Source organism: Hibiscus syriacus, unplaced genomic scaffold (genome assembly GCF_006381635.1).
Source record: "Hibiscus syriacus cultivar Baekdansim isolate YM2019G1 unplaced genomic scaffold, ASM638163v2 tig00110339_pilon, whole genome shotgun sequence".
NCBI lineage: Eukaryota > Viridiplantae > Streptophyta > Magnoliopsida > Malvales > Malvaceae > Hibiscus > Hibiscus syriacus.
In genome coordinates, this window is record NW_024062692.1 from 2,036,952 (window position 1) to 2,181,130 (window position 144,179).

A 144,179-nucleotide genomic window follows, 5' to 3' on the forward strand; every position below is an offset into this window, starting at 1 on the left:
CTTCTTCTTCTTTACGTGGAAGCCAAGAGCAAAGGTAAGTTTGATTTAGCTTTTGATTTCTTGAAAATTTTAAGTTGGATTTGAGTCTTTGAGGGTTATATAAGCTTAAGGAAAGCTTATATAAGTTTAAAATACCAAAGAGAGAGAATTAGAAAGGAATTTCTATTAAGGGTTTATAAATGAACTTTTGTTATAGAAAGGTTTTTGAAGTTCTAAAGTTGGATTTGACTTGTCAAGGGTCTAATTAAGAAGTTAGAAGCAATTGAATGGAATTTGGAACATGTTAGAAATTGAGTATGATTCTTGAATTTCTATATGAAAGATGGAATTTAGAGGTTAAAGATGAGATAAATGAATATTAATGAGTTTAAGTATGTATATGAAAGTTAGGAATATGAAAGGGGTTGATATATGAAGGATTTAATCCAAAAAGAATGATTTTTTGGGTTCAAAAAGAGGTTCTGGGCAGAGTGCATCGATGCACATTCATAGTGCATCGATGCATCAAGGTTAAAACCCATAAATCGTTTGAAGGTGTATCGATGCACAGGAAGTGCATCGATGCACTCTTTTAAAATAAATACATCGAATGCAATTCGTGCATCGATGCATAAGTAGTGCATCGATGCATCCAGTAATAAACAAACATCGAATGTATTTTATGCACCGATGCATCAGTAGTGCATCGATGCATACCTTCATTAAAAGATGAAATTGCCTTTTTTTCTTAGTCTAAAGAGTGAACCATTAGAGTATATTAGTTATAATACTAATATAGATCTATGTATGATGATGTAGATATAGAACGTGATCCCGTTTCGGATCAATTGAAGGATTATAATCGAATCAAAGCAAAGCTAAGGTGAGTGCACATTCTCTAGTATATGAGGTTCAAGGGAAAATAAGACTTGTGATAAGTCTATTTCCAATAGTGAAAAACATGAATTCATAGAAGTATGTATTTGTTATGATTTATATGTGTGCATGAGTATATGTGTTATTGATATGAATATGGTAAGTAAAAGGGATTAATGGTGATGATAAGAATAATAATAAGGATAATGAAATGATAGGTATATGTGAATATAGGTATTGATGTGTTTTGTATGTATTGTAAGATGATATGTTTATGTGATAACATGATAAGATGACAATGATTTACATGTCATATGAACACATGAGAAATGTTATGAGCCATATGAAAGAGAAAGTATATGTGATACATGAGGGTGAATCCTATGTTTATATGAATGTGAACTCATATGAGAATTGACATGAACTACGTGATTACATGTATATGTGAATGAAACCATGAGCTTATATGAATATATGATATGGTTACATGAATATGAATAAGGATATAAAAGATAATGCCCATGTTATGTGTCATGAGAGCTAGGGGTATAGTTGGCATGCCAAGAGTCGAGGGTCTATGTGGTCCTTCGGGACATATATGTATTCTTTGGAACATGTGTGAAGTCTGGTGAGACACATACTTGATCCCTAGTATATGTATATGATTCTTAAGGAATGATATGTGGTCCTTCAGGACATATATGTATTCTTTGGAACATGTGTGAAGTCTGGTGAGACACCTACTTGATCCCTAGTATATGTATATGATTCTTAAGGAATGATATGTGGTCCTTATGGACATTATTATATGGCACTACGGTGCAATTCTACGCGGCACTACAGTGCAATTCTACGCGGCACTCCGGTGCAATTATATGTGGCACTTCGGTGCAATTATATGAGCTGTGGTGACAGCATTAGTGCACAACCTCTATGTACTCGCATATCTTTAGTTCTCACATGTGTATCATGGGCTATTAAATAGATAATATTAATAACGTGATATGATAATATGTTTGTTTCCTTGTGGAATTTCACGTGTGATATTGATTGTACAAATGGTAACTTATAAGACCATATGATGAAAGGAATCAATGATAGTGATAAAATAAGAAAGAAATGAAGATGATAATATAGTTGCTTGGGTGTACGTGTTTTATGATAGTATATATATATAGTGTACATGACATGATATGTATATGTGCAATTGGTTATGGTATATGTTATATGATATGGACATAAGAGATCATAGGAACATGAGATAAGAGATATGAATGATAATGACATATATGTATGCATATATTTGTTACATGTAAAAGTATGAGTGGTATGAAATGATAGTAGTAATTGTTTAGGTATGATTATTAGTTACCGTTTACCTTATATGTTTATATGCCTCACTAAGTCTTTGACTTAGCGTGTAAGTGATTTACACGTAGGTTTCGAGAAGAGTAAAGAACAATGTGGAGCAAGGCAGGTCAGTTCTTCTTACTAACGGTCAGATCAGAAAATATGTGAATAATATGTATTTTAGTATATAAAGTTCTAGTTGGCATGTTTTCAAAAGAATCTATTGTTTAAGCTATGAACGGTTTTATAAATGTTTCGAATAGTTATATGTAAATAAATAAGTGAAATATACATGCTCTGATTAGTTTTGTAATAATGAAAATGTATTTTATGTAAATTAGTCATTTATATGTTATAAAAGTTTTAAATTACTCACTATTTTATACAAGTACATGTTTTAAAAAGGTCAATGTGACACCTCGGATTCGTATCCGGGTCGGATACGGGTTGGGTGTTACATTTAATGGTATCAGAGCTACGGTTTAGCCGATTCTAGGCTTAAATTAAAGTCAGAAGTGTTTTAAAAAGTATACATGTCAACTCAAAGTGAAAAATTCTGATCTGATAGTGTAAGGAGTATGCTGTCTTGCTAATAAAAATAGATTATTATGTGATAATAGAAGTATGATAATAAGAGCTTCGAAAGAAGTGAAAGGTAATAAACCTGAAGGTAATAGCATTCACCTGCCCTGGCTAGGCAGGGAGAAGAGCAAACACCTCAGGAAGTGCCTGTATAAAATTTGGAAAATTATTCTTCATGTTGAAGAATGTTCTGATGTGTTTTCAATTTATACTTCTTTAACTCATAGAATGAATGTATCAAATTAGTTGATAAAGTTGCGAGCACCCAAGTTCAAGGGTGGATTTGAGGAAGGTTCTATTATTATAGACCTTTAGTTGAATAATATGATAGAAAGGTTTTCATTTCTTCAAAGTGGAGATGTTGAATTGAGTAGTTTTGTTACTACTTTGGTAAGTTAGAGTATGGTGGACAATTGTCACCATAAGAACGTTAAAAGATTAAATGATGTGATTAGAATTGTATAAGAGTTCAAGAATAAGTGCATTGATGACCAGTTTATAAGACAGATGAAACTGGAATACACGAGCTTGAAACAAGGGAATTACACCTTGTATGAGTATGATTATAAGTTTATTAAGCTAAGCAGAATTGCTGCTGAGTTAATTCTGACTGAAAATGATGCATGTGATTTGTTGTTAGGACTTGCGCCTTAAATTAAAAGAGTGTTACTGGTTTTGAATTTGTTATCGTTTCAAGAAATGGTTAATTGTGTTAAATCTTTAAAGAGAAAAAGCTCAGAACGAAAAGTTTGGAGAAATAAAATCTCAGATGATTAAGAGAATTAGTGCTTCATAGAATTTTAGCACCATCAAAGAAAGGTAGAGATTCTGGTTCAACTTTAAACCAGACATGAATTAGTTGTATTCTCCGTCAGATAATCAAATCAGATGAGAGTTCTACAGACTCCAACAGTAGGTTTGATCTTGAAAGATTAAACAAAGAGTTAATTGAGGATAAGTCAGGGTTAAAGACAACCCTTGTGAATTGGGTTAAAAGCTCTTTTAGAAGTTATGTAAATCGAAGCAGAAAAATTATTTTAAATGGATTAGATGAGTATTGAAATCTGGTGATATTTTTTTTCAAGTGGAGAAAACATAAGTATAAGAATGGTAAAAAAAATAAGGTTTTGTGCAAGTAAAGTTGACTATCAAAGTAATGAAAATGTGATAAGGAGTGATAGTTAAGGATAAATATATATGATATAAAAGAGCATGGGAGTATGAAGAACATGATATGGTTTAGTTATGTATAAGACAATGCAGATTATAAAAGGATAAATGGATAAAGACCAAGGAATGAATTAAGTGTTTTGCTAGAAATTAAATAATGTGAAGGATAAGAAGTATTTTAAATGTATCAAGTGAGGTAGATATTGTTTTTGTATTTAATATGGAAAGAGTTAGCGTGGGCTAACAAGATTATGGGACGGAATGTATTGAAATTACAAGATTTCAAGATATGGTAGGTTATGATAACCAAATATGAAGTGAATCTGGATACAGTTGTATACTGTGATTATAGTAAAGTGATAGAGTTAAGGAAGTTAGGATTCAAATGTTTGAGTAAAACTAAGGATTTATAAGAAGAGTTTAAGTATGGGTACATCAATGATCAGTTTATAAATAAAGGAAGTTAGAATGTTAAGCTTGAATAATGGAAGTGACATGGTGTATGAGATTGAATGTTTATTTGATTAGTTGAGTAAACTATTGTTGAAATAATTCCGACTGCAAAGAAGGTATATGAATGGTTCGATGAAGGTTTATGTTTTAGATTGGAAGAATCGATGTTGACTAACAGAGTTATAAGATAGTAGTGTATTAAAGTTAAAGGATTAGAAGATGATTTCAGGGTAAGCTAATTATGTATGGTGTGGATTGAGATATGGTTATGTATTTTAATCATTAAAATGAAAGGTAATAAAGGAGACAAGGCATAATAATGTATATGAATGAGAGTATGGGTTCAATAAGTGAATTGCACTGGGTTGATTTTAACTGAAACGATGTGTATGATTACTTTGATCAGGGTTTACGCCCTAGATTGAAAAGTTGTTATTAATTAGCTGTAATGGCATGGATGTTAGAATTATCATATTTGAAGGAAACATAAAGTAAGTTAATCAAATGAGATACGAATCTGGATGTGGTTGTGTATTTTGATCATATAGATATGATATAGGCAAGAAGATAAATATTTATGTGTTTTAAAGAAAATTTTAAAGGAAGAAAATACAAGCAAGATACGATAAGAATGAGGTTTTGTATAAGTGAAGTTGATTAGTAAAGTTATAAAGATATAATAAAGACTGGTAATCAGAGATAAGTTTAAGTGATAGGAAAAGAGTATGTGAACATGAAAGAAAGATATGATTGGTGTATAAGAATATTTTGAGTTATGAAGAAAATGAAAGGATGAAGTTTAAAGAATTAGATGTGATAAAGATTATGTTGAGATATAGGTTATAAGTTTAACCAGAAGTAAGAAAGGTATATCAGGTAATATGAGAAATTGTTTAGTTATGCAAAGTGTATGTTTAATCAGTTATGATGAAGATTTAAGGTTATGTTTCTTGGTCAAGTGGATGTAGTCAGAGAAATGAATAAAGATTTATATGTATTAAGGAAGTTTTGGAGTCAGTCAAGTAAGGATGAAATAAAAGTTTAGTGATTCTTGAAAGACAATTGAAGATTGAAAAGGAATTTGATTGATTTATGAGTTTGAGTAATAAGAATTAATGTTATTGTCTATCTGATAAGTGACATGATAGGAGATATAAAGTAAAAAGGTAGTCGAATAATTGAAAAGATAAGAACCAAGTTATTAAGATGATACAAAAGATTAAGTTCAGAAAGCAGCATGAGAACGTTAGAAGATATGTTCTTCTCAGGATGTGCAGTGAAAATTCGAGGACAAATTTTTAAAAGGATGTGAGATTTGTAACATCCCAAACTATGGGTTGGTGACCAAATTGTAAAGTTTCAGAATTTGATGACTAAAGTAGAAAAATGAAATAGTTCAATGATTATTAGATATATATGATGAAGGTTATTTAGTAATTATTAAAGGAAATAAAGGGCAAAAAGGTCAATTGACCAAGAAATGAATTAAAAATAGAATTATATACACGTGGAAAGGGAGAGAATTCTTCAGAGTTCTCTTCTCCTTTCTTCTTCTTCTTTACGTGGAAGCCAATAGCAAAGGTAAGTTTGATTTAGCTTTTGATTTCTTGAAAATTTTAAGTTGGATTTGAGTCTTTGAGGGTTATATAAGCTTAAGGAAAGCTTATATAAGTTTAAAACACCAAAGAGAGAGAATTAGAAAGGAATTTCTATTAAGGGTTTATAAATGAACTTTTGTTATAGAAAGGTTTTTGAAGTTCTAAAGTTGGATTTGACTTGTCAAGGGTCTAATTAAGAAGTTAGAAGCAATTGAATGGAATTTGGAACATGTTAGAAATTGAGTATGATTCTTGAATTTCCATATGAAAGATGGAATTTAGAGGTTAAAGATGAGATAAATGAATATTAATGAGTTTAAGTATGTATATGAAAGTTAGGAATATGAAAGAGGTTAATATATGAAGGATTTAATCCAAAAAGAATGATTTTTTGGGTTCAAAAAGAGGTTCTGGGCAGAGTGCATCGATGCACATTCATAGTGCATCGATGCATCAAGGTTAAAACCCATAAATCGTTTGAAGGTGTATCGATGCATAGGAAGTGCATCGATGCACTCTTTTAAAATAAATACATCGAATGCAATTCGTGCATCGATGCATAAGTAGTGCATCGATGCATCCCAGTAATAAACAAACATCGAATGTATTTTATGCACCGATGCATCAGTAGTGCATCGATGCATACCTTCATTAAAAGATGAAATTGCCTTTTTTTTCTTAGTCTAAAGAGTGAACCATTAGAGTATATAAGTTATAATACTAATATAGATCTATGTATGATGATGTAGATATAGAACGTGATCCCGTTCCGGATCAATTGAAGGATTATAATCGAATTAAAGCAAAGCTAAGGTGAGTGCACATTCTCTAGTATATGAGGTTCAAGGGAAAATAAGACTTGTGATAAGTCTATTTCCAATAGTGAAAAACATGAATTCATAGAAGTATGTATTTGTTATGATTTATATGTGTGCATGAGTATATGTGTTATTGATATGAATATGGTAAGTAAAAGGGATTAATGGTGATGATAAGAATAATAATAAGGATAATGAAATGATAGGTATATGTGAATATAGGTATTGATGTGTTTTGTATGTATTGTAAGATGATATGTTTATGTGATAACATGATAAGATGACAATGATTTACATGTCATATGAATACATGAGAAATGTTATGAGCCATATGAAAGAGAAAGTATATGTGATACATGAGGGTGAATCCTATGTTTATATGAATGTGAACTCATATGAGAATTGACATGAACTACGTGATTATATATGTATATGTGAATGAAACCATGAGCTTATATGAATATATGATATGATTACATGAATATGAATAAGGATATAAAAGATAATGCCCATGTTATGTGTCATGAGAGCTAGGGGTATAGTTGGCATGCCAAGAGTCGAAGGTCTATGTGGTCCTTCGGGACATATATGTATTCTTTGGAACATATGTGAAGTCTGGTGAGACACATACTTGATCCCTAGTATATGTTTATGATTCTTAAGGAATGATATGTGGTCCTTCGGGACATATATGTATTCTTTGGAACATGTGTGAAGTCTGGTGAGACACATACTTGATCCCTAATATATGTATATGATTCTTAAGGAATGATATGTGGTCCTTATGGACATTATTATATGGCACTACGGTGCAATTCTACGCGGCACTACGGTGCAATTCTACGCGGCACTCCGGTGCAATTATATGTGGCACTTCGGTGCAATTATATGAGCTGTGGTGACAGCATTAGTGCACAACCTCTATGTACTCGCATATCTTTAGTTCTCACATGTGTATCATGGGCTATTAAATAGATAATATTAATAACGTGATATGATAATATGTTTGTTTCCTTGTGGAATTTCACGTGTGATATTGATTGTACAAATGGTAACTTATAAGACCATATGATGAAAGGAATCAATGATAGTGATAAAATAAGAAAGAAATGAAGATGATAATATAGTTGCTTGGGTGTACGTGTTTTATGATAGTATATATATATATATAGTGTATATGACATGATATGTATATGTGCAATTGGTTATGGTATATGTTATATGATATGGACATAAGAGATCATAGGAACATGAGATAAGAGATATGAATGATAATGACATATATGTATGCATATATTTGTTACATATAAAAGTATGAGTGGTATGAAATGATAGTAGTAATTGTTTAGGTATGATTATTAGTTACCGTTTACCTTATATGTTTATATGCCTCACTAAGTCTTTGACTTAGCGTGTAAGTGATTTACACGTAGGTTTCGAGAAGAGTAAAGAACAATGTGGAGCAAGGCAGGTCAGTTCTTCTTACTAACGGTCAGATCAGAAAATATGTGAATAATATGTATTTTAGTATATAAAGTTCTAGTTGGCATGTTTTCAAAAGAATCTATTGTTTAAGCTATGAACGGTTTTATAAATGTTTCAAATAGTTATATGTAAATAAATAAGTGAAATATACATGCTCTGATTAGTTTTGTAATAATGAAAATGTATTTTATGTAAATTAGTCATTTATATGTTATAAAAGTTTTAAATTACTCACTATTTTATACAAGTACATGTTTTAAAAAGGTCAATGTGACACCTCGGATTCGTATCCGGGTCGGATACGGGTTGGGGTGTTACATATATCTAGTGAGATATTTTACTTTTGCTCACATTGGCCTTCGTATAGTGTAAGCAACATGTATCCAAAGGGCGTCAAGTGGTAGAAAGAGATTAGATGAGCTAAGATTAGTATGATAGTGGAGCGAACCTAGGTAGCTCGACACAATAATGAGTTATATGACTTCCATGTCGAGGCTAACGAAGTTTATAACATTTTAAGTAATGAAGAAATTTAATGTTGCTTTGTTAGATGAGTGATTTAGGTTATAGAAGTTATCGGGTCGAGGTTGAATGTTTTTGCTTAGACTCCTAGGTTTGTCTTGGGTTCTATTGGACTGTGTCTACAAGTAATATGCAAGGCATTCATGGCCATTAAAAGGTGTCCACAAGACTATGATTTTTGGGTTTAGGAGTATATGGTATAACAATATTCATAAATATTTAAGTGAATAAAAAAGGCAAACTATATCAATGAACTCCCTAAAATGAGTTACATTAAGCATCCTTTCACTAGAGAATTTGTTTAGAATTAAGTCAATCTTCGTGTAAATATGTAGGTCAATCATCATATTTAAGTATGCATCCCGTTGCATTTAATAAAGTGAGCTTTCATATGTTTTCTTCTGTAAAAATTGCTCAAGTGTTGTGTCGCTACATAGCTACTTCATGATGTGTGCTCGTGGTTTCATGAGCAATAGACGAAGTCGCAGCAACACACTGTCCAGACATGATTTCGCAGTTCGACGCATTACCAGCTATATGTTGTTATTGACGTCAAGTGGATAACACTGAACTGATGAGTTTGTTATACCTACAAATTGTTATTTTAATTTTAAAGAAATTCCTTGATTAGCTGCAAGCTTGACATGATTTTTGGTTGTAGCTATTCTTTTGCAACGCTTGTCTTCTTCACCTTTCTAATCAGATTATCTTCACAAGTGCATCTTCCAATTGATCCTGACGAGAAGGCAGTTAGCCGCTGACTACCTTAGACATCGAAGACAGAGTAGAGTGAGGCGGTTTTGAGAGGGCTTCATCCCTTTCATTTCCCGTAAAAAGGGGTGGATCCCTTGCGTTTTGGCTCGCTAAAAATGATAAAATTTGGTTAATTAAAGCTCCCCTATGTCCTATTATGATCACAGAACATTAAAATGAGTTCAAATTGGTCCAAAATATGATTCTTTAATTACTACTTGTTTTAAATTAAATTTGGCTAATATTTGTCCTATAACCCTTTAATATATCTAACTACATCATGGAATGATCAATTTGATGTTTTTTTTTGTTTGAAAGCATGTTTTGAATTATTTACGTTTTAGTCCCTAGATAAGCATGTTCAATTAGGTCCTTAATTGAAAGTCCGACTAACCCGAAATTTGACATGTGACTTATTTATGATTAATAATGAATATTATTAAGTTTGATTTTCTGAATTTTTTGATGAAATTATAAAGCATGTGAAATTATCGCTTTACCCTTATGTTTAAATATAATTAGTTTACAATGCATGATTGCTTGTTGAAGGAAATATGTTGATTATTTGATTCCAATATTGTGAAAATGTATGATGTTTGTTTAAATTTAAATTGTTCCCTCTTAGTATGCATGTCCGATTCGCTTCAAAATCTAATATAAACTCAGAATACTTTAAACATTTGACGTGGCCAGGTATAAGGTTTTACACGTCATTAATCTTTGTTAGAGGGGTAGATAATTATACTTGCTACTGTGATTGGTCATGATCATGATAAAGATTAACTAAGATCATGATGAAAGTGATGCTCTCATACCATGACGAAGATCATCTTGAAGGTGACATAAATCATCCAATGATCATATTGAAGTCAATAATGTCGAATATGGTGAACATAAAAGGAGTAGACGATCAAGAAGCATGAGAAAGGAGGACCCAAGAGGAGGTCTGCAAATTTTATTAGATGACGAGCAACATAAAGATGGTGAGGAGGAAAGGATAATTGACGAAGTGTTGATACATTATAATTAAAAGCCACAATCTGCTGCAAAGGAAATGATTAGAAGAAATTCTAAAAGTTGTCATGCACATCATAGGGGAAGAATATATAACAATAATTATTGTTATCTTAAAAAAAATATTTTTATATTATAAAAAATTCAAAGATTAAATTGTTATTTTGTCTAAAGTTCATGGGTTAACGAAGAATTAACATTTTTAACTAACGTCCTGCATCATGAAACTAATGAAGATTAACGATTCAATGATCAAAATATAATGAATCAATAACATAAGTGACTGAAATCTAAGCTTTTCAGAACCGAGGACCAAAATTGAACAACCAAAAAACGAAATAGAGTGTCAGTATTGTTTACCCCAAAAAATTATACACCAGTAAAGAAAAGCTTTTTCTTTTCTTAATACACGGTTAAAAAATAGCGCTACTAGTTTTGTTATTATTTAAATAATAAAATTAGTTAAAAATTACTGAAAATATTATTATATCTATTAATTTTGTTATTATTAGATACTTTATCGAAAATATTAAAAAATATTGATATTTTAAGTAGAAATAATAATATTTTAATTAATTTTTTTTATCAATTTTATTATTTAAATATTAATAAAATTAATAACACCTGTTTTTAATTGTATATTAAAAGTGCCGTAATGTAAAACTTCCCAAGCAAACAAAATAATTTTGTTTTCAGTTTTCCTTTCTTCCTTTTATCCTTCCAACTTTCTAGTGTGCCAAACAGCCTACTGGATTTCAAATAAGCTCACAAAAACGGACTTAGGATAGTTTGTCACTATATCACACAAAACAACTTAAAGAAAAAGAAATTATTCGATATTTAAAAAGCCCAATTTTTTTTCAAAAATTAAATTAAGCGGTTAAAATTAGGGATGAATAAAATTTGACTCAACTCAAAAAAGTAGTCTTTTTGACTGGAATTGATTTTAGAATTGTAATTTTATAAATTCGACTCGACTCGAAAAAATAGTCCAATTTGAGTTATAAAATTGTAACCCTCAGATCCGGTCTTTAATTTAGACCCAAATCTAAGTGGTCACATATCTCATTCAGAGATTTTTTTTATATCTTACAATGCATTAAATATAATACAGAACAAGATGTATTAATACAAATATATCCAAAACGATAACAAATACATGTCACCAAACATAACTGAAAAACATATAGAGATATAAGTTCGTACAAAATAAGTAGTTGTTCTCCTCTGATGCCAAATCTGATAGTTTATGGTCCTCTGTTATCTGGAAAAAAAACTACAGAATGAGCTAAAAAGCTCAGTGTGCTCCGTGCAGTGTATATAAAATCATACTGATAAAAATATTTCAGTAAAATCGATTTATGCAAGCATGTCGTTAAAAAAATATGAACACTACCCCCATCCGATCACAACAAAATGTGTAGGTTTCCCATAACCATACAACCCCGGCACAACAGTAAGGCCCTGAGCACACAGCCGAGGAGCCTGCATATATTCTTCCTCCAACATATACCCCCAATGATATTACTAAACATGAATGCATCGAGTGAAAACAATGATTAATACTTTAAAACATGAAATGTTTCATGCTTAAAAATCATATTCAGAATTACATAAAACAAAGAAAATCGAATCATTAACGTACTGTAAATTATATATATCAGATAAGCCATATTCAGAAATCAGGTATATAAAAATATATCATAACCAGAGATCATATCATAAGTGTGCCATAAATCATATATTAAACAAACGGTATTCAGACCGATATTTTAACACATTAAATTAACACATTCAGGAAACACACCTGTAACAGTCTGAGAAATCAGATAGGGAAGCTTATTACTGGTTTTGTCGATCACGCTCTGCTGCATCGCTAGATCTTACGAATTGGAAAAATCCATATTAGAAACCTAATATAAATAATCTAAATATTATTTAAATAATATACAAAAACCTACGGGTAATTCTCGTAGTACGCGGTTCAGGCTGATCTAACGAACGGACAACACCGGACCTAATTGATTCTTGCTCAGGTGAAACACGAGTACCTTCATAAAATATTTTTATTGAATCAATTCTTTAACCAAATCTCAAATAATTAATCAAAATATTGAAATATTAAGCCTTTTGGGTTTACAAGCTCGATTCAGGAATTTCGGGTCATAATTTGGCAAAACGGACTTCAGAATCAGATTCAGGATGTCGAAAAACATAAAGTATGACTTTCAGAAAATTTGAATTCTGTCAAAATCAAAGTCAACGAGTTTGACTAATGATTTGGAGACTTTCAGGTTTGAATTTAGCGAAACAGACCCCAAAAACGGATTCGAGACGTCAAAAACTGTCAGGATAGGTATTCTCGGAAAAGATTAACGGCGGTTTAATAGCCGGTCAAAGGAAACAAACTGTCAACCATTTTACAGAAATATCACCCTTTTTAAAATAATTACCAAAATAGCACCCTTTTCGAATTAATTCCCAAAATAGCACCCATTTCGAATAAATTCTCAAAATAGCATCCATTTCGAATAAATTCTCAAAATAGCACCCGGTCAACGGTCAACGGTCGGGTCGGGTTGGTCGGGTCAACGGGTCTGGTCAAAACCGGTCAAACCCTTTGAAAAATCGGTTAAACCGGTTATTTTTGCCTTCCCCACTCGCAATGGCGGCTCGTGGGGACGCGTGAGGTCTCTTCTGGCTGCGTAAAATTCACGGACAAATTTCTAAAAATTATTTTGAGCGATTTTGAGATACTTACAAAGATCGGTTCAAATTTTTGAACGGCGGAGAGCTCGATTTTAACAAATCAGAAACTTTGACCGCTTCATCTCTCCACGCGCCGCCGTCGACGGTGACCGAGGATGACACCGACGGACTCGGAACAACACAAGGAACACGATGGTGGTTTCAAAATGACGATCGGAATTCGGACGGCGTCGGGATCGTTGTTGGAAGTTGATGTTGGGTAAGGAATTTTAGGCTCAATTTAGGAGCAATTGGTTTCTGATTTTTCAGAAACCAATTGCCGTATATAAAACCAAACTTCACCAACCTTTTTCGGGTAAATTCAGGGCTTGGTCCCTGAATTTTTTTTAACTCTAAAATAAGTTATAAATTTTTAAAATCTTCTAATTTAGTCCCCAAATTTCACCAAATTACTTAATTAAAACCTCAAATTACAAATATATTTTTTCCCCAAATTTCTGGGTTGTTACAATTCTCCCCCTCTACAAGAAATTTCGTCCTTGAAATTTACCTTATGCAAATAGATGAGGAAATTGAGCCTCCATTGACTCCAATGTCTCCCAAGTAGCTTCTGAGGGACTACGATTACTCCACTGAATTTTGACCATTGGAATACGCCTATTCTGAAGAACTCGTTCATCCCTCTCTAAAGCCTGAACAGGCTCCTCCTCATATGACAAATCAGGTCTTAGCTCTACCTCATCAACTTGAATGATGTGATCTGGATCTGGACGATATCGCTTCAACATAGACACATGAAAAACATCATGAATACGACTAAGTTGTGGAGGCAACTCAAGCTGATAAGCAACAGGTCCAACTTTCTTCAAAATACTATACGGCCCAATAAATCGCGGACTCAGTTTACCCTTACGTCCAAATCTCAATACCTTCTTCCATGGAGATACCTTGAGAAAAACCTGATCTCCAACCTCAAACTCAATATCCTTACGTCGCTTATCTGCGTATGATTTCTGCCTATCGAATGCCTCTTTTAAGCGATCACGGATCAATCTAACAGTATCTTCAGTATCTCGAACCAAGTCTGGACCCAAAGTTTTTCTATCATACAACTCTGTCCAACATATAGGAGTACGACATCTACGTCCGTACATAGCCTCGTACGGTGCCATGCAAATACTTGTCTGGTAACTGTTATTATAAGCAAACTCAGCTAATAGCAAGAAATTTTCCCAACTACCATGGAAATCAATCACACAACCCCGTAATATATCCTCCAACACCTAAATTACTCGCTCAGACTGTCCATCAATCTGAGGATGAAAAGATGTACTTAAATTCAAACGAGTACCCAAAGCCTCGTGTAAAGCCTTCCAGAACCTGGAAGTAAACCTCGGATCTCGATCAGATATGATAGACAACGGAACACCATGAAGTCTAACGATCTCAGAAATGTACAACTTTGCCAGTTTGTCCAGAGAATAATTAATCTGGATAGGGATAAAGTGTGCTGACTTGGTGAGTCGATCAACAATCACCCAAATAGAATCCTTTTTGGAAGGAGTCAGAGGAAGACCAGTAACAAAGTCCATCGTAATGCGCTCCCATTTCCACTCAGGAATCTTAATTGACTGTAACAATCCAGATGGATGCTAGTGTTCTGCCTTAACATGCTGACAAGTCAAACATCTCGCCACAAAACCTGAATTATTCTTTTTCATACCAGTCCAAAAGTAACGCTCCTTGAGATTATTGTACATTTTGTCCCCGCCAGGATGCATAGCATAAGGACTACTACGGGCCTCCTAAAAAATAACCCGTCTCAACTCATCATCTTTAGGTACGCAGTAACGACCGTGAAAACACAAAATACCATCCTGATTCACAGTATACTCTGAACTCAATCTCTGCTTAACTTGTTCAATAATGGAAAACAATGAGCTATCCAGAAGTTTGTTTTGTCTTAATCTCCTCGGCCAAAGTAGGCTTAACCTGCAACTCTGCTAACAGACTATTATCATCAAATAAACTCAAGTTGGCGAATAAGGCTCTGAGATCTGATATCGCCTTACGACTCAAGGCGTCTGCCACTACATTAGCCTTCCCTGGATGATATTCTATCTCTAAATCATAGTCTTTTAGAAACTCCAACCAGCGACGTTGTCTCAAATTCAATTCTTTCTGAGTAAGCAGATACTTCAGACTCTTATGATCAGTATAGATATAACACTTTTCTCCGTAGAGGTAGTGTCTCCAGATCTTTAAAGCAAAGACCACAGCAACTAACTCTAGATCTTGAATAGGATAGTTACGCTCATGCGGCTTTAACTGACGCGACGCATAAGAGACAACCTTCCCATCTTGCATCAAAACACATCCTAATCCAGAATGAGAAGCATCACTGTAGACAGAAAAAATCTTTCCCAGATTTAGGCTGAATCAGTACTGGGGCTTGAGTTAGAACAGTCTTTAGTTTCTCAAAGCTAGCTTGTTGGTTCTCTGACCAGACAAATGGAACATCTTTCCTCAATAGTTTCGTCAGAGGAGCTGCAATAAGGGAGAACCCCTCAACGAAACGACGGTAGTAACCAGCTAAACCCAAGAAACTACGGATCTCAGAAACATTCTTGGGTTGCTTCCAGTTCAGAATAGCCTCCACTTTGCTTGGATCCATCCGAATATCATCAGCAGAAACGATATGTCCAAGAAAAGTCACTTCGTTGAGCCAGAATTCACACTTGCTCAACTTAGCGTATAACTTATTGTCCCTTAGAGTCTGTAGAACAATCCTTAAATGCTCCTCATGTTCTGCTTCACTTCTAGAATACACCAGTATATCATCAATGAACACAACCACAAATTGGTCCAAATAAGGTCAAAACACCCTATGCATCAGATCCATGAAAGCAGCAGGGGCATTTGTTAACCCGAACGACATCACTAAAAAACTCATAATGCCCATACCGAGTTCGAAAAGCAGTCTTCGGAATATTCAAATCTTTCACTTTGAGTTGATAATACCCCGACCTCAAGTCTATTTTTGAAAAGATAGAAGCCCCTCGAAATTGGTCAAATAAATCATCAATCCTGGGCAGAGGATATTTGCTTTTAACCATGAGCTTGTTCAGTTTCCTATAATCAATGCAAAGTCTCAATGTCCCATCTTTCTTCTTGACAAAGAGAACTGGGGATCCCCACGGTGATACACTGGGTCAGATAAATCCCCTGTCCAACAACTCATGGAGTTGGACTTTCAGTTCCTTAAGCTCCTTTGGGTCCATACGATAAGGAGCCATTGAAACTGGAGTAGAACCAGAATAGACTTCAATTTCAAACTCAACCTCTCTATCCGGCGATAATCCAGGCAATTTCTCGAGAAAAACATCAGGAAATTCCTTAACAATACGGATGCCTTCAATATCAGACTGAGAACTTTTGGTATCCAATATATAAGCAAGAAACGCCTCGGAACCTTTCATGATCATCTTCTCAGCTACCAACACAGATACAACATTCGTCAGAAATCCACGACGTTCCCCGATCATTACAATCTTTCGATTATCTGGGGTCTTCAGAACAACTTTCTTGGTCTCAAAATCAATATTTACTAGATGTTTGTCCAACCAATCTACGTCGAGAATCAAATCAAACTATTCAAAGGGTAACTCCATCAGGTCGGCCAGAAAAATCTCCCCATTGATCTCTATAGAACATTCTCTAAAAATACGATCCAACACTATGGACTTGCCTAAGGGACTTTGAACTATCACCGAATGCTCAGTATTCTCAACAGGAATATTTAGTCCCTCAGAAACGGAATGCGATACATAGGAATTGGTAGAGCCACTATCAAACAATGCAAAGTAGGGAATTGAATGAATAGTAATAGTACATGCAGTCACATTAGGCCCATCGCGATCCTGTCGAAGTCTGGCAGTGTAAACCAATACAGGCTGTCTGGCCTCAGATCTAACTGGACCCCTACTCTGAAATGCTCGGCCTCTACTAGCTGATCCATGTGCTCTCTCCTGAGCACGACCCCCTGCTGGAGTCTGGACTGTACTATGAGAACTAGCGGGAGTACGATCTGGTGTCTGAACTGTATGACCTGATCCTGTACAATCCTTTACAAAATGGTCACTAGAACCGCATTTAAAACAAGTACCCAATTTTTTTTTGTATTCCCCAGGATGAGACTTCCCACAATAATTACATGGCTGCGACCCAGAATCAACAGGTCTAGAAGGCTGAACAACTGAAGAACCGGATGCCACAAACTTGGTACTTGCACTGCCTCTCTGAAAAGATTCACTCCTGCCTCTTTTGTTGGGGTGTGCAGATGAATAATTGGAACCAGAAGGCCTCCTGAATCGGGTTTGAGCTCGATCACTATCTCTCTTGTGCTTCATACCCAGTCGTTCTATTTCCTCAGCAGTCTTGGTTATCTCAACCAAAGCATAAAAATTCCTCTCTCGGTGGGTAACGACTCGACTCTTGATCTCATACCTGAGTCCATTCTCAAACCTCAAGCATCGATCTGTCTCAGTGTCCACAAGTCCAGGAGCATAACAGCTCAATCGGATGAACTCAACCTCGTAGTCCATAACAAACATGCTACCCTGCTCCAGATTCTGAAACTCCTGACGTCGCTCCTGTAGGTATCTCTCTCCGATGTAGCGACTCCGAAAGCGCGTCTTGAAAAGATCCCATGTTAATTGGTTTCTCGGAATACTACCAGAAGTGGATTGCCACCATCTGAAGCTTTCTTTCTTCAACATAGTTAGAGCCCCCTTTAACTATTGCTCAGGTCTGAGGTCCATCTCATCCATAATCCTCTATGTGTCCTCCAGACAATACTCAACGTCTGTCGGAGGTCCACCAGTAATACCTTCGAATGGAACAACACCAGCATCAACCGGAGAATTTGAAATCTCAACCGCAGTCATATTACTAGGGGCTCTGACAGCTCTCTGAAACATTCAGAATATAGCTCTATTAATGGCATCTTCGTTCATGCCAGTATCCTCATCTCCAGTGACGGGAGGATCTCCCACAAGAGTAAACTGGTCATCATGAGAAAGGGTCGGATCTACTTGCGGAACAGGAGGATCACGTGGAGATATCGGATCGTCGATCGTAACACAAGGTCAAGCGACTCGCCCTCGACCACGGCCACGTCCTGTCCAATGACCACTAGCAGCACTCATCGTTGGATCTATAAGGCTCTACAAAAAGAGTTTGAAACATATGTCAGATTAGCATCAGGGATCTCGAGAAAATTTTAAATCATAAAATAAGGTGACATTTTTTTTCAAAATTTCTTAAAAATCCAAAGTTTAGGACCCATATACAGTCAAATGTTTAAAACCGAAAGCTCTGATACCACCAAATGTAACCCCAGACCCGGTCTGTAATTTAGACCCAAATCTAAGTGGTCACATATCTCATTCAGAGATTTTTTTTATATCTTATAGTACATTAAATATAATACAGAACAAGATGTATTAATACAAATATATCCAAAACGATAGCAAATACATGTCACCAAACATTACTGAAAAATATATAGAGATATAAGTTCGTACAAAATAAGTAGCTGTTCTCCCCTGATGCCAAATCTGATAGTTTATGGTCCTCTGTTATCTGAAAAAAAACTACAGAATGAGCTAAAAAGCTCAGTGTGCTCATTACAGTGTATATAAAATCATACTGATAAAAATATTTCAGTAAAATCGATTTATGCAAGCATGTCGTTAAAAAAATATGAACACTACCCCCATCCGATCACAACAAAATGTGTAGGTTTCCCATAACCATACAACCCCGGCACAACAATAAAGCCCTGAGCACACAACCGAGGAGCCTGCATATATTCTTCCTCTAACATATACCCCCCAATGATATTACTAAACATGAATGCATCGAGTGAAAACAATGATTAATACTTTAAAACATGAAATGTTTCATGCTTAAAAATCATATTCAGAATTACAGAAAACAAAGAAAATCGAATCATTAACGTATAGTAAATTATATATATCAGATAAGTCATATTCAGAAATCAGGTATATAAAAATATACCATAACCAGAGATCATATCATAAGTGTGCCATAAATCATATATTAAACAAACGATATTCAGACCGATATTTTAACACATTAAAATAACACCTCCAGGAAACACACCTGTAACAGTTTGAGAAATCAGATAGGGAAGCTTATTACTAGTTTTGTTGATCACGCTCTGCTGCAGCGCTAGATCCTACGAATTAGAAAAATCCATATTGTAAACCTAATATAAATAATCTAAATATTATTTAAATAATATACGGAAACCTACGGGTAATTATCGTAGTACGCGGTTCAGGCTGATCTAACGAACGGACAACACCAGACCTAATTGATCCTTGCTCAGGTGAAACACGAGTACCTTCATAAAATATTTTTATTGAATCAATTCCTTAACCAAATCTCAAATAATTAATCAAAATATTGAAATATTAAGCCTTTTGGGTTTACAAACTCGATTCAGGAATTTATGGTCATAATTTGGTAAAACGGACTTCGAAATCAGATTCAAGATGTCGAAAAACATAAAGTATGACTTTTCGAAAATTTGAATTCTTGGTCAAAATCAAATTCAACGGGTTTGACTAATTATTTGGAGACTTTCGGGTTTGAATTTAGCAAAACGGACCCCAAAAACGGATTCGGGACGTCAAAAACTGTCAGGATAGGTATTCTCGGAAAAGATTAACGGCCGTTTAATAGCCGGTCAAAGCCAGTCAAAGTTCTGGTCAAAGGAGGTCAACAAACTGTCAACCATCACCTTTTTGAAATAATTACCAAAATAACACCATTTTCGAAGTAATTCCCAAAATAACACCCTTTTCAAATTAATTACCAAAATAGCACATTTCGAATTAATTCCCAAAATAGCACTTATTTCGAATAAATTCCTAAAATAGCATCCATTTCGAATAAATTCCCAAAATAGCACCCGGTCAACGGTCGGGTTGGGTCAACGGGTCTGGTAACAGGTCAGGTCAAAACCGGTCAAGCCGGTTATTTTTGCCTTCCCCATGCGCAGTGGCGGCGCGTGAGGTCTCCTCTGGCTGCGTAAAATTCACGGAAAAATTTCTAAAAATTATTTTGAGCGATTTCGAGATACTTTCAAATATCGATTCAAATTTTTGAACGGCGGAGAACTCGATTTCATCAAATCGAAAACTTTGGCCGCTTCACCTCCTCCCGCGCCGCCGTCGACGGAGACCGAGGATGACACCGGCGGACTCGGAACGACACAAGGAACACGATGGTGGATTCAAAACGACGATCGGAATTCGGACGACGTCGGGATAGTTGTCGGAAGTTTAGGCTCAATTTAGGAGCAATTAGTTTCTGATTTTTGAGAAACCAATTGCCTTATATAAAACCAAACTTCACCAATTTTTCTTGGGTAAATTCAGGGCTTGGTTCTTGAATTTTGTTTAACTCTAAAACAAGTTACAAATTTTTAAAATCTTTTAATTTAGTCCCCAAATTACTTAATTAAAACCTCAAATTACAAATATATATTTTTTTTCCAAATTTCCGGGTTGTTACAAAAATACAATTCGGATAAATCGAATAGTAACTCAAATAAATCAAAAATTTTAGAAATTAGTTGGTAGATTTTCAAATTTGAGTTAAATTCATCGACTCTGAATAATATATGTATTTCACATATAAAAAAAATAAATATATATATATATGTATTGTATATAATTACAAAAAATAATTAAAATTAAAATTAAATAATATCATAATATTATAAATATTTATAATTATATTTAAACAAAAACTATGAAACTTAACTCGAAATTTTTTTAAATTAAATTTAAGTTATAAATAAGATTTAACGACTTGAAGAAATCAAAATATTTTATCTCGATCTCACTAATAATAAAAAAAAGATTGTTGGCACCTCAATCGCATCAAAGCCATAACCATGGTGTCCGGACGCAGGACCCACACCACCTGGAAGAACACGCACAGCCAGCCACTGCTCCATGCTCTCTAGCTGTCACCCCTTGCGTCGAGGGCCAAATCGGCGACGTTTTTATGTAAACTTAGATAAAGTTGTACAAGGAAGATTAATTACGATTGCCGTGTCAAACAAGTGGTAAACAATGAAATGATGGAGGGAGAAACAGAGACGGATCTCTAATCTCACTATTTTCGACTGAGAAAAATGAGAGAATTCTAGAGAGAGAAAATCAATAATCTTCTCCGTTGCTGCTTTAAACTTCACAGCTGTCTCGTTTCTTCAGGTACATATACTATATATTTGTAAGAAACAAAAGTAAAAAATGAATTAATGTGAGGTTCTAGTGAAGATTATAACCTTAATCTGTTAATGGGCTTCGTTTCGATTCTAGTTTGTACTTTGATTTTGTGATGAATTTTGGGTTTTATTTGTTCCCATGTTTAGCGTTTCCCTAGTCTGCCTTTACAGTGTCTGATCCTTCTCTCTTTACAGCGTTCTAATCATCGGAGTGATCGGAGATTATATTATTGAGCTCGTTATTTATTTTAGAAATATTTCATATTCTTTTGTGTGTTCGATTTGATTTCGCACTCTTACTGCACTGCTATTATTACTATTCAATTTCGATGTTACAATTTCAAACTCAGAAATAAGTGGTTTTTATCACCGATTTAACTAGATCGATTATCAAATTGAATTTGCTTTGTTTGGGATCGTGCTTTCTGATTGATTTAAACAGTTTTCTGGGACATGCACCATTTCCTTTGCATGTTTATATTGGCATTTGCAGCGCTATTTAGAATTCATGTTTAGGGTTCTAGATTGCATAAGATGCATTATAATTACTGCTTTGCATGTTCACTTTCTTTTGCCCAACTTTTTCCCCAAAGCCTGATTCAGTTGAAATGTGTATTCCAGCTTCCATTCTGTTTTCTAATTGAATTAATAGCTTTATTGAAAGTTGTTAACATTGAGAATCCAAAGAAAAAGACTTCAAAAATACTCTTTTGAGGTTGCCAATTAAATTTAGGGTATTGATGCTAAATATATGCTATGATTCAAGTACTATAATTACTCTCCCCCCATAAATTAGCCTAGGTTCATTTATCTTCAAAAATACGGTGGACTTTCTTAGTTGTGGTTTGGGTTTAATTTCATTTATGCCCATCAATATAATAATGCACTGGTTGATGACCTTTCTTGTGAGGCTATTATCTTTTAAACAAGTTGGTTTCACTGTGTCATTCTTTTAATGGATTTGTATTTATTAGCGCAGACAGTGTCATTATAAGAAATTGTCTTTTGTAATTGTAATGGAATGGGAGTGCTATTTTCTCATTATAAAATGGTACAAGTGATTTAAGCTGCCGGTTTTCTAAAGATTGAATTGAGTTGTTTGCTATTCTCTCGATAACTAATGGTGAATGCCCATACAATCTTTCAGGTTCAAGTGTCTTTGGGATGCTTGGCTATGGCAGAATGCTTGTACTGATTGCATTAAGTTTGATAATCATGGTTTATTGCCTTCGGTTTTTTCCTTGAAAGTTCTATCTAAATGGAGAGAAATCTAGGAAACGGCATGATGGATCAACAGAAGAACTATGAGCGAAATCGATACACTAATATTGAAGCTGGGTATGGAACTCTTGAGGCTGCAAACCAAAGATTTTTTCATGATCCATCTGGTAATATAAATACTAACAGCAGACCTCCCGATTATAATATGTCTGCGGGAGCTAGACCAGTTTTGAATTACTCCATTCAAACAGGTGAGGAGTTTGCTCTGGAATTTATGCGGGAAAGGGTGAATCCCGGGCAGCGTTTTGTTCAGAATGCTTATGGTGATCCTAACAGTGGACCTCTTTATATGGATCTAAAAGGCATTCTGGGAATTTCTCATACAGGTTCAGAAAATGGCTATGATATCTCTATGGTTTACACAGCAGACAAACCCTGTCCCCAGGAGCTCGAGAGAAAGACCCCTTCTGTGCATGAAGACAAGAGCTACTATGATTCCATGCGATCAATTTCTCAATCTTCTTCAAGAAATGACATTAGTCAGGGGCATCAAGATTATGCATCCAGAATTGCTTCACTCAGCTCATCAATTAAGGTGAAGTTCCTATGCAGCTTTGGTGGCAAAATTTTACCACGTCCACGTGATGGGAAACTTAGGTATGTTGGGGGAGAAACGCGCATGATTCGATTAAGCAGGGATATTTCCTTTCAAGAGCTTGTTCAAAAAATGTCAGTAATTTACAACCAAACCCATACAATAAAGTATCAGTTGCCTGGGGAGGATCTTGATGCATTGGTTTCTGTATCTTGTGATGAGGATCTACAGAACATGATGGAGGAATGTAATGTGCTAGAAGATGGAGGACTGCAGAAACCCAGGATTTTCCTTTTTTCTAGAAGTGATTTAGAGGATTCTCCATATGGCTTGGGGAGTGTAGAGGGTGATTCTGAGATGCAATATGTTGTTGCTGTCAATGGCATGAACCTAGGATCTAGAAAAAACTCGATTGCAGCAAGTGCTTCTGAGAACAATTTAGATGAATTACTTGGTTTGAATGTTGTAAGGGAGGCTGGTCGGACTGTGACTGAAGCAGCTGCCAGTAGTTCTGCTTCTTTGACAGCTAATGGGTCATTGTCAGTAGTACAATCTTCTAATGCACCTGCATCAACAGTCCAATCTTCTAATGCTCCTTCATCATCAGTCCAACCTTCTCATGTACCTTCACCAACCCTCCCATCTTCTCAACCAGTTTCGGTGAGTTCATCTAGCGCTAATGAATCTAGCTCACAACCATATTTTGAGCAAAAAATGCATCATGGAGAAGCTAACCAACAGTTGTCTTCCACTCCCCAGATAGATGGGAAATATGGCCATGGTTCTCAACCCTCTAAGTATGCGATGCCTGGAGAAAATTTAGTTTCAAAGCCAGTCCATGGGCATGTGACCCCCCAGGTGGGTTTAGCTGATATGAGCTTTCATGTGCAAGATCCAGAAGTATCTATTAAAGAGGTGAAACTAAAAAGAGATAGCTCCACCCCAAAAATAACCGAACCTGAAAAATTGCGGCCTCTAGACAAAGTTTCACCGATAAAAGAGCCAAAAATGAAAAGAGATGCATCCCTCCCTAAGATAAGTGAAACTGAAAAAGTTCAGGTGTCAGAGAAAGATTACAGTGTTGCTTCAAATGCATATGACGGTTCTGTTGCAAACCACATTTCTAGTGAGGAAGCATCTGTTACTGTTTCAGTGACAGACATTGGCTCATATTCGTTGCCTGCAAAAAAAATCAAAAAGACCCAGGAAGCTGGGCAGAATTTAGTGGCCCCTGAAGTTGTAACTGAAGGGAGAAAGAATGTTGAAGATGACCACTTTTACACATCTGGTGCTGGTGGTTCTGAGGCTAATCTAAATGACTTGAGCTGCCTTGAGCCATCTGTAATTCCTCAGCGAGTTTTTCATTCAGAGAGAATCCCGAGGGAGCAGGCTGAAATGAACCGTTTATCGAAGTCTGATGATTCTTTTGGATCTCAGCTTATATTGACTCAAGCACATTCTGATTCTTCCCAAATAATTGGAGAAGCAGTTGATAGGATTCATGATGGGAATTTGTCTCCTCAAGCTGATCAGTCTGTTGCATCTACAAATTCAAGATCTAAAAATCCTCAAACTGTTATGGATGGGCTTGATGAATTTGAAAGGTACAAAGGATTTTCTGATGAAATCATCTCTAATATTTCTGAGGACAGACTTGAGTCAACTAATGAGCAATCTGAATTAAAACAAGTCTCGCTTAAGAACACTGCTGATGAAGAAGCAGCCGGGTTAAATCATCCCACAGCAAGTCAAAGAATATCTGTAAAGCACCTCGAAGATCTGTCTTTGAAGCTATCTGATTTTGAGCAAATTGGAAAAGATGAAAATAAGAATACAGGAAATCATTCTCAGGGGCATAACCCGCCTTTGGTATGGGAAGAGAACCCAATTAGAACAACTTTCAATGTACAGCCTACTCCTGTGTGTGCCTCTGAGCATGGAGACATAGTTATTGATATTAACGACCGGTTTCCCCATGACCTTCTGTCTGATATATTCTCAAAAGTAAGAATGTCCCAGAACCTCTATGGTATCAGTCCATTTCTTGGTGATGGAGCTGGACTGAGCTTAAACATGGAGAATCATGAACCTAAGCATTGGTCATACTTTCGTAATTTGGCTCAAGATGAGTTTGTTAGAAAGGATGTCTCCCTCATCGATCAGGATCATCTGGGTTTTTCATCTCAGCTTACAAATATTGAAGGTGGGACCCCAATTGATTATAGCTATCCTCCTTTGACATGTGCTGGTGCCCTTGCTTTGGCTCAAATTAAGCCAGACATCAATTTTGGTGAGGACATTAGGCAAGAGACAACTTCTGTTGCTGCTACTAATAACTTGGATATAGGCTCAGAATACAAGAAGTCTCCACTCAAGGGAGATGAAAGTGCACAAGTTGGGCAAAACCTCCAAGTACCTGAATCTGAATTTGGGGTACTTGTGCCTGTTGATTTTGATTTATATCCTTAGTTTCTGAAGACAATTCTTTCTTTTGTCCCTGCTTTCTAAATTTCTTCTGTTTTCAAGGATGGGAAATTGGATTCTCGGAATTCTGGTGTACCTCTTCTGGATCCTTCCCTTGGAGATTTTGATAGAAGCACATTGCAGGTATATCTTGGATTCTTAATCATCTGATGTCTTATTACTAAAAGAGCTGGTGAATTTTAAAATTGCCTTTATGTTTTCTAAAATTTCCAATGTTAAGAAAGCTTTGCCACATTATATGCATACATGTTTATGCTTAAATCTTCAATAGAGGCTTCTATTCAGTCAGTAGCAATGGTATCCATCCACAACCAGCCATTGCTACCATTTTGTAGAACCTCATCGCCACTGGCACCAATGCAGCTGCTAATGATAATTTTCTAGATGTTAAACACTAATTATTTTATAGTATGCTGCCACTTACGTCACCTCAGACAGCCTTCACCACTATGATATATGTTTCTAGCACCTCCTCATCTCAATTTATGCTGGTGAATTGAATGCAAACATGGTGAAAAAATGTTATCCACCATGCTGCTTGGTTGAACTGTTCTGCATTTTGTGTCCATGGTCTCAATATTATTCAACTAATTTGGTCACTGTTTCTAGCTCCATGTTGGCTAATTTCATCAAATTTGATGGCAGATCATTAAAAATGAAGATCTGGAAGAGCTAAGGGAGTTGGGTTCAGGTACATTTGGGACTGTATATCATGGAAAATGGAGGGGAACAGATGTTGCCATCAAGCGGATAAAAAAAATCTGTTTCACTGGTCGTTCATCTGAGCAAGAGAGATTGGTTAGTTTTCTTGTTGTTTCTTGGCATTTTGTGCATCATGAACGGAGATTGTTACTTTTTCCTCTTCTTCCCATCTCATCAATAACAGTCAGTGTTAAATGTTTTTCAGACTGTGGAGTTCTGGCGTGAAGCTGACATCCTTTCAAAGCTTCACCACCCCAATGTGGTGGCCTTTTATGGTGTGGTGCAGGATGGACCTGGAGGAACACTAGCCACTGTCACAGAGTTCATGGTGAATGGCTCTCTTAGACATGTTTTGCTTAGCAAAGAAAGGTAACGTTTTAAAATATAGTTACTAGAATGTTCTATTTTCCTCTGTTGCTTGGACTTGCCAAAATGGGAGCCTCACCCGTGTCAATACGACAAGGATAAGGTTACGGGATATGGGTCAGATTCGACGGATGCTTGGTGACTGGGTGAGAAGGAGTAGAAGAAGTTGCAGCTGCGGGATAAAGAGAAAGGGAAGGGAGAGATTAGAATATATTGAAATCTCAGTTTTCGAGGGGAAAGTAATATAAAAAAAGGTGAAGTAAAAAAATAGAATGTTAAAATCTCGTAGTTATGGGTTTGAAGCCGAAAAGATTGTTAATTAAATCCAATCCAAATAATAAACTAAAATATTTTAGATTATATTTATTTACAATCAATAATAGTTAAAACAAAATTAATAAATAAAATAATGTTTTATATATAAAATACTGATGTATTATAAACATATATTATATTTAAGTACATATAAAATGGATCTCTGTACCCATGTCCTCTTGTATCCTTTTTTGCGGTACCCCCGTGTCTCGAGTTTAACTCAATTGACAAGTTGGACATCTAGACACGCACTCAAGTCTGACATTCGTACCTGAGTCCGAGCAACATAGCTACTTTCATCACTCTAGAAATTTCCATTATATATTTTGTTTACATAGAATTTTTAACTGTCTAGGCAACTTGATCGTCATAAGCGGCTCATTATTGCCATGGATGCAGCGTTTGGGATGGAATATTTACATTCAAAGAACATTGTGCATTTTGATTTAAAATGCGACAACTTGCTTGTCAACTTGAAAGATCCTGTGCGGCCAATTTGCAAGGTAATTTGCACAATCTTGTCATTTATAAACTTGTAAACTTTATGGTGCATGTGTCCCAATTATGCATTTCTTTGTTTTTGTTAGGTAGATATTTGATGTCTAAGTCAAACCTACGTGAAATAAAGATGCTGATGTGTGTGCAGGTTGGGGACTTCGGGTTGTCAAAGATAAAAAGGAATACCTTGGTTACTGGTGGTGTGAGGGGAACTCTACCATGGATGGCCCCAGAGCTGTTGAATGGCAGTAGTAATAAGGTTTCTGAAAAGGTAAGATGATTTGTTTCAGAGATTAGATGAAGTTTGTTTATATCTTGGTTCATATAACGCTTTACTGCAATCCTGCACATGCTGGGAACAAAATTTATTATGCTTCATAGAAGGCCCTGCCTCTCAATGATTCTATTTCTCATATTGTTTTGGATGGCTTTTAAGAAGTGGGTTTTATATTTTAAGCAAGTTATATACTCTTCATTATCTAGAATGTTGCTGTACTTACTGGCTCAAGTTGTAGTTTTCTATTTGTCATCTATAATGAAGTGAGATGCTAGGACTTGTTGGCTCTGCACATTTTTCAGATCTAATACCTCTTTTCCCTATTTTTTTCAATTTCAATCTTCAAGAATTTTTTTGTGCAATTTTATTTGTATAAAACGTGCACAATGGATCCATGGCTAAAATCTAGGTTTCTTCCTGAAATGTCCACCTCCATGACCTTCTAAACACGTAGCAAATGGTCTTTATGCAATTATTACTTACCTGGATTGTCATTTGCAGGTAGATGTGTTCTCATTTGGCATTGTTTTATGGGAGATTCTTACAGGGGAGGAACCTTATGCTAATATGCATTACGGGGCAATAATAGGTGTGCAATCTCAATTGCGGTTTTAATTTTTGTTGCTACATTTGCTTTTACTTTCAGATGTCTCATTTCTTTTTTCCATATTGGGTTCTGCTGACCTTACCATCATTAAATTTCTTCTGTTAAATTTAGTATGTCATATTGATCGTTTATATCCATCGACTTTTTTCTGGTGTTCAATGAGCTATAACATTGTAGATTACCTCTTCCGTGCAGGAGGCATTGTTAGCAACACACTGAGGCCACCTGTACCAAGCTACTGTGACCCTGAATGGAAGTTACTAATGGAGCAGTGTTGGGCTCCGGATCCTGTCGTTCGACCTTCATTTACAGAGATTGCTAGACGCTTACGCATTATGTCATCAGCATGCCAGGCAAAACCACAGGGTCGCCAGCCGCAGAACCAAGCATCTAAGTAAAATGACTCAATAATTCCCTAATTTTGAGGCTAGATGCACTCATCAATTATTATGAGTCTGTTTTATTTTATATATAAACACGTGTGTATTCTTTTATATGAAAAGAAAGGGAGGAGAAACTCCCTTCGAGTTTGAGTGGTGAGATATGATATTATTGTGTTTTGTAAGTAAAAGAAGATATGTTTATATCTAAAGCTATTATTATACGTCACTGTCAATAGTGGGATACAAACTTGGTTTTGGTGCTTTCTTGTAACTAGAGTTCAGTACAAATGTGTTTTTGGTACGCCAGTCTTCAGCGTAGCAAACTAAGCTGGCCTGTCTATCTTTCCTATTATTTGATTTGCACTAAATTGATTGCTTTGCTTGGTCCCAATGATCAAGCTTTCATATTTTGTATCGTGCCTGAAAACTAGGGATCCACATTTTATCCGGACTTGACGGGTTGGTTTTTATTTGAAAATTCAGACTCGGGTCGAGTTGGATCAGATTTTTTTAAAGGTGAGATTGATTGGATTTGATTTGAGTTTAAGGTGAAAAAATTCAATCAATATTATAATTATCTTTAAATATAATTATCTTTGTAATTGACTTTGATACCAGATAGTCTCGTGGATATGACATTGAAATTAAATGGTTTTGATTTAATAAAATTTGTTTTGACTAAAAAATTAATTTTTTAAAAAAATAAAACTAGAATGAGAAGACTGAAATGAAAATTTTGATTCAGTGGAAAAATGAGGTCCTGCCTCTTAACATAAAATTAAAGTGTTTTTATAAAAGTTTTTCGTTTCTTTTCACATTTTCTCCAGCTAATGGAAATTATTAACATTATACAATAATTCAAAAGATAATAAAATAAAATGACAATAGACTGAACAAAGGTTTTGTTGGATGCTCGTCCTTTTGCATTGTAATGGAAATAGCTTTTACTATTTGATGCTTAGATTCTCTTTGATCCATCATGACTTACTATTCCTCATTGTCTTTGTGTAGCAGGAACAATAGTGTTTTGCTTAAATTTTTGATCCATCATCATGGCTTACTATTCCTTTTTGGTGTTGTAGGGAATCATGCACGCTTTAGCAGGAACAATAGTGTTTTGCTTGATTTTTTTTATCCATCGTCATAGTTTACTAATCCTCCTTGTTTAGGTGTTGTAGGGAATCTTGCATACATTTTCTCTATTTTTTTATTTTTTCTTTTTGATCTTGATAATTTTGACATGTTGGTATCGTCTGCGAGATCCACTGTTCTGATTAATGATGTTTGTGAGTCTTGCTCTTTGTTTTATGATTCATATTCATAACTAATTGAACTTAGTATTTCTGCCATCAATTTCTTGTATTCCTTCTTACTTTTTGCTTGAGCCAATATCGTACTAGCATTCGATTTTGTTTGTAAAATTTTTTTGTTGTGTCTTTGTCTAGAGAGGCTGATTTGCATAGACTTGAATTTTTGACAAAGAAATTATTCAATTATTTGGAGTCATACTTTTGAGATAATTTTAGATAATCATCATAACTCCAGGAAATAATCTAAGAGATGCATAATTTTGAGAAAAAATGGATACTTGGGTAGAGGTGTTTTTGATTCATTTCGGATCGATATTTGTCAAAGAACTTGGATCAAAGATCTTGAATTTTTTGGGGTAATATTTCAAAAGATGGTTCCTACCAATTTCACCATTCTTGAAACTAGTTAGGAAATTTATAATATGATATGTACTCGAAATATATGAGCCCAAAACGTCTCATATGTTGATTGTTCTTCAGTAATGTTCCATACCAGGGTGAATGGTAATTCTAATACGAAAAATAGGTACAATGATTTTTTTTTCCAAAAAATGATGTTGGAAATTTCATCAAGGTTGATGAGCTTTCACCCAGTCTTTTGGTCGAAGGACTTTGATGATATGGATTGTAGAATGGATAATAAAATTTGAATCTTTTAAATCAGTGTAATGTTGAAATGCCACAGATCCTGTTTGGATTAAAATATTTAAATAGTATTCATGAGTTTTTTCATGTTTATTGGCATAAAATGGGATCTATTAAAAATTTGTTTAACCAAAATATGTGAAGATTTACTGGAAAAATCAATCATCCTCCAGAGCAAAAATATGTTCAACATCTTTATTTGGAAAATATTGTCAAAAATTTTTAGTAGAGTTTTGTGAAATCACTATTTGTTTTGAAAAAAAAAATCTTTAAGAGATGTTAGTTTTGAAACATTTGTGAGATATTTTGGTTTACGTAAAACAATCTTTCTGTTTTTTTTTTTAATTTTGTTGCATCAACAACAATTTTTTGGAGAGGACGTCCGTCAATTGGTGCAAAAGTCATTGTAACTTCTGGAGACTGAGAAAGAGCCTTAATCCATTTTTTTGACTTGAGATGACATTTCATTCGGATCTTGAGCATCTTGAAGTGATGCACCAATTGAAGATTTTGATGAAGATGTTTCTTCATTTGCTTCTTTTTGGAAAATTTCAGATCGAGATTTGATCAATTTTGCTGAAATTGATTTTTTATAGCGCTTTTTTCATATTTTTTTTCATTTTTCTTTATCTCTCAATTTGGTGGCATGTTTGAAGGAATTTTATGATGAGAAAATCAGGATAAGAATTAGTTTCTTCATTAACTATTTAATGTCAGAATCAAATATACTTAAAATAGTTTGTCATCTTGCAAAAAAAATAAAAAAAAATGGAAGCAATATTTTAAATATATTTTTGTAAAACTTCTTTTGCCGACTTACAAACAATTCATAATTTTTTTGAACTAATAAATCAATTTGGAATTTTGTAATACATGAAAACTATTGATAAAATTTCTTTTTTAATAGTAATATAATTTTGCTAAGTGTGATTCCAGTGCCTAGATGTAAATTGTATTGTCTACTCTTTTTCATTTTTGACTTGTTTTAAAATTCTTCTCTATCCTATTTCTGAAGCATTGATTTCAATTATTTTTGGATTTGTAATATTTGTGAAATGTAAGCAAGGTAGTTCCATGATTTTTTTTTTAATTTATGATATAATATTAGTATGAATACCCGTCAAAAGTTGTAGATTCTTTGAGTCTATCATATAAGGGTTTATATAATTTACTAAGTCTTGACATAATTTAATTTTTTTTAAGAATATTTTTATATTATTTATATATATTATTTTAGTCTACTTTCAATTTTGCATTTGTTTTCCTTTGAATTTAATTGTGTTTCGATGTAAATACTCTATACATGAATTGCTTGGGGAATAGATAAGCTGGGAAGCATGGTTCTAGTCCCTAATTACGAAATAAATTCAAATTTCATTGGAATTTGTATTTCAAAATATAAAATACAAGTCACGAAAGCAAATAAGTAGGTGCGGACACATAAAATACTAAATAATCCAAAAAAAAAATCCTAATTACAATTCCTAACCCTAAACTTAAATATTATTAACAATAAAACTTCAAATTCCCTCAAACCTCAAACCATCTGACCTCCAAATCCGTACAAGGTATTCCCTGCCTTATCATTGCATAAACCACAACATAGTAAGGAAAGTCTTTCTCCTCGCATGCTCGGTGTAGGTGACAACATCTGAGTCTTCCAGAGTTTTGATCTGATTAATCTGGATACACACTTAGTTTTAGTGGGTGAGTCTTATAGCAGAGATTTTTTGTATACACAAGACGTCGAACCTACTTAAACGATATCAAACTGCTTACCACAATAATAACCAATAGTGGAACACAATGGGGACTAGTAGGAGCCACGGCCCCTAAAACTTAAAAAAATATAATTTATACCTTCAAAATTTTCAGAATATACACTTTGGTCCCCAATTTAAAAAAAAAATCATTTTAATCCTTAAAAATTTTTAATATTCTTAATTAAACACCTCCCATAATTTTTAAAAATTCTCATTAAACCTCTCAAATTTTCAAAAATTTTAGTTAGAGCCCAATTTTTTGGAAAAATGCAAACGGAACCCTTTAAAGATTTTAATTTAAACCTCTAAAAATTTTAAATTTTAAATTGACCACTCCAAGTTCTATGACCATATTCATCCACAGACAGTAACAACGGCGGTCTTTATCAAAAGATTAAGTCAAACAGATATTGAAAAGAAGAAGAAAAATCTTAGGTGTCCACTAACAGTTTGAAGGTTTTGCAGGTTTCAAAGGAAGACAATGGGTTTATTTGAAGGTCAAGAACAGAAGGCATCGTTTATGGACATTTCGATGTTCAGTTCATCTGAAAGACAAGTTACCAGCCTAAACCATTATTCTCTTCAGGCTAGCTCCAATTCAATCACCATTACAACCTCAGAATTGGCGATAAAATCAGTGTTCGTAAACAAGTTACTACAAGGGAATATATAATGGAATTTGATATTAATGGAATTTCTGAGGGAATAAAGTGGTCAGTAAAACGTTGGTAGGAATAAAAATTTTTGACGAAATAAAGTGATCCGTAAAAAATGTACTGAAGAAAATCCTTAAGTAAATTTACTGACGGAACATTTAAAATCCATCAAAAAATTATATACTTAAAATAATTCGGTCCAAAACTACAATCAGGTCATAACTTTTGACAGAATAATTTATTTTCATATATAAATTGTGACAGATTTTAAATTGGTCGAAATTTTTCGTCAATAATTTTTTATTTTTTTGTAGCGAGTACAAAGGGATGTTAATGGATCAGCTCAATACATATCGGAATGCAGAGGAAAATTATCAATAAATATCTGTGTAGAATTTTTCTTAATATACAATAACACGTACATTGCAAAAGCATACACTTACATAAAGATTTTGTGTGCTGTTTTATTTGAGAAGATGAATCCTGAAGCTGAAATTCATGTGATAAATCACACAACAATGCAAATAGATCCAAATCCAAAAAAGAAACAACTTAGTTAGTTCAGGACACTTTTGAACTCCAAAATATAAACTTGTCAATCACCTACCTTAATCACACTCCAACTGGCGGTTCCCATGGTGCAATTCTCACCATTTTAAGAGCCGTTTCACTATCGCACAAACGCACTCTCTCTCTCTCTCTCTCTCTCTCTCTCTCTCTATCATGGAAGGAGAAACAAGAAGCAATGATGTGATCAAACTTGTTGAACTTGTGCCAGATCAGGGTACTGAGAGAATCTGCAGGTACAAAGAATGCAGGCGCAACCACGCGGCTTCATTCGGCCGCTAAGCCATCGACGGTTGTAGGGAGTTCATTTGTTGCAAAGACGACGTCTTTACGTGCACTGCATTCGGCTGCCATCACAGCTTCCTCCCCAAACACTATCCCTCTTACAGTACTTTTCCACCTCCTCAACCACCGTTTCTGGCACCCTTGCCTTTAGCATCCCATAATGGACCCACCGGCGAGACTTCTGTATTCAGTGGAGCAGAGGTTGAAGAGAATCACAACAAGAGAGCAAAAAGAAGTAGGCTAACGGTGGAGCAGAAGAACAGAAAGATGGGGTTTGCTGATAAGTTAGGGTGGAGGTCCCAGAGGGGCAACGATGCAGAGATACAACACTTCTGCCATGAAGTTGGGATCACCAAACGAGTGTTCGTCGTCTGGTTGAACAATAACAGGCACCGGAGAGATGATCATGCGTCCGACCACATGCATTTGGCTGAAATAAATGACGTTAACATGAAATCTCTTCTTTCAAATTAAGATTTTCTATTTCGCTGTCTTGTTTAGTTCTTTCCCCTTACGTAAGTGTAACTGAAACTGTGTCATGTGTCCTCGCTTCTGCTTGTTTTTAGTCCGAGCGTTTAATGTTTGAACTTAAAAGGTGATATTATGGTATTGGGCACTCTACTGTGCTTACATTTAAAATTAGTGTTTATACTTTAATTTCTAACAATTTGATCCTCTACTTTTAGGAGTGCTTTTTTGTCCTCTTTTTGCTATTACAATGTATTAAACTACCAGACTCCATAAATAGCAAAGTTAGAAAGATAATCCGTATTTAATTTTACCTATAAATCATAGAATAATATACATTTAAGTACATTCGAATTCATACCCTTCTTGATATATATATAATAATAATAATAATGTTAATCTAACTAAGATTCATCCGTAAATTTATTTTATGATCTTTTTCTCTGAATGGTTAAACCCCTTAACAACACATGTAGGTCCGAACACATCAAAAACATAAATCATAGAAAAAGAAAATAAATTGTAAGACCATCTCAAAGTTGCATCACACTCGGACAACACCAATAACTGGATAAAAACAACAAGACTCGCATCAATTGCAGTAAAGACACTTTTATAACACTCATGACACGGTCTCAACGTGAATATCATTATTTTTAATTAGATAATAATATTTACTTTTATAACACTCATGACACGGTCTCAATTGCAGTAAAGATGAATGATGGATTAATTCTATTGGATTTTAAATAAATATTATTATTTTTAATTAGAAAAATTTGAAACCACGCGTAGAATGGAGTAGATATTTTATGTGTGCATGTCTTAGTGGTTTAGATGAGGTTAAATTGGAGGAAAGAAATCTCCAATCCCCATGAAATTGGATGGAAATCAGGGATTTAGGGTTATTACGAAAATGTTGATATGGTATTTTAATATAATCCTACACACCGACCCATTTATACCAATAGAACTCAATCTACGCCTAGTATCCAAACCCATTATAGAGACCAGCCCAATAGTTAAAATAGTGAAGCCTGGCCCAAATTCCAAACCATTCTAGCCTTTAACGGGTCTGTTCTAACCCAACGGTGAGCCCAACCATGACAATAGCTTCAGGGTAGACGAGCGGCCTCCTATCATGGTTATCAAAACCGGACCTGACCGGCCGGTTCAACCGGTTCAACCGGTTGAACCGGGAACCAGTTGCCTGCCCGGTCCGGTCATCTTCCAAAATCAGTTTTGCAATGAACCGGCTGGGAACCAACAAAATCGGTGTGAACAGCCGGTTCAATTTTTTTTTAAAATTAAACCAAACGACGTCGTTTGTTATGATTTTTTTAGGGGTGTTCAAAATTCGATTTTAACCGAATTAATCGACCGAACCGAATTAGTTCGGTTAATTCGATCAACCACCGAATTAGTTCGGTCGGGGAACGATTAAATTTTTTTTTAGAATTCGGTTAACGGAATTAATCGAATTAAATGAATTAACCCTTAAATATTTTTTCACCCCCATAATATGAGCCCCCCACTTCCTTTATGTGCCCCTCGATTATCAATTATTTTCTGCATTGATTTGTTTAAGGTATGAACAAGAGATGGGCAGGTGAAGCATGGGCAAAAATGTATAGTGGAGTATGGGTGAGGGAGCAACATGGGGCTACGCTTTTGAGGGGTTGGGAAGCATGATCTATAGGCTTTTTAAGTTATATAATTATGCAAATATGAGTTCAAATTATGTGTTCACATTCATGTCGTATATATATATATATATATATGTGTGTGTGTGTTAGATGTTTATAGATGTGTAAACCCATTTAATATCATACATGTGTACTTTTTAATGTATATATATTATATGCTTTATGCTTACTATTTTCACAATAATGTACATATATATATATATATATTAATAGCATATTAGTGTTTTAAATCCATTAGTTAAGAATTTAGTGTGCGTAATACCTTAAATATTATTTTGTAGTTGATTTTAATAATTTTGTTTCATTTGATTTTATGATATTTAATTTATATATGTTATAACTTGTGATATTTTTATACATTTTAATATTGTAAACTTAAAAAAAATGTTATATATATTAATATTACTTTTAATATTATGTAAAATTTAAAAAATATATTATTTTATATAAACCGGTTAAACCCGTCTGAACCACGATTAAACCTGTAAACAAATACCTACATCGATTTTAAAAACATTGCCTCCTATATAACAACAGTAGCAACATCTTACCCAACAATGACAACAACCACAATGACGACAATCACAGTGAAAGTTGTCCCTTTCGTGCGCCAATAATGACCTGCAAACAGAGAAACACTAAGAAATGGAAAGAAAAAGAAAATAATGAAGTAAATAAAACGATTTATTATGCAAGTAATAACTAAATAATGAAATAAATAGAACAATTTACCATATCGCGACAAAAGTACTAAATTAAAAGTAATTTTTTTGGGATAGATGTAATTCCAAAAGTTATCGTTGACTCCCTAAGAATGATACAATCTTTTAAATCTCGTACACTTTAAGTAAATAAGTGGAACTCACTTTTACCACTCTCTTCGACATAATTTTTTTAAATAAGAAAATACTAAAAATATCCCCAAGTTTTCCCTTATTATTTGCGACAAAAGGAAAAGGAATCTGAAAAGTCTCTCCCTTCCATTAATTTGGGTCACCCATTGTAAGATGTCTCTCTTGCAGCTTTATTTACAGCAATTCGTCGCCGCATTTACGCCCGCCTTCTGAGTCTCCTCTTCTCACCCAAACGGCCGTCGTTGACGGCATGATCGACAGTAAAATTGCTGAAAGGGATGAAATTCGTTTCGGCTTGCCTAGCAAAGGTCGCATGGCTGCTGATACTCTCGATCTACCGAGGGTACTGCTTCCTTCACAACAAAATGAAGTTTTAGTTTTTTTTTTAATCTTTTTTTGTTTATTGTTTAAAAAGTTGATTTACGTTCATAGGATGCAAAAGCTATTAATGTTAGTGAGAAATTATTTTTGAATTTCTAACTTTTTAATAAAAATTGTAGATAATTTCAATAATTATGTATGAATGTGTTTACATTTTAATCACTTCTATTCAACTTGTTTTTCTTGTTTGAAATTAATGTTCTGATTCCTTTCAATCTTATGTATCTTCTGCAAAAGGATTGTCAATTGTCGGTTAAGCAGGTCAATCCGAGGCAGTATGTTGCGCAAATAACTCATGTTTCTGCCACTTATCTCACAATTTGCATTGTAGCATCTATATCTTATTTTTGTATGGTCGATATTCAATGCTTAATTTGTTCTTCTCCAAGCTTTCCAATGTGGAAGTCTGGTTTCAGCTGCCCAAAGTGGTTCTCCGGAAATTGTTTTCTGGAGATTTAGATTTTGGTATTGTTGGACTAGATACTGTCAGTGAATATGGGGTACCTGAATCTGAATTTGGGGTACTAGTGCCTGTTGATTTTGATTTATATCCTTAGTTTCTGAAGACAATTCCTTCTTTTGTCCCTGTTTTCTAAGGTTCTTCTGTTTTTAAGGATGTGAAATTGGATTCCCAGAATACTGGTGTACCTCTTCTGGATCATTCCCGTGGAGATTTTGATAGAAGCGCATTGCAGGTATATCTTGGATTCTTAATCATCTGGTGTCTTATTACTGAAAGAGCTGGTGAATTTTAAAGTTGCTTTTATGTTTTCTAAAATTTCCAATGTTAAGAAAGCTTAGCCACATTATGTGCATACATGTTTATGCTTAAATCTTCAATAGAGGCTTCTATTCGGTCAGTAGCACTGGTAACTTTAGGAATTATAGAATTATATGAGTTGTTACCATCCCTTTAGTTAAGGGATTTTGTAAATATTCTTTAAATCCCTTATTTTAAGGGATCATATCTCCTAGGATTAGTATCTTTCCTAACTTAGAGTTTCCTAATTTAGAGACATAGTTTGTATATACAGATACAATACGTCCTATTGAATTAATAAGAAAATACACTTACTCTGATTTCTACGTGGTATCAAATTAGGTTATGTTTTTTTTCCGACCTAGACCATGTCCGCGAATTCTTCACCTACATCTCCTTATCCTATACCGGAGATCACTTCAAATCCAGAAAATTTTTCTGGTTCTGATGCTCAATCAGATTCATCTGGTCTGACTATCACTTGCCATCGATTGAATGAAAACAACTTTCTTGAATGGTCCCAATCGGTTAAGATTTTTCTCTTGGGAAGAGAAAGATTGGGTTACGTTGCTGGTGAAATCAAGAAGCCTGTTGCGACTGACAGTTTTTGCCAAGTGGATGTGTTACAATGGCCAGGTTTTGACTTGGCTCCTTAATTCGATGACCCCGAGTATAAGCAGAGACTTTCTTTTGTACACCACAACCACTGAAATCTGGAGTGCAGTCCATGAAACCTACTTTAACACTAACAACATTGCCGAATTATATCATATTGAAGATCAAGCAGCCGCCCTTAAGCAGGGAACCATGCTCGTCGCTCTTTACTATAATACCTTTACCGCCCTCTGGCAGCAATTAGATTTGTATGCACAACATGATTGGGTAGATCCAAGAGATGTTGCCCTTTACCAACAAATTTTCACTTAGCGAAGGCTTTTTCAATTTCTTCAAGGGTTAAACAAGGACCTGGACGAGGTTCATGGCAGGATCCTGGCTATTTCTCCTCTTCCCTTCATTCGAGAGGCTTTCTCTATTGTCAAGAAGGAAGAAAGCTGACAATGTGTGATGTTGCCTGCTGAACCATATTCCCCTCTTAAAGCATTTGCCTTACTCACCTATCAATCATCTCCCACTTCTAAACGGGGGAGACCTTGGTGTAATCATTGCAAAAAGCCTGACCACTCGAAGGAGAAGTGTTAGAAGCTTCATGGTAAGCCTCAGGACTGGAAGTCCAAGGACTCACGATAATAAATCAAGCATAGTCACTGCCACATCTGTTACTAGTTTCACCAAAGAACAGATTGATGAACTTAAAAAACTGTTTGGAAAGTTTTAGGGGCCTTGTAAGGGTAATATGGTCATACAAGAACCAGAAGGTAACCCTTCTGCTACTGCTTTTTCTCCTCCTAACTGACTCCAAATTGGATCCTCGATTCTGGTGCTACGGGTCATATGACTGGTAACAAGGCTTTGTTTCGCAATTTTTTCCCAACCTTTGGAAAAGCCGTCAAAATGATTGATGGTTACTTGTGAAATGTAGGACATGTCACTGTTGTTCTCAATGAACATATTGCACTTAAAAATGTTCTCTTTGTACCAAATTTGGCTTGCAATATTGTTTCTGTTAGTAAATTTTCGATAGACTTGCACTGCTCCGCAATTTTTAATGATATTGATTGTACTTTGCAGGCACTGAACTCGAAGAAGATGATTGGTAAGGCTAACTTGCAGAATGGTCTTTACATCCTCCCTTCCTCTCCTAAAACCGAGATCTCCAAATCTTTCACCGTTTTAGGAAAAATTGATATTGTTATGTTATGGCACTTTCGTTTAAGCCATCCTAGTTTTCAATACATTGCAAAATTGTTACCTGCTCTGTTCATTAATAAAAGGCCAAATTCTTTTTCTTGCAAAGTTTGCTATCTTGCCAAACATATAAATCATCTTATTTTCCTTCTACATACAAGACACTTCTCACCCTTTTGCTCTGATCCATAGTGATATTTGGGGGCTTTCTTGGGTGAAGAATGTTGATAATTGTAAGTGGTTTATCACTTTCATTGATGATCACAATATGGTAACTTGGATTTATTTGTTGATAGATAAATCTGAAACTGCTGGTGTTTTTGATCAATTTTTTAACATGATTGTCACTCAATTTGGGTCTAAAATCCAGCTCTTTAAATCTGATAATGGCAGTGATTTTTTTGCTAGGCCTTTCTGTATTTTTTAGGGAAAAAGGCATAGTTCAGCTTAGTTATTGTGTTGGAACCCCACAACAAAACAACATTACCGAAAGAAAAAATAGGCACCCCCTTAAAGTTACTCGTTCTCTTCTATTTACCACTAATGTTCCCAAATATTTGTGGGGAAAGCTTTATTAACTGCCATATATTTAATCAACCGAATGCCTAGTAAGGTTTTACAATTTCAAACACCTCAATCTATATTTTTGCAACACTTTCCCCATTTTAAGCATATCTCCTCCATTCTGCCACTTAAAATCTTTGGTTGCATTGTTTTTATCCAAAATATTGCTCTTAGTAAGGCTAAATTAGATCCTAAGTCTATAAAATGTGTATTGGTTGGGTATTCTTCACTTAAGAAGGGTTATAAATGGTATCATCCTCATTCTAAACGATTTTTTTACCACTATGGATATAACCTTTTATGAGCGGGATCCCTATTTCACTCCGGCTGAAATTCAGGGAGAGACAGAAGGATTTTCAGCTACATCAAGTATCTCCTCCTATTCTTCATTCTCAACCTTCAGAATTGCCATCATTTTTGCTTTTATCTATAGATTTGTCACCTGTGACTACTCCCATTGATTCTCCTATAATACCTATCACTAATTCACCCACACATACTTTAAACACCCTTCCTGAAATACACCTACTCCCATTGAAAGTCTTCCAAAACAACCACCACCCAAATAGCTTTGTGTCTACACAAGGAAAAGAAAACATATCCCTGAGATTGTTTTGCAATCTGATTCTTGCTGAGAATTGGATTTAGGTCCAGCTGCCGAAATGGAAGAAGAAATCAGTAAGTCCACTTCTTATACTCTAGATGACTTCCCTATTGCTATTAGAAAAGGGGTTAGATAGTGCACCAAGCATCATATTGGAAAGTTTACTGGTTATAATTTATTGATGCCTTTTTTAAAGCTTTTACAACAACCTTGGATAAAGAATAGGTTCCCACAAGCATAGTTGAAGCTCTAAAGGATCTAAAATGGAGAAGGGTTGTTGAAGAGGAAATTTCTGCACTAGAGAAAAATGATACTTGGATTGTTACAGACCATCCTTAAGGAAAAAAGGTTGTTGACTGTAAATGGGTCTTTGCTGTAAAGTATAACTCTAATGGTAGTATCTAACGATACAAAGCTAGACTAGTGGCCAGAGGCTTTACGCAAACATAAGGAATATATTTCACAGAAACTTTTGCACTTGTGGCAAAGCTTAACACTGTTCGAGTACTCTTAAGTTTGGCTATAAATTACGATTGGTAATTACACCAACTTGATGTAAAAAAATGCATATCTTAATGGCAAGCTAGAGGAAGAAGCTATATGAAATTACCACTTGGCTTAAAGGACGTTGAAGGTAGCAACAAGGTTTGTAAGCTCAATAAGTCTCTATACAGGTTAAAACAATCACCCAGAGCTTGGTTCGAGAGGTTCACTAAAGTCGTTCTTAAAAACGGCTACAAGCAGTCCCTTGCCGATCATACTCTTTTCATCAAGGTAACTTCTACAAATAAGAAAGTTATCCTAACAGTGTACGTGGATGACATAATTCTTACTGGAGATGATGAGGAAGAGATTAGTAATTTGAAGAAGTTATTAAATAGGGAATTCGAAACCAATGATTTCAGAAAGCTAAAGTATTTCCTAGGAATGGAGGTGGCAAGATCAAAAGAATAACTTCTGATCAACCAAAGAAAGTATGTACTTGATTTACTCAAAGAAACTGGTTTTATTAGTCGTAAGTCGGCTGATACATCAATGTAGGCAAACTTGAGATTCAACAAAGAAGATGGGTTCTTAGTAGACAAAGAGAAATTTCAAAGATTAGTTGGGAAACTAATTTACTTATCCTTGACAAGGACAAATATAGCCTTTCCCGTAATGTGATAAGTGAGTACATGACTAATCCTACTGAAGAGCATATAGCAGCATCAAATAGAATTCTCAAGTACTTGAAGAAAACTCCATGACACAACTTAATGTTTAAGAAGACACAAGACAAAACTGTTAAGATTTTTACGGACTCTAGTTGGGTCGTAGATCTCACTAAAAGAAGACCCACTAGTGGCTACTACACTTTTGTTTAGGGTAACCTTACAACTTGGAGAAGTAAGAAACAATATGTCGTTTCAAGAAGTAGTGTTGAAGCTGAATTTAGAGCACTAGCATTGGGAATATGCGAAGGAATTAGGCTACTTAAATTACTAAAAGAACTTGGCACTAATCAGGATGATCACTTTAAATTTTTGTGTGATAATCAATCTGCCATTCAGATTGCCAAGAACCCAGCTCAATATGACCGAACAAAGCATGTTGATACTGATAGACATTTTATTGTTGATCAAGTCAACAAAAAGACAACCACCCTTTCATACATTCCTTCAGAAAGACAGATTGCAGACACTCTAACTAAAGCTTTGCCAAAGCCTGCTTTCAATAAATTCCTATTCAAGATGAGATTATACAATGTATAATCTTCAGCTTGAGGGGGAGTGTAGGAATTATAGAATTATATGAGTTGTTACCATCCCTTTAGTTAAGGGATTCTGTAATATTTTTTCAATCCCCTATTTTAAAGAATTATATCTCATGGAATTAGTATCTTTCCTAACTTAGGGTTTCCTAATTTAGAGACATTGTTTGTATATATAGATGTAATATGTCCTATTGAATAAATAAGAAAATACAGAGGCTTACTTTGATTTCTACAGTATCCATCCACAACCAGCCATTACTACCATTTTGTAGAACCTCATCGCCAATGGCACCAATGCAGCTACTAATGATAATTTTCTAGATGTTAAACACTAATTATTTTATAGTATGCTGCCACTTACGTCACCTCAGACAGCCTTCACCACTATGATATATGTTTCTAGCACCTCCTCATCTCAATTTATGCTGGTGAATTGAATGCAAACATGGTAAAAAAATGTTATCCAACATGTTGCTTGGTTGAACTATTCTGCATTTTGTGCCCATAGTCTCAATATTATTCTACTAATTTGGTCACTGTTTCTAGGTCCATGTTGGCCAATTTCATCAAATTCAATGGCAGATCATTAAAAATGAAGATCTGGAAGAGCTAAGGGGGTTGGGTTCGGGTACATTTGGGACTGTATATCATGAAAAATGGAGGGGAATATATGTTACCATCCAGCGGATAAAAAAATCTGTTTTAATGGCCGTTCATCTAAGCAAGAGAGATTGGTTAGTTTTCTTGTTGTTTCTTGGCATTTTATGCATCATGAATGGATATTGTTACTTTTTCCTCTTCTTCCCATCTCATCAACAGTCAGTGTTAAATGTTTTTCGGACTGTGGAGTTCTGGCGTGAAGCTGACATCCTTTCAAAGCTTCACCACCCCAATGTGGTGGCCTTTTATGGTGTGGTGCAGGATGGACCTGGAGGAACACTAGCCACTGTCAGTTCATGGTGAATAGCTCTCTTAGACATGTTTTGCTTAGCAAAGAAATGTAACTTCTTTAAATATAGTTTCTAGAATGCACTATTTTCCTCTGTTGGTTGGACTTGCCAAAATGGGAGCCTCGCCTGTGTCGATGCGACAAGGTTACGGGTTATGGGTCAGATTCATCGGACGCTTGGTGACTGAGTGAGTGAGGAGTAGAAGATGAAGTTGCAGCAGAGGGATAAGGAGAAAGGAAAGGGAGATATTATAATAGATTGAAATCTTAGTTTTCGAGGGGAAAATAATATATATATATATATATATATATATATATAAAAGTAGAATGTTAAAATCTTAGTTCTGGGTTTGAAGCCGAAAAGATTGTTAATTAAATCCGATCCAAATAATTAACTAAAATCTTTTAGATTATATTTATTTACAATCAATAGTTAAAACAAAATTTAATAAATAAAAATAATGTTTTATATATAAAATACTGATGTATTATAAACATATATTATATTTAAGTACATATGAAATGGATCTATGTACACATGTCCTCTCGTATCCTTTTTGTCGTATCCCGGTGTCACGAGTTTAACTTAGTTGACAAGTTGGACATTTAGACACGCACTCATGTCTGACATTCGTACCTGAGTCCGAGCAACATAACCACTTTCATCACTCTAGAAAATTTCCAATATATATTTTGTTTACATAGATTTTTTAACTGTCTAGGCAACTTGATCATCGTAAACGCTTCATTATTGCCATGGATGCAACGTTTGGGATGGAATATTTACATTCAAAGAACATTGTGCATTTTGATTTAAAATGCGACAACCTACTTGTCAAGTTGAAAGATCCTGTGCGGCCAATTTGCAAGGTAATTTGCACAATCTTGTTATGTATGAACTTGTAAACTTTATGGTGCATTTGTCCTAATTATGCATCTCTTTGTTTTTGGTAGTTAGATATTTGATGTCTAAGTCAAACCTACTTGAAATAAAGATGCTGATGTATGTGCAGGTTGGGGACTTCGTGTTGTCGAAAATAAGAAGGAAAAAATTGGTTACTAGTGGTGTGAGGGGAACTCTTCCATGGATGGCCCTGGAGCTGTTGAATGGCAGTAGTAATAAGGTTTCTGAAAAGGTAAGATGATTTTTTTGAGAGCTTAGATGAAGTTTGTTTATATCTTGGGTCATATCTTGCTTTACTGCAATCCTGCACATGTTGGGAACAAAATTTATTATGCTTCATAGAAGGCCCTGCCTCTCAATGATTATATTTCTCATATTGTTTTCGATGGCTTTTAAGAAGTGGGTTTTGTTTTTTTTTAATAAAGTTATATACTCTTCATTATCTACTATATTGATGTACTTACTGGCTCATGTTGTAGTTTTATATTTGTCATCTATAATGAAGTGACATGCTAAGACTTCTTGGATCTGCATATGTTTCAGATCTAATACCTCTTTTCCTTTTTTTTTCTTCAATTTCAATCTTTAAGATTTTTTTGTGCAATTTTATTTGTATAAAACGTAAACAACGAATCCTTGGCTAAAATCTAGGTTTCTTCCTGAAAAGTACACTTCCATGACCTTCTAAGCACGTAGCAAATGGTTTTTATGCAATTACTACTTACCTGAATTGTCATTTGCAGGTCGATGTGTTCTCATTTGGCATTGTTTTATGGGAGATTCTTATAGGGGAGGAACATTATGCCAATATGCATCAGAGGGCAATAATAGGTGTGAAATCTCAATTGCGGTTAATATTTTGTAGCTACATGTGCTTTTACTTTCAGATGTCTCATTTCTTTTTTCCATATTGGGTTCTGCTGACCTTACCATCATTAAATTCTTCTGTTAAATTTAGTATGTCATTATGATCGTTTACATCCATCGAGTTTTTCTGGTGTTTAATGAGCTATAACATGGACAGTGTTCCCACACATGTTCATGGTGAATTGAATATGTTAACGTTGTAGATTACCTCCTCCGTTCAGAAGGCATTGTTAGCAACACACTGAGGCCACTTGTACCAAGCTATTGTGACCCTGAATGGAAGTTACTAATAGAGCAGTGTTGGGCTCCGGATCCACATGCAAACTGGGTAACAACAGAAAAATAGAAAAAATGGGTGAGACCAAGAAATTAGAAATTCAAGAACATTCCCAAGAAGAGAAAGGATATGCTGAAATCCCAAAATGGTGGGAAAAATAGAAGAACGAGTGGGAAGGAAGGTTCAAGACCCTGCAAACAAGATCGGAAGAAGCACGAGATTACCTACAGAAAATATTAGGCCTTACGGCCAAAGGATCTGATAAGTTGAACAATCAACCCCAACTAGCAAATTGAAAAGTGAGGTCAAGCTTGGTAGCAAACTAGAAGGTAAGAAACCCTTACAAGTTACTTCTATTAACGAAAATGAGAAGTATTCATTCAAACCAGGAGAACCAGGTATACTCGTTACTAGGCTCGACATATCTCAAACCAATATGAATGCACCCAATATACAAAAAACAAAGATAGGAGGAAGTTTTAGGGAAATAGGGGAACTTCCAAGAATTCAAAGCTTGAGAGTAGAAGAAAAAAACCCAATAGAATCATAGCAGTGGAGTTTTCATTCTCAAACCAAAGATTGAATTGTCATTTTTTGATGGAAATAACCCAGAAGTTGGGTACGGAAATGTGACAAGTATTTTTCTATCTTTGTTATTCTTGAGTTTAAAAAAAATAAAAATGACAACAATGTACTTAACAAGCAGAGCATAAGCATTGTAACCCCCTCAGACCGATGCTGATAGTCTGATCCGATCCAGGGTGTCACCTTAGGGCCACTGAAGCGACCCACTGTAAAAATTTCAGAAAATTTAAAACTTTTATTAAAACATGTAAACTCATAAAATCATTTGTCACTATTTAAAAATAAAACAGATTTTCAGACTCGTATATAAAACAAAATACAATTACATGCCCCCTAATCACATGTACCATATTCTGCAAGCAACTCCGGAAAAACTCCCTTACTGAAATCGATAGTTGCACTGGTACAATTCTTTTAACCTGCAACGGTGAGTAATAGAGTGAGATTTGAAAAGCTCAGTAATACAAAACTACCAGATGATGCTATAGGACATGCAGATAAATGGAAAGCCATAATTTCCTTATTGAATCAGACTTATACAAATTTTCGGAATAATCTGAGGTTTCACTGGTAGTTCATTGAATAGAAACCGTGAATATCTCAGTTCATAGGAAGCATTCATAGTATCACGTTTTCAGGAGATCGAATAGGATGTCTAGTGTGTTCCAACAGTACCATAAAATCATAATAGGTACACTAATCAAATGATAGTTCAGTAAATCTCAAAAATCATACTGTAGTGGAGCTTTTTAAACTCGTAGTTTAAAACCATCGTATAAAGAGTTAACCTAAGGGAACATCTTAGGGCCTGAGAGCCTACCCAAGAAAGTTCGGGGCCACGGGGCCTACTTAAGAACACATCTTAGGGCCGCAGGGCCTACCCGAGAATGATCTCAGGGCCGTAGAGCCTACCTAAGAGTCACATTAGGTTCATAAAAATTTTTCAGCATGATCAAAGCTGTACTTTACAAATCTGTATCTCCAAGATACAATTTATACAGTGATACAAATCCATAAGCCTTTACCGTTAAGTCGGTGCATCCATAAAACAGTAACCATAGATTTCAGTGTACCACATGTTCAAACAATAAAACAATTTTTTTAATATATACATGGAACACACTAGAGAATCCAAGTACTTTTCAGAGGTATTTTGTAATTATCATTATGGTTAACATGAACCTGTGCAATTTGATTCCAGGAACGATGTCCTATTGAAGAGAATCGATTTCTAACCGATCTAATCAGACATTTGAGATTGATACTTTAGAATTCCCCTATGTTTCCATGTGCATCAGGAAAACGTTCAAGAACCTTTATACATAATAATTCTAAATTCAGATTTACTACGAGTGATTTCATTACCCAAACAATCAGGGGTATTTAGGAATATACTTAAATTCATAAGATCTCAGCTCAATTGAACCAAATAGGGTATTCATAATCTTTTCCTTCTGCGTTATATGTGTGTTCAGACATGACCGAAGTGATTTAATATGAGAATGTAGAAACAAATATTCAAGACATTTACAATCTATGTTGATCGATCGACTTATTGAACAATTCGAACTAAACAACTCTCAGAACTAATACATGTCGACCCGTCAATTTACATCCTTTCCAGAGTATTTACTCTTTAACACTAACAATTATTGTCCATAATTCATCTTTGTAATCATCGCTGAATAGATCTTCCAATAGTCTTTATTTCATTTTCACGTTTCAACGATATCAGGAAATACGGACGTACTTGTTTCATGGTTCATGACCAATAACGACAATTCATCATGTATGTTCATCAGTGTTTCCAAACTCATCCAATCACATATTAAATCCTCAGTCATTGAGATTACTTTGTTCGTTTAGCAAACAAGCCTATCCCGATTACTTCAGAGTTTTCCATATTAATTCAGATGTTTCTGAATTTCAAATATATATTGCATTTCCTTTCAATTCAATTTAGTCATTCTGGTATTTGTGGTTGATTTATCTTACGGATATCCATTTCTTACTATCGAATGTGCTCTAGCGTTGAGCTGAGTTGAGTACTTTTAGAATTATCATCAATTCAAACTTGAGGAGACGAACAAACATTCAAGTGGTTCCTATGTCATTCAAATACTGATATAACACTAACATTGTTTGTCTGGCTTAAGTTGCGTTCCATAACCTTTAAGAGCATTATAACATCAATTTTTATTTGAATTTCTTAAATAATCTAAGACATTTACTTAGTCTATGACATAAGGGTATTTTGGTCCTTTTTGTGCTCAATGTTCTTCCATTCATTTCAAAACTTGAGGATATACATTCATTCATGGGCTTGGTGATATTCGTTAATCATTTCTTTACAGGGGTATTTTGGTTATTTTACAGATCTAGGGTATTTAAATCATTTCTTTCCGTCCGATCTTACTATTAAATTAAATCTTATAATTTATTTCAGTCTTTTCGAACAATTCTGACAAAAGAACACTCCCGATAAATTGTTCTTCAGGTATTTACTCATAACTCGGATATTTTCGGGTCAAGTGCCTTCTCAAATTTTATAAACGGAATATCAGGAATTTTTCTGCACTAAGTCAGGATCTTAACAATCAAATTCGTACTTAATCGAGTTAAGTACGAATCTTCAAAGTACTTTCTCATTCAAGGTCAACACGAACTATTTTACCTCTCAAGGGCATTTTCGTAATTTCTTAACCAAATAATTTCGATATTAACTCTTAACAAAAATAATATAATTTAGAGATCCTATGATTAATTGCTTTCCTGAACATTCTCTTATCTTGAAATGAATCCTTAACATACTTCTAGTGTATTGCACAAACCCTCATGTGATTAAAATTCGGTTATCCAAATTTTTCAAGCAAAACTAGCATTTCTTATACACATCTGTAGTTTTATCAGATAAATAAGTCTTTTCAGAGTTATTAATCAACTTCCAGGGACAATTCTTGACATTTTACAACATAAGGGTATTTTCGTAATTTTACCCAACCAGAGTATTCTCATAATTTCTCATCCGAGTACCTTTAGTATTTAACCTTTGTTGATATAAAATATAAATTACAAATCCAGGGCTGATTCCATTATCACTAATCACAAAACTTGTAATTTAATTCTAACAGTCTCTCAATCTTTTATATTAATCATTCGATCCGTATTCAGTTACCGAGTTTTTACCGCATTTATATCGAGTGTATAAATTAATCAACTCCACCAAATTGACCAACATTATCTTATTCATGCATTTACCAATATCAACATGTTCCATAAAACTTAAAGATGTAGTAAAGTATTACCTCGATTTCTGTGTCATACTGATCGATCATAAAAATTCCATTCGAATTCCCTCGATCTTTAATTTAACTTTCAATAATTCCTCAAATACATGACAATAAACATTTCATAAAAAACGGGCTTAATTCTGAAAAACGGATCGAATCGGGTGATTAATCAGTGAAAACCAACTTACCGGGTTTAAATTTGGTGAAACGGACCTCAAAAACGGATTTAGGACATCGAAAAACGTCAGAATAGGTATACACGGTTAAAGTCAAATGTCGTTTAATGCCCGATCAACGCCAGTTAACAGTGGTCAACGCTGGTCAACGGTTAACGTAGGTCAACGGTCAACAGTCAACCATTTTACACAAATATCACCCTAACAGAAATTAATTACAAATTTAGCCACCTTCTAAAAATATTTACAAAACTAACACCCAAATTTTACACAAATATCACCATAACATAAATTAATTACAAAATTAGTACCCCTACGCGCAGTGGCGGCGCATGAAAAGTGATGTGATGTCGAAAAATTCCTAAAATTTATTTTAAGGCATTTTGAGACACTTCTCAAGCTCGGTTCACAATTTTGAACGACGGAGTGCTCGATTCTGAAACATCAAAAACTTTGACTTTCTCACCCCTCCACTCGTCGGCGACGACGGAGAAACGGAGGACACCGGTGAACTCGAAACGATGCAAGGAACACGATGGTGCAGGAGGTGTCGAAAACGGATGGTTGGATCGTCGTGAATCGACGAAAAACCAACTGAAATCGAGTTAATACCGACGATACTTCCGACTGAAATTAACGACGGACGACGACGGACGACTATTCATGACAAAAGGTTTGAGGGGTTTTGTTCATCGGTCGACAACGAATACGATGGTGGTTTCGGTTCGTCGATCGAAGGTCGGACGAAGAGTAGATCGGAGTTGAAAGGAGGGTTGATGGAGAGGAAAACTGGGAAAATAATCTGGAACTGCGCACGGGGAAGGGGTTTATAATTCATCCCATAAAATAAATAGGTAAACCATGAGTTTAGTCACTGAACTTCCTTCACTTCTTAAAACGGTCTGCCAACTTTGAAATTTTACAATTTAATCAACTGTTTCTTTCAAAATACCAATTAAATTCAATACTTTATAATTTCTAAAATTTAGCCCCTAAATTGGGTTGTTATAAGCATGGTTTGATGGTGATGTAATGCAAAGAAATAAAATTACTTGGCATGGATTTGTATCATACCTTTGCCATCGATTTTGTGATAGAGGCCAGACAGATATCATCGACAAATTTAATAAGCTGTAACAAAAAACTTCAGTTGACGAATACCTGGACAGATTTGAAGAACTAAAACCTTTTATGCTATAAATGAACTCTCAATTAGGGGAGGAATATTTTGTATACAATTTCCTTAGTGGTCTCAAAGAAGAATTAATGCACAAAGTCAAGGTCCTTGAACCAAAATCAGTGGCAGAGGCAGACATTAAAGTAAAGTTATACGAGCTCTCACTAGAGATAGAGAGCAGAAAATTCAGGGGTCCCTATAGAACCAACTTCCCTAACAATCAAAATGTTCCTCTGAAATCTCCTATCTTCCTATGGGAGCAACGATGAAACCAAATAATACTCAAAACAATCAGAAACAGAACTTGATTGACTACCAAAGAGCCAATAATCTGTGTTTTTGGTGTGAAGAAAAAATTCGGCCCAGGTCACCAATGCAAACCTAAACAACTAAATATAATGGAAGAGGAATTGCAAGATTCAGAAGAGGAAACAATGGGGGGTGATAAAACAACTTAAAACTATCTGCAATAAATTAATTTGACAAAAAAGGAAATTGAAGAGGGAGCACTGGAAATTTCTCTTAATGCCCTCACAGGTAGTGTGGGCCACAACATGCTAAGAATATTGCGATCTATCAAAGGAGAACCCCTCAGCATCTTGGTAGATACCGGTAGCACCCACAGTTTTGTGACAGCGGGATGGGCAAAGGCTGGTGCAGAAGTAGTGTCTAATAAAACTTTGGTTATTACAATAGCTAATAGAGATAAACTGTACAACTCATCCACTAGCAAACAATTACAGTGGAAATGCAAGGTCACAAATTCGAACATGATTTTCGAGTTTTGCAACTAGGAGGAAGTGACATGGTGCTAGGGATGGATTGAATGCAAAAATATAATCCAATCAACATGGACTTTAATCAAATGACCCTAAAATTTTTAGAAGTTGGAGAATAAGTGGAATTACAAGGAGGGGAAAAATCCACTGTTATGAAAATTATCTCGGGTGAAAAATTTCAAAGGATGACTGAAAAAAATGAGGAAATAGTGGGAGAAATCTATGTGCTAGACACCGAAATGGAAGAAATAGATATTCCAACAGATTTACAAACTGTTCTCTACAAGTATGGAGTAGTTTTCCTTGAACCAAAAGACTTACCCCCCCAATCAAAGCCATGATTATGCTATTCAATTGTGAAACAAGGAGCAGAACCAGTTAAGACCTTATCGGTTTCCGCATCACCAAAAAACAGAGGTAGAAAAACAAATTGCCGAGATATTAAAATCCTCTATAATTCGGACTAGTAAAAGCCCCTTCGCTTCACCTTGATTATTGGTTAGGAAGAAAGATGGAACTTGGAGGTTATGCATAGACTACAGACAGCTAAATGCCATGAATGTCAAGATTAAGTTTCCTATTCTGAACGAACTATTGAGAGCTAAATATTTTTCAAAAATTGATTTACGATCAGGTTATTGATAGATTCAGATTAGGGAATATGACATACAAAAGACAACATTTAGAACCCTCCATGGTCACTTCGAGTTCAAAGTAATGCCATTTGGATTGACAAATGCTCCAGCCACATTCCAATCCCTTATGAACGAGTTTTTTGCACCTTATTTGCGAAGGTTTATCATAGTTTTTTTTATGATATATTAATTGACAGTAGTTGTTGGCAAGAACACTTGCAACAGTTAGAGTTAGTTTTTCTATAAAAAAAATAGTTAAGAGTTAGTTTTACAATTATTATTGGATAACAAGTTATTTGAAAAAAAACAAGTGTTTTTTTTACAGGAACAAGTAGAATATTTAGACCACATTATTTCACCACAAGGAGTAGCCACTGATCCGAGCAAGATTGAAGCAATGCAAAACTGGCCACTACCAAAGAACCTTAAAGCCTTGAGGGGATTTTTGGGACTCACTGGATATTATCGAAAATTTACAAAAAATTATGGAGCAATCAGTAGACTATTGACAAACATGCTTAAGAAAGATGGGTTCAAATGGACTCCGGAGGTAATATTTTTTTACTTGAAGCAGATCATGTATGAAGCACCAGTTTTAGCTCTTCCTGATTTTACTCAATTATTCTGCCAAGAAACGGATGACAACTCAAAAGGAATTGGTTCAGTGTTGTCTCAAGGGGCAGACCGATAGCATTCCTAAGTAAGGCTCTAAGTCCTAAACATGTGGATCTGTCAATATACGAAAGGGAGTATCTAGCCAGTTTAATGGTTGTTACCAAATAGAGGCATTATTTAGAAGGGAATACGTTCATTATCAAGACCGATCACGAATCCTTGAAGCATATATAGAATAGAAGATTACTACAACAATTCAAAAAAAAAAGACTCACTAAGCTATTGGGATTGAATTACATCATTCAATATAGATAATGAATGAGCAACTTGGTCGCAGATGCATTATCTAGACAAATCGAGAACAATTCTACACTACAGGAGATGACAACCACCATAATAGTTCCATTTTGGGTTCAAGAGGTGGAAAATAGTTATAAAGATGATGAGTGGGCTAAAGAAAATATTATTAAATTAGCCTTACAGTATAAAGGGGAGGATCATTGGACATATGTTCAAGGGGTGTTAAGGTACAAAAAAAAGGGTTTACATTGGACCATCGGCAGAACTAAGGCAGAAGATAATTACATTGTTACATGACTCCCCTGTTGGAGGGCATTTGGGACCGCAAGCGACTTATTTCAGAATTAAACAATGCTTCTATTGGCAGGGCATGAAGGTAGCTATTAAGACTCACATTCAACAATGTGATATTTGTCAAAGGATTAAAGTTGAGCACGTTCCTAAACCAGGGCTGCTACAACCATTACCTATACCACAACAAGCATGGGATGTGGTCTGCATGGACTTTGTGGAAGGACTTCCATAATCCTCAAGATTCAATTGTATACTTGTGGTCATCGACAAATACACAAAGTATGCCCATTTCATTCCCCTCTCTCATCCCTATACAACTAAGGATGTTGCTAAAGCCTATTTAGAACAAGTTTTTAAACTACATGGAGCACAAAAACAGGCTGTTTCTGACAAAGATCAAATTTTTTCAAGTCTTTTTTTAAAGAGCTTATGAAGCATTTGGGAACCGAAAATCTATATAGCACAACCTATCATCCAGAAACAGATGGACAAGCCAAGAGGTTAAACCAATGTCTTGAATAGTATTTAAGAAGTTTTTGTTTCCTTAAACCCACAACATGGGTGAAGTGGTTGTCCCAGGCTAAGTGGTGGTACAACACCAACTTTCACACTGCCTTAGGGAACAACGCCTTTTGAAGCCCTATATGGTTACAAACCACATATTCTATCATGGGGAGGAGAGTCAGCAGTTGATAGTGTGGCAGAACTATTAGCTAATAGAGAACATTTACAGAAACTACTTCAAGACCAATTGCGAAAAGCGCAAGCTAGAATGAAACTCTATGCATATAGAAAACGTTCGGAGCGAGAATTTCAAGTAGGTGATGACATTTACCTTAAGCTTCAGCCGTATAGGCAAACCTCAGTGGCCATTTGACAAAACCTCAAGTTAGTTGCTCGTTACTAAATCAAACGAATTGGAGGAGTGGCCTACGAATCGCAATTACCACTATCGTCACGCATTCACCCAGTTTTTCATGTGAGTTTGTTAAAAAAGAAACTAGGAGACGGGGTACTTACTTCAATCGAATCTCCAGAAATGGCTCCTGATGGCACTCTAAAGATTTACCCATACGAGTGCTCGACAAAAAGGTTGCGACACAACTCTTGATTCAGTGGGCTAACATGGGAGTTGAGAATGCAACGTAGGAATATTTTACTGTTCTACAATCACAATTTCCACAGTTTGATCCTTGGAGACAATGACCGATTGAAGCGGGGGGAATTGTCACGATGAAGGGGGAGAAAATAGGGAATTGAATGAATTAGGGATTTGGATTGGAGACTTGATTCAAAGATAAGAGAAGTTGGGGAAAATTATGAGGGAATCTGTGACAAATGAAAAGGATAACGTTTAGTTAAATGAGAGCATGTGGGTTATAATTGTAAGCCCATTAGTGAGTTGACTTGATCCCAACTGTTGTGAGGACCGTTAGTAGGGATAGATGCACTTATTATGACATCATTACTCTAACCTCTTTTCAAATTCTTGAATCATTTCTTCTATTCTCTTAGTTGACGAATCGTGACATCACAGGGTCACAACTGTAGAACCAGGAATCCAAGTAAAATGTCTCTTAATAATTTCCTAATTTTGGGGCTACATGCACTCATCAATTATTATGAGTCTATTTTATTTTATATAGAAACACCTGTGTGTATTATTTTATATGAAGAGTAAGGGAAGAGGAACTCCCTAGGAGTTTGAGTGTTTAGATATGATGTTATTATGTTTTGTAAGTAAAAAAATATTTGTTAATTCGAATTTGGGTTGAGTTAGGTTAGATTTTTTTAAAGGTGAGGTAGATTGTGTCATATTCAGGTTGAGTAAGATCATGGTTTTTTTTAACGGTGAGGTAGATAGCGTCAAATTCGCGTTTAAGATAAAAAAGTTCAATAGATATTATAATTAATTTTATTTTTTATATTGTTTTTTCAGTTAGGTCTTTATCATATATATTATATTACTTTCAATTTTGCATTTTCTGTCTTTGAATTTAATTGTGTTTCGATGTAAATACTCTATACATGAATTGCTTGGGGAATGTATAAGTTGTGAAGCATGGTTCTAGTCCCTAATTACGAAATAAATTCAAATTTCATTGGAATTTGTATTTCAAAATATAAATTAAAAATCACGAAAGCAAATAAATAATAATAATAATAATTTGTGAATTTTATTTTAATAAAAAATAATTTAAATAGTTTTAAAAAAATACATAGTTTGGGGGATATTTTTCTTTAAGCTTTTTTTAATGCATGTCCCTTTTAGTAGGTGATTTGACTCATTATATGGGTCTTACCCTGCGGTCAGTGGTGATTGCGTGAAGTGCATCGAGCAGAATATCTCTGACCGCATCCAACCGTACCCCACCTCTTTCCCTCCCACTCACAGTCGAGTATTTGCGACCAAAGGAAAAGTAATCTAAAAAGTATTTCCCTTCCATTCGCGGCGGCTGGTTTCTTTGTGGTACAACTCGTAGTTAGGGTTTTATTTGGGTCACCCATTGTACAATGTCTCTCTTGCAGCCTTATTTCCAGCAATGCGCCACGGCATTTACGCCCGCCTTCTTAGTCTCCTCTCCTCACCCATTCCACGTATCGGTTTCTAAACGTAGCTTCATCTCTTGTTCCTACTCTCAGTCCCAAACTGCCGTTGTTGATGACACGATCGACAGTAAAATCGCTGAAAGGGATGAAATTCGTTTCGGCTTGCCTAGCAAAGGTCGCATGGCTGCCGATACTCTCGATCTACTGAAGGTACTGCTTCCTTCACAACAAAATGAAGTTTTAGTTTTTTTATTTATCTTTTTTTGTTTATTTGTTTAGAAAGCTGATTTATGTTCATAGGATGCAAAAGCTATTAATGTCAGTGAGAAATTATTTTTGAAGTTCTAACTTTTTAATAAAAATTGTAGATAATATCAATAATTATGTATGAATGTGTTTACATTTTAATCACTTCTATTCAACTTGTTTTTCTTGTTTGAAATTAATGTTCTGATTCCTTTCAATCTTCTGTATCTTCTGCAAAAGGATTGTCAATTGTCGGTTAAGCAGGTCAATCCGAGGCAGTATGTTGCGCAAATACCTCAGGTTTCTGCCACTTTTCTATCTCACAATTTGCATTGTAGCATCTATATCTTATTTTTGTATGGTCGATATTCAATGCTTAATTTGTTATTCTCCCAGCTTTCCAATGTAGAAGTATGGTTTCAGCGGCCCAAAGACATTGTCCGGAAATTGTTATCTGGAGATTTAGATCTTGGTATTGTTGGGCTAGATACTGTCAGTGAATATGGACAAGTAAGTTTTGAATTATAGGATACTGTTTGACTGTGGCCATCCTTTATAATGTTTTGCGATTGTGAAAATGTCACTAGTAATTTCAATTATCCAACTAAGTCGGTGATTATGTAATATGTAGAATTCCTGCCTTGCAAAGTCATATTTAAAGTTATAACTATCTCTTATATGTTGCCGTGTGAGTTATCCAGAGTTTGGTTGTAATGTAGTTTATTTTATACTGCATTTATCGTCTTCCTGTAAGAAAAAAAGAGTTGCTCTCAGAAAATTGAGTGCAGATTAAACTCTTCTTGTTTCAATATTTTCTCAGGGCAATGAAGATCTTATCATTGTTCATGATGCCCTTGAGTACGGAGATTGTCGTTTATCTCTTGCAGTAAGTGTTCTTTTTTCACAATTTTATATTGAGCTGTGTCTTCCTGATATCCCTACTAACCATTGTTTGTATTTTGTTTTTTCAGATTCCCAAGTATGGGATCTTTGAGAATATCAATTCACTGCAGGAACTATCCCGTATGCCCCAGTGGACCATTGAGAAACCTTTAAGAGTTGCAACTGGCTTCAATTATGTATGACATGCACTTCACTGATATTTGTAATTATATGCTTTCTGGACTCTTTTTCTCGTGCTATCTTTTGAAGTAGCTTATTGACAGAATGTTTCTATTTGAATTTAATTATTATTTTTTTTCTTTCTGTACAGCTTGGTCCTAAATTTATGAAAGAAAATGGACTGAGGAATGTGACATTTTCAACTGCTGATGGAGCCTTAGAGGCAGCTCCTGCTGTAAGAATTAAGCTCTCCCCAAGTACCTGTAATTTAGGTTTTTCTTTTGAAGTTTCTTCTTATTATGTTTTCGTTTAAATGTACCTTCCAATATTCTACCCATCTGTTGTGTCCTTTCTGTCTTTCACCCGGTTGATATATGATTGAGCAAAATGTTGTTTTCTTATTGAAGGTAGTGACTTTAAAAGTTAGCGCTAGTAATTCTAGATAAGGACAAAGCAATTTGGAGAAGTAGTCCCTTTTGCTCGTATGATGTTTATTTTTATTTTATTTTTTGATAGAAGATAGGCCTCATTAAAAACCCCCTTCATATCCTACATGTTACATGAGTAACATGAAAGACATAGGAAGGAGGAAAAGAGTGCCTCTGAATTTTATTAATCTGAATCATAACATACAACCAATCGCTAACCACTAACTGCTTACAACATAACACTTATTACATAACACTAAAACCAGAACACCCTTCAGAAATACAAACAAAACACCACACCTTAAGAACCACAACACAACCTATTAATCAACCTATACTAGCTTTGGCTAACTCATCCGCTTCCCAATTAGCAACTCTTAGAATATGCCTTGAAATAATACCCTTTCCTTCCACAAAAGTAGCTAAATCTCTCACCAAGGACTGAAACAAAGGGGTACATAAATCCGAACTTTTAATCCACTTCAAAGCAGTAATAGAATCCGATTCCAGGATAATCCTCTGACTTGGAATAGATCCTACTTCTTCAATGAGAATCAACCCTCTTTTGATCGCCAATAACTCTGCAAGTATAGGAGGATTGCCCCCAATTTTCTCTGAAAACGAACCAAGCAGCATACCCCTGGAATCCCTAATCAATCCACCTATTCCTCCTTTGTCCCATCCCTTAACCATCGCCCCATCTACATTAAATTTTAGGAAACCTTCTGGAGGAGGTACCACCTAGATGAAGGAGAACCCCCTTTTTTGTCTTCCTGCCAAATTTGCTAGTTTAAAATCCCCCACTAAAGAGTCGAAAGGAATTTTAACATCCTTAAATCTATCCCCAAACCAAGAAACAATTCTAAATCGAGCAAGAAAGAACACCAGCGCAATATCCACCTTCCCTTTCTGGAAAATTATCTCATTCCTGCATTTCCAAACCGACCACAACATCGCCCTTGGAATAAATTTCCAAATAGTAAAGCTCGGAAGTAGGTCATCCCACAAAATTATAAAATCGATTAACTTCTTAGGAACCACAAAAGAAACATTCCAGTCCCTTAAGAATCTAGACCACAAATCCCATACCACCTCACAATGCAAAAATAGATGTGAAACCGACTCCTCACACTTCCCACACATCGGGCATAAAAGGTCATCAATCCCAATCACTCCTCTCTTCAACTGCTCCTCCTTAACTGCCACTCTATGATGTGCAACTTGCCAAACAAAAGTTTCAACTCAGGGAGGTGCTATCCCTGCCCAAACATGTCTATCCCAAGTATCATCCTTCCCATCATTACCCTCCTAATCAAAAAAATTTGTGATGCACGATTTAGTTGAAAAACAACCCTCGTCATTTCCTAACCATATCCAACAATCTTCCTCTAAAAATGAGAAAGTGGTACTATTCAACAAGGAAATAAGCTGCAACCATTGCTCAACCTCCCAATCCACCAAGTTCCTTCTCACTTGAATATCCCACACCCATCCCAAAGCATTATTCAGCCTAAATTCTACAACCTTACCCCCTTTGTTATTCGATAGAGAAAAAAGCCTTGGAAACCGCTCTTTCAGAGGAACCAGACCCAGCCATACATCATGCCAAAACTCCACTGATTCTCCATTTCTAGCTCTCAAACACAGATTTTTCCTAAGACAATCCCCAAATTCATCACTAGAAAAGAAGTTCTTAACAACTCCTCTCCAAATCCAAGAAACACGAGCTGTCCAATTATTCCCAATCATCATAGAATTCAAATCCAAGTTGTTCACACTACACATCACTTTTTTCCACCAGGAACTCTTTTCTGAAGCAAATTTCCAAACCCATTTCCCAAGTAGAGCCTTGTTCAAGAGCAACAAATTCGGAATTCCTAAACCCCCAACCTCTTTAGCTTACACACCAACTTCCAATTCACCCAATGAATGCTCCTTTTTTCTGTCGAACCTCCCCATAGAAAAGCTGCCATGATAGAGTTTAATTTGTTGAACACACTAATTGGGATCCGAAAAATAGAAAAGAAGTATATGGGAAGAGAGCACAACACAAATTTCACCAAAACAACCCTTCCAGCCAATGATAGGGACTCAGCCTTCCATCCAACCAAACTATTATAGAATTTCTGAACAACAGGCTCCCACAAGGCAAATGAGTTCCTCTTGGCCCCCAACGGTAATCCTAAGTACTCCGAAGGAAAAGATCCTATTGAACATCCAATTTCCTTAGCCCAAGAAGCTAACACCTCCTCCTCAACATTAATTCCAAATATTCTGCTCTTTGCTAAATTTAACTTCAACCCCACCAATAATTCAAAAATTAATAGCACCCTTCTAACATTCAACAAATCACGAATAGTTGCCTTGCTAAAAATTATAAGATCATCTGCGAATTGTAAATGTGATAACATGAAGGAACGTTCATGAGTACCTAGCTCGAAACCCAAAAACAACACCTTGTCCACTGCTTTAACCAACAACAAATGCAACAGCTCACCTCCCAAATTAAACATCGTAGATAACGAACAACCCTGTCTTAATCCTCTTATAGTGTGATTTTCTCCGTTGGATTCCCGTTTGATAGGACCGAGATGGAAGCAGTTGACACATTTATATATCCATGAGCACCATTTATCTCCAAACCCCATTTTACTCATTATTTTCATCAAAATCTCCCAATCCACTGAATCATAAGCTTTCTTAAAATCCACCTTAAAAACTACCCCCTTCAATCCTTTTTTCCTCCAAAAATCAATACTTTCATTTGCAATAAACGAACAGTCCATAATGTGTCTCCCCGGTATAAATGCAAATTGTGACGGACTTATAACTTCATTAATGCATAAGCCCAACCTTCTAGCTAATGCCTTTGAAAGAATTTTATAAAACCCTCCAACGAGGGTAATTGGCCTAAAATCTTCTAGCCCATCCGGATTCACCCTCTTAGTTATAAGATAAATGAAGGAGTGATTGATCACCATGTCCCATTCCTTCCCCTCATAAAACTTCTTAAAAAACAGCATCATAACTTCTTTCAAACTAGACCAGAATTTCTTAAAGAACCCTAAATTCAGTCCATCAGGTCTAGGTGCTTTATTGTTGTCCGAATTAGCAATTACTTTCCAAATTTCCTATTCAGAAAATGGCTTCTCAAGAGCAATACTTTGCTCATTTGAAAGTTTTAGAAACTCCAAATACAATTCCTTAGCCTCCAGTGTATTTTTCTGGTTAAACAGTCCCTTAAAGAATTCCACCACCGAGGGTTTAATCACACTAGGATCAGAAGTGACTTCATTCCCCACTTTGAGGGACTTAATACAATTCCTCCTTCCTCTACCTCCAGCACATTGATGAAAAAATCTTGTGTTCTTATCCCCTTCCAAACTCCACTTCACTCTTGACTTTTGTAACCAAATCGATTCTTCTTTTTTATAAAGGTCCCACAGTTCTTTTTTTGCTTCCACAAATTGCTTCATAGACACCATGGATAGGCCTTGTTGCATATCAATTTCCAACTCCTGAATTTATTTTTCCAAGCTACTAATTTTTTTGGGAAGCTCTAGGCAACCCTTCTTAGACCATCTCTTCACAACATCCTTCACCCCTTTTAACACACTGGAGATCGGTTTTTTCTTCTCTACTTTACACAAATTAAACAACTCTTCCACCATCATCTTACCAAACCCATCCTCCATGACGTAGTTGAACAACTTGAACCGTTTAGGACCCCAATTCCATCTCCTATTTTCTTGCAAAATCATATTATGATCCGAAATAGACCTTGCTTGGAGGCTTTAGCTTATCATGGGAAAAAATGATAAAAATCTCTGATCCACTAGAAAACGATCCAATCTCACATAAGTTGGAGCATCCCTATTATTGCACCATGTAAATCTACCTCCAGCCAAAGGCAAATAGTCTCTAAAAACATTCATTAAAACCGAATTCACTTCACCTCCAACCTTCTCTTCCTGTGACAAAACAACATTAAAATCCCTGCCAAGACACACTAGACAGTTTACATTCTCCAAAAAAGATAACTCCCCAAAAAATAGCTCCTTTTATAAATCCACACTCGGGCCATACACATTTATGAACCAACAAGACCCTTATAACTCTTCCATAATTCCTTTTACTGCCACAAATCTCCTATGAATGACCTCTTCCTTAACATCACACTCCTTTTCATTCCACAACATAATTAATCCTTCAGCAAGACCTTCAGCTGAAGATACTGCCGAGCCAGTCAAAAATTTCCCTCCCATTTTTCTCACTAATGAATGACTCACTACTTTCATTTTTCGATTCTTGAATAAATAAAATTATAGGCTTCTTATCATCAACAAATCTCCTTACAACTCTAGCTTTTACCCTCCTACTCAAACCTCTAACATTAAAGACATTAATTTCCAATTTGACATCTATATCAATCGAAAACCTTATAAGCCTATACCCCTTAGCTACTCCCATTTGCTTCTCTCTCATTAACCAATGTAATTGCTCTGTTCATGAATGCTTGTTTTCCCCCTTTAAATTTAACCCCCAACAATTTACTTACATTCCAACACTTAAGTGCCTCTGCCCCTCCTTCAGCCTTATTTGTATAAACATAGTCTAAACTTGTACCAGCACAACTCTTAACTCCCCCCTCCTTGATCTCGAATAGACATGATTATATAAGCCTTTTCCCTCTTTACGAATGGCCACACTCTTACCAGAAATTCTGTGTTGAGACAGCGATACAGGCCCAAAGTGCAGAGGAGCCCGAGACTGCACATAATTATTATCTGCTATAGAAATATGACAACCCATGCTTATTCTCACATACTCTTGGTCCATCCCACTCATCACTTGCCTTTCCAGGCCTTTCTGAAGCCCATTATCCCATTCAACTTTGTCATGCCCAAAGGAAGCACCTCTCATACTCTTCCCATCTTCTCTCCCTTTATTAAATCCTTCCGACTTATCTTGCTGGATGGGGACATCTCCTGTAGCTGTCATTCCTTACACAAGTCGACCGAAAAAGTATTTTTTGAACCTATGCAAAAATTCAAACCCCCCTCGGTTTCTTTGATTTTGCCTTGTTGGGATCCTTGAACACATTCCTCTACCCTATTTTGGGAGTCTGACACCTCCTGTAAACCCACCTGCCCTTCCTGTCGAACCTGAACATCCTCTTGGCTCCAGTCCGAAGAGCTCTCTTCCCATGGATCCTCTGAAACATCTTCTTCAGCCATTTTTGATAACTCAGGAAAAAAATCCTCAGCACATTCAACCTTGATTTTAATCATGAACTTTCTCCCATACGCATTAATGATGATATGTTCAGGAATGTCAAATGGACTCTTGACCCTGAGGAGCATCTGCGCCACTCTACAGTCCACTCTTTGGGCAGTTTCCTCTTGAATCTTCACTAACTTACCCCATCTGGATGCCAAACTAGTAAAGAAAGGAACCAACCAACAATTTAATGGAACTCCTATCATGGAGATCGCACAATAAGCTAGGGGGATACTTCCTTCATCAAAAATAGGCTCCAATCTTTCAAACCATAAAGACAAAGCTTCCCATTTTTCTTTCATCGCAATCTTCCTCTCCTCCATCGACTGGAAAATTACCAGACAAGTATTCTTTGCAAAGCCCCACCTTACCACCTTTTCTTTGAAGCCCTCATTCCTTATGGCTTTCTGCACAAAATCCACTTCAAAAATCACCTTGCAGATACCAGTAAGGGATGATCTCAACAATTTCCTCCACCAGAATAAGGACTTCCATAGGTTTTTTCACCTCCTTATTTCTATTACTACCCTCTTGAACACCCTCTGGATCTTTATTCACCCCAACAACCATATCTTTATAAGTCCTTCCATCAAGAAACCTATTCATCATCTCCATCTTGCCTACCACTTCAACTGGAGAAGACGGTCTTCCAGTCTTAACCCCTCCTGTTTTAACACTTTTTGATCCTTCACCTCTACCACCTTTCTGACTCCTCGTCCCAGTTATCTTCTCATATTTAGCTACTGTCACAGATATTCTCCTTCCATTAACCATGACATTATTCATCTTCTCCACTACATTTCACAGATCCTCCTTGCTTGCAAAATGAACAAACGCAAACGTACTAACCTTATATTTCGGTCTCTTGTTAATAAATGGTATGAACACCCTAATGACTTTTCTATAATAACTAAAACAATCCCATAATGCACTACAGAGCACTCTCCTACTAAGATTATTAACGAACGCAGACCAAGTATCTCCTCCATGGACCTCTCTAACTTTGTCAGCAGGAAACTTGCATTTCGAAATCTCACTCTCTCTCTCTAACTCTCTCTCTCCATTTTTTCAATTGGGCTTTCGCTAACTACGTGTTTATTTTAACTATTGTAATCTCCTATTTCAATAATTCGATTTCTTTTGCAATACCTCTTTTATTCTTTCCCTCACCTTCAATTTATTTTCTTAGATTATAACATGGTATCAAATAACTAAATCTATCTAATAATAAAGCAGCTAAACTCCTTGTATGATGTTTATAGATGGGAATAGCAGATGCAATTTTGGATCTTGTGAGTAGTGGGACAACACTGAAGGAAAACAATTTGAAAGAAATTGAAGGTGGAGTTGTATTGGAAAGCCAGGTAACCAGATCTTTTACTTTTCTTGTTCATGTAATGTTCAAGCGAGTGATCTTATAGTCTATAGTAAGCAATTTGAAATGGACTCTGTTCATTGATAATCTTAGCAAGAGAGTTACGAGAGGTGGTTTAAGGGATTTTTTTAGTCCTTATGGTCAGATTCTGAGAATTTTTATCCCACATTTTTTAGAGAAACCAAACTATAAGTCTTCAACCTTTGCATTTGTCCAATTTGCTGATGAAGAAAGTAGAAAGAAGGCAATTCAGTATATTCATGGTAAGTGGATTGATGGGAGAAGGATCTCAGTAGGGATTGCTAAATATCAAAAGACTATGAGGAGGGAAGTTGCTGAAGGGAAGAGGATGATGGGCAACAAGTCAGATAAACAGGAAAAAACACAAATCGGGAAGAAAGCTGAATCGGTGAGAAGCTTGAGGGATGGAAGATCTTATAAGGATGTTGTGAATAATGGCCTTAATGCGATAAGAGAACAAGTTTCAGGGGAGAAACTGGAGGGTACAAAGTAGAATGCAATTGGTGTTAGGAACGTATGGGAGATGCATATTCCGAGGAACCATTCGGAGTGGGTTAAGCGATCATCAACAGGGATAATGAAACATTCCTATGAGCAGGATTCGATAAAGGAAGCTTTGAAGATCGAAGGACTGGGATTTGAGATATCGAAATGGGGTTATGCATGGAATGCTTGCATCATTACATTCAATACGATTGAGGAGCTTACATATGTATGGAAGAATAAGAAAGAAGAGTTGTTCTTATGTTTTGATTGGTTTCTGAATGATGGAGTTCCATTGGCCCTTTGCCAGGTAGAGATGTATGGAATGCCTCTATTGTGCTAGAATGAGGCATTCATGGAAAAACTTACTGGGAGATGGGGAAAATTTATTTGTTTTAACGAAGAATCAAAGAGCAGATCGGATTTATCAGTGGCAAAAGTATTGCTAAGAGTGGAAAGTCCATTTGATATCCATGATACGGTTGCTATTGGTTCTTATGGCAGATCGTTCAAAGTGAAGTTATCCCTGGGTTCTGTTTTGAAAAAACCAGATGAATTGAAGGGGAAGACGGAGGAGAAATTTTCAAAAATTTTGCATAATGATTATGTCATGTCTATGCAGGGGGATAGGCATCGTCCTACTCTGGCGACTATTAACCGAGAGATATCAGAGGACGCCAGACATAAAGTCTTATCTTGGCTGAATGATAAAAAGAACAGTGGAGTGAATGGAGTCAATAGGGGACAAGTCCCATCGAGTAAGTCAAATGAAGAAATTGCAAATTGTGAGCTGTCAGTTTTTATAGAAAATATGAGTAATCAGAATAGGAATCACGTGGGTCTTGGATTAAGGGAAACTTTTGACCCAGAGGATAAAGCCCAATCAGATGAAATTGGGGTTGATTTTTCACCAATAAGGAAAATTATCCCTACTGGGTCTGCTTTTAATCCTAAGTGGGTTGGGGAGAAGACTAATACTGGTAGATTTATGCCTCAGCCCAATAACATTTCGGTTAATCATAGAGAAGTTGCAGATGAGGGTGCAGTTATGTTGGTGAAAGAAAAGAAAGGGGGAGAGAAAGAAATGTCAAACAGTGAGCAAGATGTTGATATGGATAAAGAGCAGCATGTTGGCTTGAGGAGTCAAGAGGAGAACGATGCAGTTAATTCATTGAATTCTAATGATTTTGAGAGGCAAATTCTCTGTTCTACAAAGGGCTGGCTCAAAGAAGCATAAAAGGGTTAAGGATGATAAACAAATTGATCTGAATGAGGGTAGCTCTTCCAGCTCGTGTGTGAGGCAGAGAAATTCAATGAATCAAGTTGGAACTAGTTCAGAGCTAATTATGGATGGTCAGATCAAAAGAAAGGAGACTAGTTTGTCCTCTTCCAAAATTCCTATTCAGTTTCTTCATCGAGCAAAAAGCTTAAATAATCAGAGGAGACTAAGAATTGCTCCACGACGTTCAGGTAGTGTGTGCTCAAAGGGGGAAGTGTCAATAAGTTTTTTTGATAGAGTTTATAGAAGGGTGTATAGAAGTATGGTCAGGGATTCTTTGGAACAAGACAAATCCTCCTCAAAGTCTTCACACTCTTCTGTTAAAGCTGTGAAAAAAGCTGTTGCTACTAGGGAAGTTTGTAACATGTTGGGGATTACTTTCAAAGGGGGGCAACATTTGTTAAAAGAGGAGATTATGAAGATGGAAAGGAAGGGGTCTAGGAAAGAAAGGGAGTAATTTAGTCTTCCTTTTGAGGGGTTTTAAGATTTAATATTCCAATGTCAAATCTTAAAATTATTTCATGGAACATAAAGGGTTTAGGGAGAAAGGAAAAAATAAGAGCAGTAACCCGACTTGTAAATAGGAATAAATCGATTTTTTTATTCCTACAGGAGACGAAATTGAGTCAATGCTTTAATGGGTTAAGAAGGAGATTAGGGGGTAAGATGCTTCAAGGACAGTTTTTATCCGGCTGATGGGTCAGCAGGAGGGTTGATGTGTTTATGGAATGATTTTTTTTTCAAGTTACATGGGAAGAAAAGAACAGCAGATTTATGGCAATCTCAGGAATGTTCAAGTTGTATAAGTTTGAGTGTGTATTAATTAATGTGTATGACCCGTCTGTTGAGGAAGAAAAGGAAGAGTTCTTTAGGGAGTTGTTGAGTTTTGTTACAAACTTAAACCTCCCAGTATGCATAGGAGGTGATTTGAATGCCTATCTTAATCCATCAGAGAAATATGGAGTTGCGCAGAATTGGCATGCCCTAGATCTGCTCAGATCCTTTGTTCAACAAACAAACCTCATTGATCTCCCTTTATCAGGAGGTATGTACACTTGGTGCAACAATAGAGTCTCCTACGTGGGTAAGCCTAGATCGTTTTCTGGTTAGTAGCAATTTTCTACAGGGTTTCCCTAAATTGATACAACAAATTCTACCCAAATCTCTCTCTGATCATAACCCTATTGTTCTGGAAGAAGATGGGTAGAACTGGGGCCCTAAACCTTTTAGATTTTTTAACTATCTATTAAAGGAAGAAGGTTTTGATAATTTGGTTGAAAATTTCTTGGCTGATTTGAAAAAGAAGGGAGGTAGGGGAATTTTTAACTTATTAAAAGGTACTAAAGAGAAGATAAGGAGTTGGTCCAGCAGTAAACATATGGGGATCTCAGAGTCTATTTCAGAAATTGATTCCAAAATAAATGATTTGGAATTGAAGTCACAAGGTGCTGCCTTTTCTCCTCAAGACAGGGACCAGCTATTGTTGTTTAGAAGTGAGTTATGGAGACTGCATAGAATAGGGGAGAGCATTTGGCGCCAGAAGTCTAGAGTGAGGTGGGTCAAAGAGGGAGACAGGAACACGAAGTTTTTCCATTTAAGTGCCTTGAATAGAAACATATTTAATGCCATTAATGCTTTGAAGGTGGATGGTGTGGAATTGACAGACACAGTTCAGATTAAGTCTCATGTCTCGGATTATTTCAAAAAAGCTTATAATACGATTAATACGCTGGAAGTGGGAGAATTTGAACTTATCTTTGCAAAGCTATCTGCTGAGCAAAGGGATCGTCTTGAGGATATTTTTTCAGAACAAGAAGTTTGGGAAGCAATTTCTTCATCGGCTAGTGATAAAGCCCCTGGACCAGATGGTTATACTATGGGATTTTTAAAGAAGTATTGGCCTATGTTAAAGGAGCAGATCATGAAGTTTGTCTTTGACTTTTATAGTGGAAGAAAATGGGATCACGGGGTTAATCATGCGTTCATCTCCCTAATCCCTAAGAAACTTAATCCAGAAAGTTTAGAAGACTACAAGCCAATTAGCCTTGTTGGCAGTTTATACAAGATCATTTCTAAAGTTCTATCCAAAAGGTTGGTTTCTTGTATAAAAGACTTAGTTAGCCCTTACCAGTTCACATTTATTCCTGGTAGGCAACTGCTAGATTGTGCATTCCTAGCTAATGAAGGTATAGATTATTAGAGGAAGCAAGGTAGGAAGGGGGTAGTCTTCAAAGTTGATTTTCGAAGAGCTTATGATACGGTGGAATGACCGATTCTTCTTAAAGTAATGAAAGCTATGGGTTTTGGGGAGAAATGGGTTTCTTGGATTGACTATTGCCTATCTTCAGCATCAATTTCGGTTCTAGTAAATGGTTCTCCTACTGAGGAGTTCCCAATGACAAAAGGGTTAAGATAAGGCTGCAGTCTTTCCTCTCTTTTGTTTAATTTAATTAGGGAACTCCTACATCTAATGTTGATTAAAGCTTCTGATTTGGGACTTTTTCAGGGGTTTGATATCGGTAGATCAGTTAATCCTTTCCTTTTGACTCACCTACAGTCCGCTGATGACCTAATTCTGTTCTGCCATGACTCTCTTACTAACATCCAGAATATCAAAAGAGTGCTCAGGATTTTCAGTTTAATGGCAGGGTTGCATTTAAACCTTTCTAAGAGTAAACTGTTTGGTATAAATGTGGAAGTTGCTACCTTAAATGAATAGGCGAATGATATTGGCTGCTCAGTGGGCTGTTTCCTATGGAATATCTTGGCTTACCTATAGGTGCAAAGAAAAATTCTGAAGTACTTTGGGAGCCGGTTTTACAGAATTTTAACAATAAGTTAGCTGGTTGGAAGGCTTCTTCACTGTCAATGGCGGGCAGATTAGTGCTTATAAAATCGGTATTATTTTCGTTACCGATTTTTTTCTTATCCATTTTTAAAATGCCGCTCAAAGTAAGGCAGAAAGTTAATACATTGATGGCTAACTTTCTTTGGGGGGAAAGGTCAAACAAAAATCGAATGCACTGAGTTAGTTGGCAGACAGTTTGTAAACCTTTGGAAGATGGTGGCTTGGGAATTTTGAATTTGAATATCACAAATAGGGCTTTGTTGGGTAAATGGGTGTGGAAATTTGCAAATGAGAAAGATTCACTTTGGAAAAGGATGATATGCATCGAACACAATGCTAGTCCTTAATCTCTGTCAGTTACCAACGTTGTTTCGACTCAAGACTCTTGGATTTGGAAAGGAATTGTGAACAATTATTTGAAAAATGATGACATTGGAGGATGTTTGAGGTCTCATACTAGGACTCAATAGGGAAATGGCAAGTCTATTTCGTTTTGGAGTGATGTTTGGGCCAATGACTTACCCTTGAAGAATCAATTTCCCAGGATATTTGGATTATCAAACAACAAAAGGGGTAAGGTGACAGATTTTGGTTGCTTTGATGTAAATGGATGGGTGTGGAATGTTCAAACAAGAAGAAACTTATGTGATTGGGAATTGAACCAATGGGGCGATCTAATGGTAACACTAAATTGTTTTAATTTATTTGATTCAATGGAGGATTTTCTTTCTTGGTCTGGGAAGGGGGACGGTTTGTTCTCGGTGAAATCCTGCAAGGTGGCTTTATCAAATAGTCAAGGAGGTTTTTTTTCTTGAAAAAGATGGGTTTGGTTAGGTTTCGCTCCTCCTAGAGTAGAAACCTTCCTTTGGCAAATCATACATAATAAATTGGCAGTCAAAATGGAGCTGAAGAAAAGGGGGGTTCCTATGGAAGACGCACTATGTCCACTATGTAAAAAGAATGAAGAAACAGTCCAGCATCTTTTTTTCTCATGTTCAGTTGCAGGGGATCTTTGGAACAGATTTTTAGAGATTTGGGAGAGCTATACAGCATTGCCTAATGATCCACATGTTTTGCTAAGCTCATGGTCTGATTTAAAGAAAAACTCGCACATATGGAAATTCATTCCGGGAGTAGTTCTTTGGTCTATTTGAAAAGCAAGGAATTCAGTTGTGTTTGATAATTATAGCCTTCATATAACCTCTCCCTTTTTCCTAATAAGATTTAGGTTGGCTAAATGGTTTCTAGCTAAGTTTCCCCATATCCAGATACAAGTTGATATGTTGGTAGGGGACCCATCTCTAGCAGACAGGTTTGGTTATCAGAATACTAACAGGAGTTTGATACAAAGTTGGCAGCCTCCCCAACAGATTTTTATAAATTTAATGTTGATGGGGCTGTCAAGTCTGATGGGTTGGCTGGAGGAATTGGAGGTATTTTGAGAGATTGTAATAGTATCATCTTATCCACTTTCTCTGTTAGTATTGGTCCAGACCCTCCTCCGTTGGCTAAGTTAAAAGCTATTAAGAAAGGCTTAGACATTTTTCTATCATCAGATTGGGCTGTAAAGGGAAGACTGATATTAGAAAGTGACTGTAAATTTGCAGTAGACTGGATTTTGTTGCCTAATTCTGTTCCTAATTCTAGGAGATGTAATTGGGAAGCAGATAAATTAGCTAAGGATGGGATTGGTTGATTGTAAGGGTATTTCTATAGGGTGCTTTAAGGATTATAGTTTTATTATGATGCCCTAAATGTATTGGTGTACTTTATTGTAATAGTTTCTCTATTCAATAAATTAAGGCACTCTTTTCCTCCTTCCGTTAGTTACTCTTTCATGGAGTTAACTAAGAGGGAGGTTAATGAGGCCTATTATTCCTATAAAAAAAATGGATTGCTTTTAGAGTACCTTGCCTTATGTCAAGAGTCCATTTGACTTCAGGCTGTCCTAGTTGCAAGCCGAAAAGCATTAATCCAGCGGAAAGGTGCCCTGGACACGACACATGAGATCCTTGAAAGATTTGAGGCTCATTTGAGGGCACTTGGTCAGTTCACGGTGCGCATATTCATGATTCATTTTTTGTGGATTGCTTTCCTTTTGCTTCCCAGCATTCTTCCTGTTTATATGTTTTTCTTATGGCAGGTAACTGCAAATATGAGGGGCGGTAGCGCAGAGGAAGTGGCTGAGCTAGTATTGAGCCAACCATCTTTAGCTGGGTTGCAGGTGAAGTTTGAAATGACATTGCTGTCAACACTCATCTTTGAAATGATCTTGAAGTCGTTGCAAATTTTAACTTGAATTAATTGAAGATTTTCTTAATGCTATTGCTAAATCTAAGAAGGCTCTGAAAATTATTAATATTTGCATTTCCAGGGACCCACAGTATGTCCAGTGTTTTGTAAGCGTGATGGAAAAGTAGCTGCTGACTACTATGCCATGGTGATATGTGTGCCGAAGAAAGCTCTATACAAGTCTGTTCAACAGTTGAGAGCGGTAAGTCATGATGAATTTTGATAAAGGCAACCTAATTGCTATGGACACTGTTGCTTAAATGCTTGCTCCTACTTCATCCCTAATCCGTTTTGCAAATGAATTTAAATCCAGGTCTAGATCTGTACTGTAATTAGAACACTTCATCTTGTGTTTTGGAAAATTTTAAAATAAAAACCATTAGACTAAGCTAAGGAAAAGGTAAAAAATGTAGTAATTATGCAAAATGTTGTAATAATTTGCATAATTTGGTAAGATCTTTTTTCATAATTTGACAATTACGCAAATTATTAGAAAAGATAAATCGCTTTACCTAATTTGTAACCTTTTATGTTATTGTTCTTAACTTAGCCTCATTTTAATGTTTTCATTGTAGAAGTCCTTATGTTTTTCTGTGCTTCGGAAATGATTTCCCACCTATTGATGACCATAATCGATACTCAATGCTCAGGCATCAATACCAAAAATGAGCTACCATTATATTGTTCTTAAAACTGAGAATTTGACTAGGGTATCGATACCTAAGCTAAAAAATTATCCTATTTTAAGTATTATTTGGTTCGTAGTTGGTTTGTTAATCATGTATGTAATCTGGAATATCCATGTTTAACGTGAAAGTATGCTTGGATGATATTATATGTGTTTAATGAAATTAATTATGTCATGTACAAGTCTATAGTAGTCTTTGATCGAATCGAGTCACTTCGGTGATCGATGCGGCGCTTTGGATTTAGCAGGGTCTGCAGTGTTACATTTAGCTTTTTTGTAATCATGCACTTAACTTGGTCCCAAAATAAAGAAAAGGAACTTGTTGGATTTAATAAGAAGTCATCGATACGTGGCACGGTATATGTGTAGTAGATATAGCAACTCCCCAACCCTGAATTTGAATATTTGTATGGTGCAGATTGGAGGCAGTGGGGTGCTAATATCACCATTGACCTACATTTTTGATGAAGAGACTCCACGATGGAGAGAACTTATTTCAAAGCTTGGCATGTAGCCCTACTTGCAGTTCACATAAAAGCTGAATAACTCAGTCTCAAGTTTTGGCGAGAGATAGGACTTCCAAAGTTTTGGTATTATTTCTCCTGCTTTTACCTGCCTTTCTTTTGTTAATAATGTTCTATCTCTTTTTCTTTTCCTTTGATTGTGTATGAGGACTGGGAATTGTTTGTAGTGTTGGTAGTTTGCGTCTCTTGTTGGGATGTAAATTGTTGACTTCCATGTTATCTAAATTATTCATTTTTTCTTAACTTCTTTTATCTAAATATACAGACAGTTTAAAAAATGATTTCACAATGTTTAGATGATGTACAGGGTCTTAATTCTTTATCTTTTGTATTTATTTAAAACAATACTTGATATCATTCAAACATTACTTGTGAAATATTTTTTTCACTTATAATGTGCTATTTATCTATAAAGCTAAGTGTCGATGTATTTTGAAGTGGTTTGAGTTCGAATCTTTTTACTAGTCTAAGGTAAATATAAGATAGTATATGTTTAAAAAATTCTCAACCATTTGATAATAATCTGTTTTAAATGGACCACCAAATCCAATGTTTGTTTTTATCACATGCCCTGTTTCAGCACCCACTCCGTCTACGGCATGGATAAAACATAAAGGATCACCTACAGGTACATTTTGCAAAGATTGTCAACTTCTATTTAAGGTTTCAACAGTCAAACTACTATATTCTCAGTTGGATATTTTGACAAGTTCGGCCCTCTGTCCCCAACACCCAAAAAAGAGGCAAGAACAAGAGGGGCAGAAAAAAATATAAATTGATTATTACCTTAATGTAGGATGCGACATTTAAGAATGTGTATCAAAAGAAAAGCAACTAAAAAAAATAGGAAACAAAGAACGATTATTTCAGTTAAGAAAGGACCTATTAAGATAAACAGAACAGAGCATGAGTTCAAATTAGTAAGATCAGATACATTAAGTCATTTCCTTGTAATAGTTACGTGTAATGTTGTACTCTCGGAAAGATGTCATGGATTGAATGTTAGCTTAATCTTCAGTCAATTACTTTACCTTGAAAAATGAACCTTCATTCTATTAATTTAAGCCTTTCTTAGGAATTAATTTCCATAGAATGATGGGATTTATTTGTTTTGCAGAAATAATCAGCGTGATTTTCCTATTTTTCATAAAACACCCTAAAATTCATAGATATAAGTCTTAAATTTTCCTATTTTTCATAAAACACACCAAAATTCGGAGATGAAATTAGAACATTCAAAAGTTTGAGCACCAATTTAGAAAGAGGGTCATAGTTTAGGGATAAAATTAAAATATTCAAAAATTTAAAATCTAATTTAAAATGAGTCATAATTGAAATATTCAAATGTTTAAAGACAAATTTAAAATGAAGATTATAATTTAGGATCATATGATGCAATAACTCTAGAAAAAGTTTAGGCACAAATGTCAGTGATGAATAACAAAAAAAAAAAAAAGGATACCCAACCATACTCAACATTAGTTAATACATAAACTATCAATTTTAATCTATCTTAATACCTAAAATTTTAATTTTTTCAAAACCATACTCAACATTTAATTTTTGTTTCATTTCAATACCTAACAATTAAAAACTTAACACATTTAGTACCTAAACTATCAATTTTAATCCACTTTAGTATCTAAACTTCTAACAACAAAATAAAACTTAAACGTTAAGTTTTTAAAGGATACTAAAATTAAACAAAAACAAAATGATAAATATGACTTTTAAAAAAATTAAAACTTAAACGTTAAATTTAAGTACTAAAACGGACAAAAACTAATAATTTAAGTACTAAATGCGTAATTCACCCTAAAGAAAACATGCTTATTAAGTGTTTATTTATCTAATTCGTAATTATGTCATGTCCCACCATATGAAAAACCTTCCTCAGCCGTGTTTTCTTTTATGCTCAGAAAATCCCTATTTTATTTGAAACAGAGGAATACTTGTCCAATTTCCAAACAGCAGGGGGTGGGGTATTTCATTTTTACCACATTCTCCTAATCACTCAGCTGTGCGGGAGGGTCACTGCCTTCTCTTTTCTACACAATAACCCATTTTTAATTTCAAAGAAGAAAAAAGAGTCCACACCGTACATACAGCTCTGCATTTATATTTACAGTTCCAGTTGAGTCAATGGCTTCATAATACCTCAGCTGAACAATATCTGCAAATGCCCGCACCGACCGAAAAAACAGTTATTCCATGCGATTACAGAACGATAACTTTCTATTCTCAGCCATCTTTGACTAAGATCAAGATTTCTTCAATCCACCAAGTATTAACACCAGGGTTTCTTCAACAGAGTATTTAATTACAATCATATCTGCATCCTCTATAGGTCAACGAACCTTTTTTCTACTTCGTTGGAGACATGATGTTATGCGAATGCATATTCAACTGCATGCTCAAAGTTCAAGTAAATAAGCAGTTGCTGCAAAAATAATGATCAAATAGAGAATGAATATAACACGGTACCTTACCTTGACAAAAAAATCAAATGAAAAAAATGTTACATCAGACAACTCAAACAGAACGATAAGGACCATGCAATGAGGATAGCAGCTTTTTCCGACACTACACCAAAGTTATCTTTCATGTTGCAAATTGGAATATAATGCGTACAACTTCTAAGAAAAACTTAAGGGGTCGGTTATGTGGGAAAGCTTAAATCAATTATGAAGACAACAATCCAGTTCAACAAACCAAAATGATCCCCAGCCAAGATAAAGAAGTTTTACTCAGATGAATTCAAGCAGATTTCAATATTTCATACACTTGAATGAGATTTTTAATCAGTGTCACATTCTTAATACTATCAATAATACATATTTTAACATTTCAAGACTCGGTGTTTTGATAGGAAGGAAAAGCAATAATAGGAACATACTGATGGTTCAAATAAGTTAGCAACGGATTTAATGCAGATTTTGAGTCTTAACTTGGCAAACCCACCCAACGAATACAAGCTGAAAATTCAAGGCATTACCTGGAAAAAGGATTAGACCTTCAACTATAATCAAAGAAACATAGACTGATTACTGATTTAAATGGCCATTTCCCTGAATTCGCAATATAGTTACTCCAACAGCCTGAAATCATTGCAACTACATACTTCCTTTGAAAAAATATTTCACATCATGCTCTAAACTAAAACTTTTCAAACTGGTAAAGCATCGGCCAACAATTTCAAATCATAAAAAAAAGTTCACAATAAATAAATGCTTACCGTTCTAAAAATTCACTAAGAACCTGAACTAGATTTCTGTACCCAGACTTGTTTCTGCAAATTTAGAGTACAAAATTTAATATTTGGTTAGTAGAGTAGCACAAGGCTATTGAACATATCAAATATTCCAGTACAAAAAAAATCACCTCATGAGAACCATAGAAGGAAGCATTGCCTCTTTTCCCTGGTTTTCCATCACTCAACAGATGATCCATCGGCAACTAGTCCACATTGACTACCATGTTTAGAGGATTCTGCATGAACTTGCAAGAAATATTATTGAAATCCAAACAAATACATGATAGAGAGTTTGTTCGGCTTCCAAAATCAAAGCTAACCACTATCTAAAGAACTGTTACGTCCACTTCTGACAGTTTTAACTTGCATACCCCGAACATTTGATAAATTAACTTTAGTATCATCATAAGCCCCTGCCAATTGAAAAGGAAAAAGAAACATAAAAGTTAGTCTCCCCAAAGGAAAATTGTGTTTTCTGCAATCCTAGCTTGCTGCTGCTACTCACTGAGCACATAATGCAAATTGCAAACACATGCAAGTGCACAATTCCATTTGTTTCATGATAGCAATCAACCACGTGGAAAATCCCCAGGGTAATGATTCTCCCAAGGAACAACAATGGCAGAGATTTAACAAACCTTCTGAATACTCTAAAGGTATCACAGCAGACTGAGAAACAGACAATGACAATGACTCATCACTTGCATAAGATCCATTAGAACGGCGAAGGGTCCATACACTGCGATCTGGTCTATCATTCTTTCTCCTACGTCTCTCAGGCTTCTCGCTACCATGCAAATCACTCCCAACCTTATCATCTGAAGCATTGTTTGTATCCTTCAAAATTAATTGTGCATGTGAATGCCGAGAAGGCCGTCTATCCTTTTCCAAATTTGAGGTCAGAATCTGATGCTGACTGGACACGAGAAGATTGACTTTGACGAGCATCCTTGTTTAAAAGTATGCCTCTGACCATTCTGCCCTCACGTCCAGAATTCTGTTTGATAGGAGTTGAACCAAGTACGTTTGTAATTGGCAATGTAATATCCTGTTGATGTAATATGTTTCCAGCCATCTGCACAAAGAATTATAATCATAAGGAATGAAACATCAAACACCATGGTGAATAAGTACAATAGTTCCTTCATGTATCCATGCAAAAAAAAGTCTCTAATAACACGTATAGAACAAGAGTAGTGAGAATAGCATTGTTCCTTTCTCCCCCAACCCAATAAAATTCTCACCCATTCTCCCTGAGTATGTACACTACACATTTACTTCAAGCCTCTATCAGAACAAAGAAGACTGAATAGTAGAGCCACTAGAACATGAAAAAAAGGAACAAGTGGCTCACATGAGAAAATTCTCTCTCTTTTCCTTTACGAAGCAGAACTTTCTTTCTACCAGCATCAGTAATTCCAGAAACTCCTGGAAAGAGAGAATGAGAAATTTAAACTATAGACATGACAAGTGAGGATACAACCACAAAACGAAAAAATTTCAACTGTTATCAATGCCAAGTAACACCATACCCGAAAACAACAAAGAATAGTAGCTCATTAAACAAATGAAGGAAAAATCAAATGATTTATATTAGGCATTTATGCAATATCACCCATACCACTTTCCTCTTCAGATATTTCAGCTCACACAGATGAAGCTAAAGTAGCAGGCTTATCAGGAAATAGCTGATCATCCCTTTTGGAAACCAGAACATAAGTTGACTTGTCTTTGCCACTTGTATTTTTCAAGCTATCCTTTAGAACATACTGCCACCAAAAAGACAAGACATTAATGACCAAGAAAATTACAATATCTAACCAGGGAAACCTACCATGGATCTATACATGGTAGGAAATATCTAATATTAAAAGAGAGAAAAAACAAATGGATCAATAAACACCCAAATTTACACATCTTTACTACATAAATTACAACTCCAACATTTTATGTGAGAGAAAGATATCATCTCAGAAACATTATGTAGTTTTGCCTAAATAACCAAAGATATGCTTACCACCGTAGTACTACCCCTTCGCTTTTCAGAACCTCTTTTGGATGATGCTGAAGTTGGAGTTCCACCAGATAACCAGGAACTGGGAAGTTGAATATGATGAATAGTTGGCACAAATAGCTCAGAGAAAAGCACTGAAGAAAAACAGGAACAAATTTAAAGCTTACTCCATATGTCAACATGTTAAAAAGTAGCAAGGGAAAAGTATTGAATCTTTGGATATTTATCATTCTTCAGCAATAACGTCAATTATAGAATTTTTGCTGGCATTTTCTCTATCAAATCACATTTATAGTGAACCAAAGAGATGCCTATTTGACTCAAAAGGCTAAAGTTCGGCAAGAAAAACACCAAACTATGATAATCACAATAGTGCTCCTTAGCAGCTCTATGATATTGGAATTGCAAAAATTACCCGAGATGCACCCTTAGCAGCTCTTTTCTGTCGAACAAAATCCATTAAAGGTGTAATTATGGGAGTATCCTTTGATACACCTGAAAAGAGGCCATTGATGGCATGACTTAAAAATGGTAATACATAGAGACGACAAGTTTCAGTCGGTTAATAGAACAAAAAAAAGGTTTATTCCCTTCTTTTAAAAAACAACAACTTCAGAGGTGTGAATAAGATTCATCTAACTAACCAGCTCTTTCCGCCTCCCTTCTCTCTAACTGTATCTCTGCACTAGGAAGATTCTCAACTGGCTTTGCAAGAAATTCAAGGAACTCCAAATATTCTGGATCTAGATGTTCGTCAAAGAAACACTTGCATTTATGACAGGAAAATAGTGGCCTACATAAGCTCTCACAAATTCCTCTTTTTTCTAATGAGTAAACAAAATTAGCTTATTACCTTTGGATATGGTCCCTTCACAACCATCCTTTTTAGACCACTGCTTTGGAACACGTTGAGAAGGTGCATACTCAACAACAGCTTTAAAATGAGCCCCTGAAACAAGTGAAGGGATACTTTTTACTATGAAATCCATAAGCAGCATCAGTTTATTGCAAATAGAGGTTAAGAAAAACACTTTATTAAAGTAAATGTGATATCCTAAATAAGCTAGTCAAAAATCTTTTTTCTGTTAGGCAATCAAGGTGTTCTAACATTCCCAAACTACACGAGATTTCTGAGGTGAAGGTGAAAAGACAGATTCAGATACATTAGCCTATTTGAGACTTGAGAGAGGATAAAATTTTATCCTATAGCAATAAAAACTAAAATGATATTGCTTATAAAAAATGTAAGATATGCTAAATCGATTTTTATGAAGTTCAAGAATTATACCCTTCTCATTAACAAACACATGACCATTAAAGAACTCCGCAAACTCCAGAACATCCTCTGGCCTCTTGAAGTCCACATACGCTCTAGAATAAGAAAGATTCTTCTGACTGCAAAAGCATTTCAATAAGTAAAACTATAATCTTTTTCTGTATGCTACCCCTAGGATTTCCGTAGCATAAAAATAAAACCTAAAAATGCAAGACCAACTGGATGAATTAGATGTTTCTTGATAAACTGGAAAATTAAGTACTGAATTTAAGTTATGAAATTTGTTTGCTATATTAATTAAAATTAAGTATCGGATGTAACTAATTTGTTTAATAAATGTAAATTTTAAAGGATAATATAGTATTAAAAGAAATAAAATAAAATTTATTGAAAATATTCCTCAATAAGGGATAAGTAGGTCCTTATCTATTTATCATTTTACACACTTATTCATAGAAAAATTCTATTGGATGGTTTTATTCAGGATTATAAAACACATTAAAAAAACTAAATAACTGAAAATTAATACTATTTTTCAGCTGGTTGAATTCTTTCAATGGATTAACAAACTCTACCCTAGTCTCTCAGCAGTATCTAAAGGATTTATTCAAATTTGATCCAAAGAATCAAGAATCTGATAAAAAAAAAAGACTACAATACAGAAGAAACACTCCTACTATATGAGACAGACACTATGACTTTGATTAAGCAAAGCAAGACCAAACATGCCCCTTTACAAGAGACCCGCAATTAACTCCTAATGTAATAATCTCCATTAACAAAAACCAGAACAAGAAATACAAGGATAAGAAAGTACTAAAAAGAGTACAATCAAGAATATGATTAAAAAAAGGACTAACCTACTAAATAACTGAAAATTAATACTATTTTTCAGCTGGTTGAATTCTTTCAATGGATTAACAAACACTACCCTAGTCTCTCAGCAGTATCTAAAGGATATATTCAAATTTGATCCAAAGAATCAAGAACCTGAAGAAAAAAAAAGACTACAATACAGAAGAAACACTCCTACTATATGAGACAGACACTATGAATTTGATTAAGCAAAGCAAGACCAAACATGCCCCTTTACAAGAGACCCGCAATTAACTCATAACGGAATAATCTCCATTAACAAAAACCAGAACAAGAAATACAAGGATAAGAAAGTACTAAAAAGAGTACAATCAAGAATATGATTAAAAAAAGGACTAACCTACTCTTCCCGGAACGAAAGGAGAACCAGTTGTAACGGCCAAAAAAGGCACAATCTACTTGTTCGACAAGCATGGACTCCGTGATGGACGGCGGTAAGTGACAGAGAATCGCCTTGGTTCGATCTGAAGTCCCCTTCATGCCTTCAAAAACCCTAACCCTAGATATCATAAACCACAAAAAAATCCCCCTCAAAAACCCTTTAACGACTTCGAAGTTTAAGAAGAAGAAAAATTCGGGAGTCGGTATGAGATCACATCTTTCTATGAACGGAACAGGCAATCGATCGATTAGCACAGCGGAGCCCTAATTTTTGCGAATTGAAGCCCAAATCGCCATGCTTGAGCGCACAAGACTAAATGAAGAAACATAATTAAAACTTACAAAAAATGGTAAATTCTAATTTATGATATTTCGGTTATGACTTCGTTCTATTCTAGGCTAAATATTTTAAAAAGTAAAGTCTTAATACATAAATTGGTCCCTAAAGTGTATAAATTTTCTATTTAGGTCCTTCTACTTTTTTGGTCAAATCAAGAAATGAAGTTTTCTTTTCTTCAGATTAGTTCATATTATTTATCAATGCTATGTAGCACCTATCAGAATATATCATGTGGCTCGTCCAATCAAAAAGTAAAAGATATAATGAAAATCAGTCTTATTATCCTTTGATAATCTAATTACCCATTTGGTATCTCCTCATTTATTCTCAATTCAAAAATCCTCTTTTTATGACTATTTGTTCCCAATTCACATCTGATTAGGCCTATGTTTTAATTACACACACACATGAATCTATAGAACTCTCGTCGACTTACATGTGTTGACTCAAAAATTCATGGTGTTACGCAATAGGACCGCATCACTCCTTTCATCAACCGGGGTAAGTTTAATTTAATAATTATTTCAAATTAGAACGAAAATCAAATTGATAAAAGTTTTAAATATTAAGGATTTATTGGATTATTTTCAATTAAGATCAATTTAATAGAATGTGTAAATTTTGAGAATTAAAACGATTACAATATTATACTACATCACTATTTTCATTAAGTCAACGGGCCAAACCCAACGATAAGTGACAAAAACAAAAACAAAATACTATATTAGGTATGATTTAAGTAAAAGTTAGTTGGATGGTCAAAACAAAAACATAAAAATAGGTGAATGGCTAATTTGGTAATTTACTTTTAATTTTTTTAAAGAATTCGAGGCTTTTGATACCTGTGGGTCATTTTTTAAAAGAGAATTGTTAAAATTTGATTAAAAATTTAATAATTCAAATAATTGGTAAATAAACTTTATATACACACACTAATCTCGGAAGTTTTTGTAGGATTATTGATCACAATTAACATCATTCCGAGAATTACAATTAATTAGCATAAATCAAACGATTTTAGTAATAAATAAATTATTGTTATTTTTTAAAGTATTATGTTTAATGTCAAATTATTAAAAAATATCTTTAAATAAATATTACTTTAAGCAAGTCTCAAGTTCAAATCTTTATATGTGAAGAAAATTCTCACTAAAAAAATCACCCAAAAGGCTTGGATACTGGAAGACAACTAAGAAAAAAATGTTAAAACTATACTCTTTTTCCTATTTAAATATCTAATGTTACAAATCTTATTATCTTAAGTACTTCTATTATAACAATAGTAAGAAAAAAATCTGTTAGTAGAATTTATTTAAAAAAACTAAAATTACTATTATTTTTCAAAATAACCCCAAAAAAAACTTAAATCCAGATCCACCGGCTATATATCGTCGATTGCCGCCGTTATTGTCCCTTAACTAAAGAATTAAAATCAAAATCATGTCGAAGAAAGGAGGGGCTTCGTTGCAAAAGGATGTTCCACGGCGGGCCTCAACTGGAAAATCAATTCCTAGAATCCACCACTTGTTCTTCATATACGTCAAAACCCTAATAAATTGGGGTTATTCATAGAATCCACCTATCGTTATTTCTGAGTTAATGAAAGAGGCTATTGTTGGAGGTGATTCGCAAAATGAATCGAGATTTTTGTTTTGGTTTTTGAAGCACTCAGATCCTATAGGAAGTGGGTTAGCGAGAGAGTTTATTGTGGAAGCAGTTGGGCCCGAATGCATGGATAAGAGGCCGACGACCTTTGATTCCTTCTGCATTTGAAACTTGAAAGACAAAGACGGAGTCGAGTGGCTATTCTTCGGATGGTTGGTGGTCGAGTGGAGATGCCGTGTGGTAGGTTTGATTGACGAAATCCGCGACGGCAAAGGGAGATGCTGACGTGGATATAGGATCAAAATTAGAGTTTTTAAAGTTTTGGAGATTTTTTAAGATTTGAAAATTTTGATTTTTTTAAATTATAATTTAAATTTTTTATTTTATTTTAAATAGATTTTTTAAAATTTAAGAACGTGACATATATCACTTAAAAGAAATTTTTTAACAGTCGTTATGGTCAAATATTTAAAATGAATTTTTTTGTAACGTTAGATATTTGAATTGATGAAAAAAATAAATACGAAAAAAACTTATAATTTAGGTATTTTTTATAATTAATCACTTGACATCTAATCTATTAATCGATTAATCTAAATCAGGTATTGTAAAGACAAGAGTGACCCTCTTACTCTAGTTTGCTTCTGAAGACACGTAATTTCGTCTGTTTAAATTAATATTATTATATAATATTATAAATTATAATATATATATATATATACATTTTATTTTTTTTGTACAGGTCCATTACAAAGCATGTGGCCCAAAGCCATTAAAAAATAACCCAGCAGTCTAAAGAGACAAAACGGACGACCCAATAGTGACCCGAAATCTGAATCACCCGGACCCGCTGGAGCAGCCCGAACCGATCCTGGAGCCCGACCCGGTTTGAAACCCTAGAGAATATTAGGGTTTCAAACTTTTCTCCACAACGTCGCTTGTTCCCCCGAGCCCTCCTCACGTCGCATGCAACCATCGTCGGAGATTTCGGAACCCACATAACCAACAAACGTTGGACTCAACAAACCGAAAATAGAGGAGCAATTTTAGTGCAACTAGGACTCTTAAAAATAAGGTCTCTTTTGTACTATAAATAACATGTAATCAACACCATTTTACGCACACAAGATACACAATATTACACATGAAACACAAGATTCAGAGGAAAAAATTACACAAATACAAGAGCAAAACTTATAAACTTCGAGAACGAGATTCGAAATAAAAGGTACCTTTTTTGCATGTTGTTTTAAATCGGCTTGCATGTATTCTCTTCTTCCTCTTTGATTCGAAAAGCAAAGGATTTTTCGAGCCAATGAACATGAGAGGGAAAACCGAGATCTATCTTTTTAGATATAGCCCCCGAGGCTTGTTTTTAACAAAACCCTTTTGATTTTATGAAAGATGAGAATAAAAGGTTTTCGAAAATAAAAAAAGGAATTTTTTTGGCGTCGTCGATGATCGACGCCGATCAACAGCGGCGGACGAGACGACGGGGTGGCTGGTTTCTGGAAACCACGACCGTGTTCTTCATAGAAAGAAAAAGGAAATGTGGGGCTTTGCGTTTTAAAAATGAGAATGAAGCAATTTTTTGCTTAATTGTTGGATTATATACTAACCCGACCTGAGCGGATCTCGCTTGTTTTTAAAAGAGAAGTGGGTAAATCACCCTTTCGGTCCCTCTTCATTTTTAGAGGTCTTTTTTGACCAAAAATTGAAATTTCCTCTTGTTTTTTCTTCGAAATTTAATACTCAACTCGCTTGTCTTTCAATTTAGTCCATTCCCAATGTTAATTTCTTTTTATTTATTTAAATATTATATTATATTTAATTATATATTATTATTATTATTATTGTTCTCTATTCTTATTAATGCATATATATTATTATTATTATTTATATATTTTTCCCTTATTAATTATTATCATTATATATATATATATATTTATTTCATGTTTATTTTTTTATTTTTTTATCTTTATTTTTTTATCTTTATTTTATTTATTTGGTTTATCTTTATTTTATTTTTATTTTCTTTATCTTTATTTTATATATTTTATTTGTTTTGTATATATTATTTTTACTATTATTCTTTTTTATTATTTTTATGTATTTTCTTTTCTTTATATTTTTTATCTTATTTCATTTTTTTTTATTTTTTTTATCTTCATTACTTTTTTTCCCTTTTTTTCTAATATTATTCATGACTTTTCAATGGTACATTTTTAAATATATCAAAGGTAAGTAATTCAGATCAATTTTTACCTTTTAATTTAAGCTTTCAATTTTATTAATTAAAGACAACTGGAAACTACGTAGTACTGAAAAGGCAGTTCAAGGGTGCTAACCCTTCATTGACTGTAATCGACTCCCGAATCCGATACATCTTTGGTAAGACGCAGATCAAGTAAGAAATAAGGTATCTGATCAACCTATTTGTTTTAAAATAAATGATCGGTGGCGGCTCCAAACCATTTAATCCAAGTCGAAGCCTAATTTCGGGCCCACCCGAAAGACGGTTTCGACAGCTTGGCGACTCCGTTGGGGACAGATAAGTGAGTCAGGCTAAGGTAATTTCCAGTTGTCTTTTTAATGAAAATGGTAAGTTTAAATTTTAAGGTAACTTTTCGATTCTTATTAATTACTTCTGATTATTTTTTTTCAAATAAATAGTTGTACTGTTGGATTCTCTCAATGATTTCAGCTTGTAAAAACTTGTTTTTTCATATAAGGCTCTATACCCGAGCTCTGAACCCTATTTTTTAAATAGGGGTAAAAGAGACACCTTCGTGAGAATTTATTCTCCGCACAGGCCTAACAAGTAGCCTTCGGGATTCATATACCTTATGTTGTCGTGTAAATTTATTCACCGTACAGATATAAGGGAATGTATCCTCTCGAGTTTAACTTAGTCCACACAAGCTTGTAATGGGCTTAGGACTAAGGGTCTGGCAAGCCCAAAAGGGTACCAACAAGGAGAACTCAGATACCTTTTTTTAGAACCTAAACCAGGAGACTATGGAGAATTAGAGCCTTCCCTGAAACCCTATTTCAAACCCTAGGATATTTTTTCCCTAACCATGAAGTTTGTTTGTATTTTTACTTTACCTTTTTACTTTCATTATTATTATTCTTATTTTACTAACTTTTTGTTTTTGTGTTTTTTTTTCTAGCATTTACATCATAAAAAGAGGCTATTGTTCCCTAAAAAGGTATTTGCTACATACAAATAATCTGAACTAATGGACAAAAGTGTTGTAATCAAGAGATAAAAAACGTCGAGGTACGACTATGGTCCGAGAAGACTCAGAAAGAAAAAGGGAGACAATTTTCAGGTAAACTATGTGTCAGAACTGGTTAGCTACGCCTCTGTCAACCTAAAGCAGAATGATGTACAAGAGCTTCGGGACATCTGGGACAGTTGGAAGAGTGATCGGAAAAAGAAGTCCAGCTAGCGGTATGGTGATATTACATTATTGCTTTATGTCAAGACTGATGAGCCCTTAATCAAAGCCTTGGTTCAATTATGAAACTCAGGGTACAATTGCTTCACCTTTAACCAGGAGGACATGGTGCCTACCATTGAGGAGTATACAACACTGCTGCACTGTGAAAGCATCAGACTGGAGAGGGCCTACATCAAACACATCAAAAGTCAGCCTTTTAAGAATGGACTGGCCAAGGTTATCGGGGTTGACGAAAAATGGGTAACTGATCGGGCTCGACAAAAAGATAGTGGGGAAGGAATTGTTTGGCTTAATATCAAGCAACTGATGAAGAACCATCCTGACGAATGGAAGGCGATAGATCTTTTCGCACTGAGTATGTATGGTTTGATTATATTCCCAAGAACTTTGATATACATTGATGCAGCTGTGGTGGAGCTATTTGAACAACTCCCAAGGCGAGTAAATCCAGCACCGACCATCTTAGCTGAGACCTTCTGCTCTCTCAACCATTGCAGAAAAACTGGAGGAGGAAGGTTCATAGGGTGTGTTCAGCTTCTCCAAGTCTAGATTCACAACCATTTCTGGAAGACTAACGGTATTGCCTATCGCCGATTCAACACTACCTATTCATCTTTGGGGGAATTCATCACTCTGAAATGGCATGAAGGCGCCTCAAAGGAAAAATGGATGAAAGTCTTTACACATCTTCAGGACCGGGATTGTAACACCCCAACCCATTATCCGACCCGGATACGAGTTTGAGGCGTCTCATTACTTTACAAACTTTGACTTTTAAAGAAAACCGAAGAAATTTTAAACTTTCCTTAAAATAAAATTGTTACTTTAACTAAGTTGACCAAAACAAGGCACAACTGATCAGAGCATTTGTAACGAACATATTTCTTACATGCCAACACATTAAACACAAAAAAAATACATATTGTGACTTTACTTCTGATCTGATCGTTGAGTGAAGATATGTTACTCTGCAAATTCCTATTCTTGATCCTCTTGCTCTTCAAAACCTACATGTAAAAATACTTACACGCTAAGTCGTAGACTTAGTGAGGTATAATTACATAATAAAGAATTACTAAAAATATAAACATGCAGTCTACTATCCCAATGCAATTATACTATCATATCATCATTTATCATACCACATATGGAACAATGTAAATCGTACTAATACCATATTAAAATACAATCATATACATACTCTTTATGTCATGTTTAATCCCATATACACTATTGAGAACTCAAGGTATAAGAGTACTATAAGGTTGTGCACACGTATGCTGTCACCACAGCTCAATGAATGTCCCGAATGACCTATCCAGCGGTAATAAAGAACTTTAGTAACTGTCCATAGGTCCCGAAGAACCTAGGTAAACTGTCCATATGTTCCTTAGAACATAGGTATACTGTCCATATGTCTCGAAAGACATAGGTAAAACTGTCCATATGTACAGTGTATCGATGCATTCCTTAACGTGTCCATCGATGCACTACCTATGCATCGGTACACAAATTACATTCGATGCTTTCTTCTTAATGGGGTGTATCGATGTACTCATTGCATTCGATGTTTAATTATTTGAGAGTGCATCGATACACAATGAATGTGCATCGATGCACACAACCTAGAAATTCTAGTTAGAGCACGAAATTCACTTTCTTTTTAGCTAAACTCTTCATATTTCACTTTCTTTAATATTCCTAACTTTCATACACATATTTACACTTATTTCTACTCAATAATCACTTCTTTAACCTCCCAATCATATCCTTTATATGGCATTTAAGAATCATACGCAAATATCAACATGTTCCAAATCTTATTCTAACACTTCATATTCCTTATTTAGATTGATGACAAGTCAAATTCAACTTCCAATTCTAATTATCAACTCTATATCAAGATTTCATTCAAGAACTCATAATCTTTAATCTCTCCTAATTCCATCATCTTTTGATTTTAAGATAACTTAAGTTTTCTTTAAGCTTAGTTATCATCTAATGATCGAAACCCAACTTAAATTTCAGCTAATAATCAACTATTAAGAAATCTTACCTTTGCAAGTTGGAGTCCATGGCTGGGAGAAAGAAGAAGAAAACTCTAGAGAAATCTCTCATTCCCCACATGGTTTCCTTATCTTATAAGAGGGAAAATATCTTTCATGTTAAATGACCATTTTTCCCTTTGATTCCTTTAATAATTACTAAAACCTTCAGGAAATATTTCTGAATAACTCATTGAACTATTCAAATATCCTAATTTAATCACCATATTATGAAGTTTTACAATTTAGTCATTAACCCATAGTTTGGGATGTTACAAATCTCTCGTCCTTTTAAGAAAATTCCTCCTCGAATTTTCATTGCACACATTAATAAAAACATATCTTCTAATGTTCTTATGTTGCCTCATTTACTTAATCTTTCATTCCTTTAGTTCTTCAATTACCTTTTTCCCTTATATATATCCATCTACTGTCACTTATCAGATAAACAATAACCAGTAACCTTAATTCATTTGTCGTTTCTCTCCTTCTATTCTGCATTTTCCTTGACCTTTCTAAAATCCATATAATGTCACTCATTATATAGACAATACCCTCTATTCTCATCACTCCATACCATAAATCCATCTATTTCTTCATTAATTTCTAATTACTTTATAACAATACAAAACTTATATTCCATCATCATTTGACCAAACACAACTTTAAATCTTCTTCAATTGTTATTCAACATATACTTTACAGAATCAAACAATCTTTTTACATTACCTTGCACACTTTTCTTATTTCTATATCGAACTTATCATCTACACTTCCATATAACATTTATCTTACTTAACCTTTTAATTTCATTTTTCACTTACTTTCTTTATACCTTTACTCCTCCATAAATTAAAATCTCCTTGTAACATAGATCATATCTTTTCTTCAGGTTCTCATACTCTTTTCATATCTCTTATACTTATCCATGATTATCAATTTTCATCACATCTTCATAATTTTATAATCTTCCTTTATTTATATAAAACCTCTTCCTTTGTCATATCTTGTACTGATAATTTCTTCCTTAATCTTTTACAAATACTTATTTCCTTGTCTACATCACATCTATATGATCAGAATACATAACCAAATCCAGATTCACCTCATACTTGATTAACTTAACTTATCAAATCCACAATTATTTCTCATATACCATGAAATTTCTTTGTTCAGATTCAACATTTTAACTTCTTCTATCTTATAAACTAATCACCGATGTGCTTATTTCTTAAACTCTTCCGAAACATTATTCACATCAATAAATCTTTAACTTTCTGAACACAGTCTTTAACTTTTCAATCTATGGTACAAACCTTATCACCCCGATCATATACCTTCTTTTCCGTCGAAATTTTCCTCAAAGGTATCTTACTCAACTTTTTAAACTCAGACTTTTACTCACACACAGTACTATACCTCTGTTTCAAAATCAAACGTTGTAACTTTCTTTGTCTTGTAAATTGATCACCGATATATATTCATTCTTAAACTTTTCTATTACTCTTTATCTACTCTTAAACATGTAAATCATTATCTTTTTCACTACATCACATTTACATACTCAATATATACAACTATATCCAATACATTTTCATCACGAAATTTTTTTAGCCAACGCTAACTCTTTCCTTCTAGATTACAATCTCTTATCATATCCACACTCTTGCTTATACACAATAATATCCCTTTATTTCAAATTCATAACTCTAATTTCATTCATCTTATAAACGTATCACTGATGCACTTATTCTTGAACTCTTCTACAATTCAAACCCCATCATTTGATCTTTTAACGTTCTTATGGTGACATTTGTCCACCATACTCTAGCTTGCCCATGTAGCAATGAAACTACTCAATTTAACTTCTCCACTTTAGAGAAATGAAAACCTTCTAGCATTATCTTCATATCATTTAACCAAATGTCTGTAACAACAGAACCTTAATCAAATTCACCCTTGAACTCGGGTGCTCTTAACTATTTTAACTACTTCTATACATTCATTCAACATAATGAAAAACATTCTTTAATCTTATACAGGCATTCCCTGAGGTGTTTGCTCTTCACCCTACCAGGCCAGGGCAGGTGAATTGCTATTACCTTCAGGTCTATCGCCTTTCGCTTTACTTTGAAAGCTCTCATGATCAGACATCTAATTTAATATAACGATTTAACTCTATTAACAGGATAGTACACTCCTTACACTATCAGATCAGAAAATTTTTCACTTTGTGTTGGCATGTATACTTTTTAAAACACTTTTAACTTCGTTTTAAGCCTAGAATCGGTTTAACCGTAGCTATGATACCATTAAATGTAATACCCCAACCCGTTATCCGACCCGGATACGAGTTTAAGGTGTCTCATTACTTTACAAACTTTGACTTTTAAAGAAAACCAAAGAAATTTTAAACTTTCCTTAAAATAACATTGTTACTTTACCTAAGTTGATCAAAACAAGGCACAACTGATCAAAGCATTTGTAACGAACATATTTCTTACATGCCAACACATTAAACACAACAAAATACATACTGCGACTTTACTTTTGATCTGATTGCTGAGTGGAGATATGCTGCTCTGCAAATTCCTATTCTTGATCCTCTTGCTCTTCAGAACGTACGTGTAAAAACACTTACACGCTAAGTCGTAGACTTAGTGAGGCATAATTACATAATAAAGAATTACTAAAAATATAAACATGCAGTCTATTATCCCAATGCAATTATACTATCATATCATCATTTATCATACCACATATGGAACAATGTAAATCATAATAATACCATATTAAAATACAATCATATACATACTTTTTATGTCCTGTTTAAGCCCATATACACTATTGAGAACTCAAGGTATATGAGTACTATGAGGTTGTGCACACGTATGTTGTCACCACAGCTCAATGAATGTCCCGAAGGACCTATCCATAGGTAATAAAGAACCTCGACAACTGTTCATAGGTCTCGAAGAACCTAGGTAAATTGTACATATGTTTCTTAGAACATAGGTATATTGTCCATATGTCTCGAAAGACATAGGTAAAACTGTCTATATGTTCCGTAGAACATAGGTAAACCCTTGACTCTTGGCATGCCAATTATACCCCTAGCTCTCATATCACATAACATGGGCATTATCATTTATAACATTTCATATCACTTGTTCTTTCTCTTCTGTCACATACCACATGTATGTGTAACCATATATTTCATATTATATCACATGTATCACATATTGCATATTCATGTAATCATATAGATAATGTCACATAGCTTATATCATTTTTCATATTCATATATATATATATATATATATATATAGTTCACTTTCACATATAACATTTTCATTTTCTCCTATTTTTCATATCATATCTCTTATAACCACATATGTCTGTCTTATCTCATATCATATAATTCTTTAGCTTATATCTTATATCACATGTTTATATCATATAACCTATGTAATCACATATACTATTTATACTAGTTCACATAGCTTATTTCACTAACATGTATTCACATAATTCATGTAACATATGCAATAATATATATATATCACATACACTCATGTATATAAGCTCTAATATGGAAAATAGACTTACCACAATTCATATAGTATATCCCATAGACAGGTAACTTTTCATGGATGTTCATTTCAAATATATCACATTATGTATATGGTAAGAATTCATATCATGTTTCATAATATTGAATGAATCATGTATCAAGATATTAAATCTAGACTTATCGCAAGTCTATAACTGAATAGACTAACATAATCATGCTATGCATATGCACTCACCTTAGCCTTGTTTGAATTGAATCAATTCTAACCCTTCGATTACTTTGAAGCAAAGTCACGTTCAATGTCTACATAATTATACATTGATACATATCAGTATTCCACTTGATATACGTTAATCGTTTATTCCTTAGACTAAAAGAAAGGCTAATTTCATCTCTTAATGAAGGTATGTATCGATGCACTCTACAGTGTATCGATGCACTATACAGTGAATCGATGCATTCCTTAATGTGTACATCGATGCACTACCTATGCATCGGTGCACAAATTACATTCGATGCTTTCTTCTTAATATGGTGTATCGATGCACTGATTGTATTCGATGTTTAATTATTTGAGAGTGCATCGATACACAATGAATGTGAATCGATGCACACAAACCAAAAATTCCAGTTAGAGCACGAAATTCACTTTCTTTTTAGCTAAACTCTTCATATTTCACCTTCTTTAATATTTTTAACTTTCATACACATATTTACACTTATTTCTACTCAATAATCACTTCTTTAACCTCCCAATCATATCATTTATATTGCATTCAAGAATCATACGCAAATATCAACATGTTCCAAATCTCATTCTAACACTTCATATTCCTTATTTAGATTGATGACAAGTCAAATTCAACTTCCAATGCTAATTATCAACTCTATATCAAGATTTCATTCAAGAACTCATAATCTTTAATCTCTTATAATTCCATCATCTTTTGATTTTAAGATAACTTAAGCTTTCTTTAAGCTTAGTTATCATCTAATGATCGAAACCCAATTTAAATTTCAGCTAATAATCAACTATTAAGAAATCTTACCTTTGCAAGTTGGAGTCCACGGCTGGGAGAAGGAAGAAGAAAACTCTGGAGAAATCTCTCATTTCTCCACGTGGTTCCCTTATCTTATAAGAGGGAAAAGTATCTTTCATGCTAAATGACCATTTTGCCCTTTGATTCCTTTAATAATTACTAAAACCTTCAGGAAATATTTCTGAATAACTCATTGAACTATTCAAATATCCTACTTTAATCACCACATTCTGAAGTTTTACAATTTAGTCACTAACCCATAGTTTGGGATGTTACAGGGATATTGCCTAGAGAGCCCCTTGGTTGACCCACAGTGATATTCTCTTCCGATGTGGGGATTCTGACACTATGACCCTACTTGGACTATGGGGTGGAGTTGGGTATTCTCCGCTGTTGGCACTTCGACAGTATGGGGCACGTCAGTTTGTCCCAGCGACATACGGACTATCTAGATCAGAGTTTATGTACCAAGGAGACAACTGCAAGAAAATGATTAAGGAAGTAGCCGAGTCATGGAAGAAGGTCTTCCGGATGGATGTTATGGCTGCCAAAGACATGCTTACTCCGGACTATTTGGAGTGGAGAATATTGTGAAAAAATGACAACATCCTAGTGCCAGATTATGAGGACACCCGGACCATGGAGGAACATCTCAGTCCTTTCCCTTTCGAACTTGAGATAGCGAAGGAAGAGTTTGAAGCTGTGAAGAATGAGCTGAAGCAGAGGGTAAGGGAACTTGAAGCTGAATGATACTAGTGGAAGTTAGATGCCGATACTCAGAAAGATCAGGCATACAAGCTGGAGAAAGAACAGAAGAAGATATGCTTTGAGCTTAAGGACTTGAGAAAAGGGTACCAAGAGTAAGTCCAGAGTAACTCCAATCTGAAAAGGGCTTCCGATTACTGGAAAGACGAAGCTCACAGCCTGAAAAAGAGAGTTTGAGGGGCATGATGAGAGAGAGACTTTGAAAGAACAATTGAAGACTGCTCAGAGGCACTTAATAGATAGCCAACATCAGAACAAGCGCTTGAGAATCCAGGTAGTTGATCTAGAGAAATCTCTTCAGAAACAACAAAAGCAAGATGACAAAACCATAGTTGAGTTAGAAGTTATTGTGGATGGTTTCAAGAAGCAAGCAAACGAGCTTCAGATAGTGCCCTTTGACGGAGGTTTACAGTGGCATTTTCGTTGGGAGCAAGCTCAGCAAAGGGTATAGGCCACAGATGCAATTATCTGTGATTTCCTAGATCAAGTACATAAGGTAGTCCATCATTTGCATGGCTTAGCAAGGGAAGCTGGAGTGGTTCGACAAGGCATCCAACCAGTAACAGATGAAGAAAGAAGACTTGTTAACCTACTAAAAGTTGTTCGGGGTCTAGAGGATTTACTCTGGATGTACCTTTAGATTGTTTTTATGTCTCTTAAAAGATAAAACACTTTTGTTTAAATAATGATTATTTATAATAACAGACACTTTTCTGGATCAATGCCTCTAAATTAAATACATCATGCATTACATACTTTGCATTTTATATTTCATGTTTATTTTTTATATTTTCCATGTTTTTTCATTCATATTAACTAACAGAATATGTCTCAGAAAGAGAAAACACCAAGTTTACATCCACAAGCTCAAGAAACGCATTATCTGTACAACACTCGAACGAAGAAAAGACAAACGGAGGCTAGAATCACACAAATCGATGAGAATATGGTGAAATTATAGAGGGAACTGGAGGATAAGATAGTCCAGAACAGTCAGAGTAACCTGGAATCCATCACGAAAAGCCAGGAGTCCTTGGTCGATCAAATCGTGGCCAACTTGTCTTGTTTACAACAAGAAAGTGCACCAGAGGCAGGTTCGTCTGAGGGGATAGCTATACCATCAACCCTATAGGTGGTTATTTCACCCGGAATCCTTCCCGGGGACTCATCTTCTACCAAAGGGAAAGTCATATCTGTTGCGAAGATACAAACTTTTACAACCAACCCTAACAATCATCCGGATAACTACCTTATCTCAGATTTTGATGAAAAATATAAGGAAAAGAAGATGGAAGAGAATATTAAGATGTTGGAAGACCAGATGAAGATGATCAAAGGGGACCACAACTATTATGGAGTGGACGCAATGGAGCTGATCCTGGTTCCGAATTTGGTGCTTCCACCAAAATTTAAAGTCCCCGAGTTTGAGAAATTCAATGGGAATACCCGCCCTTCAGTCCACATCACTATGTTCTGTCAGAAGATGACAAGATATGTGGGAAATGACCAACTACTGATCCAATATTTCCCAGAGAGTCTGTCTGGTTTAACTATCCGGTGGTACAATCAGCTGAACCAAACTCATATCAAGACATTGAAAGACTTAGCCAAGTCTTTCTTGGAGTAGTACAAGCACATTAATGACATGAAACTAGATTGGGTTATGCTGTAAAGCCTGGAGAAAAAGCACAATGAGAGTTTCCGACAATACACACAGAGATTGAGGGATTTGGTTGTACAAGTTCATCCATCTTTGATGAAAAGGAAACTAAGAAGCTTTTTGTACAGACCATGAAATCTCCTTACTTCGGGCACCTAGTCGCAATCACATCAGGAAGCTTTTTGGACTTGGTTATGTCCGGAGAAATAATCGAGTTGCCATAAAACAAGGTAAAATAGAGGGAGGGGAATCAAGTAAGAAGCCTCCCATGAAGAACAAGAACAGAGAGATCAACAATGTCAGCACCTACAACGCCAATAAAAGTGTTACGATCTCAAGTTCAAAAACAACTTTAGTTGTACCATCCGATATTTCTAAACAAAATTAGAGAGAACCGAGGAATGAAAGGGAAAGGGAGCAGTTCGATCCCATTCCCATGACATACAAGGAGTTATACCAACAGCTTTTCGACACTCACGTGGTGTCACCTTACCCTATGGAGCCAATTAAGCCCCCTTACCCCAAGTACTATGATAAGAATACTCACTGCGAATACCATGGTGGTGTACAGGGGCATTCGATCAAAACTTTTCTTGTATTCAAGAGGCTTGTACAACGAATGCGAAATAAGAATTGAATCCATTTTAACTTCAGAACACCAAACGTTGCACATAATCCCTTACCTAATCATAAGGAGACTGGATTAACGCAGTCACTACAGAGAATGTCAAGAGTGTCAAAGCTAGTGTTTCGGAAGTAAAATCTCATTTGGCTTGGATATGGAGCCAAATGGTGAAGGTAGGGCTTCTCGCACCACGTTCGGACAAATCAAGGAACGGAGATGGTAACCACTGTTGTTACCATAACAAAGAAGGGCGTGAGGTGCAAGATTACCCAGATTTCAAAGCATTTGTCCAGCTCATGATGAACCAGCTCATGATGGACATCAAAGAGATGGAGTTTTATGAAGAAGTACAAGATTCTCTGGAAGCAGATGTTTGCGCTAACGAAGAGTCATCCGATAGGAAATACGGCAGGGGTAGCCCTTTGATAATTACCCAAAAAACGAAGACAACAACAATAACGCAAGCGAAAGTGGTGTTCACGGTACCCTGACCTTTTTAATACAAGGACAATCGACAAGTTCTATAGAACTATGCATATCATGTGTGCACTTCAAGGGAAGATAAAGTGGGGCATAGATAACTTGAACCCTTTAAGAAAGACGTGTTGACTATCAACGAGCCCGTAAAGGAGGAAGCTAAAGAGTTCCTCAAGTTCTTGAAGCACAGCGAGTACAACGTTGTAGAACAACTCCACAGCTTGCCGATGCACACTTCAATGTTGGCACTATTGTTAAACTCAGAGGCACACCGGGAGACACTGTTGAAAGTCCTGAATCAAACGTTCGTGCCACAAAACATATCGGTCAGCAAGATGGATTGACTGGTAAACAATATTCAATATGATAATCTCATCTCATTTTCAGATGATGAGATTTCATCTGGAGGTAGAGGTCGAACTAAGGCATTACACATCACCACGTATTGTAAGGGGCATGCCTTGCCAAGTGTGTTGATCGACAACGGCTCAGCCCTGAACGTGATACCTTTAGTCACATTAAAGAGGCTGCTAATGGATATCTCTCATATGAGAACCTCGATCTTTCCAATTACCTCTCTTATATCTCTCACATTGAACAAACTTAACTTTTTGATGTAGCGTGGATGGTACTACACCTGCTTGATCATTTTCTATTTTCTTCATTTCAGTACTCCATTTTATTCTCTTTCAAACTTAATTTGTTGGTTGTTCTGTGTGGGATGTTTTCCTCTCACGCATACACATTCTTTGTTTCCTTCAGGTTCCCAGATAACGATGATGCATGCACTGATGATCCTGATCTGGAGGTGGATTTTGAATCAACCATTTGTCTCGGGGAATTTGATGAATATGAAAATGAAGAGGAGTGCAACTTACCTACCAAATTGTTGAGAATGGTAGAAAGAGAAGAAAAACAAATAATGTCACATAAAGAGAAGACTGAAATCTTGAATCTGTACACTAAAGATGATAGAAAGAAGGTTAAAATCGGTACAACTCTTTCGGCTGAAACAAGACAAAACTTGATAGTCTTACTTCAAGAATATAGAGATGTGTTCGCATGGTCGTATCAAGATATATCGGGGTTAGACATATACATGGTAGTCCACAAACTGCCAATCAAACCAGAATATAAACCCGTGCAGAAAAAGCTGAGGAGAATGCGACCTGATATGCTCCTTAAAATCAAAGAAGAAGTCAATAAGCAATTCAATGTTGGGTTCCTCCAAGTGGTCAAGTATCAGGAGTGGGTGGCCAACATAGTGCCGGTTCTGAAGAAAGATGACAAGGTTCACATGTGTGTTGATTACCGGGACCTTAACAAGGCAAGTCCTAAAGACAACTTTCCTCTACCACACATAGACACTTTGGTGGATAATACAGCCGAGAACGTTTTCTTCTCATTCATGGATAAATTTTTGGGGTATAATCATACCAAGATGCATCCTGAAGACATTTAAAAAACAACGTTTGTCATAATGTGAAGAACTTTCTACTATAAAGTGATGCCTTTGGGGTTGAAGAATGTTGGGGCAACATATCAGAGAGCTATGGTGACCCTATTCTATGACATGATGCACAAAGAAATCGAGGTTTATGTCGACGACATGATTATCAGGGCACAAACCGAGAATAAACATGTCGAGAACCTGAGAAAGCTCTTCCAGAGATTGAGAAAGTTCCAGCTCTGACTGAACCCTAGCAAGTGCACTTTCGGGGTAATGTCTGGGAAGCTGTTAGGCTTCGTGGTCAGTAGGAAAGACATCGAGGTTGATCCTGATAAAGTTAAGGCTATCTAGAATCTACCTCCTCCACGGACACAAAAAGAGGTCTGAGGTTTTCTGGGAAGATTGAACTACATAGCACTATTTATATCTCAGTTAACCGACAAATGTGACCCAATCTTTCGGCTTCTCCAAAAGAACAACCCTGGAACTTGGGATGAAAACTACCAAATTGCATTTGAAAAAGTGAAGAAGTATTTGTCTCACACTCCTATTCTGATGTCTCATATCCCAGGCAAACCTCTGTTCTTGTATCTATCCATATTCGAGAATGCAACGGGTATGTCCTGGACAACATGACGAGTCCGAAAGGAATGAAAGAGCTATCCACTATTTGAGTAAGAAGTTCACCGATTGCGAGGTCATATATCCTCTTATCGAAAATATGCGATCGACTCTAGTCTGGGCTATAAAAGACTCCGACAATAGATGTTGTATCACACCACTTGGCTGATTTCCAAGTTAAATTCTCTAAAGTACATGATGGGTGTGCCTGCTCTATATGGAAGGTTAGCCCGTTAGCAGATGTTGTTGTCTGAATTTGATATCGAATATATGAGCTAGAAAGCCATAAACGAAAGCGTCATATCAGATTTCTTGGCAAACAGAAAGGATGAAAATTATGAGCCGCTGAGCTTTAACTTCCCAGACGAATTTTCACTCTATGATGTTCTTGCTTGTGTTCATGGTTTTTTGTTGAGCAGTATAAATTTCTGTTTTGATACTCTTGAACTGATGATAAAAAAATACAATACTAGTTATTTGCAACAAAAAATCAGAACATATCCGGATATTTAGATATCCGATCCAAATTTTCGAATATCCGATCTAATTTTTTCAGATCGGATACGAATCATTACTTTAATATCTAAAATTTTCAGATAATTAAAAAATTTAGATCGAATAATATCCCATATGTGCACACCCCTAATTTTTTTGTCTCACACACTGCTCCACATAAAAGAGAGGGCAGCATACTTTGCATCTCTGCCCTTTTTACTCATTTGCTTACCTTACCTTTAGCTTTCTCCATCTGCCACTTTCTCTCTCCCTTCCCTTCCCTTCCCTCAAAGTAAGTCTGGGGTTTTCTTCTTTAATCCTTATGTATTTGTTTATACGTTGGATTCTTTATTTTGAAGAGTTTTTTTTCTTCTATCCATTGAACGAGTGAAGCAGGAATAAGGGAAGGCCGATTTATATGATGGGGGAGAGGATCCCACCAGGTAGTTACTTTCAGTATCCGCCTTCTGGAGTCCTTGCTTCACCTCATAGGGCTTCTTCTCTTCCTACGGATCGTAAAAGGTCGGTTTCTTCTTCTTCTTCTTCTTCTTCTTCTTCCTTTAAATACTTTTAATCAATCGAATCTTTTTTTGTTCTTTTTGGGAAAGTTTCACTACATAATTTGATAGGATGTTTTTTTATTGATATAATGATTATAGCTTTCTTTGTTCCGATTGATATGGGTTCTCGAAGATGGTTTAAGGAAAAGCTTTAAGTTTTTCTGTTTCTATCTTGTATTTTTTGTATGAGTGATTGTTTTCAGGAAGAAAGTTCTGTTTTTCAATTGGTGGTTATGTTTTCCTCATGTTGGTGCTCTTATTTTGTATTCTATTTTATCTTAGATATAGGTCTTACTGTATCATTGTTATATTCAATGTTACCTCACATTCAAGTTAACTATGGCGGATATTTAGCTGAATTATGGGCAGAAATCTGCCTCTGTGCACCAGGCTTCTTAATCAAGGTTATTGAATTTTCTTTTTCTTTTCATTTTTCTGCAATATAAGATTCATTAGCAAGTTCTGAAACTGCTTGTGATTGTGTTTTGGCTGAATGAAAAACACTCTAATAGTAAAGCTATCTATAAGGATATATATGAAGGATGCTTAAACCTGCCATTTATATTATTTTTCTAATTAATATAAATTTCATTATGCTAGATTTTAGTTTAGATTTTCTTTATGAGCACTCTGTTGGTTTGTTCCTTCCAAGAATAAAACCACACATGATGAAATAAACACAGTGATTGTCAATGATGTTGACTGAAATTGTAAGCAAATAACAGCGTAACGCTATCTGTCCACCTAGTTAACCTTTATAATCCTATACTAGAAACATGTGATTTTAAATTATTACAGACTGGAGTGTTCTTAGACTAGATGGTTCTTTGTGCTTTTGGAAATTAAAACAAGTATACTGGAGGGCATGCCACTGGAGGATTCTACGAAAACATGTAGCACATGCCACAAATAAACCCCAAATGTCCACTTTTACCACTTAGGTTGTTTTGAAAACATATCAAGTGTTCTATTTTTTTCTTATTTAACTGCTGAGATCAGAAGGGTCTCGGGTCTTACTCCTAGTTTTGTGGATCATGAGAGATTTGAGCATGAAAGTCCTTTCAGGTCATCTGGTCAACATCCCAATGGGAGACAGATGGATTTGGAGGGATGGTCTGTAATGCAAAGAGAGGTAATGCAGTTTAATGGTTATAAACATACTACATTGTTTTTAAAATAACTTTTATATCAAACTTTGCAATTGCTTATCAGGTTAATAAATTTCAATATCCTTGTTGGCCTCCAATGTGATTTATTCTTACGCCGAAATAATGTGCTTCTCATTAATGTTAAATGAAAGGAGAATGAACTTTTAACGTGGTTATCTTGTTTCAGAAAATGGGCACATGCAACGAGTTGCCCCGATTCAAGCTGCATCAATGGGTTGGCCTGATTTGCCCAGAGCCCCTACAACACCAATTGTAAAAGGAGTTGTTAAACTTGATGTACCTGTGGATAAATATCCAAATGTAAGTTATCTTGAAAATTGTAAGACTTCATTTTCTTTTTTTTAAGATAATAGTTCTGATTCAGTTCTTGCAGTGTAATTTTGTTGGCCGAATCTTGGGACCACGAGGGAACTCCCTAAAGAGAGTTGAAGCCATGACAGAGTGTAGGGTGTACATAAGAGGCAAGGGTTCTGTCAAGGATTCTGTAAAGGTATAGTCAATCATTTTTATTATTTTTCTCTCAACCATGCGTTGGGGACAGCCTACTACCCTACCTCTCCATACCCCATTGCATATGGGAATAGGGTTTTGTTGTTGTTGTTGTTGTCGTTATTTCCAACATGTAATTGTGGTAAATCTGTGTAGTTGATTCTTGAGTTACTTCTTGTTCAGTCATTTGAACAGATTCTTACTATAATTGAACCATGGAAGTATTTTTTGTACAGATTCTTGTTCAGCCATGTTTTTCCTCTTATTATAATATCCTGCCCCCCAGTCCATATTTTTCCTCTCAATCCACCTTGTGCTGGAATTTTAAATTGTAGGCGATGTGAAAATTGATCTAGTTTCACATCTGCTGGTAATCTGTATATCCATTTGCCTTCAATGTACTTTGCATCCAATGTTTGTATCATGTTTATTTGGGCTCCGTTAAGGCTGTTTGCTGTTTATCCATTGTTTTTAGTTCTTATGTATTTTATGCTCGACTTTTCTATTACAACAAAAGCAAAAGGTAAAAGCATCTTACAAATGGAACCTCAATCTTTTACATTTTGTACCGGTAACTATTGTGATCAATCAATGCAGTGATCACCTTTACTATAAGTAACTTGTTAAATAGAATGATGCACAAGCATGTTGTGACATTTTCAATTTAAATATAGATAAAGTTTTTCCTTGCTTTTCTGCTTCACTTGTTTTACACTCTCACAAATGGAAGCTGACTTCTCTACAGGAAGAGAAGCTGAAAGATAAACCTGGATATGAACACCTTAATGAGCCACTGCATGTGTTGGAGGCTGAATTTCCCGAGGACATGGTAAATTCTCGATTGGAGTATGCCGTTGCAATACTAGAAAACCTTCTGAAGCCTGTGGTATGAACAAATGCAATTTGAGATAATTTTATGTTACCCTTTCATTTCTGTTCTCTAACCCCTCATCCACCATTTCCAGGATGAATCCTTGGATGGCTACAAGAAACAGCAGCTTAGGGAGTTGGCTTTGCTAAATGGTACCTTAAGGGAAGAGAGCCCGAGAATGAGCCCGAGTCCTAGTATGTCGCCTTTCAACAGTACAGGAATGAAGCGGGCAAAGACGGGAAGATGACGATAGACATATGTTGATAAATCTGTGTCCTGTTGGCTTGCTGCACATACGATCGATTGAAATCATGACCATTGCTTAGGGAGGCTGAGTTAGTAAGAGAGTCAAACTCCTTTGAGTTTTAGGCAATCTCCAATGATCCCTCTTTTAATGTATCATTCATTCCCCATAAGGTTTGACGTCTCTACTTCATTAGTTAAAATAACCTATTTCTCCTAATTGTTTTAGCCAAGTTCCTGATGTGCTCCAACATTCTTTGTACTGACAATCTTGCATTATTTCTTGCATATATCTACATATGCGTGCCCTACATAATAGGATACAATCATTGTATTGTCTTTTGTCTTAATAGTAAAGTATTATTTCCATATTTTGTTTATTTTACATGCCTCTACCTGTATAACTTGAATTGGTTATACTTATGGCACCTTTGAACGGAAAAAAAGGTTATTTCTGGAATTCATGACTGCCTGTTTGCAAGGTATAATCGAACATGCAACGAATAAAGGTGAATCTTTGGCATAGCATGATTTGTAATATAAGAATAAAATACAAACGCGAATTGCCTCAATAATGATGAAACAAAAAGTAAATAGCAGTCTCCCTCAAAAGGCACACAATCTTCAATCATCTGATTCACTTAAAGCTGCTGATAGTTTAAATCTTGATTGTAATGTAACCTAAATCAAGTTCAAAAAAATATGAGATGGTAGGACAATAGCATACAACATAAGCTAGGAGATAACTTATCACTTAAAGCACTTGGCATCCAAGAGAGGCTCTCCCTCAAAAGGCTCACAATCTTCAATCATCTGATTCACCCGTTCCTTCTGTACTTCGTCTGAGATGTCAACTTTCTTCCATTCATAGAGTTCCATGTCATAGCACTCGTCAATCACAAATTGAGGAATCTCTTGCCCACGGAAAAGCCATAGCCCCTTCACCTTGAATGGAGGCTCAGCTCCAATCACCAACATTTTGCCAAAAGCATACTTTCGTGCCAAATCCATTCTTTGCAGGAACCCTCCAACCTTGTTCATTGTGACGAATGAGACTGTATTCTCCTCATTGTACTTGTAATCACAAAACCAGAGAGAGTATCCCTCAGGATCATACATGTCCCAGAATCCTGAAATAAATGTCGGAAATCACAGTTCAAGGATTATAGAAGTGTTCCAACAAAAACAGCAGGCATATACCTTTAATTGCAACCTCACGGAAATTGGTCTTTGTGTTAGAATAAAGCCTCTTCCAGTCATCCAGTATCATCTTACTAGGAGACAGCAAATCAAGAGGATTCTTTGGTTTGGGCTTTGGTGCCTCTTCCTCCCCAGCGACCGCTGTCTTTGCTGGCTGTTTCTCAACCTCCTTTTTGGCTTCTTTCTTTGGTTCATCCTTGGCTTTTGGTTTAGTTTCTTTTGGGCGGGCAGTAGGCTTCTTTGAAGGAACAGGTGGCACAGACACTGCCTGCTTCACTTCACCAAGAAACTTCTTGACTTTTGGCTGGTTAACCATGGTCCAGAAGTACCTCTCAACATGAGGGAACTCTGAGGTAAAACTCTTGGTCATGATCTCAGAGAAGCCCAAGTAGAGGTTGCATGTCATGATAATGTCAGCAAGGGTGACTGAATGTCCAACAAGAAATGTGTTGGAAGCAAGATGAGTGTTCAAAGCACCAAGCGCTCTCTTCAGTGCAGAAATACCAGCTTCCTCAACCTGCGAAATATAGATTAGAAATCAAGATAAACTAGATGGGCCAAATGACACCATCAAAGTAATGAGTTACGACTGAACTACAAAACATAGAAGACTTAACTCTTAGTAAGCCTATGCCAACTTGATTTACAATTCAATGGCATGGCTCTTGTACCAAGGTTACTTAGGCTTCTAGTGCTCTCACACATTCATTTACAGAAATTATGCACAGAGAAACACAGCTGTATTAAGTCCTCTTTAAAAAGAATAAAACAAGAATGAAAGATAACCAATGCCATTTTCTTCCCTTTACTGTTTCCCTCAAAGTTTTTATTTAACTGACTTAGTTGCCCAAGTCAAATATTAACATGGGACATTGGGACCTATTGTCTTATAATTTGGAGAGAAAAAAACAGTACAATGACCCCAGCAAATAAAGCACAATTAAAATGACACAAGAACCTGTGGGGGGGGAGTAGAACTTACTGGAGGAAGGTAAACACCATAACCAAGTCTTGGATACAACCATTTTGCAATATTAGCATCAATTTCCATGGATGTGAAATCAATCCATTGCTCAATATGACCCTAAGAAAGCCAAGGTAATACATATAAAAAATGAGCTCCATGGTTTAAAATAAACTAACTGATGACAAAATAACAAGACCATTGTAGTATAAAATCCTTACATAATCAATCAATGTAGAACCGTATATAGGGTTGTCAGCCTTTAAGTGAGTGACTGCGAAGAAAAGTAAAGATAACAATAAGTAAACAAATACCAAAGGCCAAAAATGTAGGCTATGGAGTTGCCATGTCATCTCACCATAACGAGCAATGGCATTGCTCTCAAATATAGGACCCTCAGGTGTTTCCAACACAGGAACCTAAAGTCAGAGATATCCTTTCAGTGAATGAGGTAGAAAAAAAGGTTACATTATATATAAAAAAGGATTTTTCTCTAGTTTCAAACTATTAATAAGCATGATAACCTTCCCCAAAGGGTTCATCTTGAGGAATTCAGGACTCTTATTTGAGAAACCCATCTCAAAGTTCTCAACCAGTCTGACGTCCACACCAGTATATTCTGCAGCAATGAGTGCCTTATAGGCATTTTTGTTTGTTTTCCATGCATGCAAGACCTGCAAGTAATTCAAAAACACTAAACTAGCACGAAGAACTAAATACCAAAACCAATCTCTACAAAAAAGTACACTACTAATCCATGAAAAACCCTGAAAAGGAAACCTTTTTTAATAAATTCTTTTAAATTTATTTCGTTTTATATCCTAAACTACTTGAAAGCAGCTAACATCTCCATCTACAAACACTTTTAAGCTAATTGACCATAACCTCTTGCCATCTATCCGTATGTAAGTCAATGGATCCCAATTGAAATTGAAGGAGGTAAAGTTAAAATCATTTTTAATAATTATTAACATCTACAAATCCATCAACTATCCCATTGATCTATGACAGCAATCAAATAAAATATATTACATCTTCCACTTCCTTTGTAACGCAAAATAGCTATTTAAAAAACTTCCCTTTCAAATTCCACTTTAAATAATTTCCCCCAACATTTCAACAGTTAAACTACCAAAAGCAAGGAATAATATATATACACACAGATAAACCTTACCAGAGCCATGACTTGATAGAGTAGTACGCTGCGATTTGAAGAATGAGATCTAGAAATGAAAAATTGAACAACCAAAAAAAGGCATCAGTAACAATCCTCTATGTATTCAAATGTAAAAAATGAGGGAAGCGAATGAGAGAGAACCTCGAAGTCGCAGCGAGTAGGGGAGAGACCGAGGAGAAAGGAGAAAGGAGAAAGGAGAAATAAGAGTGGGATTAGGGGGTTTTTTCGAGAACTAAGCAACGATTTTTTATTTATTTGGGTAAACTGTATAAATGATCATTAAATTGTAAGTAAATTTCTTTTTCAGCATTGAAGTTTCAAAAGAAACAAAAAGATCACTAATGTTAAGCTTTTATAATAAAGGGTAAAGTACACAAATAGTCCCCCGACAATAGGGTAATCCTTTTTTATTCCCTCCACTATTAAAAGTTGACATTCAACTCAGATTGTTTTCAATTTTCTAACGAAAAAAATGAGTTTGAAACATACTAAATAGTTGAGTGGTCATTTTGTAACCTTTAATAGTCAGAGACTCAACAAAGCAACACCCTATAGTCGAATGATCATTTTATAACTTTTAATAGTCAATGAACTCAACAAAGCATCACCAGTGAAGGACCATTTTTATACTTTATCTTATAATAAATTAGTAATCAAACTTTAACCGATATTATCTCAGTAACAAAAAAATGATGTGACAAATTATACTTAATTAACATTATTTAACCACGCGAGATAATATTAAATTTTTATTCAATTTATTGATGTAATGTATTAGAATACAAAATATTAATTTAAAAATCATATAAACAAAAAAAAAACAATATAATAAATTCAAATTTAACCAAAAAATAATGATATTAATAATTATACTAAAATGTTTAAATTCAAAATAAGATTAAATTTCTTTAAAATGAGAGAATTAAATTCTAAACCTACCAAGAGTAGAATAACTTGAAATATATTTTAACCAAATATTTAGTATCACAAAATTCTACTTAGTATAATCATAATGGATAAAATAAATTTGCAATAAATTATTTTAGGCTTAAATATAGAATAAGTGCCCAAACTATATTATTTTTCATGAATTGGTGCCTACAGTATTTTTTGAATGATCTCAGCGTCTAACGTTACAAACGTTGCCACTTTAGGTGTCCGGGCAGTAAACAACGTTAATTTTCTCATTTAAGTGACACATATCATATTCTGGTTATTTTAAAATTTTTATTTAAAATTAAAAAATTAAAATTATATATATATATATATATGTTTTTAAAAAAACAAAAAATTTGACATAGTCCCAAAACTTTGAAAACTTTCATTTCAACCCCTAAACTCACGTCAATCGTTGCCCTTTGCAGTCGACAAAGCTCCACCCGACCTCATATACCCCCGGTGATCAATACCCCTATGAAATCGTAACCGATCGATGACCAATTGACATTTTGTATCTTAGGATGAAAACCGTAATCCCACGCGATTCCGACAACCAAACGATGTCAACTACGATAGTGTATGATTAGGAGGATGTCAGAGACTAAGTCGACAGTAGTGGTCGTGGTCGGAAAGGGCGACGATGACGATTAGGGTTAGTATTTAGGATTTTTATGTTTCGCAACCGTCTTTCGCGTGGGCCCAAAATTGGGCTTCGACTTGAAAAAATGTTAGAGTCGCCACCGATCATTTTTTTCATAAGAAATTTGGTTGATCGGACACCATCTTACCTGATCTGCATTTTACCATAAATATGTCGGATTCCGGAGTCGATTACAATCAATGAATGATTAGCACCCTTGAACTGCCTTGTCGGTACCATTTTAATTTATCAATTGTCTTAATTACAAAAAATTAAATTAAAATTTACAGATTTGATCCGAATTACTTACCTCCGATCGGTAAAAATTGCCCCTAAAAAGTTGAAAACATTAGATTATAAAATAAAATAAATATTAAATAAATTTTAGAAGAAAATATTAAATTTTAGAAAAATAAATCAAAGAATGAAATATTAAATTTTAGAAAAAAAAATATTATATAGAAATAAAATAAAATGAAGAAAACATTAAACTTTAGGAAAAAAATAAAAATATAAAATATAAAAAATGTTAAAAGAGAAAATAAAAAATAAAATGAAAAAAGAAGCGTTAAATTTTAAAGAAAATACAAGGAAAAAAAATTAAAGGATCAAATTGAAATAAATTAAAATTCATGAATTAAATTAATTCTATGAATGAGCTACAAGAGAAAAATAGAAGGTTAGGGGGTCAATTTGCAAAATATAAAAAATGTAATTAGGGATTAAATTGAATAAATTCAAAATTCAAGGGTAAATTTACAATAAGTGACCAAAGCGAATTACACTTCAAACTTATAGGACTGCGGAAATAATAAAAAAAATATGATATTTGCACTTTAGTCCCTCAGTTATAAATACCCAAAAACCAAAAAAAAATATCATTTTAACCTTAACGAAAAAAATAATTCTCTCCCAAAACCGCTTTCAACCCTTCTTCCCCAAAATCCCAACCGGCCACGACTCCGCCGCTCGCCGCTCTGGCTGCTGGAAAAAACCAAACCCCCCTAAAATACTCCTCCCAACCTCCTAAACATCATTATATAGCCCGATTATTCAACAAAGCACCATATCGACATATATCTACAAAGAAACATTCGATTTTTTAACATTTCCGGTGAGACTCTTCGCTTTTCCGACGACCTTTGGTTTTCCCTACAGTGCTTCATTCCGTGCGATTTCGACGCCGAATATATTTTGTTATTTTTATTTTCAAAAGCTTTGCTTTGCTTGCCTGGTTTGCTTTGTATGCTTCCTTGTTTTTCGTTGTTTCCGTCATTTTTTCCTTGCCGTCGTGTGGTATTCGACCTTTGGTATTTATAGGCCCCCTGTCGAGGCCGTTTCTGATTATTTTGGGGTCATTCTCGATTATTTCGGGGTCGTTCCATTAATGCTATTGTGGACTGTTGTGATCCCGTTTTAAACAGGCTTTTGTGCTATATCAGCTGTTTCGCCGGTCGTTCCTTGTTTGACCGACCGTTGGTGTGTGAGCTCCATGCGAGCTCCATGTGGTGCCACTACTTAAGGACAAAACCCTAGTTTGGATTTTGGGCTGGATCAAGCCCACCTATCCGGGTTTGTTGGGTCAGGCTTACCCAATTGGGCTTCCTGCTGGGCCTATGTTAGACTTTATTGGACCCTAAAAAATTAAAATAAAATTAAAATAAAATAAAGTAAAATAAAATAAGTATACTATAATATATTTAAAACTAACATTTTCAAAACCCAAATATTACATATAGTTTTCCAACATGTTTTCTAAAATATACATTATATATATTTTCCAAAAACGTTTTAACACTTTTTACTATATATATTTTTGAAAAATATTTTCAAAACTATATAGTATATATATATTTTCAAAATGTTTTCAAAAACTATATTATATATATATATATATATTTAAAATGTTTCCAAAAACTATATATTATATATATGTTTTCAAAAACTATATATTATATATATGTTTTCAAAAACTATATATTATATATATGTTTTCAAAATATTTTCAAAAAATATATATTATATATATTCAAAAAATTATATATATATATATATATATTAAACAGAACCCCGGGCGAAAATGAGTGACTACATTATGAAATTTGATTTTTTTTGTAATTTAAGAGAAATTAGGGTTTTTTTTAATAAATATAATAATATTTTTAATTTAAAAAATTTAAAATTACTAGAATGTGACATGTGTCACTTAACGGAGGAAATTAACAATTTTTACGGCTCGGGCACCTAAAGTGATAGCGTTTGTAACGTTAGGCACTTAGATGATTCACAAAATATTGTAGGACCTATTTGAGAAAAGCAATATTGTTTGGGCACTTATTTTATCTTGAAGCCATAATTTCATTTATGAAAAAGGCTTAAATACACCATTGTCCCCTAAATATACCGTCTGTACCGAGTTACCCCTTAAAGTATTTTTCAGGACGTTTTGTTCCATAAAGTTTAAATCGTTCCCTCATTTGTCCCAAACTGTTAACTCCGTAAAAAACACACAGGTAAATTACATATTTAATCATTCAACTATTTATGCAGTTCTGTTTGAGTTACCCAATTCTTTTCTTATTCAAAATCATCACTAAAGTTTTTGTTACGTTTTGGTCACTCTATTTGATTCAATTTATTTTTAAAATTTTTAATGTATAAGAATTCATTTATATTATATCTTTGTATTCGACACATAAATTTATTTTTCAATAATAAGTAATATTATGCAATGAATAATAAATAATATATTAAGTTATATGTAACATAAATAATATATAATATAAATAATAAATAATAAATTGACAACAACAAAAAATTGAAACCAAACCAAAATTTAAGCTGAAAAATAGCTATTAAAAATGCATCTAAATTCCAAAGAAATCCACCTAAAAATGGAATTGGGACATTTGCAAGTGCTTTCCCATAGCAAGATCTAAGTTTTCAAACAATTAAAATAAAAGAGAAAATTTTTGGAAAAAAAAATAACTAAACTAGTAAAACTAAAAACACCTCCAAAGAAGAAAGTTTTTTTTAAAAAATCTTAAAGACGTTGATCGATGGTGATATAGACAGTGAAAGTGACGGTGAGGGTCAGGGAAATATGAAGAAGGAATGGCGAGAAAGAAATAAGAGGAAAAATTTGGGATTTGAGATTTTATAGGTTTTCCTAATAAGACCTTTAAAACGATAAGTTTGATTTCGTTTGGTTTCATAAAAACACTAAAAAAATATGTCAATTTAACAATTTAAAAATATAATTAATATATTTTTAATTTCAAAAATCAAATCTCATAATTTAAAAAAAATCAATTTTTATATTTTATACTCGTAGTTTTTTTATAGTGTTGTTGATGATGTATGTGAGATCGACAAGAAAATAGTTCGGTGCATAAGATTAGAGTGATTAGTATTTCTTCATACGTTGTGCAACTCGTTTATGATATTTTAATTAAATAATTAATATTTCATTTAATAGAATTTTAATTACATATAATTTAATATGTTGTTTATTATTTATCTTATAATATTACTTATTTTAAATTTATGTGTCGAGTAAAAAAATATAATATAAATGAATTCTTATACATTAAAAATTTAAAAAATAAATTGAATCAAATTGATTGATCAAAATATAACAAAAACTTAAATTTAGTGATGATTTAAGAAAAGGTTGGGTAATTAAATAGAACCACATAAATAAATAGATGAGTGACTAAATATATAATTTACACATATATTTTTTACAATGATAACAGTTTGACATCTTAAAAAATAATTTTAAAAAATAACTCGACACAAACGATATAGTTTAGAGCGAAAAAGATAATTTAAGCCTATGAAAAAAAGTAAAAGTTGTATGGACAAATTATAAAATGGGTCAATTGTTAGTATAATTTTCTGTAACAGATCCGTGTCTCAGTCCCTTGGAAAGACGAGGACTCCCCTGCTATTCTCATTTTCTATCTTTATCCTCAACGCTTATGGCGAGGAGACCGGACGACGAATACGATTACTTGTTCAAGGTTGTATTAATTGGCGATTCTGGCGTTGGAAAATCTAATTTGCTTTCTCGATTTACTCGGAACGAGTTTTCCTTAGAATCTAAATCTACAATCGGCGTCGAATTTGCCACCCGCACTCTCCAAGTAATAAATCTCGCCCTTTTTTCTTTATTTATTTGTATTTCTATAATGAACTGTAATTTTTGGTTATATTAGATGCTTGGATTTAGATCTACTATTTCCCTTTCTAGACATGCAGTAGATCTGATTCCTTCGCCTTTTTAAATTGAGTTTCTCCTGTTCTTCAATGTACTAACTAGTGATGTTTTTGATTGGGCCAATCAGCGATAATTTTAATTGAAAAGAATGAGGTTTGTCCTGATTTTGATGCTCATTTGTTAATACCATTGAATTGTGTTGAATCAGCGAGAGAAGCGAGCAAAAATGTAAAAAATTATCTTTGATTGCGATGGATTTGATGGACGACTATCTAGATGTGAATTTAAAAGTAATATAGATACAATGCCTAACTGGGCTCGGCATAGTGTATATATATATATATATATATATATATATATATATATATATATATATATATATATACATACATACGTTGGATCCACTTTTAGCTTCGTAATATTGTTGGACGAGTGAAAATAGACTATTAAGATTATCTCTTAATTTTTTTCAATGACTCTAACAATGTATAAAATTAAAAAGTTTTACATAGTTTGAACAACCCTCTCTATAGAAATAGATATATAGTTATGAATTAAAAAACTTATGTTTTTTGAAATACATAATCATGTTGAATCTTGACTAATTTAGTTGGATGTTGGCATAGTGAAACAAAAAATTTCAGATTTATATTTCCAAAAATAGCATAGGAGAATAAAGAAACACGCAATCCCTTCGAACTGGGTGGCAACTGGCAACTGCCGAGTTTAGTCATCGATTATCATCATTTGGGGGATAATGATTAAAGGCCTTAGCAATGCAACAGGTTCTTTGCTTTGCTAATCCAGTTTTCTTGATTAACTGATGTTTGTGATTGAAGGGTATCTTTGAGTACTGAAAATGTTGAGCTAAATTTATTTACCAATTAACTTTTTAATTCTCTTATGAAAATCACTGGTAAAAGTTGGAAATGTTTTGGCATTGATGTTATGATTAAACAAGGTTGGAAATATTCTTCTAAATCCGAAGTCTCGACCTTTTAACAGCCAAGCTGAGATGCAAGTTACTTCACATCTTATTTGGGTCGGTCTACTTGATAGCCTACCTTCGTGGAACTGATCTAATATTAAGAGCTTTAGATGTTAGGCTTTTTGTTTCTCTTGTCAGAAGAGTTGGTCCTTTTAGAGAGAGCATATAGGTATGTCTGTTTCTTTGAGAAAGCCTTGAATGTGTCTTCGGTCTTTCTGTCCGCCTCCTCTTTTGCATGTGCTGTCAGGTAAATGTTGTCAATATGCCTTGTATCAGGTTGAGGGAAGGACTGTGAAAGCTCAAATATGGGACACCGCCGGTCAGGAACGGTACAGAGCAATAACCAGTGCTTACTATAGAGGTGCTCTTGGAGCTCTTCTGGTCTATGATGTTACCAAGCCAACGACATTTGAAAACGTGAGCCGATGGCTGAAGGAGCTCAGGGACCATGCGGATTCTAACATTGTAATCATGATGATTGGGAACAAGACTGATCTGAAGCATCTCCGAGCAGTTGCAACAGAAGATGGTCAAAGCTACGCCGAGAAAGAAGGCCTTTCGTTTATCGAGACATCTGCATTAGAAGCAACAAATGTTGAGAAGGCTTTCTATACCATTCTCTCTGAAATATACCGCAAAATTAGTAAGAAGTCGCTTTCTTCTGATGAGCCAGCGGCCTCAAGTATTAAAGAAGGGAAAACCATTGATGTTGGAACACCGGAGGCCAACACGAAAATTGCTTGCTGCTCATCATCTTGAACATGATCTTTAATTCATTAACCTTTTTTGTGTATTAAATGTGTTAACTTCATTTTGCTTTTATTGAAACTGAGGGTTCTATTGTGAAGACATTTTATTATTGTTATTACTCATTTTTTTGGGATCATTGCAGACATTTGAACCATTCATGTTCTTGTGTCGTTGCAACTTATTGATGATTTTGATATGGCTGCAATTAGGGATGACAATGGGTCGGGTTGGGTTTTTGGGTCATCCGACCCAACCCGAGAAGAAAGGGTCCTCCACCCGTGACCCGACCTGACCCGATGAAATTAAGGTTTCACCGATCCGAATATATGACTTAGAAACCCGATCCGACCTGACCCGACCCGAAATAATTAAAAATATATTTTTATTCAATAAAAACAGTGACTTAATTGAAAAAAATTATATATAGAGGGGTATTATTATAATTATCTCTAAATATATAGGATAAAATTATATATATTTTTTGGGTCGGGTCGGATTTTTTTACCCTAAACCCGAACTCGACCCGACCCGAACAGTGCATAAAAAAAACCCGACCCGACCCAAATCTGATTTTTAAAAAAAAAATCCGGATCGGGTCGGAACCCGTCGGGTTCGGGTTGAGTTGCCATCCCTAGCTGCAGTTACCTTTGCCTCCTCCAACATGCTTTAAGAACATGTAGTAATGGCATACAAACAATGACGGATCTAAAAATATTTTTGAAAGTGGACATGAGTACAAATAAAATTTTAAGATGAACACCATCAATAAAATGAAATATTTTGACGGATCTAGACTCATGCTGGTCTCTATGATGTTCCGCCTATGGTTACGACTACTTGTTAGTATTTGGCTGCTTACCCAATCTGCAAACAGATTGACACAGAATCAGATACGTAAACTTCACAATTAAGGATCTGAAATATAAAAGAATTGGAAATGCAGGGAAAGTGGAGATTTCAGACGATCGTGTTAATGATGATGAATTAGTGAACTCCAGAAGAAGCAAGCATGAGCATTGGAGTACATTGACGGAACATCTAACTACCAAACAATAATTATTTGATAGAAAATAGATAAAACATCATAGATTTTGATTTTCTTTTTTCTTTAAAAAAGAAAAGAAAAGCATGAAAGAGTGAAAGTCATTTCAATATTTTTGATTTCGCCACGCATGAAAGACATAACATACTTGTTTACCTAAATCATTCTTGCACTAGATAACATAATTACACAAATTTAGGATCGTTGGCTGAGTGAAAATATATGGCTGAGATTAACGGTAGGAAACGATAAGATATTCACTAAAAAAAAGTTAATCTCAGTCATCTATTTACTCATCCAACAATTCTAAATCTATATAAATCTAAATGAGTTTTACATTGCGTAAATATATCCTAGCCCTATATATAAACACACATGATCACTATTCAAACACATATGTCACATTCTAGGAGTTTAGACAAAAGAACATTTACTCTGATTATCTTGAGAGAAACTTGGAACACAGAATGCAATCCCGAACAAGTTATGAATACTAACTACCTGTAATGACATTAAATAAACAAAAAAAACTTACATAGCTTATAGAGTTAGTCTCAAATAATTATAGACATTATGAATGACAATTAACATAAATATCAAACATAAAAATACTCATTCTTATCACAATTTATGTCACATGACACATCAATAACTTGAATCATGTTTACATACTTTTAGGCTTACATTCCAATAACTTAACATGTTGCTCCTGTCGAAAGCAATATAGGTCCTTTTGCAAGGGCTATGTTTGTTGATTATTATTTTAATAAATGAAAGCATGGTGTATTTTTAATAGCATTTTCTTTCATCATCTTTCATAATTAATTGTGTCTTTTTTCATAATCTCTTTCCATTTTTATCCTCTTGGCGACTCAATGTCAATGGTGTGAACATTCTTATTTGTATAGCTCATCAATCCTTCATTCGAGTGACAAAGCAAGGAAAATATAAAATTGATAGGAGAATAAAAAGTATAACCTCGGTGAATAACTACATGTTGGGGCATCACATGTTGATAAGAGAGTGAACAATTGAAGCAAAAGAAAAAAATATTATCATGCATTGGTATTTTGAGATGATTTTGTGAATAAAGTGTTTGATTCTTAGTACTTATCCCTTATAGGATATTATTTCATGTAAAGATATCTATGTTTAAAATGGTAAGTGTCATCGTTTAACTTTCCTAAAGAAAAAAAGAAAAGAAAAAGAAATTATCATTTGTTGTTCACTCAGGGCAAAAGATGTTGGGACTATTGGTACACCTTATGCCATAGTGAAAAATTTAATATGGTAATCTCCTCCAGAGATCTAAGTACAATCAATAAATTTGGGGTGAATAAGATGAGTAAATACATGTTAAAATTTGGAAAATTTCAATCTGAAACCGTAGACTCTATGAGATTGTCTAATCAGCAACATAAATAGTCACTGGAGCTTTTCTTTCATAATTGAAAGTTAAGAAGAAATTAGCTTATTATGGTGTCTCTAGTAACTATATCAACCTATTGAAAGAGAATTTAGATAATCTTATGTTGAAATTAGTGATAGAATCATAAATTAAAGACATAATGACAAAATTACCCACAACGTTTATACAAATAGTCAATTTACCCATATCATTTTTTGAAGCATTTTATCTCCCAATGTTTCAATTTTTTTGTCAAACTAGACTCTATTGGATGCAAATTGTTAGTTGAATAACAATTAGCACATGTTATTGACATGCTATTTTCACATATATTCAATTGATGATGTGGTATATGTCACTTTAGTGATATCACATATATCACTTTAGTGATGTGACATATATTACGTCAACAACATGTGTTAACTATTAGTCAACTAATGATTTTCGTCCAACATTGTCTATTTTATCAATAATTGAAACGTTGAGGGATAAAATGCTAAAAAAAGGAACAAAGTGATTATTTATGCAAACGTTGGAGGTAATTTTATCATTATGCCTAAGTTAAATTATGTGATTTACCTTTACTATATACTATCACATCATGTCATTGACGATGCTTAAACTTGAAATTATTGTCTTCTATTATTTTTGCTCCTTCAGGTCAAATTGAAATTTTAATATATTCTATCCGTTTTATGAATTAAAGAGACAAAATCCTTAGTTAATCAACTCACATTTGATTCAAAATAGATCTTATAACTTCATAACATATTCCTATGTCATTTTACTACTTGTATTCAAATCTGACCATAATTATCGATGAAAAGATTTCAATTAATAATATAAATATTTAATAAATTATAGATTGACCAGTTCATGTAATTCGTAGATTAATAATTAACAAATAAAACAAAAGAAATAAGAATACTAAAAAAACAAAGAAGATCAAGAACAGAAAATCTCACGAATCCTTGAATTAAAAACCTTGACTAAATGGTGAAATTTAATAATTCATTAAGAAAAATAACTAAGAAAACTAATGTTTGAGAGATATGATGTTTTTCTTTTCTCCTAATGATCTTTTATAAAGTAGTAATCATCTATATCAAATAAGAGAAGATATTGAATTTAGCTTGTGGAGCACATCCTTTTGGTTTATCCTAATCCTATTATAAAATATAGATAAAATTTAAAGGGTTAGGATTCCTTACACAATATAAAACTCTTTAATTTTACACATATTTAGGACTGTTGAATGAATGAAAATAGATGAATGAGATTGACTCATTGTTTTTTTCTCTCCGATAAATATCTTATCATTTCATACTGTTAATATGAATCATCTATTTTCACTCATCCAACAATCCTAAATTTGTGTAAAATTAAGAGTTTAACATTGTGTAACATGATCTTATCCCAAATTTAAATTATATATTACATATTTTTGCCTTATCTCAATCCTACTGCAAAATAGAGAGAATTTCAATAGAAGTAGGAATGCTATTGGTCCTTTTTGTTCTTTAAGCATATAAACTTCATCAAAATCCTAGTTTTAGTTCTAATATACTTCCAACAAATATTTTGACCAGTAAAATAAAAAATAATAATAAAAGATAGACTTATAGATAATTTAGATCACTAAAATATAGGACAATTGATATGAAATATATGGCTTACCAATTGTCTCTGTTGGTTTTGTCGTTGATCATCTGGTGATGCAAGTTGTTTATCTTTCCAAGCTTGATGCACTTTAGGTGGAGCAGCAATCTCGTGGAAATCTTCAAAGTAGACTTGTATTGCTCGTTCTATCATGGAGTCAAAGTTTATAGCTCTTGACCTAGCTGAGCAAGAAGCCATGTGGCTCAGAAGCTTGTTAGAAGATATTCTGTTGTGGGGAAGACCGACTCCTTTAGTTTCATTGTTGTGTGATTCAAAAGTTGCGATATTGTGGCTAAGAACCAAGTTTACAATGGTAAGAAAAGACACATTCGCATAAGATATGAATCAGTTAGACACGTAATAAAGAATGGAGTACTCTCTTTAGAGTATGTGAAGTCGGAAAGGAACCTAGCAGATCCACTTACCAAAGGGTTAAGTCGGAAGCTGGTCCTAGATTCGTCGAGGGGGATGGGTCTAAAGCCCATTAGTTGAGGAATTCATGGTGGATACCCAACTTAGTTATATAAGTTCCATGTGGTCAAACGAAACCATGGAAAGACTCATAGTGGACATTCCTATTGCCTATCCCTACGATGAATAATGTGCATGCCCAAGATGAGCTTAATTGCTCTTAATAAATTCATAGCCCATGCTTTGGGTGGTCTTAGTGAGAAAGACTTGATGAATTTAAAGATTTTGGCTGAATATCTATTCTTAATAAGTTCATAACCAAGAGTGAGTGGGTAATTCTAAATGAGAAAGAAATAATGAACTTACCGACAGAAAGGTTAAGTTTGTTAAACTCTTAATAAATACAAATCCAAGAATTTGGATGGTTCTAGTGAGAAGGACTTTTTGAATTTATCGATTAATGAGGTTGAATATTTATTCTTAATGACTTCGTATCTCAGAGTTTGGGTGGTTTATTAATAATGAACTTGAAGAAAGTCACCATACCCTTTGTGAGGTTGAGCTATTATAAAAGCTCTTAATTATTTCATATCTCTGTCAAGGGTGGTTTATGTCGAGACAAACTTGATGAAATAACCTATGTAAATGAAAAGGGTTAGCCACCTTCTATGAAAAATGTTGGGCCATTTGTCTAGCACATTTACTAGAATCCTGAGGTAAGATGACCAAATATATACTTTTGTATATAAATATATTACACATCGAGGACTAAGGTGGATGAAGGGGTTAGTTGTGTGTTATGAGTTTACCCCCATCTTAGAAAGTTCAAGACTAGTTTCACTTATATAAGAGAATGATTACTCATCATCACTATGTACTAGTTCCGGATACGTTCACTAGTACTTAAGCAACTAATCTCGCTATTGCTCTTCTGGAAAGATTGTTTTCGAATTTCAGAAGAATTCTTTCGCATTAGTGGGGGAATGTTGGTAATGCTCTATCCCACATAGTATTGGAAACACTATTGGGAATGGGAACTTAAGGTTTGGATTCTCCACTTCCTTGTTGAGTTAAAGAGAACAAGGGGAAATCTCGCGTACCGCCGCCACCGCTGTCCGTCTCGTCTCGACTTGACTCGTGGTCATGGTCGTGGTAATACGTGTTTTCGAAACGTCCGCGCGGATACTATCTTTTTAGAGAAAATTCTTGTGGAATTTCTCTTTGAAAGAAACAAATGAAAGAATGTGAAAGATTTCACCTGATATTTATAGGCTGTTGAGGACTGCTTAAATTCAAATGATAACAGCTGATTTATGAGTTGTTAGAAATTAAACAGTTTTTTCCTAAATTAAAACAAAATTCGTTTCTAAGGCAGTGGTTTTTACCACGACACGGTTTACGAACTTGTTTTATTTAAATTACTGTTTATCTTTCTTGTCAGTATTAACGGTATGATTTTGCAGTCCATATTTTCAATAAATTAGAAATGACTTCCTGTATACTGTAATTATGACATCACCTTTGAGTAAACTGATTCTCGATCTTTCCAAGCTCGATGCACTTGATGGAAAGAATTATAGAATGTGGTCCCAACGAATCCTGATATTCTTCGAGCTGCTTGATCTTGATTACGTGCTGCTCAAGCCACCACCTACCATGCTACCAACCCCAGCTATCGGTAATGATACAGATGCAGTTCTGAATGATGATGCCTTAGCAGCTGCCACCACTGCTCTCGCTACCTACGAGAAATATGATAAGGATAACAAAACGGTGCGAGGCCATCTGCTCTGTCACATGTCAAATAAATTATTTGATATGTTTCTTAGAGAGAGGAGTGCCAAGGAAATTTGGGACACTCTGGAGAAAAAGTATGGTGCGGATGATGTGGGCATCAAAACGTACATTGTCGGCGAATGGCTCAAATTCCAGATGACAGACGACAAACCGATAATGGATCAAGTACATGACTATGAGAACTTGGTTGCTCACATCATCACTGAAGGGATGCAAATGTGTGAGGTACTGCAAGCCAATGTTCTCATTGAGAAGCTGCCAAAGTCCTGGTCTGACTACCACAATTCTCTTAAGCATAAGAAGAGAGAAATTTCACTTGAAGAGCTGGTGGGCCATATGAAGATTAAAGAAGCCAATCGTTTAAAAGATAAGATTACTAATTCTCTGAGTAATTTATCTTTTAGAGCTAACTTGGTTGAGTCTAGATTCAAAAAGATCATGAAACAAGGGAATCAAGACAAGAAGACAAAACCTCAGAAGGCTACCAACTTCAAGAATTCAAGAAAGCCCAAACCTGAAGGAAAGACGCTCAAGTGCTATGTCTGCAGTTTAGCCACAAAGCTTACCAATGCCAACACCGCTCAGAATGTCAGAATGACAACATGCCACAGATGCACGTTGTAGAAAAAGATGATGAAGTCATTGCTGCGGTGATCTCATAAATTAATCTGGTGGAAAATAGTTCAGAATGGGTAGTTGACACTGACGCTTCGAAGCATTTCTGTGCAAGGAAGGAGTTTTTCACCAAATTCGAGGATGGGAACGTAGGTGAACGTGTGTACATGGGGAACTCTAGTAGCTATGAAGTGCTAGGCAAAGGTAAGGTTTTACTCAAGCTGACTTCTGGTAAAACTTTGGCTTTAAATAATGTTATATATGTATCTTCCTTGCATAGAAATTTGATAAGTGGCGGGCTTCTGAATAAGGCAGGCATTAAGTTAGTTTTTTAGGCAGATAAACTTGTACTTTCCCGAAATGGTGATTATATTAGGAAAGGGTTTTTAAACAATGGTTTATTTTTCATAGAAACTCAATTTAATGAAAATAAATCTACCACTTTTGCTTATATTGTTGAATCCATTGATATGTGGCATGCTAGATTAGGACACGTAAATATTCATGCTTTAAAGAAATTGATGAATATGAATGTTCTGCCTAAACTAAACATAACTAGATTTAACAAATGTGAAATTTATGTAGAAGCTAAGCATACTAAACCTCACTTTAAGGCTGTTTCTAATAGAAAGACTGAGCTGTTAGAACTCATTCATACTGATCTAGAAAATTTTAGAAACGCTGAAAATAAAGGGGGAAAACACTACTACATAACTTTTGTAGATGATTATTCAAGATATACAAAAGTTTATCTCCTAAGAACTAAAAATAAAGTTGAAAACTTCTTTGTTATTTATAAGGCAGAATTTGAAAATCAGTTAGACAGGAGAATCAAACGGGTTAGGTCTGATAGAGGTGGTGAATATGAATCTAATTTCTTAAAAGATATTTGTGCGAAGAATGACATAATTCATGACCCCTATTTTCTACAACAAAATGGTATAGCCGAAAGGAAAAATAGAAATTTAAAAGAAATGATGAATTCTTTACTAATAAGTTCAGGGTTATCTGATAACATGTGAGGGGAAGCCATTTTATCGGCAACTCATATCTTGAACCGAGTTCCTCATAAGAAATTAGATTCTACCCCATATGAAATGTGGAAAGGATACGCTCCTAATTTACAATACCTGAAAGTGTGGGGGTGTTTGGCCAAAGTGGGTTTACCAGACTTTAAGAAATCTACCATCGGACCTAAAACCGTTGATGTAGTGTTTATAAGGTATGCTACGAATGTTGCATACAGATTCATGCTTTTACAAGATTATTCTATTTGTGAGTCAAGAGATGCTATTTTCTTTGAAAATACTTTTTCCTTTAAAGGAACCAAGGATAAATATAGAAACACAAATAGAATATATTTCATCCACTTCTTCTAGTAATAATGTTAGGTCTTCTGAACAAATTATTTTTGAGACTAAAAGAAGTAAAAGGTAAAGAGTAGAAACCTCTTTTAGACCAGACTTTATTACTTCCTTTATTTCTGAGATAAATGATTTAGACTTCATTTCAAATCCTATAGCTCAAAATTTTCTATTAAATGAGGATCCTAAAACTTTTGAAGAAGCTATAAGATCTATCGATGCTAGTTTCTGGAAAAAAACTATTAATGATGAACTAGAATCGATAGTGTCTAATCACACTTTGGAATTAGTTGACTTGCCTAAGGGATTCAAACCAATCTGCAACAAATGGGTCTTCCGGAAGAAATTGAGGCCAGATGGTTTGATTTAGTGGTACAAGGCAAGGTTAGTTGGCAAAGGGTTCACTCAAAGGTTTGGTTTAGACTACTTTGATACATACTCTCCCGTTATGAAAATCTCAACGGTTCGTGCATTATTTACGCTAGCCTCTATTCATTAGTTGCAGGTACATCAAATGGATGTTAAGACTACCTTTTTGAATGAGGACCTAGATGAGGAGATTTATATGGAGCAGCCACTAGGTTTTAAAGCACCTGGTATGGAAGTAAAAGTTTGTAGACTTAAAAAGTCACTCTATGGACTTAAGCAAACTCCTAAACAGTGGTATGAGAAATTCCATAAAACTATTCTTAGTTTTGGATTTATTGTGAATGGTTCGGATGCTTGAGTGTATTAAAAGATGTTTGGCACTGAATGTGTCATCATATGCCTTTATGTTGATGACATGTAGATTTTCAGTTCTAACATTGAGTCCATTAACAAAGTTAAAAATTTCTTGTCCACTAAGTTTGAGATGACATATTTGGGAGAAGTTGATGTAATCTTTGGAGTCAAAGTTACCAAAATTGAAAAAGGATTTTCTTTAAGTCAAGCACATTATATAGAGAAATTGCTGAAGAAATTTGATAGTTTTGATGTCGTCCTGTTCGAACTCCTTATGACCCTAGCTTACAGTTAGTTAAAAATAAAGGAAGTAATATTTCCCAAACAAAATATGCTAAATTAATCGGTAGCTTAATGTTCTTAATGAACTATACTCGACCTGATATTGCTTATGATATGAGTAGACTGAGTAGATATATTCATAATCCGAGTGGTTAACACTGGATTGCTCTTAAACGCTTAATGAAGTATCTTAAAGGTAATTTAGATTGGAAAATTGAGTTTTTTGGCTTTCCTGTGGTACTAGAAGAATATTGTGATGCCAACTGGGTTTCTGATAATGATGAGGTAAGCTCTACGAGTGGGTATGTTTTTTACTTTAGGTGGAGCAGCAATCTCGTGGAAATCTTCAAAGTATATTTATATTGCTCGTTCTATTATGGAGTCAGAGTTTATAGCTCTTGACCTAGCTGGGTAAGAAGCCGAGTAGCTCAGAAGCTTGTTAGTAGATACTCCGTTGTGGGGAAGACCGACTCCTCCAATTTCATTATTGTGTGATTCACAAGCTGCGATATGTGTGGCTAAGAACCAAGCTTACAATAGTAAGAAAAGACACATTCGCATAAGACATGAATCAATTAGACATTTAATAAAGACTGAAGTACTCTCTTTAGAGTATGTGAAGTCAGAAAGAAACCTAGCATATCCACTTACCAAAGGGTTAAGTCGGAAGCTGGTGGGGATGGGTCTAAAGCCTATTGGTTGAGGAATTCATGGTGGATACCCAACTTAGTTATCTAAGTTCCATGTGGTCAAACGAAACCATGGAAAGACTTATAGTGCATATTCCTATTGCCTATCCCTATGATAAATAATGTGCATGCCCAGGATGAGCTTAATTGCTCTTAATAAATTCATAGCCAAGGATTTGGGTAATTTTAGTGAGAAAGACTTGATGAATTTATCGATTTTGGCTGAATATCTATTCTTAATAAGTCCATACCCCAAGTGAGTGGGTAATCCTAAATGAGAAGGAAATAATGAACTTACCGATAGAAAGGTTGAGTTTGTTAAACTCTTAATAAATTCAAATCCAAGAATTTGGATGGTTCTAGTGTGAAGGACTTTTTGAATTTACCGATTAATGAGGTTTAATAGTTATTCTTAATGACTTCTTATCCCAGAGTTTGGGTGGTTTATTAATAATGAACTTGAAGAAAGTCACCATACCCTTTGTGAGGTTGAGCTATTATAACAGCTCTTAATTATTTCATATCCATGTTAAGGGTGGTTTATGTCGAGATAAACTTGATGAAATAACCTATGTAAGTGAGAAGGGTTAGCCGCCTTCTATGAAAAATGTTGGGCCATTTTTCTAGCACACTTACTAGAATCCTGAGGTAAGATGGCCAAATATATACTTATATATATATATATATATATATTACACGTCGAGGACACAGGTGGATGAAGGGGTTAGTTGTGTTTTATGAGTTTACCCCATCTTAGAAAGTTCAAGACTAGTTTCACTTATCTAAGAGAAGGATTGCTCATCATCACTATGTACTAGTTCCAAATACGTTAACTAGTGCTTAAGCAACTAATGTCGCTATTGCTCTTCTGGAAAGATTGTTTTCGAGTTTCAGAAGAATTCTTTCGCATTAGTGGGGGAATGTTGGTAATGCTCAATCCCATATAGTATTAGAAACACTATTGGGAATGGGTATTTAAGGTTTGGATTCTCCACTTCCTTGTTGAGTTAAAGAGAACAAGAGGAAATCTCGCGCACCGCTTCCATCCCGTCTCGGCTTGGCTCTTGGTAATACGTGTCTTCGACACGTCCGCGCAGATACTATCTTTTTAGAGAAAATTCTTGGTTAATCTCTTTGAAAGAATCAAATGAAAGAATGTGAAAGATTTCACCTGATATTTATAGGTTGCTGAGGACTGTTTAAATTCAAATGATAACAGGTGATTTATGAGTTGTCAGAAATTAAACAATTTTTTCCTAAATTAAATCAAAATGTTAAGATGTATCTGGACTGATTTTTAGCTTTGTACAAAGGAGACAAGCTGTTAATATCCGGAGTTACAATGATTTAATTTCAGGAGTTACAACAACTGAATAATGATGCAATGAACCTGGACTATTTTTGAGACAGGTTCATCTGGACGTTTCAGCTGTTACAATGAAGGGTTTTAATCATGCTTTTTATAGATGATTTTAACCCTATATCTAGCCTATAAATAGATATCCAACACACAATCAACATTCAAAATTCACTCTCCAAGTGTTTTCTAAACTTGTTCTCTGTGTGCTTTCCGATCAGAAGTGCAATACCACCAGCAGTCCACTCCGGTTTCGAGTGTACGAAATTTGGAGTGACCATGTTAACCTTGGGGGACGGTCCGCCTACTGTAGCGATTACACACATCGGGGTGAATTCGTTTCTAAGGCAGTGGTTTTTACCACGACACGGTTTACGAACTTGTTTCATTTAAATTACTGTTTATCTTTCCTGTCAGTACTAACGGTGTGATTTTGCAGTCCATATTTCCAACATAGTTGTTTATTTTACTATTAATGTTCACATTGAAATTTTATTTGTATCTACTGCATACAAAAAATTTATGTTATTAATATATTTGTATCTATCCTCAAAAATATTTCTGAATCCGAACTGACCACAACCATCATGAATCTACCGTCTAATTACAGAATTTATACGTTCCTTTGTTATTTAGTAGAGCACATCCTCACACATTAAAAGAATCAAATCATTCCTCTTTTTAACCTCTAAATAATAAAAAAATTATCTATTCTACCTATGTTAACGAGGAAAATTATATTTTTAAAACAATAATTAAGAGGTTATTAAAGAAAATGAGTTTTGAACCTGTCGGAACCGTCTTTCGGGTGGGCCCGAAATTGGGCTTCGACTTGAATAAAATGTATTTGAGCTGCCACCGATCATTTATTTTAAAACAAATAGGTTGATCGAATACCTTATTTCTTACTTGATCTGCATCTTACCAAAGATGTGTCGAATTCGAGAGTCGGTTACAGTCAAGGAAGGGTTAGCACCCTTGAACTGCCCTTTCAGTACTACGTAATTTCCAGTTGTCTTAATTACGAAAATTGAAAGTTAAATTAAAAAAGGTAAAAGTTGATCCAAATTACTTACCTCTGATAGACTTAAACGAAGACCCTTAAAAAATGTGTTTCGGGGCAAAATTGGAACTTTGGGGGTTAAATTACGTCTTTCAGGAACAAGGGGGACCAAAAACAGAATTTTCCCTTTAATCCAAAAAAACACGCGGATTATTTCCCGGGTCAGGTCGACGCGCATGTCACCGATCGGGTTGGATATAAAACCTAATCCTCTAAACAAAATTTCATAACTCCCTCTAACTCAAGATCAAACACGCCAACACCCAAATCCTCTGCCCATGTTCATCATGAATCCGGAAAAGGTAATACCTTTACCTTGTATTTCTCTTCGAAAAATGCTTTGAATGCTCTTACAGTGCTCTTGTGATTTGTGTGATTTTTGTGCAATATTCGTGTGTGTAAAATCTCGTAATCCCTTTGTGTTCGATTTACACATGATTTATAGTGCTTTGAGTACATTATTTTTAGGTGTCTAAATTCGAGTAAAACACTAATATTCGTGTTTGTTGGTGATTGTCTATGTTTGCCGGATAGTTTAGGGTTGTTGGCGTAAGGAGAGACGTGTGAAATGGGGATTTTGAATAAGGGAAAATGTGGCGTTGGGGTGAGAGTCGACTGGAAACAAAGTGAGGGGCTAGGGTTTCTAAACACTGACTAGACCGGTTCAGGTTAAAGGCTGGTTTGCGGGTCCGGTTCTGGTTGCTCCACTGGATCTAAGTGTGTAGTGGGTTGTTCTGCTGGGCCACTTGGGTCATTGACTTTGGGTTGTTTTGTATTTGCGTGTAATGGACCTGTACATAAAAATTAAATGTAAATAAATCTATATATATTATAATTTATAATATTATATATATATATATATATATATATATTTATATATATTATAATTTATAATTTAAGTGGACGAAATTAAATTTCTTCAGCTTACCCTTTTTGTTCATTATCGTGTAACGAAAATAGAGCAAAGATTAAAGACACAAATTTTGTCCATATCGAAAGTCCTCTGTCATAGAGTTGAAATCTGATATTAAGACTGGTTTGAATCACGAAATGATTCCCTTGTCGTGAGGTCGAGTTGAACTGGAAAATTCTGAGCACGATATCCTTTGTCGTGAAGTTAAAACCGGACTCAAAGCTTTGGCAAGTAGCTCCTGGATCGTCTTCTAGCTCAAGATAGAAGATGAAAACTTGACCTGAAGACTTCGGTGTTGCTGTATTTCAGATGACTCATTCATCGTGAAGTTGGGTCAATCTTTTGGGTACGATATCCTTCGTTGTGAAGTTGAAATCGTAGGAAAAATTGGAAAGTGGCTTTTTGTTACCAATCTTAACCTTGGCTTCTTCTTGACTTAAAGACCTCGGTGTGAGAATTTGACCAGGAAGTAGTTGATACGTCATCGAGCTGAATGGAATCGAACTAAAAAGTTTTCATTGACATATAACCCTTCTCGACTTGAGTTATGATGTACTGAGCTAAGAGATTGCCCCAGATCTTCTTTTTGACTTGAAGACCTCGACTTCAACCAGAAAGCAGTTTCTCAATGCTACCACGTGGTTGAAGTGTCATCGAGCTGAATGGAATCGAACTCGACAGTTTTCGTTAACAGATAGCTTTCCTCAACTTAAGCTATGTTGTAAATTTGATATGCCTTTGAGCTGAATGTAATCGAACTCGAAGATCTTTGATGACAGATAACCCTTCTCTCCTTGAGGTATGCTGCACTGGGCTGGGGAATGAATCTCTATTGTTGCAGATGACTTTAAGTTTATCCGTTAGGCACGATATCCTTCGTCATGAAGTTGAAATCGTGAATGGCTCATTCGTTGTGAAATTGAGCTTTGAATTGGATATCCTTCATCGTAACGTTGAAATCCAAGGGTTGCATTGCTGCTTATGGGCACGATATCCTTCGTCGTGAAGTTAAAATCGTGGATGGCTCCTACGTTGTGAAGTTGAGCTTTAAATTGAATATCCTTCTTCATTTTAAATCCAAGGGTTGCATTACTGCTTGTGGGCACGATATCCTTCGTCGTGAAGTTGAAATCGTGGATGGCTCATTCGTTGTGAAGTTGAGCTTTGAATTAAATATCCTTCATCGTGAAGTTTAAATCCAATGGTTGCATTGCTGCTTGTGGGCACGATATCCTTTGTTGTGAAGTTGAAATCGTGGATGGCTCATTCGTTGTGAAGTTGAACTTTGAATTGGATATCATTCATCGTGAAGTTGAAATCTAAGGGTTGCATTGCTTCTTGTGGGCACGATATCCTTCATCGTGAAGTTGAAATCTTGGATGGCTCATTCGTTGTGAAGTTGAGCCTTGAATTGGATATCCTTCATAATGAAGTTGAAATCCAATCTAGAGATAGATGTTGCTTGCATTGTTTCGAGTCCAATATCATTCATTATGAAGTTGAAATTGACTCTGAATGAAACTGGAAAGTTGTTTGTTGAGTCCAATATCTTTTGCTGTGAAGTTGAAATTGACTCTGAATTAAACGGGGAAGTTGTTTGTTGAGTCCAATATCCTTCGCTCTGAAGTTGAAATTAACTCTGAATGAAACATGAAAGTTTTTTGTTGAGTCCAATATCCTTCGCTGTGAAGTTGAAATTGACTCTAAATGAAACTGAAAAGTTGTTTGTTGAGTCCAATATCCTTCGTTGTGAAGTTAAAATTGACTCTAAAAGCTGCAAAAAATTATGTATGCTAAAAATGATAAATGTGATGCTCTTAAGTATGTCTAAGATGCATGCAACATGAATTAATTATGTTTATCTCTTGGATGGAGCCTTATTTTTGTCTGCTGGTCTTGTCCTTGGAATCAACCATACCCCATTTTCTTCTCGGGTTTCAGCTTTGCGGACCCTTCACATTTGAAACTGTCCTGTTTAAAAATGTTTTTTCTTTCTTTTATTTTAGGAGGGAAAAGGATATGAGAATACAAAAATTCTGTAAAACATTTCTCCTTAATTTAGGCTCGCAATAAAATAAATCATAAGCATGAGTTCAAAGAATATCAAAGGAATCAATAGCTCTTTTAATGCTTTCAGAGTTATAATTCTTTGACAAATATTCAAGTTGATGAGTTGGTTTTAGGTTGGCTTCCTATTTTCTAAGGTTTCAGCCATCAAGATGTCATTTTTTCTCGGTCATTGCAACATGCCTTTTTCTTAGCTTGGCATTAGTCGGATGCGGACAAAATGACGCAACTAGCATGGTCAATTACTAGAACTTCTATTTCAGTTCTCTGAAATCCTCTATTTGTTCAAGCTTCGTAGGCTCCTCTAACAAAGGTAGTGCAAAAATATCGGTCTAAAAATGAAATTCTTGAGTGCTCATGTGAAATTGACTATAACAGGTGTTTATTAACTCCTTTAGTCCATCATTACCGAAAATTTCTTGTTTAGACAAATTTGATTTAATTTGCCATTTTCTGGCTAGCCGAATCCATAAAGACGGGGAATTTAACCAATTGCTTTAGAGGGGCAGCTTAACATTATAATCACTTTTATCATGTTAAATGAAGGGTTTGTCTCGTCACAAAGTCTTTGGCCTCACAATAGTAGTGGAGCAAACATCGAATTACCAAGTGTCCGAGCAATGTCATGGTTTGAATGCAATCTATTTATAAAGCTAGGGCTCTCGAGTTTTCTCTATAACCAATTACTTTAGTGGAATAGCTCAGCTTTACAGATTTAATTTATTAAGATTGTCAAGAAGAACCAGTTATAGTCTAGGTGTTTGTTGAAGGTCAAAAAATTTCATCTTTAGAGTTTAATTTCCAAGCAACTGCCCTAAATTAGATTCACCTACTCGACTATTCTATATGTAAAGATCATGACCATCATTGAACGTCTTAAACAAAAAGTATAGTAAAGTCATATGCAAAAAATGTCCCAAGTCCGTACCTATGCACACCTAAATACCAAGCCTCTTTTTCTTTTCCTTATGAGAGGAGAAGGCTATATTGGTTATTTGTAAGAGAAGGGTATGGTGTTTGAGAGTATCTTCTTGGGTAAAGTCCACTTTTAAATCATGTTACTTTGTCAAAGATCCGTAACTCTGAATTATTTACAAAGTTTTTTAATTCATTTGATATTCAAAGAATTAAACGTTTGCAAATTTGATTTATTGCTCGTCATCTTTAAAGTGATATAAATTTATTTAAATGTCCTTACAAAAACTTGAGAAATGATGAAAAAAAATTCAAACAAAGTGTTGCAAATGATGAAATGATCTTCCTCCTCACTTGGATGCCCTCGAGTTATTGAAGTCGATCTGGTTCTTGTCATGCATTTTCTGTACGATTCTCTTGAATGCGTAACAGTTCTCAATAATATGCCCCGGGACACCACCGTGATATTCACAATGAGCATTCTCATCATACCACTTAAGGTATGAGGGCTTCATCGGTTCCACCAGATATGGTGACACTACGTGGGTATCAAAAAGTTATTGGTAAAGCTCTTTGTAGGTCATGGGAATAGGGTCGAAATGTTCCCTTTCCCTTTCATTCTTAGGTTATCTGGAATCTTGTCTAGAAGTACCTGACGGTACAACTATAGTTGATTTTGGGCTAGAGATTGTAACTCCTTTATTAGCGTCGTAGGTGTTAACGTTGTTAATCTCTATGTCTTTCTTCATGGGAGGCTTTTTTCTTGATTTCTCTCCCTTTATTGTGCCTTGTTTTATGGCCAACTCGATCATTTCATCGGCCATAACTAAGTTTGAAAAGTTCCCTGATGTGATTACAACCAGGTGCTCGAAGTAAGGGGTTCCCAAAGTCTACACAAAGAGCTTTTTAGCTTCCTTTTCATCCAAGGGTGGATGAACTTGCACAGCCAAATCCCTCTATCTCTGTGCGTATTGTAGAAAACTCTTGTTATGCTTCTTCTCTAGGCTTTGCATTATAACTCGGACTGGTCTCATATCATTAATGTGTTTGTACTGCTCCAAGAAGGATTTATCCAAGTATTTCCATGTCTTGATATGAGATCGGTTCAGCTGATTGTTCCATCATATAGCTGAACCGGACAAGCTCTCCTGGAAGCAATAAATCAGGAATTGATCATTTACCCCATATCCTGTCTTTTTTGACAGAATATTGTGATGTGGGCCGAGGGGCAACTGTTTCCATCAAATTTTTTAAATTCGAGGACTTTGAACTTTGGTGGAAGCACCAGATCTAGACTAGGCTAAGCTCCATTACATCTACTCTATAGTAGTCGTGGTCTCGTTTGACCATCTTCATTTGGTCTTCCAACAACCTAATCTTTTCTTTCATTTTCTTCGCTTTGTCATTCTCATCAAAATCCGGGATATGGTAATCATCTGGATGGTTGTCAGGATTGGTTATAGAAGTTTGCATCTTTACAGCAGATGATGATTTTCTTTTTGTTGCTGATAAGTCCCTTGCAGTACGGGTAAGATCTCGGGTGAAACAACCACTTGCGGGGTCGGCGGTATAGTTACCCCTTTAGATGAGCCTTCCCCTGGTGCACTTACCTGTTGTAAACCAGACAACTTGGCCACGATTTGATCAACCAAGGACTCTTGGCTTTTCGTGATGGAATCAAGGGTACTCTGACTGTTCTGGGTTATCTTATCTTCCAGCTTTTTCTGTAATTTCGCCATGTTCTCCTCAATATTTTCGATTATGGCCTCCATTTGTCTCTTCTTTGTTCGAGTGTTGTGCGGATGATGTGTGTCTTGAGCTCGTGGACGTAAACTTGGTGTTTTCTTTTTCTGAGACATGTTCTGTTAGTTAATATGAATGTAAAAACAAGGAAAATATAAAAAATAAACATGAAATATAAAATGCAAAGTATGCAATGCATGATGTATGTAATTTAGAGGCATTGATCAAAAAAAGTGTCTGTTATTATAAATAATCCTTATTGGGACAAAAGTGTTATTTCTTTAAGAGACGAAAACCCTTGAAGGCACATTCTAAATAAGTCTTTTAGACCCCGAACGACTTCTAACAGGTTTCTCTGGGATTTTTTTTGAACTTGTGCCAGGAAGTCTCGAATGGCTGCATCTCTGGTTTTCACTCTCTGTTGAGTCTGTTTCTTAACGGAAACACCGTTGGAGGAAATATCCGAAGCTTGTTTCTTGAATTCGTCAGCAATAGCCTCTCGTTTTAGATATCGCTTTGTCATCTTGTTCTTGTTGCCTTTGAAGGGACTCTCTGGGTCAGTGACATTTTTCTTGTCTTTCCCCTGCAACTTTCGCCAACCCGTTTGGGAAAAGTTGACTTTTGACGTGCTTGGTGTAAACCCGGTCCATTCCGAGCCTTTTCTGACCATAGTTGAACTTTTGAGCTTTCATCTATAGTATTATAACCCTTTTGTCCATTATTGCAAATTATTTACGTTTAACAAACAAGTTTTTTTTGGATCAACACCTCTTTTGAATGATGCAAATAAAGAAAATAAAATGAAAGAAAACAAAAAATGAAATAGAGTTAGTGAGGTAAAGATAATAATCAAAACAATAATGAAAATAAAAGTTCTACCCCACATGATGTCTACCCCGTATGCTTATTATTCCTACCCGTACATGATCTCTATCTCGCACGTTAATTTTGAACAAGTCTTAACAGCATAAATTTATAGTTCACATGCTTTAAACAGAAAATAAAGTAGGAAATTCTCAAAACAGTCTAGGGTTTGAAATGAGGTTTTGGGGTGAGCTCTAACTCCTTGTAGTCTCCCAGTTTAGGTTCTAAAAAATAGTACCCGAGTTCTCTTTGCTGGTGCCCCATTGGGCTTGCCAGACCCTTAGTCCTAAGCCCATTACAAGCTCATGTGGACTAAGTTAAACTCGAGAGGATACATTCCCTTATGCCTATACGGAGAATAAATTAACACGAAAACATAAGGTATATGAATCCCGAAGGTTACTTGCTAGACCCATATGGAGAATAAATTCTTACGAGAGCGTCAATTTCACCCCACTTAAAAACGCGTTTGGAGCTCGGGTTCAGAGCCTTAGAAGGAAAAAAGCTTAAAAGGCTGAAATCATTGAAAGAAACCGTCAGTACAACTATTTATTTGAAAAAAAATAATCAAAGTAAATAATAAAGATCTAAAAGTTACCTTAAAATTTAAACTTACCCTTTTCATTAAAAAGACAACTGGAAATTACCTTACTCTGACTCACTCAACTGTCCCCAGCGGAGTCGCTAAGCTGTCGGAACCGTCTTTCGGGTGGGCCTGGAATTGGGCTTCGACTTGAATAAAATGTATTAGAGCCGCCACTGATCATTTATTTTAAAACAAATGGGTTGATCGGATACCTTATTTCTTACCTGATCTGCGTCTTACCAAAGATGTGTCGGATTCGAGAGTCGGTTACAGTCAAGGAAGGGTTAGCACCCTTGAACTGCCCTTTTGGTTCTACGTAATTTCAAGTTGTCTTAATTACAAAAATTGAAAGTTAAATTAAAAAAAGGTAAAAATTGATCCAAATTACTTACGTCTGATAGACTTAAACGAAGACACTTAAAAGATAGAAATACTTGACTTGTAAAGAAGCACAAAATCGAATTAAGGTAAAAAAATGCATCAATATGGAAATATAAACACGCACAAAAATAAATAAAAATAAAGATAAAAATAAGGCAAAATAAAATTAATAACCAAAATTAAAAATAAAGAACAATGGAAGAAATAATTAAATAAGGGAGAGAGAAGCAGGAATACAACAAACATAAAAATGAAAAAATAGAAAATAAAATTTTAAGAAGAAAAATAAAATCATCATACATATACATGTAAAATGAAAACGAAAGGATAAAAAAATGAAAAATGAAAATGTAAATATATATATAAATTAATAGGTATTTAAAAAAAATAATGAGAACAAACAAAAATAAAGAAAAGCAAAAAAATAATAATAAAAAAGAAAACAATCACTTCACCGAAAAGAAAAAAAAGTAAAAGTTTAGTGAGGGAGAGATGACGGGAAGGAAGAATAAAAGGAGGAGGGACCCTAACTAATAAATGTGAGGTGATATATATATATATATATATATATATATATATATATATATATATATATAGTGTTTAATAAAATAAGTAAAAAGTAATAATAAAAAAATACAATACATATATATAAAATATTAGGTAAAAACAAAAATAATAATAATAAAAAAGGTAAAATATATATATATATACACACACAAATAAATAAAAATAAAAAATATAAGTAAATAAAAATAAAATAAATAATATATATTAAAAAATAAATAAATAAAATAATAATAATAAACCAAAAAATAAAAATATTAAAACCAAAGAATAAAGAAGATAAAAATAAAAATATAAAAAAATATGTATAATAATAATAATCAGAGGGTTAACTTGAAATAAAACCAAGATTGGGGGGCCAATTTAAAAGTGTTTCGGGGTAAAATTGGAACTTAGGGCGGGTTAAATTACGTCTTTCAGGAACAAAGGGGACCAAAAACAGAATTTTCCCTTTAATCCACAAAAACACGTGAATCTTTTCCTGGGTCGGGTCGACGCGCGGGTCATCGATCAGGTTGGGTATAAAACCCAATCCTCTAAACAAAATTTCATAACTCCCCCTCACTCAAGATCAAACACACCAACACCCAAATCCTCTGCCCATGTTCATCGTGTTCTTCATGCACGATGAACAACCACTGCGAAGCCCAGATTCTGGCGATCCGCTGCCTCATCAGCCACCGTTGATTGGTGTCGGTCGTCGTTCATCGACGATGAAACCCCAAAAAAATTGTTTTTTAAAGCTCTTCCATTTTCTCTTCAAAAATCACTTTTGTTTTCTTAAAAACAAGCCTCGGGGGGCTAGATATGAGTAAGATCTCTCGAATACACCCCTCCGTTCATCGGCCAAAAACATTCTTTTTTGTTTCTTTTCGAATCAAAAGTCAAAGAGGACTACATCCAAGCGTGAATCCGAAAAAGCTAATACCTTTATCTTGTATTTCTCTTCAAAAAATGCTTCGAATGCTCTTACAATGCTCTTGTGTTTTGTATGATTTTTGTGCAATATTAGTGTGTGTAAAATCTCGTAATCCCTTTGTGTTCGATTTACACATGATTTATAGTGCTTTACGTACCCTATTTTTAGGTGTTTAAATCAGAGTAAAACACTAATATTCGTGTTTGTTGGTGATGGCACGTTCGTTGGATGATTTGAGGTTGTTGGCATAAAGAGAGACGAGTGAAACGGGGACTTCGAACAAGGGCAGGTGCGGCACTAGGGTGACAATCGACTGGAAACAAAGTGAGGGGTAGGGTTTCCAAACCCTGGTTGGACCGGTTTGCGGGTCCGATTCTGGCTGCTCCACTGGATCCAGGCGTATAATGGGTTGTTCTGCTGGGCCACTTGGGTCACTGGCTTTGGGCTATTTTGTATTTGCGTGTAATGGACATGTACATAAAAATTAAATGTAAATATATATATATTATAATTTATAATTTAAGCGGACGAAATTAAGCATCTTCAGAACCCAATTCTAATGAATCCAACTGCCAATGGTAAGAATTTAATATTAACAACACATCCCAACTAAAAATAAACAACTGATCATGTGATTTACTTTGATTTGTTCATTAAAAAAATTTATTAGCCTCAATTGATTCAAGTATTTTTTTAATCGTACTCTCGCCTCTTTGGACAAATCGTAAAGATATTCTAAGAGTTTTTCTTCTTGGTTTAATATAAAAAAACTCAAACTATACATATTTTTTTTCATTTAGGTGGCTATTTTTTTTTATCAATTTAGGTGCTAAACGTTTTCAAGGTTATCAATTAAGTGCATCGACCGTAAAAAATATTAAAAAATTATGTCAACCATTTATAATGTGATGCATGGTGCCTTTATAAATTTTTAAAAATTTATTTAAAAAACTCAAATTTATTTATTTTTTTTAAAAAAATCTCAAAATCCTTAGTACCAAAGTATGTACCCCATTCGTTGGTTGTCCACTGTCACTATCGGCCCCATCGGTGGCCTACCAATTGACCATTGTCAATCGTGGCTTTAAACATTAAACCTTAAATCCCTAAATCAACTCTTTAAATCCAACCCTAAATCCCTAAAATCCAACTCTCATCCATCCAAATCGGTGGATGGGTAGTTGACGGGTGGTTGACAGGCTGGTAACTGACGAGTGAGTTGATGATCACCGATGGTGATGGTAATCGACGCCGAAATTGATAGTCTTGGGACATTTTAAGAAAAATAGAAAAAGTTTGAGTTTTTTTTTGAAAATTTATAAATATTTTTTTTTAAAATTAAAGAAAATAAAAAATCAAGTCACATATTAAATATTGATCGATTGACTTATTTTTAATGGATTTTTTTAACATTCACTACGACGTAAGCACCTAAATGATAACATTAACAACGTTAGACACTTAAATTAACAAAAAAAAATTAAACACCATAATGAAAAAAGATATATACTTTAGTAATTTTTATATTACGCCTTTTTTCTTGTAACTTTTTCGTAAATATTTGGGTGGGGTGTTTTATGGGTTGGGGGGGAGCCTGCGTGCCAAATTTGCCTTCAATACATATCTGGTTATTCAATAGAGAAAGTGACTTAAAGAATGAATTGCATTACAAATCTTCCTTTAAATGTTAGAATTAATAGTACAATATTTGCTTAATGGAAGGATTTTTTTACCTAAATATCATCCAATAAAATTTTGTTTCTTATTCTTACATTCATTTTCAATTATTTCTTAGATTAACATATTTTTTATTCTATAAGTAATGATATGTTACTTAAAAAAACTCTTTGAAACAGATTCTGCAAGGTGCAACCACAATATGAGCACATATTAAACTAAAATGAAAGAAAAGAAAAAAGAAAGATCAAAAGTAGCATTGAGTATGTCAGACACATAATTATATGAGCCAGGCACTAGTCTGACAATGACAACAACGTATGTATTGACTTAAGTTGAAATTAGTGTTGATCTGAATTCGAGTTGGATTTAAAAATTATAGATATAAATCCGACTTGAGAACGACCTAAACCGGAATTAAATGAAAAATATATGATACTCTAACCCGATCTGCATTCGAATGATATGAACCTGAACCTAAGATTGACCTGATAAATAACTGGTATTGCCCGACCTGTTTTCAACCTGACCTGTAAATAATCCAACTTGTTATTGACATGATCTGATATTTACCTAACTTGACATTTATCTAACTTATATATTATTATTGATGAAATTATAAGATTTTAATAAAATTGTGAGATTTTGAGTTTATAATAAATTATACTAATTAATATGATTAATTTTTAAATATTATAATAAAATATTAATTATGATAATTAAATTAATAAATAGACTTATTATATTAATTATGATTCTTATGTTATAAATATTTAATATAATCATTAATTTTATTTTATTAAGTAATATGTATTAAATATTATTAATTAAATTAATTATAATGATTACAAGTTAGAATAATTTATAATAATTTATTGGCATTGATCATGATTAATAACATTATTTTAAATGTAAATTATATAGTTTAATTTATATAAAAAAAAATTTATCTAACAATTACAATTTATGGATTGTTATATTAGTATCGTGAATTACTATATTATATTATAATAATCAATAATTCAATATTCTATTTCGTGGGTCAAAAGGTTAAACTAATTTTTACCCTCAATTTAAAAATTAGAAATTAAAAGATTATATTATTTTAAAAAAAATTATATATCTTATATACTGTTAAGCTAAAAATTAAATATTATTACCTGTTTACTTTTTATATTTATAATTTTAGTCTATAAATATATTCAAATTTTTTATTAAATTAATAACTTGGTATTGATAAAATTAATAAAACGTAAATCTTTAAAATTTAAAACAGAGTGAAAATAAAAGAGGCAAAATAAGGAGGGTCATATGGTCTTTTGCTTTCAAAACATGGGATTGGCGCCATTTGATCAATTCTACGCTCAATTTATAAATTTTAACCATTTGGGTTTTGAAATAATTTATATTTTAAATTTTGAAATGTGAAAATAAGGAATTTAGAGGGGTGATTTGGAGCCAACTAATTTTGACTTTATTTTCAAGTTTTGAGTAGATTAAATGTGAAAATAATTGTTTAAATTATATTATTTATTAATTTTATATATTTAAATAATTTTTTATTTAAAGTATGTATCTAACTTTTTCGATATTACTTTTTAAAGTTTTTGATCCGTCATGACTGTTAAAAAAATGTTACTTGACACGTGTATAATGTATGTATAACTTATTAATGTATAATGTATGTATGCATAATTAATAATATATAATGTATATTGTATGAATAATTAATTAACGCATAATGTATGAATTGATAAATAAGTATAATGTGTGTATACTTTATTAATGTACAATGTATGTATGTATGTATAATTAATTAGCATATAATATATGTAGTAGTGGATCGAGAAATTTTTTTAGGGTGGATGCATATGTATTAATAACAAAATTTTTAGCGTATACTATATAGTTTATATATATACTAATAAACTATATAATATATAGTTTATATATACTAATGAACTATATAGTTTATTAATATAATTATATAAACTATATAAACTATATATATATATACACTACATAGTTTATATATAATATATAAAATTATAAATATAAACTATATAGTTTATATATATTATATTAATATATACTTTTATATATATATATATATATATTAATATATTATATTGATTTAATTTTTTCAAATGAATGCAATTTATTATATTTTCAAATCTACTTCACATTTTATAATTATTTTGATTTCTTCCTTTTGTGTTCTTTACTTTATTTAAATTTTAATTCGTTTATTTTCATATTTATTCAATTTAGTCATTAAATTTATAGTTGCACATGAATTTGATCCATTCTTATTTCTTATTTATATTTTTGTAATTAGCCCATAACTTTTTTAAATGGGTATAATTTAGTCATTTTCTATATTAAATTCAACCTCACATTTTAAAATTATTTTGATTTGGTCCCTCATCAATGCGTGTTGTATAATTTATTTAAATTTTTATTTGTAATTTCATATTTGTTCAATTTAGTCCTTAATTTTATATTTTTTATAAAATTGATCCATGATTATTTATATTCTTAGTTATTTACTCTAAATTATATACAATTACAAAATACAATTCAATATTCGCGAAAGACGAAAATAATTAATCAAAAAATAAAAATTAACCCGATTTGAATTCAATATGTATCTGATAAAGATCCGACCTGAATTTTATGGTCGGATCTTTATCTGCTAATGATGTGACCCGATCTGAACGATATCCGTCTAAAGTTCATCAAAACCTGAATTAACCTAGTCTTTAACTGCTCCGGACCTAAACTGACATCGATGGACTTAATTTTTATTTATAATTTCATATTTGTTCAATTTAGTCTTTAATTTTATATTTTTCATAAAATTGATACATGATTATTTATATTCTTAGTTATTTACTCTAAATTATATACAATTACAAATTGCAATTCAACATTCGCGAAAGACAAAAATAATAAATCAAAAAATAAAAATTGACCCGATTTTAACTCAATCTGTATCTGATAAAGATCCGACCTAAATTTTATCTGCCAATGATTTGACTCGATCTGAACGAGATCCGCCTGAAGTCCATCAAAACCTGAATTAACCTTGTCTCTAACTGCTCCGGACCTGAACTGACATCGATCCGAACTGAAAGTAACCCGACCTGAACCCGAATTGAACCTAATGTTAAATCAACCTGAAAATAACCCGACCTGATTTGACCAGGACCCGACTTGATCCGAGTTGAAACATCAAATTGACCTGACTTGACTTGTATCCGATTTTATCCGACCTGACAGGGTCCGACTGAAACCTGAACGATTATATGGTTTTACATCCCTACTTTTTTCCCCATTACCCATTCCGGTTTCTGCTTTCTACTCAAAGCTTCTCAGGTTAGACTTCACCTTTGTTTTTCATGCGTCATTTCATAATCTTTTATACGTATAATGTATATTATAAACTTATTCGTAGTTTTTATCACTATGATTATCCATGTAGATGATAAGTGATCGGAGGGAAATGGGTTCTTAATGGATATGAAATTTTAACCCGAACCATTTATACGTATGGTGCTTGGGTTGGGTTTAACTTTTGCCTGTTTTTGGTTGGAGGAGGAGACTTCAATGTATTTATGCTTACTGGTGTGCCTGCCTACAATTAGTTTTAAGCATGTTACTACTGGGAAATCTTGGTTTTTAGATCTTAAATTTAGTTTCTTATTATGATGAGTTTTTGGTTTGAATTTTAAAAATAAAGTTAAAAGAGGGATTTGGATTGGATCCGAGTTTTCTAATATCTTGCCGGGTATAAAGTATCTGGATCCCTTAATTTACGGCATTGTTTTCGTGATTTTGATGACTATTGCTGTTTGTGGTATTAATATGTAAGAATTATGATAATTCTAACTAAGTATCCATTCTTTTGCAAGATCTGCCCTTCTTTGTAATCGCTAAAAGGGTGGAGAAAGAAAAAAGTATATGTATATTGTTCTGATGTCATATTTTTGCATGTTTGAAAGCAGTTAAGCTGATTTATTTGCTATTCACTTAGGGTGTGTTTGGTTCACGGAATGTAAGATTATCAGTGGGAATAAAAGATTACCAGAGAATATGATTACTGTGAAATGTTGTATTTTGTGTTTGGTTGGTTTAGCAGGAATGTAAGATTATCGTGTTTGGTTAAAGGAATAAAAGATTATTGGAATGTATATTTGACCAAATTGTCCTTATTATATATTTGTATAATATTACAAATTGTAAAATATTTATATATTTTATTTAAAAAATTAAATTCATAATATTTATATAATTTTTTACAAAATTAAAAATATAAAAAAGTTTAATGAAAGGGTAAAAAAAAATTTAATCCCTGAACTTCATATAAAATTTTAATTATAGATTTTTTTTATAAATCTAAAATAATTTAAGGATAAATTTTTAATTTAACCTTCATAGAATTTTTATTATTCAATGACAGAAGAATGATATTTTTGAAAAAAAATAAAAATTTAAGGGCATTTTAGTCCAAAACGCCGGTAATGTTACAATACCTAAGGGAAGGAAGGTAATGACATTACCGATAATATACCCCCAAAAATCTACTATTGGTAATAAAACATTACCGGGAATGAGATTCCCGGCCAACCAAACATGGGAATCTCACAATCCTTGAACCAAACACCCCCTTAGATATATATATATTCAGGAAAGATGTCTCAAAGAAACATCTTGGATAATGGTTTTGATGAAAGAGATAAAGAAGCACCTAGGGATGTATTCGGTTCGGTTCGGTTTGGTTTTTTATAAAAAAAATAAACCGAACCGAAATAAACGGTTTTTTAATATTTAAACCGAAATCGAAACCGAATAGTTAAAAAATTAAAAAAATCGAAATCGGTTTTTTCGGTTCGGTTCGGTTTTTTAATGGTTCGGGTTTTTCGGTTCGGTTCGGTTTATCGGTTTTTCAATGAAAAAATCACTTGAAACTATAATTTTTTTTACAAAATTTGCCTATTCGGTTCAATATGGAACAAATGTGTTCCATATGGAAAACCCGAACCGAACCGAATCAAAAAAATGAAGCCTTTAAACCGAATCGAAAACCGAACCATTTAAAGCCAAACCGAACCGAATCATTTTACTCGATTCGTGTCGGTTTTTCAGTTTTCTCGGTTTCGTTGCTCACCCCTAGAAGCACCTAATCATTCTCTGTATAAGGTAACCTTTTTTTTTTCTTTTTTTACATTTTGGGACGCTTATAATTTGTTCTTTTGCTTTATGGAATTGTGGTAAGACCATTTTCTACTTGGCTTTATCAGAGTTAGAAGCCTTCTATGAATGTGTGTATATATATATATATATATATATATATATATGGTGATTTTATCGAAAAATCACCGGTGACTGGTATATTTATCGATCTAATACTGGTCAGATTATATTTTCCGATCTAACAACCGTAGCAATAAAGCACACTCCCTGACACCGCGCTATATTCTGATTTGGCACCACGTAGGGTATAGCGCGCCCCCTGTACCGCACTATACGCTGACATGACTTACACGTGGGTATAGCTCCCCCCTGTTCCGCGCTATAGCTCTTTATCTAACACATGGGGTATAGCGCAGTACAGGGGGATGCGCTATACCTTTAAGTACCCCCCAACATTCCCTATAAATTCCCCTCGTCCATTACTTTCATCACACCATATTCTCTCAAATTCTCTCAAATACTCTCTCTGTTTAAGGTATATTTTATAATATTTTTAATATTACGTATTTAATTTATTTAAGCATTTTACTTTATTTATTATTTTACTAATATAATTTTTTTGCAGATATATAATGTGTCGAAACGATTTTTAGGAGTTGGAAAACCACGTCATTTTTAATTATTTATATCTTTAATTGATTTTTTTATTAAAAACATTGTGATTTTAGAAAACATTTCGTTTCGAAAATTTGGAAATTCCTTTACGATAAAAACATATGGTTCGAGGAGTCGCCACCAATCTTTGATTAGGGTGTGATTGGACACCCAAAAATGTTTTGTCATTTTAAATAAAAAAATTAATTTTAATTAAAACAACAAATTGAAGTCTGCGTTACCACAATTCGAGTTCGGGAGTCGGTTACGTGCGGGGAAGGATTAGCACCCCCACAACGCCCTAAATCGGTACCTCATCGATTAACTAATGTCTTTGCAATGAAATTTACAAGTTCAATTTTAATTTGATTTATGATCCCCAATAAAACAATAACATACATATTTACAACATTCATAAACACCAAAACAGATTAAATTAAAATTACCCAACCATTAGAAAGATACAACCTTTAGAAAGATAAAGAATATTCGATTATTTACAAATATCGAGACCAGATCTTAAATAGTTATAACAACCTTTTCTCGATAAATTTAAATAGCCGAACATTTCTTTATCTTCCGTTCCAAAATTTTAAAGTGATAAATCAATTTTTAGGTGTCACTAATGGGATACATTTTTAATTTAAAATCGTTAGTAACGGACCTCTAATAGTTAAGACAACCCACTTAAAACGAATTTAAATTAAAAGGGTATTACCCTTAATTCAATTATGTAAATTGGTTGAATCGTACATATGAGGCTAACATGCAAAAATAAATTAAAAAAAAAACACTTAACAAATAATATATACAAAACATTCCTACAATATGACACTTTAAAATAAAAATTATATACCTATTTTATTACCACACATTATACTGTATATATATATATTAATATGCATCACAAATATGAATCAAATGCAGAAATAAAAACATAGCCTACCAAACTATAAAGAAAATAATACATTTTAAAATGATAACTAAATTATATTAGACATAATTTTACTATCTAAAATACAAACAAAATGCTAATTGAAATGGACACATGAATAACACACATAAAAATAATGGAACCAAAATTAAAACAAATCATTACCATAAGGGACTAAAATTAAAATTACCAAAAGATGTAAACCAAAATTAAAAGGAAAAATAAATGAAGGCATGACTAAGTGACATGGAGACAAAATAAGAGGGACTGCATAACTTATTTACCCTTGTTTATAAAAGCATGGTTTGATGCACTGAATTATTGCCATTTTAATTAAATAATATTTATATTATTTTAAAACTAAGCTAAACCCTATAGCAATATCGCACTATTCTTTTCTCTCAGGCAGTCCCTCTCACTCTTTTCCATCTCTCATGTACTGCCGGAAATAATGGCTCCTCAAGCCAAATAAATCTCGACCGGCCACCATCTCTTCTTCACTCACGGCCGTACCCCAAAGACCCAAGAGTTGCCACCGGCCACCGCACGGCCACCATACCGGTGAGGCCCGAAACCAAACCAAACCCTCTAAACCTAGACCTAGCTACCTCAACCGATTTCTCTCAAAAAACTACCCAAAACCCACTGTTCGGGATTTAACCACTTAGCCTCTCGTCCTCCACGCTCGCTCGACTCCGGTGAGAACAACGGCTAAACAAGTAAGGGTCTAAATCTCTTTTCTTATTTCGCTTCGAGCTTTAAAGTCTAGAAATCAACTCTCTAACTCCTCCCCTCATCTTCAACAGTGGAACCCGAACATCCACGAAACGGAGCTGACGAGGCCCCACCGGCGTTCACAACCTAGGTAAATCCGCTCTATTCCTCTTCTTCTCTTTATTTGTTTTGAACACACACACACCTGGAAAAAACGGGAAAACGAAAACAAATAAAAAATACCTTAAATCTCAACTTGTATCTCAATTGCTTTCTCGACTTCCCTGAATACAATGGTCAATTTTTTTTACAATCTATTTCCCCGGGTTTTTTGAAA

General features: G+C 34.6%; 5 protein-coding genes, 1 long non-coding RNA gene and 1 pseudogene across 8 annotated transcripts; 4 read left to right on the top strand and 3 right to left on the bottom strand.

Annotated features, from left to right (window-relative positions):
- Window positions 1–22,816: 22,816 nt before the first annotated feature.
- On the top strand, window positions 22,817–46,286 carry LOC120120488. Of its 3 annotated transcripts, none has more exons than XM_039140130.1 (9): window positions 22,817–24,718; window positions 24,767–25,884; window positions 25,978–26,058; window positions 26,581–26,733; window positions 26,843–27,006; window positions 27,674–27,821; window positions 27,965–28,087; window positions 45,802–45,889; window positions 46,147–46,286. In XM_039140130.1, exons 1-9 carry the CDS (start codon window positions 22,894–22,896, stop codon window positions 46,269–46,271), a joined length of 3,825 nt encoding a protein of 1,274 aa, XP_038996061.1. In that variant the 5' UTR covers window positions 22,817–22,893; the 3' UTR covers window positions 46,272–46,286. The 3 variants fall into 3 exon arrangements, with proteins under 3 accessions (XP_038996061.1, XP_038996060.1, XP_038996059.1); XM_039140129.1 differs by lacking the exons at window positions 45,802–45,889; window positions 46,147–46,286 and adding exons at window positions 28,595–28,682; window positions 28,896–29,315 and having other exon boundaries at window positions 22,825–24,723; window positions 24,772–25,884; XM_039140128.1 differs by lacking the exons at window positions 45,802–45,889; window positions 46,147–46,286 and adding exons at window positions 28,595–28,682; window positions 28,896–29,315 and having other exon boundaries at window positions 22,827–24,718.
- Window positions 46,287–47,161: 875 nt separating this feature from the next.
- LOC120120491 lies at window positions 47,162–55,369 on the bottom strand. Its single transcript, XR_005515905.1, has 3 exons — window positions 55,074–55,369; window positions 54,889–54,983; window positions 47,162–47,206 (listed from the first exon to the last, which is right to left on the bottom strand). It is a non-coding gene; the product is annotated as an uncharacterized LOC120120491 (long non-coding RNA).
- Window positions 55,370–56,511: 1,142 nt separating this feature from the next.
- Window positions 56,512–73,172, top strand: LOC120120489 (ATP phosphoribosyltransferase 2, chloroplastic-like). The gene is made up of 11 exons (XM_039140131.1): window positions 56,512–56,813; window positions 57,090–57,149; window positions 57,246–57,359; window positions 57,670–57,735; window positions 57,821–57,928; window positions 58,063–58,146; window positions 64,882–64,983; window positions 71,568–71,681; window positions 71,769–71,849; window positions 72,000–72,119; window positions 73,024–73,172. Exons 1-11 carry the CDS (start codon window positions 56,568–56,570, stop codon window positions 73,117–73,119), a joined length of 1,191 nt encoding a protein of 396 aa, XP_038996062.1. The 5' UTR covers window positions 56,512–56,567; the 3' UTR covers window positions 73,120–73,172.
- A 2,403-nt stretch (window positions 73,173–75,575) lies between these two features.
- On the bottom strand, window positions 75,576–81,258 carry LOC120120492 (annotated as a pseudogene).
- A 19,387-nt stretch (window positions 81,259–100,645) lies between these two features.
- Window positions 100,646–102,772, top strand: LOC120120524 (KH domain-containing protein At1g09660/At1g09670-like). Its single transcript, XM_039140156.1, has 5 exons — window positions 100,646–100,785; window positions 100,989–101,122; window positions 101,196–101,312; window positions 102,057–102,197; window positions 102,277–102,772. Exons 1-5 carry the CDS (start codon window positions 100,764–100,766, stop codon window positions 102,427–102,429), a joined length of 567 nt encoding a protein of 188 aa, XP_038996087.1. The 5' UTR covers window positions 100,646–100,763; the 3' UTR covers window positions 102,430–102,772.
- Window positions 102,773–103,048: 276 nt separating this feature from the next.
- Window positions 103,049–105,974, bottom strand: LOC120120451 (elongation factor 1-gamma-like). Its single transcript, XM_039140084.1, has 8 exons — window positions 105,908–105,974; window positions 105,764–105,812; window positions 105,114–105,263; window positions 104,948–105,008; window positions 104,811–104,863; window positions 104,608–104,709; window positions 103,626–104,142; window positions 103,049–103,555 (listed from the first exon to the last, which is right to left on the bottom strand). Exons 2-8 carry the CDS (start codon window positions 105,770–105,772, stop codon window positions 103,176–103,178), a joined length of 1,272 nt encoding a protein of 423 aa, XP_038996015.1. The 5' UTR covers window positions 105,773–105,812; window positions 105,908–105,974; the 3' UTR covers window positions 103,049–103,175.
- Window positions 105,975–111,256: 5,282 nt separating this feature from the next.
- LOC120120507 (ras-related protein RABA2a-like) lies at window positions 111,257–113,468 on the top strand. The gene is made up of 2 exons (XM_039140144.1): window positions 111,257–111,493; window positions 112,832–113,468. Exons 1-2 carry the CDS (start codon window positions 111,329–111,331, stop codon window positions 113,312–113,314), a joined length of 648 nt encoding a protein of 215 aa, XP_038996075.1. The 5' UTR covers window positions 111,257–111,328; the 3' UTR covers window positions 113,315–113,468.
- The last annotated feature ends 30,711 nt before the right edge of the window (window positions 113,469–144,179 follow it).

Coding starts and splice junctions, on each gene's coding strand:
- LOC120120488 (XM_039140129.1), top strand. CDS start 22,894: ATGGAGAGAAATCTAGGAAACGGCATGATGGATCAACAGAAGAACTAT. Junction 25,885..25,977: donor TACCTGAATCTGAATTTGGG/GTACTTGTGCCT, acceptor TCTGTTTTCAAG/GATGGGAAATTGGATTCTCG. Junction 27,007..27,673: donor GTTTTGCTTAGCAAAGAAAG/GTAACGTTTTAA, acceptor TTAACTGTCTAG/GCAACTTGATCGTCATAAGC.
- LOC120120489 (XM_039140131.1), top strand. CDS start 56,568: ATGTCTCTCTTGCAGCCTTATTTCCAGCAATGCGCCACGGCATTTACG. Junction 57,736..57,820: donor ATTGTCGTTTATCTCTTGCA/GTAAGTGTTCTT, acceptor TTGTTTTTTCAG/ATTCCCAAGTATGGGATCTT. Junction 64,984..71,567: donor GAGTTGTATTGGAAAGCCAG/GTAACCAGATCT, acceptor ATTTGACTTCAG/GCTGTCCTAGTTGCAAGCCG.
- LOC120120524 (XM_039140156.1), top strand. CDS start 100,764: ATGGTCTGTAATGCAAAGAGAG. Junction 101,123..101,195: donor CTGTGGATAAATATCCAAAT/GTAAGTTATCTT, acceptor CAGTTCTTGCAG/TGTAATTTTGTTGGCCGAAT. Junction 101,313..102,056: donor CTGTCAAGGATTCTGTAAAG/GTATAGTCAATC, acceptor ACTTCTCTACAG/GAAGAGAAGCTGAAAGATAA.
- LOC120120507 (XM_039140144.1), top strand. CDS start 111,329: ATGGCGAGGAGACCGGACGACGAATACGATTACTTGTTCAAGGTTGTA. Junction 111,494..112,831: donor TTGCCACCCGCACTCTCCAA/GTAATAAATCTC, acceptor GCCTTGTATCAG/GTTGAGGGAAGGACTGTGAA.
- LOC120120451 (XM_039140084.1), bottom strand. Junction 104,710..104,810: donor GTTCTACATTGATTGATTAT/GTAAGGATTTTA, acceptor TGGCTTTCTTAG/GGTCATATTGAGCAATGGAT. Junction 103,556..103,625: donor CCGTGAGGTTGCAATTAAAG/GTATATGCCTGC, acceptor CATTTATTTCAG/GATTCTGGGACATGTATGAT.